This window comes from Aythya ferina (genome assembly GCF_964211825.1).
Source record: "Aythya ferina genome assembly, chromosome: 3".
NCBI classification, from domain to species: domain Eukaryota; kingdom Metazoa; phylum Chordata; class Aves; order Anseriformes; family Anatidae; genus Aythya; species Aythya ferina.
The window spans coordinates 95065564-95185484 of NC_140298.1; the positions used below are offsets into that span (position 1 = coordinate 95065564).

Here is a 119921-nt window from a genome sequence, read left to right on the forward strand (position 1 = left end):
TTATCCTGAAGGACTGCTGCCCGTGTGAGGAACCACACCAGAGCGAGCAGGGGAGAAGCATGAGGAGGAAGGAGTGGCAGAGGGGAGCTGTCAGGGGCTGACCACAGCCCTCATTCCCCATCCCTCCTGCACTGCTGGAGGAGGAAGGAGGTAGGAGAGTCAGAACAAAGTGGTGAAATTGAGCCTGGGAAGAAGAGGGGTGGGAAGGTGTTCTAGGTTTTGCCTTCGTTTCTCACCATCCAAATCTATTGTAATTGCTAATGAATAAAATAATTTTTCCCCATGTTAAGTCTGTTTCCTCCATGAGGGTAAGAGGTAAGTGATCTCCCTGGCTTTATCTCAACCCACAAGCTTTTCATCTTATTTTCTTCCCTGCCCTGTTGAGGAGGGGGAGTGAGAGAGTGGAGGCCTAAAGACCATCAAGCACCATGGTTCAGCTGGAGCTCCTGTAGTCTGGGAAACCGTGCTCTCTGGAATGAAGCAACTGGATTTATTTTACCTTGTTTCTTCCAAGTCTAATTCATGACAAGGCGACTTCTATTCCAGGAATCTGGCCTATAATTTTTGGAAAGTTTTTTAAGGCAGTGGTTGGACTTCCTGTTTGCTGAGGGAAGGTATCACAGGGCACCGTGTGTGGAGGAAGCCCATGGCCTGCAGAAACCTCCTAAATTCCCTCAAGATAGGAATTGCCTCACACTGAGAAGAGGCAGCTGGAGATCTGATTTTCAAACAGGGACTGGGCAGCAGTGGGAAAGGAGAATCAATCTCATTGCATTTTGTTTGGGAACAGGTAAAGCTTGATGAGAAATTAATCTGTTCACATAAAAGTGTGATCCTGTATGAGGTGTATCTATCTGTGCATTTGCTTCTTATGAATTGGTGTAAAGGGGAATGCACAGACATTATTGCACAATTTTATTATTTCTGCCTTATTCGCAACATTCTCTCTAGGATTAGCCAGCACAGAGTTAATGCTGTGATGACAAATTGCATGGTCAAAGCATTTCAAGTGAAAGCAAGTGAAATATCTTCCGTGCATACTGAAGCAAGGTTATCACAGCATTTATGTAGCTGGTTAGACAGACATATGGTGTCACATCCCATTGAGCAAGCAGGAAACTTGTCTTCGTGAGCAGCTCTATCCGCCACTAGAAGCCAAATGTTTACTAAATGCTATTAGTTCCGTTTTACCAGCTGCTTTGGGAAATGGGCATCTCAGATCACATAGCATAAGAAGGAACTTTTTGAAATAAATAAATTTTTTAAAGCTTTAGCCTGTATACTTATTTAAGTATCTTGCTTCCATTAAAACCAATGGGACCTGGGTCTCTTAGGGCCCTTCTAGGGCTAAGATCCCAACGTGTTTGTGTACCTCTGGAAAGGATTCCCTCTCTGAAAGATCATTTTATCAGTTTCCTTTGCTTCCCACAGCACTTGGCGTTGGGAGCAAGAGCGTGAGCTGCTCCTGGTGCACTGAGCTATTACAGGCTTCAGACATCTGATGCAAATGAACTCCTGCTCACCGGAATAGTGATGAGTTTGCAGAAAAGACCAGGGCATACTTGCTGTGCATACAGATGGCGTAACTGTTACCCGCTTTGTTTCCTTTTTATTTATTTTTTTAAGATTTTAGAAAGTCATCATGAAAAAGGCCCCTCTATCCTCAGTTTAAATAAAGAGCTAAGAAGTCTTTTTAACATCTCACTCTGGTTTCTACAGTAAGTACAGCTCAGCAAGAAATGTCGGGGAAAACTGCTGCCCGTTCCCCCTGTTACAAAGCCGTACAAGGAGATCTTGAAAGGAGTGGGAACTCTTGGAGCCAGACAAGGCAATTTGGTGATGAATGGTCTGCCTGGTTCGTCAACATTTTTTCAATATGCAATATTTCATTAAAGTTCCTTTGTAACACAGGAAAATCAGAATTGGCTAACACCCATTTAGTTGGGTCAGAAAGGAAGTGAGGTTACAAGTTTTCAGAAATCTCCGAAAGAAGTGTTGAGCCAACTGCCTGGCTCCAGCTGACAAGAGCACTTAGAAAAAGTGATAGTCAATGTCAGAATCTATTTTATGATTTTATTTTAAAGGGAAAGAAAGCAAACCAAAAAAAGCAAATACCTCTCGCAGCCAAAAACCCACCCTTTAACACCCTCCTTTAAGGTGTAACCTCCTTTAACACCCTGCTGCCTGCTCAGGAAGGAGAAGCAGAGCAGGTTCTTGCGAAACCCGGTAAATTGGGTGAGCATCACGGTAAGTGGGTATAAAAAAGTGGAGTTACCTCGGTGTTTCTGAGATTTACTATAAAATGATGCCCTCTCCTGGCAGCAGGTGTGAGGAGCCAGGTGGGGACAGGCTGGTGCCTGCCTGCACGGTAGGACCAGAGGGATTTAACAAAAATTGCGGCTGGCACAAGGGACAAATATACCAGCATATGATACAAGCGAGAATCACGTATAAATAGTACACTGTAACACAGACTTCACAGTCTTCCATCAGAGACTTTTTCATGGCAATTGCACTGTGCAATGTTCTTCCAAGGCCACGTCTGGGCCCTTTTTTAAAAGAGGACTGAACAAAAAGGGAAGTTTTAGGTAAACAGGTCTCCTATCCAATACTTGAAACACCCACACAGGAGTTCCTAGCCGTAGGAAAGATCAGAGCATGGTTTTGCATAATGGAGACAAGAATAAAATGACATTGCCCTTTACTTCACCGCAGCAAAGTCTTTGCAATCAAGAGCTATTGCTTTTCCTTGTGTGAAAACAGGGGTCATAAAGGAAGAGGAGGTTAAAAGCAAGCGTATCTTAATGGCTTTTGTACTGCATCTGACTTGATTACACAAGTAAGCTTGGGAGCAGTGATTTGGGGGAGAACACAGGCACTGTTTTGATTAAAATGGTTTGTTCTGGTACCCAGGACAATTTCAAAGCATTTTATATGTAGAGGTGAGGGAATATGTTCAGGCAGGGAAGAAAAAAATAACTCATTAAACTCAGCCTAAATATCAAAGCAAATACATCTAAAGGTTAATCTGCAAAGATGATATAATACACCATCATCAATAGTAATTACTTAATAGTATTCAATACAGTGCTGTGTACTAGATGAAGATGGGTGAGCAAATCCCAAAAAGTCTGGCCTTGGAAGAGCACGAGGAAAGATGGTGACAGAAGAGCAGCACCACTGTAGTGCAGAAGAAACTGTCTTTCCTGCTCTGACACCTCAGTGTGATCACAAACGAAAATGTGCACAGTTATAGGATCATAGAAAGTGTGAGCTTCCAAAACAGCTTCACGAGGCACGGAGGGATTGGGTTATGTTAATTAGAATTAGTGGCAATTAAGATCCTGCAGTTCTCTAGAGATTGCATCTGTGGGGAAAGACCACCGTTGGTTCTTTCTGGTGGGCAAAGGAGGAGACTTTAGGAAAAAAATGAGAGAACATGGTTCAGTGGAAAACATTCAGAGGAAGCAGAAAATGCATAAATTGCCAGAGAGAAAAAACAAGGCAGAGGGAGACTCTAGCGGGCAAGGAAGAAGATTGCTCCGGTGACTGTTTTGAGGTGAAGAGGGACAGAGAGAGAAACTGGAGAATATGAGCTGAATTGTTCTCATTTTCAGCAAGGCCAAGGAGATTCTGACACCAGATCACTGCTCTGATCGGCTGCCTCAGCAGCAGGAGCTTAGAGCACACCCAGTAGCAGCCCTGATACCTGCAGAGCAGGCTCCACGCAAGGATGGGTTTCCCTAGAGCAGCACCAAGATGTGTTCTCTGTCCTTTCTTCCTTTGGCCTACTTCACACAGCCATGCTCACCATCTGGACACGGTTTTGCTTCTCGAGGTGTCGTTCTGAGTCCAAGAGCTGCCAGCCAGACTGCCTCTCGTCCTCTCATCTCTATGGACTGTGGTGGAGGGCCTGGCCCTGTAGTGGGTTTATGTGGCAAGGTTTTGGTAGCAGGGGGCCATAGGGGTGGTTTCTGTGAAGCTGCCCCACGTTAGGTAAGGACCCCACAGCTGACCAGAGCCAAGCCAATAAGCAATGTTGTTTTGCGCCTCTGTGAGAGCATATTTAAGACAGGGAAAAAAAAAACGCTGCGCCACACAGCAGCTGGGAGAGTGAGAGGAGTGAGGAACAGCCCTGCAGGCGCCAAGGTCAGTGAAGAAGGAGGGGGAGAGGTGCTTCAGGCGCCGGAGCAGAAGTCCCCTGCGGCCTGTGGTGAGGACCATGGTGAAGCAGGATGTCCCCCTGCAGCCCATGGAGTACCATGGTGGAGCAGGGTTCCACGCTGCAGCCCGTGGAGGAGACCACGGTGGAGCAGGTGGCCCTGCACTGACGGAGGCTGCCGCCTGTGGAAGACCCCTGCCGGAGCAGATTCTGGGCCGGACCTGTAGCCCGTGGAGAGGAGCCCACGCAGGAGCAGGTGATGGGGCAGGAGCTGCTGCCCGTAGGGGAGCCAGGTTGGAGCAGTTTTCTCCTGAAGGATGGACCCCGTGGTACGGACTCATATCTGGAGCAGTTCTGGAAAAGCTGCTGCCTGTGGGAAGCCCACGCCGGATCAGTTCATCAAGGACTGCATCCTGTGGGAGGGACCCCACAGCACAGGGGACAAGAGTGACCAAGAAGGAGCGGCAGAGAAGAAGCGCTGTAGACTGACCATAATCCCCATTCCCCTGTTCCCCTGCGCCGCTTGGGGGGAGGAGGTGGAAAACGGTGGATGGGGGGGGAAGGTGCTTTTGTTTTTTTTCCTTTGTTTCTCACTTCTCTCACTTGTTAGTAATAAGCAATAAATGTTACTATCTCCCTATGCCGAGTCTGTTTTGCCCGTTACAATAATTACTGAGTGATCTTCTTGTCCTTATCTCAACCTTTGAACCCTTTTCATTGTATTTTCTCCCCATTCCTCTTTGAGGAGGGGGAGTGAGAGAGCGGTTGTGGTGCAGATCAGTTGCCCATTCGAGCGGAACCATGACAGGCCCACATACTCTGGTGTCGCTGTGTGCTGTAGGGCCTTGTGGCATAGGGTACTAATGGAGCTCACTGAAACCTCTTCTGCCATAGGTTTTGACGGTTCTTGCTGAGTAGGGTCATTTAAAATATCAATAGAGAGAGAAATAATCAGCATTCAGAGCAGCATGAACAATATCCCAGTACTGATCCTGAAATGGCAGATGAGGCTCATGACAGCCACATTAGTTCATAAAGTGTTTCAGGCCGAGCAGTTCAGATAGCTGGGGGCTGTGCAGGAACGCCTCTCTCCTGGCATCAGGCCTTTGCCCCAGGCCACACTGCTGTCTCTTTCCTAATACTCTTCATAGGTTTCACTTCAAAGTTTGCAGAGTTACTTCTCCATGCCTCTCATGCCTACTCTTGCTTTCAAGGAAAGAGCGGAGCAGTAGCTACCATTTTCCACAACTTGCATTTGGCTGGCTTTCCACACTTGGGTTCAGGCTACCTCTTTTCACTAGATTTAATTTCTGTTTAGCTTTTTGCCCATATTCAGCTACATTTGGGCTTTTATTTTTTTTAACCATCTGCTATTCAGAAGAAAAGATGGGGATTTCAACTAAGAAATCCTTGAAATTAGGAAGGATTTGTTTGGTTGTTTGTTTAAGTAACTTAAGTTTGTGTCGAAAATCTAACATCCCAGATCTTAGTTCCCACTCAGAGCTGTAGTTATATTACCTTAGCCTAGTTCAGTCTCCCCAGGCATTCACTTTCCCACCCCCATGATGTTCTTGCACCAAAATACTGCCCCTTCACAGCAATTACTGCAGTCGTCTGGCAAGTGCCTGGGAACCCTCCCTGGGAGAATACTATCTCCATTACCACTGAGATCCTAAGACAATATTTCCTTGCCATTTATTTTAGTTGCAATTTAACAGTTCTTTTGCTGAAATAAATGTTGTCATTTTTTTGTCCTTATGTTTCCATTTCTGTCAAAATGGTCTACAGAGAAACACAAAACAAAAATACCTTCCTATTAGCAGTTCTAAAAGATGAATGGAAAGAGGAACAGTCCCAGGTGTCTGGGAACCTGCCTGATGTTTGCTGTACTAGAGCAGCAACCTGTAAGGCAAGCCTTATCCTGCTGGCTGTTGAAAGATCAGATCACTTCAGTGCAGTGACTTCCTATCAAAATAATGATGAATGGATGAGAAGCGTGCTGGAGTTGCAGAACTGTAATAACTTTGCTGGCTGTTGAGATGCTGGTTCTTCCTGAGGGAAAGGTTATACGTTAATCATTCGTGGTACAATGGGAAGAAACCAGGTCACAAGGAGACTGAACACATTCTAAAAATAATGTAATCCAGTTCGGAAATTAAGAGGTCTGCAAGATGCAAACTTAGAGGACACTCCGTCTTGACTCTTTTGTCCTTTGAAACTGAAGATCTCAGATCCAATCCTACATTAGCAGTGTAAGAAATGAACAAGTGAAGGCAGCATCCCGTGTTAACCTCTAATTGAGTGAGGTTGGATAGACAGCCCACTAACAACAGGTGGTGGTAACCATTTTCACTGGCTCCTCTCCACCTTTAAGCCACATGAGATAATTTGACATGCTTTGTTTGTACTTAAGAGGGTTGAAGTCTTCCAGTTGTCCTCATTTCTTGACAAAGCATCCATGTTTCCAGGTCCTTAGCCCACCAAAGAGGAGCACCAAGATTTCCAGGGAAACACAGAGTAAAGGGGAAATACCTCTCTGCTGTCCTCAGCTGCCTGGTGGGTGGTACAGAAGAGGGAGAGCCAGGCTTTTCATGGAGGGGCAAGTGTTCCCCAGTTTCTGGGGTTTCTGTACAGGATCTTTCCCACTGGCTGCAGCATAGCTTTTACCTTTGCTCTGGAGCTCAGGGAAGATGCAGTCAAAGACATGTGATGGTCATCTCTCATGCTTTGCACCCTCTGTTTCAAGTCTTTGCAAATTTCTTCTAAGTTTTCTTTATGTCTTTTCTTTGTATCGGGTTCTACCACTCAAACTTCCATGTTTCTTGCACAATAGATGCTAAATTAACATGGTTTTCTTCTGTCTTTTTAAGCTGTAGCTAAATCAACAAATAAAACTTAACTTCTTGGACAAACAGCCGCACCTTCATTTTGATGTGTTCCGTGTTTGTTAATACTTACTGTCAGAAGAATTTACCCTCGCTTCCTAAATCCTTTTCTATTTGTCCTGTCCCTGTTTTGCTACCTTAACATTTTACCAAAAAGTCAGGTTGTACTTGGTCTGTTGGCTCCCTTGATGAGCTCTTGCCTTTATTCTGCATTCTGCTTCCTACAGGTAAACTTCCCCACCAAAAGCCACTTTACCTCCCAAGAACCTCATCAAAGCTTGTCTGTGCTATAATGCATGGAAGAAAAAGTGTTAATATCCTGGCTTGTGATCAGTGTTACCGAATTACCCTATTACTAACAGAGTGCTGTTCACTTGCATCTATGTTCTGCAGGGATTAAGTCAAATAGAAACTGAGCTTTAAAGAAAAACAAGTAATAGCAATGAACTAAAGAAAAAAATAAGTTGGAAGAGAAATGTCTTGTAGAGTTGGAAGTAAGGGGAGAAGATGTTAATGAGGGCTTGCAGGAAATCTTTTAGGCTAATGTTTCACAAGGGGAACTGCCTACTAACTCCTACCAGGGGAAATAAGAGCATTTGTCAAAGATATGTTGGACTGATTCCTCCATGCAGTTTGTTGGATTGCAGCTCAGAGATGTCGCTGCACCCTGTGGTGGAGTCACGCCTCGGGGGACCTGCTATTCCTTCTGCTACTGATCACACAGCGTGGCACACCACGCGTGTCACCTGGGCCTAAACCAGCGAGCCTTTCAACGTCCTGACTGTCAACACTTGCTGTCTCCAAGCCTTGTGGTGTGCAGAAGACAGCTTTGTTCCTGACCCGGGACAGCTTGTCCTTCTGCACTGCCAGGGACCTGTGGGAACACTGCTAACTGCTTAGTGCCTGCAAGTGGCAAAGCCAAAGCGGGGAATCTGAATCACGGTTGGAAGGTTTTGCTTTTTTTTTTTTCTCTATTCTTATTCTATCCACAGACTGTAAAATAAATAAATAAATAAATACACAGATCTGTATTGGTTTAATGCTCCTAGGAAAGTGAAAGAACACAAAGCAAGACAAAGGAAATAAAGTGCCGCGGGCAGGCTGGGTGGGGTGCATTCTCACCCCTGAAAGCAGGGATTAACGTGACTCACTGATGTAAGAACACCGAGGAGCCGAGAGCCTTTCCAACATTTCCAGCTAGCGAGATCATTTATTGTACAGAAATGACTCACTGACCTTAAGAAGCAGCCAGAGGCTCTCTCTGGAGACTTCTGTAAGGGCAGAATAGTCTAATGGATGTGAAACTGCACCGAATAAAGCTCCTCTTGGGCTTGTTACTGATCACAGAATGCACAACTCTTTTAAACTCTCTGAAAGTATTTGGCAACTTCTCCTTGAGATTTTCAAATAATTTTAAGGTTGGTACACGGTTGCCACCAAAAAATGTAAAATATACCTTAGCTGTGTAGTTTTGAACTTTCCATGTAATTTTTGAGATCTTTTGTAACATAGGTGTCATTTTCTCATTTATTAGGGTTGCCACAGAGCACTTTACCCTAGGAAGAATAAAAAATAAACAACTACAACAACAAACACCCTTAAGGGAAACTGGAAAAACATTGGGCTTTGGGGGCAAAAACTGCACTTGGTTTGGGACAGAAAGGAGCAATTATACGATGAAGTAGGTTTGTGTGACTTTCAAAGTCTGTTATTTCCAGCTTTTATGACTCTGAAACATTTTTTTTAATTTCATGTTGTAAATATGAAGGTACATCACATGAAAGGGGAGCCAGTAATACTTGGAGCGAGCAGATAATGTCTGCTCCCCAGGAAAATGTGACCACTTTATAAGCTCCCCTTTCAAATCTGCTTCCAGTTCCCATCTGATTCAAATGGGAGTGTGCCCTTTGCAAAGCTCAGTTGCAGTGATGATTCCTGAAGGTGAAGTTATGCCAGTGCCTCTGCAGCATGGAAGGTCTGTGCTGTGCAATCTCAGAGGAAACTGGTGATTTCTCAAGACCCTGTGAGTCTGGCTACATATTCTGCCTGTAGACTACACAAAGCTCCAGTTTGCATAGAAATGAGGAAACACTATCAAAGGAAAAAGGAAGCAAGAAAACTAAAAACAGCTGCTGTTTGCCCCACCGTTTTAACCAGGGCTACTTACTGGGCCTGCTCAGCAATGCAATCATCCAAAAGTGGTTGGAAGTCATTTTAGCTTGTGGAGTTAGTATCTGCACTGTCAAAAGCAGCAGCAGAAAATGGACCAGACCAATGTGTGAGCATATATCGTGTGTCCTGCACCTGCATGAAACTTTTTCTCTTGTACTGTGTTGCCCAGAATGGTAGGTGTGATCTTGACAGTAGATATTTATCCCAAATCCATCCATTCATTTGATTATTTTCCTTAGGAAGACGTATTTCTGAACCAGATGACTGATTTTTTTTTTTCCTCTGAAGACTTAACTGAATGTGACTGAAAGAAGAAACTTCCCATGAATGAGTAACCACTTAAGCTTTGGGTTCCAACTATTTTTGTACTTCTGCTTTTTGTTTTTTTTTTCGCTGTTAAGTGACTAATAAATGTGGTAGTGGTTTCTATAGCTATGTCTGAAAAATCCCTTTGCACAAATCATTTACACACAAATAACTGAATTGTATGATTCAGGAAAAAAAAATTAAAAAAAAATGTAATGAGCTCAGCTTTCGCTTGACATCAGCAGCCTCCACCTCTGTGACGATTGCTCATTAAAGGCCTGATATGCAACTGCAGTGTGCACTGCCCATGTGTGTCCAAGACAGGCTGCAGAACCAGTTCTTAATGCCAGTAGTCAATGTTGCCTCATTTCTTGATGTTGCTTTACTCTGTTTTGCTGTACAGAAACTTTCAGAGACTGTTTTCAGTGATTTTACTGCCTCAAGGGACAGTACATACCAGAAAACTTTCATGTCCCAAATATGCACAGTAGCAGTAGGATTAAAAGACATCACCTCTTGAATTCATAAGAACATCTCTTGCTTGTACCTATTTAAAATTTAGACTTTTAATGTATTTTGTATTTAACCCAAGAAGGAGGATTAGCAAAATGAAGGGGGCACACAGCAGCTAGAAATGGCAGACATCACTTCCAAAAGCAGATGAATAAAGCATAGTCCATCCATACAGAAAGGACATAGGGTTCACCTGGTGAGGAGGAGGGTAGAGGGAATTTGTGCCTTTTTCCAGGAGGTATGAAAACTGCTGCCAGTTTGATATACTAGGACAAGACTCTATTTTAACAGCACTTCTGAAGATGTAATTCCTCATATGGAGATCAATTTGCCTCTTCTGTCAAGGTGAGCTGGAGGCATGCACGTACTGTGCGAAGAAGAGATGAGAACATCCTGACTTTCTCATTTTGCAAGGACTTTCACTTAGCAGACTTCAAGTTGCATGGGGAAGGGGATGTTAAAAGCAATTTTCACACACGTATCAGCAACAATAAAAAGGCATTTTGCCACAAAATTAAAGCTATCCACAAAGAAACAACTAGCTGAATGCAATTATTATTATCATATATATATATATATATATATATATATATATATATATGTAAGAAAGCTAGGGAAAATAAAAGAAAAATGCAGCAGAAAATTAATGTTGGCCTCAGGTCTTTGGTGTGAGGTGAATAACACCACAGGTACATTCCTTCCTTAAGTTTCTGGTGTGTAAATACAAGCACAGAGCCAGCAGGATTTCCTGCCAGACAGGGGCTACAGGGCTTCACAGGAAGATTTTTCTGTGTCATTTAACAAGCTGACGGAAATGAAGCACAAGTCTTCAAGTAATCATAAACCCAGTGAAAGACTTCAGAGACTTAAGGATTCATCATAGAGTAACACTGCCAGTAACAAGGAAAACTGGAGAAGGTCCCATCTCATTAGTTAATAGAAAAGGGTTATAAAGTCTTAATGGGAGGGCTGTGATTTCTCTCACATGGATGTCTGAGACTGATTAAAACCACACCATCTAGAGTAAGACAGAAAACAGGATGAGCAGTTAAAAGACACTGTTGGACATAGACTTACATGTATAGAACAATCTGGAGAGAATCTCAGGAGGGCCCCTGCCCAGCTCACTGCTCAAAGCTGTACTAGCATCACAGTTAATTCAGGGTGCTCAGGGTCTTGTGCAGTTGAGTTTTGAGTATCTGTCTCCCAAGGACGAAGATCACACAGCCTCTCTGGGCAGTCTGCTCTAATGTTCAACCACCCTCATGGTGAGGAGTCTTCTAAATGTATGAACTGAATTATTCCTGCTGCAGTTTGTGACGACTTGTGATGGCTCAGCATAAGCCATGCTGTACCATTTGTTCTTGGTCTCTTCTTTTCAGTTTCAATGTCAACAGCAATTCCCCCAGATCCGTGTGGCAGGAGTGCATTGCACACTGCCCTCACTCACTGGTGTTACCAAGGCAGGTACAAATCTGGGGGCTTTAATTCAGTGACAGCCTGTCTGAAAAAGCTTCTGGCACTCCTCTTCACGAAGGACAAATGGACAAGTGTAATAAAGAGAAAGCGAAAGACAGGCTTGTCCTTCTGTACTGAGAAGAGCACAAGGTGTAAGAAAAGCCAGTGATCCTTGCTAAACTCCACTGCAGCTTGTGCTGCGGCACGGCAGTGGGTACGTAGGCAACCACCAGAGCGTGTCGTCAGATTACCAGAAAATTGCTGCACCGCGTTATTAGATACGCTGGAAACTGTACTGTATTTAGTTTCAAACACAGGACCCATCTCCTGAAAGGGTAATGGTTTGTTCAGAGCAGATTCAGAGCAACTTGCAATAATGTCCTGCTTTTTTGGATGGACTCATAGCAAGGCTGGTCAGACATCCCTCAGACTGAATGGAAAGACAGAAGGAAATTCAGCATGTCACGATACAGTACAAGATGGAAAAACAACAGCCAGCAGAGCTAACTAATCCTGTCAGAGAACCCTGTACAGCTTTCAGTACCTAACCAGCTACATTGGTTTACAGAGACATACCCAGATTTCAGTGAGCTTGAAGTCCAGGCTGCATGAAGGCTTCACAAGGTAGTCAGCGCTGCCTCCCCTTGTAGAAAAATCACCTGCTGGCACGTGAGGACTGGAGCTGTGGCTGACCTGGCTGGAATTTTTGAGATGAAGTCATAGTGCCATTGGATTATCTTGTCAGAACTACCAGTGTCCCAGTACGAATCCATGCTGCCAGTGAAGCAAGGTATGCAAAGTGGCTAGGACCAGGAAAGGCCTGGAGAAAATAGTGATTGTAGACAGGCCTTTTGTAAAGTAAAGTGAACTTGTGGGTGTTCTCCTGCTCATGGGGATACTGTTGGTGACAGGCACCAGCTCAGAAGACTGAGAAACTCATCTATGTGCCCTTCCTGTGTGAGACTCAGTATCAAGGCCAAGAGAAACTCATAAGAAGCAGATTTTTTTCACGTCAGTCTTGAGCAATAGATAAGCTTAGAAATATACTAATGTGATAAAATTTAGCAATGGGACATAAAATGAAAAAAGAGCATGTTGGCTATGATTTTGACAAGGCAAGAGGCAACAATTATGACCTCATCAGTACAAGCAGCGGTTGCCCATGCTGGTGGGATGTCAGTGTGAGTTTGTCTCATTCCCAGTTCAGATGTGAGGCAGAAGTGCAGCTGGCCTTTGCTGAGCTTTGCTGGGGGCGGCTGTGAAGAACGAAGGGAAGACATTTGAATAAAGGATATTGGAAGAGATTTTGTTGGTTTGGGTAAGACGAGGCCAATGAGGCACATGGAGGGAGCTGAGGGACTCCGAGGGATGACAGAGAAACCATCCTAGGAGGCCACACCATACTGCTGAGCCTGGACCTATAGCTGAGGTACCTCTCTTCCAAGAGCAACTGGGAGAGGAGCTGGGATCAAACAGCCAAGTGTAATTTGACATTTTTAAAGCTGAAAAAGGCCTAATATTGTGTCACTGTTATAATTTCCAACAATCACTTGGACACAGAGACCAGCCCAGCTGGAGGAGCAGCTATGCTTCCTCAGGGGCAAAGCAAGTTATGTCCCATTGCCAAGCAGGCGACCAGAAGGAAACTCTAGTTCTCCCACAGGGTGCTCCTTTCAGTTGTCCAGGCTGTGGAGAGGTTCCACTCATTCTTGACTGTACAGCACACCAAATCCATCCAAGCTTTAGAATATCTATCTGCATGGACATGTGAGTCCTTGAGAAGATGAGGTCGGTAGAAACTGGAACAACGTGTGCATACTGGATCACCACAGCTACTGATTATACCAGCAACAGTGCCTGTTCTGAAGTTCGGGTGTCAGTAACTGATAGGAATTCATTTTGGAATTACTTATGGGGGGGCTGGATACAGCAGAGATGTTACTACCCCTGGCCCTGGAGAAGAGAAGGAAGAGCTGTCAGAGATATCAGAAATGAGTCAGTTCTTACAAGGAACAAAGAAAACAATAATTATAGTGACATACCAAATTCCTGTTCTGAAGCAGGTGGACATGAAAGACTACACTTTTAGCAATTAGACATTCTTTAGATCACAAAGGGGAATAATATGAAATTGCAAGGAAGAAAAAAGCACCATGTTCAGTATGCAAGTGTCAATCTATAAGATGAATTTTGTATGCGTGGGATGTTCATGATATGAAAAACAACAAAATTAAGTGTATTTGCACCAGATACAAAGACAAGATGAGAAACTGAATGTCAAATCAAGAGATGTGTGCACTAGACTATGAAAACTGGTAAAATAAAAGCAGAATGGCCATAAACTAAAGCCATTTTTTGACTACATGAAAATGCCATCACTAAGACATTGTAATTCATAAGCATAAGACCCACAGAAAGCATTCTAACTAAAATTTTAGGTAATCCACAGAATCCACTGATTTCAATGAGAGCAGGTGAATTCATGACCTTAATGAAAATAAATAAATAAATAAATAAATAAATAAAAACAGGAAAAATACTTTATACAACCAGCCAAATGCAGAAGAAAAAACAAGTAAAAATAAATATCCAGAGTTGAATCCACTGGAATATCCCAATATTAATACCATTATGATATTACCATGATGTTTTTGCATCTGTGAAATAGCTGCCACCCGTTTTACCCCAGGAAGGAAATCAGATGTCTAGAACATCACTTGCTTTGCAGACTGTCTGATGCGTTAAGAGAAACAAATTAAGAAGATCAATAAAGCTAATGGAAAAGCTAGACTTCACTGCCAAAACATTAGAGCTCACGGCTTTAATAAAGAATTACCAAGAAATAAAGTGAAACATCTATTTGCATAGACTCAAGCATTCCAAAGAGATCACTAAAAACAGCTCAGTCCCCCAACTTTACAACTGAAGCTATGTTCTTTATATGGCAAAGAAAGACATATTCCTAGCATTTGATGCTAAAACACTGTCACGGGGGGAAAATGCTTTATGTATTTAAGTTTATGTAAAATTTAAAGCACTCAAGCTATTGCGTTAGAGCAGTTCAAGAAATTGCCATCCCAGCAGCAGGATTTTAACATCCAGTTAATAAGTTCTTACAATGGTCTGTTCTGTGCTATATGGACTGGCTCTCAGTATCTCCCATGGGAGTCTGTACCTGAGTTGTGACTTAATCCCCATAAAGGCAAAACACTACATTTTTGTAGTCTGTCAAAAAAGAGTCCAAGACATTCATCAGAATTTGAGCTCATAGTTGAATTCTGGGCTGATCTATCCATTTTATGTACCACGACGTAGATAAGTCTGTCTTATACGATGTTACCAAGAGAGATCACCACAGAATGTATACTTCAAATGGCACTTCTGTAAAGAGGAGGTCTGGGCAGAAATGAGAAATTAAACTTTGAAATTAAAAAGAAAAATGTGTTCAATGAATGTTAATGAAATAACAAAGCTATAAAAGCTACACTATCTACAACTGACTTCTCATCGAGAGCAGTCTGGAATTCAGAAATATGGATAACTTTTTAACTGGATAAAATATGAGATCATCCACCTGTACTGATATCAAGGGCATTAACAAAACTAGTTTCAAGAAAAAAAAAAAATAAGAAAAAAAATAAAGGAAACAAAGGACAAATAAAACTAAGCAAAGATTTCAAAACATGTCCATCTTTCTTTCAAAGTAACTAAATTACAGTGGAGAAGCTTTTACTTATCCCTTTTAAATACTGGACTGTGAAGACAGTGTAAGCATTTCAAATGATGTTGAGGATAGAGGCGGGCAAGCTGAGTACACAACAGGGCCATCTGGAAACAAAAGTCTGGGTCTCCAGAAAATAAGCATCTTCAGCAAACTTTTGCACAGGCCAGAACTGTCTTCTCTCTACAAAAGATGTCTATTTGTGGTGAGTTTAATGCTCCGTGTCTGGGAACTGAATCATATTACTTCATCCTGCTGCCACAGCTGATCAAATAGGAAGCTGAACTGGCAGATAAAATTGTTATTTTTAAATCTATTAAATGCAGTTGGGGAAAAAAAAAAAAATCAAAGAAAAATTTTCCAACCAATTTAAGGAAGTATTCCACAAGGAGCATCCGTAGCATCTTGGTATAGTGTTGTCATCCAAACATGTGTGTTCCTTGGTACCTGTGGTGCAGCAGCATGAAACTCAGCAGTAATAACAGGAGGACCAAAGCAGGATGAGAGACAAGCAAAGGCCAACACCTACAGTGGCTGAGAGGTAACAGTGCTCCTGTATGTGCGGGGAGGAGAGCCTTCAGTGTCAAGATCAGGGAAAACAATGCACTTGAAGGCAAGACACAAGTGTGACCATGGAAGAGAGTGAAACAGGCACTGATGGCAGGACAGGTAACTCAGCCCATGTAAAGGGTTACCAACTGCACCTGAGGTCAGTTAAACATTGTCATCACTGAAAGATGATGCCAAAGGGGGGAAAAGAGAATTTTTTTTTCCCAGAAAAGCTGTGGATGTGCTGTCCCTGGAGGTGTTTAGGACCAGGCTGGATGGGGCATTGGGCAACCTGGTCTGGTGGGAGGTGTCCCTGCCCATGGCAGGGGGCTGGAACTGGGTGGTCTTTAAGGTCCCTTCCAGCCCTAGCCATTCTGTGGTTCTATGAAAAGGAAAGCCGATGGTGACACTGATGGAGGCACTGACAGAAGCACCAGCTTTGTGTGGCAGCAAAGCAACACAAGCCTGATCTGGTGATTGCTCCATAATAGCCTCCCTGAAGGCGTCCCTGCCGCCAGCTATCGTCTTTCATCAGCGCCTGGCACCTGAACAAAGGGCAGATGGCTGCACCTGGGGCACTGCTCTGCAGGGTTGCAGGACTGCCTCTGGAACCTGAACCCAAATGCAAGAGGCTGCTTTGGGCTCCATTTTTTTTCCAGCCCAACTTCTCTTGTCATTGCTGATGACTGAAGAACCCCTGAGATCCATCTGTAGTTGTGGTTTGAGAGGCCATCCTTCCAAATAAGAGCTTGCAGGTTGCGTTGAATTTAAATTAATTGAAGCTGTTGGCTCACGTAAATTGGTAGTACACATAGTGTCTTTTAGAAACACATAAATCTGTTCCTAGCAGCGGTTGACACCAAGTACTTCTAAGGAAAATATAAGAAACCTTTCTAATCCTTGCTAGTAAAAAAAATGTCATTAGCTGTAAAATATGAGGCTTATTATCTCTTTCTAAACGTATGCTGATATATTTCAGATGTTACACACATATAAGTAACAAAAAGCAGATCTTCATTTATTATTTATTTTCTGTTTCTGTTGTGTTTTTTTTTTTTCAAGCTTATCTAGTGTCCAACCTTCATGAGGCAGTACAACAACACCAGCAGTAGTGTTAAAACACAAGGCACTAAAGAAATGTGGGAAAAAGCTTATAGGGAGTGGAAATAGCTTTCATCAGGTCAACTGATATTAATTATATAGCGAACGACAAATGCATCTCTTTGCCTCTCTTTTGAATTTGACAGGAGATTTTATTCAGTGCACCCAGGTTCTTGGGCAGTTCAGAGGAAGCACTCCCTGTTTCTCCTACACCCTTCTGTGTTGTAGCCATTTTACAGTGACTCTTGCTTAATTGTCTTTTCTAGAGTGAACAGTCCCAGATTTCATGGATTTTCTATGCCCAAGCCCTTTTTCTTTATGGGGAGGTCTGATCTTTCCACACAGTATCATAACTGAAAAAAATCATGGTGGTCTGTGATGGGCAACATCGTAATTTTGGTATGGTTCTTCACGTCAATCCTTCTGTAGCCTAGCAGCCTGGTGGCTTTTATGTCTGTTGGTTCTCTCAGTCACTTCAACGAGTTAATTTAGAGCTGGGTAAGAGAAATAAGTACCTTGTATATTACCCTTCTAAACATGAATTGCTTTATCAGGGTAAAATATAGTCGGGTTTTGCCAGAGGATTAATTCAGAGATGTTTTTGCAGTCTGTGCATTTTTTGTCTTCTTCTGCTTTCTTCCCTTCCAGATCATCAACAAACACATTGAGCATTGGACCAAAACCAGAATCTTGCTATGTTCTGGTGCTTGCTTTCTGTAACGATGAGTATTTACAAGGAAAAAGAAAACAAAAATAAACCAAAGGGCAGGAGAAGAACTAGATTACTTTCTCTATCTCAATTCAATCTCATAAAATCCTCTTTATATTAAAATAGCATCACTGGGGTAAATGGAAGCCTATCCCCAAACCACTGATTGTTAAGGGCCTACCTGGAGCTGCTCTCTGGTTGGCATAAGTATTTGGGGCAAAACAGGCAGACAACCAGTTCACACTCACTTCAGGAATCAGTGCTTCTCTCCGCATTAGCTGGGGGCAGGAATCCAACTGAAAATTAAATGACAGTGTTTTACAAGGACAATGAATTCCACCAATCCCAATGCCAGAGGTGCTGCTTACAGAATGCCATCATAACAAAAGAATTCCCATTTTTCTCACTTTTTTTTTTTTTTTTTTTTTTTTTCCCAGGTCAAAATAATTCAGCACTGGTGTTTTATCTAACCTTTTCTCTAAGAGGAACTGAAGAAAGACTTTTTCTTCTAGATCTAGCTTTCTCAAGCACTTCACAAACCCAGGAAAATATAGTATTTCTCTGTGGGAAGGGAAGGGAAGGGAAGGGAAGGGAAGGGAAGGGAAGGGAAGGGAAGGGAAGGGAAGGGAAGGGAAGGGAAGGGAAGGGAAGGGAAGGGAAGGGAAGGGAAGGGAAGGGAAGGGAAGGGAAGGGAAGGGAAGGGAAGGGAAGGGAAGGGAAGGGAAGGGAAGGGAAGGGAAGGGAAGAAAAAGATTATTTCAAAACTAACAAATTTTCAAGCTGCTACACCTTAGTAATAATTAAAGCTACACAAATAAGAATCAGAAATGTAATATGCTTCATCATCCCATAATTATTGCTCAAAGTTTTTGCTACTACTTCAGCCTTTGCCAGCAAGTAACTAGATATGTATGACTCACTGTAACTTTGGGTATTTTTTTGTTATTCTGAAATTATCTGTGTCTTTCATTAAACTTTAAGGTAATATTTAAGTATTGTTTTATCTTTATCATTGTAACATAAAAGAAATATTCTATTTTCTCTAATAAGATGGAAATTGAAAATCAATTTCTAAACCATCTCATTTTGTAAAGTAATTTAAAAAGCAGTGGGATTGTCATTTTGGATTATATAACAGAATATTTCATGTTTTGGAGCACATAATAGTACAGGAGTTATTTATTTAGTAGATTCATCCTAGTTTTTCAATGCAGCTCATATATTTTTTCTCCTGACCTTACTAACTCCATCTTTGTTGAAATGCAATATGAAAATACAGGAGGATCTGGTGTTTCCTGTATGAATACGTACAAGGACCTGAGTATTTCCAAGTAGTGATGTCCCCTTCCCCTATAGTCTAATGTCTCATTTGAACCTCTGCTGGCCTGTGGTGGTGTTTTGTTTTGTTTTCACTTCAGTCTGCTGCCGAGGAAGGAAAATACAGGTAAATACCTGTACAGGAAAATACCCAACCTCCTTTTCCACACTTCCCTCATGCAATTGATAAGCTCTCAGAGATGCCAACAGTTTTTGAAGTGGCTGAGAGCCATCTCATTTGGCATGATGCAGCAGTCCCCTCTTGTTGCTCACCTCCATCACATGCAGTACATGAAATGTCTACTGAATAAGCAGCAACTCAAAGCACCCTTAGCAGCCATCGAGCTCTTCAATCAGTTTCTCTCTGGAAATATTCATCCAGAGTTAGACCACATGTTAAAGAGTCTGTCAGAGGAGTTACAAGACTGTAAATCTGGTGGGACCCAACAAAATAAAGGAGACAACAGCACGATTTGCTTGCTATTAACCGTGCCTCTGTAACATCACAGTCTATCTCTAAGCTATATTTTCCACTGCTTTGCAGGCTTGCAAAACTTTTAATGGAACAAGTTTTTCTGGCAGAAGAACACTGATTTTTATCTTTAATGAGCAGCCTCTCTATCATTTAGCTTCAGGAAACAGCTTCCTGGTTGTAAACTGCTTGAGAGAGCTGACAGCCAGTCAACTTCAAAAGCAGCCAGTAGAGACTTTCTTGCAAAGTTTGGGAAGGAATTAAAAAATGCTGAGGGCTGCAGACAATGTTGTTATGGAGCAGGAGGGCTCTGCTTCCCAAAATGGAGAAATGACAAGTTGGGATATCAATGACATCAAACTTCCACAGGTACGTGTTTGTGTCTTAGAAATTTATCGAGTTTTGATGAGTCTTCTCCACTTCAAAAATAACCTCAAACTCTCTCTCTTTCCTCTGCACCTTGTTGCCTTTATGCTTTTCATGACCATAAGTTATGGGACACTGTTTGGCTGAAGGGCTAGAAAACAGCCAGAAAAATACCAAAGTTTCCATGCATTTTCCCTTTAATATATTATTGAAAAAGCTGTTGATGCAGTAAATGTAGCGATGTTGCAGATACATCGTTCTTCTAGTCCATTGCTGGATCAGATGCAGAGAAGGTGGGAAAAAAAAATCTCTTGCTTTGCATGCTCAACTGGAGACACCTGGGACTTGAATTTTGTTGTGGGAAGTGTTTTAGGAGAAGAGCACAGCACCCACAACTGCCTTGCAGCTCTGGGTGCTCAGCCTTGCTGCAGACCAGGCTGCAGGGAAGCGGGCTGGCGTTTGGCATGGGGCAATGCTCTTTTTGGGCACCTAGGAAGATCTTGCCTCCTGAGGGCTGGAAGTCTGTTTTGCAGAGATGTGCTGAGAGGCAGCATGGTGGTCTTTCCTTCCCTTTCCTTCCCTCAGTCCTTTTCTTGTTCACCTACCCCAAAATCTCACTCATGCTCTCACTGAAAACCCACAGCACCCTGCAACCCCAGTGTCATCTCCCTGTCTCTCACCTTAGTACATTTGTGCCAGATTCCTCCTGCTGGGCTCCTTCACCATCCAGCTTCACCTTTCAACCCTGTCTTCTTACCTGATAACCAGTTTCCTCCCTACTCTCTCACTGTTTTTTGCCCAAAGCCTCCACGTTCCAGGCTACCTCCTTCGCTGTCCCCCACCCCAAGGTCACCTTCACCTGTGTTTCAGCCTGCAGGCTTCCTCCACACCCTTCCCAGTGCTCTCCAGTAGCTCCTGGAAGAACACAGGTAGTTTTTTTTTTCTTCTCAGTTCATATTCTTACTGCTGTAATGGCTCTCAGTGGCTGGGATCAGCATTTTTAAAGAAAGTCCTATTAAGTTTTTGTACCCCTGCTAGGATCAGCCTTTTCCCTCCGAAAACATTAGAGGGTATGTTTCGTGCTTTACAGCTTACTGCATTTGTTTTGTTTTTTGCTTAGTCCACAGTAGGGAAAATAAAACCTGACCAAGTTGTTCCTTGTGCTGGAATTCAAAAAAAATTGCTGGGAAGTTTTTCATGGCACTTAGGCCAAATGGAACCAAAATCCAGACCAAAAGACCTACAGATGTGGGAATAGCCTTGGTCTGATCCTGTATTTGCCCTTTTTCCAGCAAGTCGAGCCAAATCAAGCCAAGTGACTCAGTGTAACGCTGCTGTTAATGGCCTGGATGGCAAAATAGGAAAGTATGTGCTACTTTACTTCAGGTGCCCCACCTTCCTTCCCCTCCTTGGGCAGTCCTGCGCTGAGCTGGACCCACAGGTGGGTGAGAGCAGCCTGCTGGCCAGGCTTTCCTGATGCTTTTGGGCTTGCAAGGAGCCCTGGGGAGCTCAATTTTTGTCTTTCTTTCCTCTGCCACTTTCTCCTGGGAGCTGAGCTGCCAGCCAAAACTGCTGCTGTGGTGCCAGAGTCACCCAGACTAGAGGAGACAGGCAGAAGATCAAGTCTGCTGGCTCCTTCATCAGCTCTTCTTTTCCCTGGCCTAACACCAGCACTGGTGTCTTTGCAGGACGTGAGACAGACAGACTGGTTTCAGGAATGGCCGGATTCCTACGTGAAACACATCTATAGCTCTGAGGACAAAAACGCTCAGAGGCATCACAGTAGCTGGGCAATGAGAAACACCAACAACCACAACTCGCGCATCCTGAAGAAGTCCTGCCTTGGGGTGGTGGTCTGCAGCAACGACTGCTCGACCCTGGATGGGAGGAAAATCTACCTCAGGCCAGCCATATGTGATAAAGCTAGGCAGAAGCAACAGAGTGAGTATGAGGATGGTTGCTCTTAAATGGCAGTCAATGAGTGAACGCAAGATAAACCAAAGCAAAGCAGAGGAAACCCTTTGGATTGTCCAACCTCCCCTGTGCCACCCCTTACATTCAAATGCAACTCTTGATTTTGGAAGCATGCATTTTACATTTCATACTGCTGAGGACAGGGATGTTGTTTGCTTGTGTCTTTTAGTTTTTTTTTTTTTTTTTTTCTTTATTTCTTAATCTGTATTTCTGATGGAAACTGGTTAGAGGCTGATTTCTCAGGCCCATGAGAGAGGCTCCTGAGAAGGCTGTGCAGCGTAGGCACCTTCCTGCTGTGCTGTTCCTGGTGACCTGAGTGGTGGCTTCATTATTTCATGGGCCCAATAGTGACTCAGGAGAGTCTTGCAGAAAAGAAGATGCTCATAAACTATGATGACTGGAAAATAGGCCTTGTACCCACGTCACCAGAGACAAGACAGTGCAGACAGTGCAAACACAGAAAATGAGCTGGACACACTTTCTTAATGAAACTATTCCAAACACTTCTTGATTGCTCACTGGAGCTAGCACATACTGATTTCATAAACTGATGAATATTTCAGCTAAACAAAGGTTTTACTCAGGCACTCACTGAGGTCAGAGTGATGTCCTCTAAAATAATCAGACAAGAACATAGTTGACATTCCACTTCCAAGTTAAAAGAACTGAAAGAAAAAAGAAAAAAAACATGAAACTCTGAAGGTAAAAGCCCTTTCTTTAGACATAATTGACCACACTAAATTAGAAAAAATTATAACAGAAATAATCTTTGCCTGTTGTATTTAACAATGAAACAGAATGAAGGTAATTTGTTTGCTTATGTTGTTTTATTTGTTTGAAATTTTTTTACGTAGTTTTTTCCTAGTGTAATTTCTAAGCTCCAGACTAGAAGTGGCAATCTACTACCAATGAAGCCTTGTATTGGATGGGATTCATCTGTCTGGTGTTTCATAGGAACTATTTCCCACTGTTTTTGCTCCAGGGAAATGCTGTCCAAACTGCAATGGACCCCTGCGGCTCCTTTCCTGCCGAGGCCACGGTGGTTACCCCGTTACCAACTTCTGGAGGCATGAAGGCCAGTTCATATTTTTTCAGGTTGGTATAAGATTACATTATATTAAGCAGGTTAATTTTAAATACTAATTTTTATATTAAGGACATAGTTTGTTCCAACAAATAAGGGCCATTGAATATGACAAGGTCAAATGGTTGTAAGGACAAAAATTTTCACAATGAGTATGAAAGGTCCAGAGCAACCTCACGTAGCTCTGAAAGTACCCCTGCTGGAGGTTGAGTTAGATCTCCAAAGGTGTCCAACCTAAATTACTCTATACTTCTATGATTTTACAGCACATTATATTTTTCATTTGGGTTCACACCAAAACCTGTTGATTTTGAAGCACTTTGCCTTAGGTACATAGGAACAAACAAATGCTCAAGGAATCAGGACTGCCATGTTATATCAATCTCTCTGAGATACCATGAATAGCCTCAGTATGAGGCTATCTCACAGGATTGTCCATGGAAAATGCCATCTATGCATTATATGAAACATATACCTGGAAAACAATGCTTGCAAATTTTTATTTAATGGGCACTTTTTTGGGGAAGTCATACTCCCAGTTTAGTTCCACAAACACTGAGTTGTCTCCTGTTTTCCAGTCTTCTGAGTCTTTTTAGTTGTCTTTTGCTTACATGCAGGTTAAAAAAAATGATTAATTCTCAGTTGAAACTAATGGAAATTAATGCCCTTATAAACATGTCTGACGTCTAAGACTGAAAATGCCTGTAGGGGCATTGTAGCCAGGCTTCAGCTGACATTGTACCTTCAATTGGGTCTCCAGTGTGGGGTGTCTCTTCTGCATATAAATGTGGTGTACTGGTTTATTGGGATTTTTTTTCCTTTAAGGGGATTTCTGCCTCATCACACTTCCTTTGAGATCTGTTTGTTACCTGACCTCACATTAAATAAGTCTTATTAAATACAAAGCATTAAATGAGGCCATGTGTATGTTTTTGGCCAGTGCAGAAAAAATATCCTGCTCCCTTAAGTTCAATAACAAGGCTGTTGCTCACTTTAACATATCACAATTACTTTCTAAAGTCCAAAGGGGCTCATGACCACCCACGTCCAGAAACAAAACTAGAAGCCGAAGCACGGAGGTCAGTCCAAAAAGCACAGACAACTTTTTCTCCACCATCTCCAAGGTTAAAAAGACTCCAGGAGATCAAGGTAACTTTTATTATCAATAAGTGAAATTGCAGGGTGAGGGAACCAACGTCCAACACACTTTACTGAGGAGGTTAGCTAGGCTTTGGTTTTGGTGGGAGTAGGCTTTATGTCTCTGCATACATTCAGGTGAAGAAGGAGCAGGAGTGTCCTGAGCATCCTGCTCAGCTCAGCACTGCTGTCGATTGCCAGCATCCCCCAGCCAGAGCCCCTTCTAATCTGGTGGCATCAGGAGATTAAATCTATACTGATAAACAAAGCACAGGTGGAGGACTATCAATTCACTATTCACATGGCCCTTGGCATGTTTTTGGCCGGTGTGAACTCATGGTTTTAGACAGTCTTTAGCCTCATCTTATTTAGTGGTGTGGACATAGTTTTAGATCTCTAGCTCTTTCCTGTTTTAAAATGCAAGAGTTGTCTTTAGAAAATTTTCCTACGAGTGCTGTGTTAGCACTGCCCTGGAAATTAAATTATTTATAAATAAATCTGGGAAGAAAGTAATTGGATATTTGGTCTAACCAGTACTGACACTTAAGGAGAATATTAGTAGGTTTTAATTGGAGTTAACTATACTATTGATTACAGCACCTCATGAGAAAATTGTAACAAATGAACACTCAAAAACTGGGCAATGGCAATAACTGGGCTCAGGAGGAAGATTTGTGTGTGTGTGTGTACACATACATAAACACACTGCATACTATTTTACAACTGAATACAATATACAATATCACCTATGTTGTATGTCTATTTTATACTGAGTATGGGTGTGGAAGCACTTGTGGAAGAGAGCATCTACACAAATCCCACAGACCATTGTGTGCCTGATGGAGGGAACCACGTAGAGCAGTGAGGGTGAGGCTGCCTCTAGTGACATTCCTTGCAAAGGTTGTGTTACACTCACCTGCACACCACCAGTCTTCCCATGCCGTTTGTTTTTTGATGTGCTGGAGATGGTGTATCCTCCCCAGCCTGGAGTAAAGGATAGTATTTACAGCCCCTTTGTCCACAGAGGAAAGGGACAATAGGACCAGGTGAGGAAAGCCTTCTTAAATGACGTGGGGAAGCTGGGGAATCCAGGAGCCCAACAAATAGATAAAGAGTGAGCAGAGGAAGTCAAATCCATTTGAATGGAATATGAATTTAAAAGCTGAGCCTATTTCTGCTGGAAATATTAAAAAAGGACACTAAAAAACAGAGATAAGGAGTGACGCTGATGAAGACACTCTGACTTGGGATCAGACAGTTGGACAATATGTGATGGACAGAGAGTAACATCTTGACACAAGTGCATGGGAACACAAAGAGATGAAATTCCATGTTATTATGTTACGTGTACTGAAACAATGATTTTCATACTGTTGGTTTAATCATGTTCTTATGATCACACTGAATTAATTAATTAATTCTCACTTACTGAGCCACATGGCATTTTTTACTTTTATTCCTAAGTGTACATGTCTAGATGTCCAGAGCTCTTTGTCTTTCTCTTTCTACAACATCTTCCTTTTTTATTTTTATTTATTTATTTTTTTAACTTCATATTGTGTAGGAGTAGGAACTACTCCTACATATCACCTAATAAATATCTATCTCATAAATATCTAACAGGTCACTCTTCAGCTGCTCTGACTCCATGCAGTCAGGGTGATTCCATTTACCCTCAGCTGGCTTTTCAGTTCATTCCTCTCAGGCAGGTTCGTCTTGGAAATGACCTGTTGTATTCCTGTTTTTGCCATGACCAGATGTGATACAACATACTCAGCAGTCTGATTTCACTTGCAGAGTTTGTGTTGCTGAATTTTCTCCTTAGAAAACTCAATTTTGATGTACTCACAAGATATGAGACAGAACAACTGTAGAAAATACATGAGTCCAAAATAGAAAAAGTGATATGTAGGATGTTTGCTTTATGGCATCACCTGTTTTTTAACTGAAGATGGGCTGGCCTTACATCAGGTCATTGGAATTTCTTCTCCTGGTAAGGAGTGAGCAGCTTAAAGGAGATTTGCTACTCTGGCAGTCAACAAGTCAGAAAATCACTATAATTAAATGTATGCAAAAGCAGGATTACAAAGAAATGAGACCTGTAAGTACTAATCAGAAATGATAGCCCAGAGTGAGTGTTGTGAAAGGAATTAAAGTGTGTAAAATTGTAATCCAATAATTAGGGCACTTAAAGAAGTTGAAAATTATCCAGGAAAAAAAATGACTCAGAAGAATAATTCCAGTGTACTGTTCCCTCCTTGAAGGAAATATCTGTTTGTGGCACCAAAAAAAAAAAAAGAAAAAAAATCATTTGAAAATAGAAGTAAAGATTCTTAAAAAAAATGGAGCATAATATTGGATCGGAAAGGTCACTTCAAAACAATCAGTGACAAAAATCTTTTCCAGTTTTTCCAAACTCTATAGAAATAATTCAAATTCTGTGGAAGCAAATTAGAATTAATATTAGAATAATTTTATTTTCACGTGCTTCTTCAGTATCCTGGCAGCTGTGAATGTAAGATCTACTGGTTATTTAATATTAAAAAGAGATTTGGGCAAAAACTGATGAACCAAGCCCACAGATGTGATCTCAGAGCCCCTGTTTGGTTTGTCCCAAAGCCCCTGGGCACTACTCTGAAAGGAGGCCCTGCTGTTGTGCCTGCTTCATTACCCACGTTAATTGAAAGCCTTTTTGAACGCATCGACCTGCTGTTGTTTTATGTTGCTAAACTGGACTGCATTTCACTAAACCACATCTTCCTTTCCAAGTCTCTGACAGGTGAGATGCCCACCCAGGAGGCTTTGCCTTTGCTGCTTTCCAAGCCAGATGGTTACATGCTACCTGCCAGTTTTGGGGGACATTTAAGCAAACGCTCTCCAGAGCAGACACTGAGCAGCTGCTTTGGGCAGCCGCCGTACCTGAGGGCACCTGGGGAGGATGAGGAGGGCCGGGCGCAGCCTGCCAATGGCAGCTCACGCACACAGGCCTGGAGCAGCACCCAGCATGTCCCCTGCGTGCCACCGGTGTCAAAGGGTGGCCATAACCCCCTCAGACCCAGTGCTGGTCCTTCAGGGGAGGAAACCTGCAAGAGAAAAGGCCCTCTGGCCTACAGCAGCAGCTGCCATATCTTCCCTCCTCCACCATACCCGCCGCCTCAGCAAGGGCCCTGCCTGGTGGGGTCACACCACCACCACCACCACCACCATCACCACCACCACCTCCCAGCACTCCTCAAGGGAAGCCAACGAGATGAGGAAGAAGCAAAGCACTGGACAAACCCCAGCTACTGCAACAACGACATGTTTTTTAACCTGTACCCGTTACGGTGACTCGGTTAATATTTCCTCTCTGTCATCCACTTCTGGCAACGGGGCTAATTCTCCCTCTCTGGCCACCATGCTGATTCCCTCTTTATCTTCTCTTTTACACCTGAGGAAGGGCTTTTGTGCCTGCAGACCCATCTCTGCTCTTCTTTTCCTAAAAATAATTATAAAAGTAAATAAATAAATAAATCTCCCACTATTTCATTGATCTAATAAAAAGCATCATCACTTCCTACAAACTACCTTGCTACCATAGCATTTTGGTAGTATTTCATACCACCAGTCCTACAACTGTACAGCCTGACCCAGTTTCAGGTATATATAGTTTGAATGCGCCTCACTGCTTTTACCATCCACTTTTCAGGTCTTTCATTGCAATCTGTAACAAATCTTTCAGCATCCTTTCCTACACATCACTCTATTTTCTAACCACTTCTGTAAGCTGTATTTCGTCAGGAGCTATCCATTCCCTAACATCTGTTTAAAAAATATAGAGTGCAAAAATTATTACTTTTTGCCTGAATTTAGTGATCTATCTTTGAGATATTTGGCAGAAGTTTCTTTACCTTTTTCCCATAATTCATATCTGACTTTCCCAACCTCTTTTGCTCTCTGTACCACGTCTCAGATGGCCACCAGCCCACACCATGCAGAGGGAGGCACCAACACATCCCCACTGCCAACTCTGCAAGGAAGAGATGAAGAATATCAAGTCTGGAGCCACATTTCACGGTTTGTTCCTTCAACATCCATGGATACATGCACTGCCCAGCCTTTGGAGTCCAATACAGCATTGGCAGTCCCGACCAGCCCCTGCCCTACCTGTGGAGCAAGCCATGCCTGAGCAAAATAACTTTTTTATTGGGATGAGTTTGGGAGGACAGTATTACAAAACAAGTGGCAATAAAAACTTCACAGGACCTCAGACTGCAGCATATCTGGTGTCCATCAAAACAGGTTCGGTGTTCTCATATGTCTTTTTTTTTCTTCTTGTTTTCAACCTTTTAGTCTTTTTTTTTTTTTTTTTAAGTACTTGGGAATACATTAGCTATTAGGGAAATGGCTCTAATTATGAAGGGTGGTGGATTTAAAGACATTTATGAGACATGCACAAATTATATTTATAGAGTGTTTCAAAATGTTTATTGAAATTTGTGAAACAGAGGATGCGTAGTGATTTATTTTTTTTAATGTGGAAAAAAAATATGTAAATGTAGATCACAAAATAACAGCCTGCTGTTGTAGTTGAGGGACAGTTCACCAATCTTTCATTCACTCCCATGCTACTATCAAACTCTGTTTATACCAAACTCTATTTGGTTTTATTATGGTTTGTGTTTTATTGTGGCTCAGTATCTTAGGAAGAAATATCAAGGGCAATAACAACCTGCACCTCTAAGACAGCAAAAGGAAATTCAGTAAGAGCTGTAAGCACTGTTGCTCTGAGAGGTGAGATGCAGGAGGGACAGACAGATCCCAGCAGGGTGCATGTCCCATAGCTGAGATTCCTCTGTGGCTGCCCAACCGGCCACACCAGCATTGACCCTGCCCACAGACACCTTGTTCTGCTTTGCCTCGCCTTTCCTCCAAATTCCTCACATCCTGCTTATAATCTCCTGCTTATAATCCTGTGCACCCAGGCCCCAGAACTGACCCCCATTTTGGGGGGACCCACAGCCCCCATTCACACAGCGCTCATTGCACCAAGCATGCTTCCAAGTTAAACACCTTTGAGGCTCAGGGATATAGGACTATTCCCTTCTGAAAAGGAAAAAACTAGCACACAGGGTGACAACAGGATTTTTCTCAGGTAAAGCACAAAGAAGGTTTCCAGATCTGCACACTGCCAGGGTCAGTCTGACCTTATTGCACTGACTTCTGTGTTGGCAGTAACCCTCCCCATTTTTTGGTACAATCTGTACATTGGATAATTTCGGTGCCAGATTTATAACCATTTGGCTCAGAATATTAAGACACTAATCCCAGCTGCGAACTTTGCAAGACTGACTTTTTGCAACACGTTTGGGATATTGAAAAAAGAAATGTATGTACCTCTCTGCTTTAAGCCTCTCCTAACCACTTCTAAGGTATTGTGCTTGTTTGTGGGCAGTGATGGGAATCAGAGGTGAAAGATGGCATCAGATGCATTTTACCCTGCAATTTGAAGAAAATATCCTGAATACTGAGGTAGTTTGGGTTAGCTTTATGAAGACACACTGATCTATACGCAAGGATATACCCACAGGTAATTCTGCAACCATATTCTCTGCTGCAGAATATTTTTTTTTTCTGCAACATGCAGCTGTAGCAAAATATTAGGAAGGCATCAGAGAAGCTACGAGATCAGGATGTGAATGATTACATAGATGAAGGGCTTTGTTCCAGCTTACAGGAGTTTCAGCCAGCTGTAACTACTGCCAAAGCTTATGTAAACATCCCTGCATGGCATGGATAGTCTACACTCACTGCTTTCCCAAGCTCTTAGCTTCAAAAACCCTGGCCTCAATGTCTAAAGGGTAATTCTTTGGGAGTAGTCCCAGTGCTTGCTTCAAAGCAAGTATTTTGATGTATAAGGGCTCTTCTAGGCCATCAGAGACACCACAGCAGTTACTCAGAATGACACGCAGAGCCAGATTGTATTTCACAGGAACATACATGTAGTATTTCTGAATTTTGTTCAGTTGTTTCTTTGTCTGACTCACAGAATCACAGAATGGTTTGGGTGGGAAGGGACCTCAAAGACCACCTAGTTCCAACCCCCCTGCCATGGGCAGGGACACCTCCCAGCAGACCAGGCTGCCCAAAGCCCCATCCAGCCTGGCCTTGAACACCTCCAGGGATGGGGTACCCACAGCTTCTCTGGGCAGCCTGTGCCAGGGCCTCACCACCCTCTGAGGGAAGAATTTCCTCCCAACCTCTAATCTAAACCTACCCTCTTTTAGTTTAAAGACATTCCTCCTTGTCCTATCACTACACCCCCTGACAAGGAGTCCCTTCCCAGCTTTCCTGTAGGCTCCCTTTAGGTACTGGAAGGCTGCTGTAAGGCCTCTCCAGAGCCTTCTCTTCTCTAGGCTAGACATCCCCAGCTTCTCAACCTGTCTTCAGAGGAGATCCTCTTGATCATCCTTGTGGACTTTCTCTGGACTCATTCTAATACATCCATGTCCTCCTTGTGCTGGGGGCCCCAGAGCTGAAGGCAGCACTCCTGGTGGAGTCTCACAAGAGCAGAGCAGAGGGGGACAATCTCCTCCACCCTGCTGGCCACACATCTTTTGATGCAGCCCAGGACACTGTTGGCTTTCTGGGTTGCAAGCGCACATTGCTGGCTCATGTGGAGCTGTTTGTCAACCAAAATCCCTGGGTCCTTCTCCTCAGGGCTGCTCCCAATCCATTTTCCCCCCAGCCTGTATTTGTGCTTGGGATTGCCCCGGCCCAGATGCAGGACCTTGCACTTGGCCTTGTTGAACCTCATGAGGTTTACATGGGCCCACCTCTCCAGCCTGTCCAGGTCCCTCTGGATGGCATCCCTTCCTTCCAGCGTGTTGACCACACCACACAGCTTGGAGTCACCGGCAAACTTGCAGAGGGGGCACTCAATTTCACTGCCCATGTTACTGGCAAAGATGTTAAATAGTGCTGGTCCCTCTAAATGCAACATTTAAAGATGAACTCTAGACATGTAATCAGAGGGAACTACTTTATCGTTATTGTTTTATTGCAATAAAATGCAGTTGGATGCTTCCATTTTTTCATTTTTTGTTATCCTCAGAATATCACTGTAAGAAAGGGAAAGGCTTCTGTATCAGTCATGCTGACAGGGTGATGGAAATGCAGAACATGGATTTGACCCACATGTCCCAGGCCTTGGGCACAGACCTTGCCCAGTTTCTTCTGGCTTTCCTCTAAATTTCTGTGTGAAAAGAATTGCAAATCAGACTGAATACAATCAGATGTTTTCATTTTCAACCACTGACACAAAATCCCCTGCCTTTGGCAGAATGAGGCTATAAACTGTTTCTATGTGCAAGATTATGGGCTGCTTTCTAAAATGTGCTCCTAAATGCATTCTTGTTATTTCTAAACAAAAGAAGTACGTCAAAATGCTGGTGATAGAAAGCACTCCAGCGGAGTAAGGTTTAGGAGATACACTCCAAGTAATTTTATCAAAGATTTTCTTTCCTCTTCGCCTTTGTGAGGTTTACTAGCCAGTGTGTCTGGTACTCATGGAATTTTTTTTCTGTTTCACCTCAGTATAGTCACTTAGGGCTTTTTAAGTTCTTATGGCCAAGGAGTTATAACAGGACTATCTAATCTTTTACTTTATTGCACACAAAATGTAGTCCCTACGGTGTCTCGGCCAGGGGTCAGCCTGTCCATGCCAAGGTAGCAGCTGCAGGGTGAGGGTCCAGGAGAGGCAGGGGAGGATGGGGAGGTGATGTATATTTCAGAGAAAAAAATGAAGAAAGCCTGCTGGTGTGAGATTAAAAATGGATGCAATCAGTAATCAAGGCAGAACATAAGTAGGATGTTGTCGTGGTTTAACCCGACCGGCAGCTAAACACCACGCAGCCGTTCGCTCACCCTCCCCCCTCCCTCTCTGGGACGGGGGAGAGAAATGGAAAGTGAAGCCCGTGAGTTGAGATAAAGACAGTTTAATAAGACAGGAAAAAAAAATAACAAAATAATAATAACAATAATAATAATGATGATACAATGGTGATAATACGAAAGTAATAATAGTATGTACAAACAAGTGATGCACAATGCAATTGCTCACCACCCGCTGACCGATGCCCAGCCTAACCCCGAGCAGTCCGGCCCCCTTCCCCCGGCTAGCCACCCCTATATATTGTTTAGCATGACGTCAGATGGTATGGAATACCCCTTTGGCTAGTTTGGGTCACCTGTCCTGGGTCTGTCCCCTCCCAGCTCTTACTGCACCCCCCAGCCTGCCCGTTGGCAGGACAGAGCAAAGGCTGAGATGTCCTTGGCTTAGTATAAGCACTGCTCTGCAACAATTAAAGCATCGGGGTGTTATCAGCACTCTTCTCATTCTAAGCCAAAACACAGCATTCCACCAGCTACTAGGAAGAAAATTAATTCTGTGCTAACTGAAACCAGGACAGATGTTAATGCTGCACATCTTAAAACCCTAACAATTTGAACCTGACTCTTGTGCAAGCAATGTCCTGAAGACTGGAAAAAAGCAAATGTCATTCCTACCTTTAAGAAGGACAAGAAGTCTGAGGAACTGCGCAGAGGGGGGGCTGGGAGCCAAATGACTGGAAAATTGCCGAGAAAGACTGAGGTCCTGGTGAATACAAAGCTGACCATGGGCCAGAAATGCATCTGTGTGGCAAGAAAGGCTAAGAGCCTTCTCAGGCAGTGTTACCAAGTGGTGCCCATGCCCCTCTGTGTGTCCATGCTTGAGCAGGGGTTGGGCCTGATGGGCTCCAGAGGTCCCTTCCCACCTCAGCCACTCTGTGAGTCAGGGAACAGTTACTCTATCAGACGGAGCTCTTCTCAAGCCAGTTGCAGTCTCCAGATGCTTCTGCCTGAATTAGCCATGTACCATGTGGCACATCTGAAAAGCCATCCAGCAGCCTGACTTACTAGGGTCACCCCCAGGCAGCAGGACACGGCCTTTGTGGCCCTGCAGTCAACAGCAGAAGCAGTCTGAATGCCATAATCATCCTTTGCTCTTCTTCTTGGATTCCTTGATTTCTATGAGCAACACAAGATGATCTTCTGGATGAAGATCAGTCCCTTCGGAGGACAGAGCAAGCCAGGAATGTCTCTGACCAGCTTTTCACACTCAGTTTATTCCTTCTGTTACAAGCTAGTAAATGAAGACGCAAAACTGCCTTGGAGGGCTAGCCTCAGACGCGAGTGTTCCTCATTTCTCAGAACCAGTTATGCCAAGATTCACACTGCAATTCCTCGCGTTGTCTGGCAGCTGTATCATCAGTGACGTGACTCAAGTCTTCTGTTACCAAGCATTGCCCAATCTGTTTGCTCTTCTAAAGACAGTCATAAATAATACAAACCACAGCACGAGCAGTGTCCCCTTTTGCTTGTTGCTTTCTGTGCTTGACAGAAACTGTCAGGCAAAGGCCAGAGCCACAGGGCAACTGCGCATCCAGCTCCTTTTTGCTTCTAGAGGAGATAGCAAATGCCTGAAGCAGGATCAGGTCCCTCACCCCCTGTCCCTAAGAATGTGTCCCTACCAGGACATGGTGGGGACCAGCTGGTGGGGCCTTCACCTGCCCCAAACACCAGGTGAGGAGTGGAGGGGCAACCATGTGCTGCTCTCAGCACATCTGCAGCCCCAACCCTGGCTCCTGTGGGACCAGGGGTGGCAGGGTGAGGTGCTGGCATCCCAACCTTACCTGGACGGTGCTTAGGCAGCACGCAGGCCCTGACTGCAGTGAGTAAAGGCTACCACGTACACAGCTGTGACCAAACTGTGGATACTGTAAACACTAGGCGTTGTGGAAGGCTGTTTGCTAAACTTGCAGTTAAACTTTACACACAGCTGTACTGACAAATGTAAGAAAGCAAGGCTTATCTTCAGCCATAAGAAGTAAATCTCCATATCCATGATTTGCAGGAGAAGCCCTCTCAAAAACATGTCTGCAGGCCCTCCTCTGCTTGGTGAGGCTGCAGCCTCTCAGCAGGGCTGAGATGAGGCATCCTGCTGCAGGCAGCCAGCGCTCAGCCCTCCTCAAGCTTGTCCCTCTGCTTTCCCTGCTCTTGCCCAACTCCTTGATAAAGCACGCAATTTGCTCTTTCCTGTAAAACTTGAACATTCCTGTAAAACCAACGCTTTCTCGAAAAGGTCCCTCCTGGGTGCCAAGGGAGCGCTTTGGTATTTTTAAATGGTTGGTCTCTCAGAAGCCCTGTTCCCGTAAGAGATGAAAACCTCATTATGCAGCACTGAGCTTCAAGTTTTTCTAAATAGATACTTTAAAACACTCCCAGTGAGTACCTGCATCAAACCTGTCTGAACCCAGTGTAATTGAAACCTTGGTCACATTTATTCATTACCTGGTCAGCAGGTTCAAAAGTTATTGATGGAAACAGTCATACTGACAGCATGACTGGGTAATACTTATTTTTATTTATTTATTTATTTACTTTTGAGGAGGAGGGGAAGAGCTAGCTAAAAAATTGATCTGCTCTCACAGGGCTTGGAATCCAAGCACACGTCAATACCAGTTCACTGAAGAGTGAGTGCAGCAGATATTGCTGCTGCTGCAAGAAGTTGTGATTGTGCAGACAAGCTACATAATGTGGTCTTTTTTTCCATCAAAATACCCACCTCATCTCCATGATGACCATAATGTTACCAGCTGTTATCCCTTCTTAGTACTGTTGCTAGCTAAGTGCAGAAAAGGGAGCAAAAAACTCTCTCACTAAGATCCTTGCTCAGGATATCCTTTTTCTTTCCAAAAAATGCTAGTCACGGCCCTGCAAATGGCAAAGTGGCATTAGGAATGACAGGTAGTTGAGACAGACTCCCTCTGGAAAACTATTAGGGAAGCAAATGTAATTTCTAATTGCCAGTGACCCAGAAAGTCCTGATTTACCTTATCCTAGCCACGCAGGCTGTTTGCTCTTATTTAGTAGGAGCAGAGCTGGGGGAGTTTGAAACCACCTCCAAGGAGCTCACAGTCCCTGCATGCAATTGATGGTAGCTGTATAACCACAGCTTAATGCTCCTTCAGTTTTGTAAATAAGTTATTCTCTGTGTCTGGCTCTTGGTCATTCAAGCATTCAAGCCTGCTTGAGGCCTGGATTTCGGGAAAGCTCTTGATCAGAACGAGAGCAAGCTTCGTTCACACACATCTCAGTGCAGGCCAAGATCACTTCTAGATCACTTCTACCTGCAAAGTGGGTAGTTTGGGCATAGCTGCAGCTGGGATTGTCAGCCAGGTTCTCCATCATTAACCCCAAAACGCCTCATGACAAAGGCATACAGCCAGTGCCAGGGTGACCAGTCAGCCAGAGTGCCCCAGAGAACAGCCCAGCGCCTTGCACAGCAAGAGACAGAGCGGGACCCATCCCCATGGGCTGTCCCCACAGCTCCAGGGCTGCTCCGTCCCCAGGCCATGGGAGCATGCAGAGATGTGGGTTTTGCATCATTGTGCTTCAACCTACCCTCCACGTCACTATATGGACAATGCCCAAATCAGCAGGCATACTCTGAATACGTCTGCAGCACAAGGGCTCCTGAAAAACTGAAGACTCCTACTTTTGCTCACTTTTTTCAGTCTTTTATCACTTTAAAACCTCTGCAAATAGGTGTGATTTTAGCATAAGACAATCAGAAATGCTGCTGTGTGGAAGCTCAGAGATCACCAGCTGATCATCAGGAAGCCCCATTGTGATTTCTTTGTCCCAGTGAGGGACAGTAATCACATACTATCTGCTGTATGATTTGGGTTTCATAAAAATGTTTCTAAATTAGAGTCCCTTGAAAGGAAAGAAGAAAAACTTGATTCACAGCTTTGCACATACCCAGACAAATATTCATCTTATCGTCAGCTTAGTTTTTGCTGTAGTTTTTCAGGTTCTACAAACTTTTTTTTTTCTTTTTCTGACCTTCCTTCCTTCCTTCCTTCCTTCCTTCCTTCCTTCCTTCCTTCCTTCCTTCCTTCCTTCCTTCCTTCCTTCCTTCCTTCCTTCCTTCCTTCCTTCCTTCCTTCCTTCCTTCCTTCCTTCCTTCCTTCCTTCCTTCCTTCCTCCCTCCCTTCCTTCCTCCCTTCCTTCCTTCATTCCTTCAAGTTTTAAAAAATCACACTCCTTAAAAAGGGAGCAGGTTCCAAAGGAGACTGCTGGCAACAGTTTTGTCGGCTGCTACAAAAGTTAATGCTCCTCCCCCACCCCCCAGCCTCTTTCCTCTTTATTACTACTGGGAAATGTTGCTGACTTTAATATCTGTAAGTTTATTTTTCCCAGACTTTACTTTCCAGATCACCATCTGTCTAGACACTGTCAATTACTAATATATGTACTCAAGGTGAGTTTAAGGGTATTCAATATTTTCTTCTCCATGTGATTAAATTTCCAGGCAGTACAGAACCAACCCACTACATTTGTGTTTGTCATTTCAGGCAGATGTCACATAATCTAAAACAAATTAAGGACCTTTTCATTGATTTTTGCTGAAACCAGCATAGAGAGGTTGTGGGAAGTACACTGAACTTCAGAGGTCTTCTGGAAGGTTTCAGCTATCTTTGCCTTGGTATCCCCTTCCTAACAATGCTGAGGTGGAAGAACTACAGTAAAGATGCCTCCTCCCCTAGTTGTCTTGATAGCAAAGTCACCTGTTTGTGGGACCACAGTTCCAGTCAGGAGACAAGGATGCCAGGTTTTAGGGAAAAGAGAAGAAAATGATCCAATATTTTGTCTCCCTCTTTCAAATATGCAACTGCTGGCTGATGAAGGTTAACTTCTCTGTAACCAATTGTCCAACCCAGGTTAATAAACACTGAAGCGTGAAGTACTGGAGCCAAACCTTAAGTTCTGTGCTCGCCAAGTGGCAGTGTTGAAATTGCACTTCTGTACAGTGTACCATCCTTCATCGTTTAAGGATGCTGCCATTTAGCACATCTTCTGCTTTGCTTCCCATTTAGAAGCTGTTCTGGAGTTTGGGAAGCAAATTCAGGACTGAAAACTCCACTCAGATTCAGATACTGAAAATCCCTTAGAGGAGCTGGCTTACCTCTTTATCCCCATTAAGCTCCCTTATCACGGACATCTTACAGTGCAGAAAGGCAAGGAGCTGAACGCCCGGCAGCCTAAACCTACAGCTTGTTACATTTTCTCTTTTTCTGGAATGTTCTCAAGTTGCAAGGAAAAAATAAATATTAAGTACCCAAGAACACTTCCAACTGCAGCGTGCCACCTAATGGCCAAACTGTGTGCTGAGAGCAGTAAGGACACACCACACATCCCAAAGCTCTTCTTCCTCATAAACCACCTGCACGGAGGGGTACCACTGCTGGGGTGGAGGTGGGGAATCAAACAAGCACATTCCTTTGCAAAAACAAATAAAGTTAAATTAAATCAGGCAGAATTTCTGTTTTAGCAACTTTTGCTAACAGAAAAGCTGTATATAAATATATATATGGTTGGTTGTTAAATAGACCTATGCGTTATGCTGTTTCATTCTTTATTTGTGGATTATACTAGTTAATATAATTTATTTACCATCATTTCCAAAGTGTACTTGTGGCCTGTCTTATCACCTTTCTCCACTGGCTCAATGTTTATGGAAAAGCAGTTCCATGTAGCTCTCTACAATTTTGTTGTTTAATACATCATAAAATTATGCAAATGCTGTCAACAGTCTTATTAAAAGCAAATGTTCCGTATTTTCATTCTGATTTACTCTTTGCATTATATATTACCAGACGTCCCACCAGCTTGTAGACAAGGTATCTTTTATAAAAGAAAGTTGTGACAAGCAATTTTTACATTATTTACTACTGTAGAATCCATCTAGCTATTTTTCTGTTACTGTAATGGAAGTAGAATTAATGAAAATAAATTTATTTGGGGTGTAAATTTAGCCTGGGAACACGCAGAGTTAAGCATTTCTACTTACCTTCTCAGGGGATGATCCATTAATTCAGAAACAAAAATGTGTGAAAAGGTGCCTACTCATCTTGGCTCTCCACACTGAAGAATAATTTGCCAGGATTTACTCGTCTCACTTTTCTTAGCTCTGCATCTTACCCAGCTATTCCTCACAGAGCACTCTGAGGCTAAATTATTAAGCGTGCCCCAGAACTATTCAAAAGATGCCGGAATACCTGCAGCTGCTGAGGTAGGAAGGTTGCCAGTCCTGAAATATGTAGGAATATTACCCTCAGAAGCACTTTTTTTTTTCTTCTTTTTTCTATTCAGAATGTGTGTTCTATTAAAAAAACACACAAGACTATAGTGTAATTTTACCATCTCTTACTGCCTTGAATGAAGAGCACACGGCAGCATGGGCACACCTGGATCCCTTCAAATGGGCTACATTTGCCGTTTCAATGTTGACAAAAGTTTCCAAATATACTGGCATACATTCCAGTGGAAATTTCTTGGGTTTAAAAAAAATAATAAAATTTAAAAAAATATATTCCATTGTATTCTTTCTTTAAAAACCTTGTATAAATGTGTGTTTTTGAAGTTCTGACTGGGTTGGCTCCAGCTTTCTGAGAGGGGAGCTGAGCTCAGCGACTGGAAAGTGTCTGCAGATGATCACATAATCACAGAATTTCTAGGTTGGAAGAGACCTCAAGATCATCAAGTCCAACCTCTGCCCTAACACTAACAGTCCCCACTAAACCATATCCCTAAGCTCTACATCTAAACGTCTTTTGAAGACTTCCAGGGATGGTGACTCCACCACTTCCCTGGGCAGCCTGTTCCAATGCCTCACAACCCTTTTGGTAAAGAAGTTCTTCCTAAGATCCAACCTAAAACTCCCCTGGCGCAACTTAAGCCCATTCCCCCTCGTCCTGTCACCAGGCACGTGGGAGAACAGGCCAACCCCCACCTCGCTACAGCCTCCCTTGAGGTACCTATAGAGAGCGATAAGGTCGCCCCTGAGCCTCCTCTTCTCCAGGCTGAACAAGCCCAGCTCCCTCAGCCGCTCCTCGTAGGACTTGTTCTCCAGGCCCCTCACCAGCTCCGTCGCCCTTCTCTGAACCCGCTCAAGCATCTCCATGTCCTTCTTGTAGCGAGGGGCCCAAAACTGAACACAGTACTCAAGGTGCGGCCTCACCAGAGCCGAGTACAGGGGGACAATCACCTCCCTAGCCCTGCTGGTCACACTGTTCCTGATACAAGCCAGGATGCCGTTGGCCTTCTTGGCCACCTGAGCACACTGCTGGCTCATATTCAGCCGACTATCCACCATCACTCCCAGGTCCTTCTCTGCCTGGCAGCTCTCCAACCACTCATCTCCCAGCCTGTAGCTCTGCTTGGGGTTATTGCGCCCCAGGTGCAGGACCCAGCACTTGGCCTTGTTGAACTTCATGCAGTTGACCTCAGCCCATCGGTCCAGCCTATCCAGATCCTCCTGCAGAGCTTTCCTACCCTCAAGCAGATCGACACACGCACATAGCTTGGTGTCATCTGCAAACTTACTGAGGGTGCACTCAATGCCCTCATCCAGATCATCAATGAAGATATTAAAGAGGACCGGCCCCAGCATCAAGCCCTGGGGAACGCCACTAGTGACCAGCCTCCAACTGGATTTGACTCCATTCACCACGACTCTTTGGGCCCGGCTACCCAGCCAGTTTCTAACCCAACGAAGCGTGCGCCAGTCCAAGTCAAGAGCAGCCAGTTTCTTGAGGAGATCGCTTGCTTAGAGCACTGAATCACTCTCCCTCCTTCTCCCCACCTCTACAGACCAGCATCACACACAAAGGTTTAATTGGCTTTGATTAGACCAAGCCAAATTAGCATGGCATTTGGTCATCCAAGCACCTTCTCCCCACAAAATTTGCTTAGCACTTAGACTGTTTAACTGTACAGTGGGGGTGTGGTCAGAGTGCTCTGGCAGTGCCATAATCTGTTTTACTCCCTGATCTCTGTTAAAGAAAGCAAAAACAGGTTGTGTTTTTACGTGTAGGCTCATTCCAGTGTAATGCAGAAATTGCACAGACTAAAACAGCTGGCTAAGACTCCACTTTTGCTAGCATGAAGCGAAGGCTCCAGAACATTATTCTACAGAGTTCCTTTATCGGGACCAAGAAGTATTTCCATCAGTAAAATGTTGGGCTGCAAAGACCTCTTCAACAGCACAAAAGGCTGCTTGCTGTCTTCAAGCCAATGCAAAAAAATAAAATAAAATAAAAAATAAAATAAAAAAATAAATCAACAGCTCTGAAAATCATGATTCTGTTCCCTTTCGTAGCCCTCCTTCCGTTTATAAGAGGACTTGTCTCACCCCAAAAAAAAGTCTAGGGAAAAAGGACTGCACAAGTGTGTATCCCTGATTCTTTCATTAGAGGTACTAATGTAATTAGCCAAGGACAATTTGCCAGCAGTAAACTAGTTACACCAACTAGTGTCTTTATATGGTAATTAAAAGGACAATAAAACTAAATCGTAAGAACAGAGCCTCTGGCTATTAAAGCCTTGGACTATTAAAAATTCCTACATAGAACAGAGGAAGAACAAACACTCACCCTTCTTTGTTGAAAGAAGTACTGTCTTAGTAGTCGCACGTGACCAGACAGCAATAGTGTTTGCCGATGGTAAACCATTTTGAAAGACAAACTAGCTCAACTCTTATTGCTAAACGTTAGTCATAGCTCCATCTCACAGGAGGCTCATGTAACTTTCCTGGTGAATGAGCAATTCATATATACCTTAAATAATTGCCAAGACTTTTGCTGAACCAAGACCTCAGTTTATAGCAGGACCCTAGCTAGTTTCTCCTCTGTGCCCAGAGTATATTTCAAACATACAACAAAGGCAGGAAAAGAAAAAGCTCAGAAACAGCAGAAATCTTGATCTGAAAAGGGCTTTGAATTGAAAGGGAGTTCTACTCCATGGAATTTAGTTACTGGACAAAACTAGCAATCAGAACCACCTTCTGATTCTTGTCACAAAAGCTTTCTAAGTTTCTCAGAAGACAGAATCAGATCCATACCACCATCAACAGAAGTGCAGGTAGCTAACATCTTTTCTCAATTACAAATTTGGCAATATTTCATTACTCATCTTCAAAGCATGAAGCCAATGTTCTAAGCAATTGTGTTTCCCTTCAACGATTACAAGAGTACAATACACTTGTTCTGTTGTATGAAGTAAGAGTGCAAGTGCAGCCCTGGAGCCTAAGGGCATCGGCCAAAGGGTTGTAGGCAAAGTCTCATCAGTCAGCTACAAAAGACTAGCTCCTTACCCAGAACCCATGTACCTGAAAGCTCCTCTGCTTTTCTGAGAACCTGAAAGTGGCATAGTAAGAAGTCATTAAGAGATTAATTCTGTCAGTCTTGCCTAACACGCAGTTCATCCATGGTAACTCCTAAGTAATCATCTTTTATTGTATGAAAATAATGTTTTCTTGGCAAAATAAGAAATTGCAAGGGATTGTGTGTTCAAAATCATGATTTATTGATGTATTTTTAATCGTGTAGCTTCTTGCAAAGATACACTTTATAAATTATGGAACAAGAATAGTTCTTTCCACAGCTCTTTCAGACTTCAGTCCTCAAGTCCAGGTCCGTATTTCGAAATGAGATGTTCAAAGGCAAATTATGCAAAATGGCTTTAAAAAACTACACTAAAAAGCTTCAGCTCTTTCAGAACCCGAGATACATATGGTAAGCTGTATTACAGTGTCTGCACTACACCCCCAAGCAATATATGCAGGAGAAGCAGCATACGGTACCTGCACCAATCTCAAGGTACACTTCATGATTAGCAGTACACAGCACCTGAACATCTACAGCAGCCTCACAATTTATCTTAGTACAACAAATGCTCAAAGGATTTACAGCATCTGTAGCGAGGTTAGATGAAGGGTTATAGCACATTACAAACACGTTTAAGTGAGGCCTGCTTACCCGTGCAGTCAGACCTTGCCGACGCAGAAGCAGTACACACACAAGTGTTTCACCACCGCACCGTGACACTTCCCAAGCAGAGCCGCGCACCCTGCCAGCTCGGCCTACAGTACAAGAGGACAGCTCGCTGCCCGCGTTCTCCTCCCTTTTACATCCATCCTGTTGAGAAGGCAGGCTCCACTGAACTTGTGTAAAGCTCAAGTTATATTTTAGACCAGCTGGAATCACTGCATTGGTGGGGATGTACCTCTGCATTTAAACATTATATTTGTGACTGCTTGCCCTGGATTGTTTTTTCCTTAAGGTTGATGTCGACATAATGCCAGATCTTGAAGGCAAACAAAATAAATTTAATTTAAAGAAAACATTTATTTGAAGTTCTTTTAAGTCACACAGCTTAACAAATATAAAACAGCTTCCTCCCCTTCACATGTCAAGCCTTCACCAGAGACCACAAGCACTGTCCTGTGGACAATGAGATTTTTCTATAACAATTCCTTTTGGACAAACCAGTGTCCGGGCAGATGAAGACTCACATTTTAAGCAGACTGATTTATAAAATCTGTTTAAAAAAAATAAAAACTTTGTTATCAAATTCTTGTCACAACATAAAGGTGTTTAAGCTTGATCTCAAAACGAATCCCCAGCCATAATCAAATGGAACATACTGCCTTCAGAAAAAAGAAACAGAAAAAACTACCAACCCCAGAATTTTAAAATGCTCCAAATATATACACATTTATAACTTAAGTGCTCATTAGCTACAACCTTTTATTCATGCAAGAGTTGTGAGAGGAAAAGGTGTTTCTTAGAGTGGCTTTTCTGAGAATGCAGTAAAACTCTTCACTCGTGCAAAGAACAGCGGGGTGTACATCTTGTCAATGTCAAAAGTAGTAACTGCTGTCTCACCAGTCGATCTGCAAAGAGCATTAGAGAAGTTAAATCAGACCCAAGTTGCCATTTAACTCCCTCAATTATGCAGTCAAGTTCCACAGTACAGCACGTGCAAACTACAGCTGGAATGCACGTATCTTTCACACCGCCTTGTTCTGAAAGCACGTGAATGTTGGCTAGGCCACACCATGCAGAACACTTTGCACGGCTGGATTCTGTGGTCTGCAAGCACCAGTGCCCACACAGTGGGTGCAGGGACCCTCACATAGTGGTGTTTATAGCTTGCACGGTCACAGAGGAACAGAGATAGGCCTTAATGAATATAGGCTTTCCACACACTTTTATTGGCATCACAATGAAGTCATTTGAACACTGTGTATGGATCCTTTAAATGGTTACAGTGCTGCAACTCAGCTACTCAGTGCACTTACCATACCACTAAAAAAAGTTATTCAGATCTTGGGATTTCTTAAAGTTCACTACAATACATCAAATCAGGACCAGCTACTGTTTCCAGGACATTTTGTTAGAGCCTCATCAGTCTCAGAGCCTACACATTTTCTGAACCTAAGTTCTGGACAAATTCACGTCACGTGTGTTTCTACAATTAAGTATCCTTCTTTGATCTCACTCTGCATTTACTTACTTGTAAGTTATGTGACAAGAATGATGTATCCAAACCAGTTTGTTGAACCTCTGGCGCCCACTGGAGCACAACTGCAGCCCTACATGAAAACTGTGATCTGTTTCTTGTACAGGAACACGACGGAAGTACCTGTATTTGTGGTAGTCAATTGGTTTCTGTGCAAAGAAAAAAGGTTTTCAATTTAGATGGTGATTATAGAAGTTTTCACAGGAAAATAAGAATGGAAGACACCACCCAAACTACATCAACTCGCTGTAGAGTAAGGTAACACTACTAACTCATTTCTTTTCATTTAATGCTGTGCAACATCTACATGCATGGTCAAAAACTGATCTCAGAAATGACCTCTTTCCACCCTTCGCTCCTGTTTGTTACAAACTACCTAACAGCACCTCACATGGCAATTCAGCCTAAAGGGGAGAACCACTGCTCAACTGTGAACCAAATATTTATCTGTCTTAATCAGGATTACTACAGATTCCAGGAAAAAAAGATAGTTCATCACATTTATGTATTTATGTTAAACATTTTAAAACATTCATTTTTCAGTCCTCTGGTGTAATACAAATCTTCGGGAGCCTTAAAATATTCAGTCTGAGACTTATTAAAAAGCCCTCTCCTTAAATTACTTTTTTCTATTCCGTGTTCTACGAACCTCTTCCTTTTTCTTCATTATTACAGCAAATACTTTGGTTTGATTGTCCGTTTCCTGGGAAAGACGATAATGGCCAAGTAAGATTGCATCCGTTCTGGAAGGTTAAGAGAAGTATAGCGTCAAGGGCAAAGAAGTTCGTTGTCCCAAAAGAGTTTTCTACAAATGTCAGTAACAAAAATACAACTATGTATCGTAATCCAGGAGACCTATTTTTATTTGCATTTGGTAAATACCAGGCTCATTTATAGTATGAAATCAAGAAATCATTTTTGGAAGGCTGCATTAATTTTCCCAGATAGAACTGATTAACTTATTGTTACTGTCCTGTCCAGCCTACTGCTAAGTATTTTCAGGTTTCTGGTGAACAGCTCAAGCCTGTTGTGAAGTCCCAAATGATTTTCTGTATTTTTAGTAAGTTCATACAAATATCTAAAAGAAATCAGGCAATAATTTACACAAGTCCCACCAAAAACTTCACTATCCTTCACAAACACAGTTGAGGAAAGGGGAGAAAGCAGTTGTTCTCAGTAGTTTTTGTATGACAACATTACATTTTTACCCTCATTTTGCTAAGCCCAGATATGGAATTGGACAAAAAAAAATAAGTAGAAATTGCCGTGGAGAAGCAATAGAGAAGTTGTACAGCTAAATATTTTCTTTCACTAACCTTGTATTTTTAGTCCGTAAGCGAGGAACGATGGATTGAGGATCTTCAGGAGTTGTTAGCATCATAACTTGACCATCTGGAAAGAATCTCAAATACCTGCAAAAATATAAATTACACAATATAAATATAGATTTATTTATTTATTTATTAAATCACTGGATGTTTCACAGAAGGAGATAGCAGAAAAAAAGATCAAAACCCAAAAGGCAGTTTTGAAGATTAAAAGACCAAGTTATGAGGAGTTATGAAGAAGGACAGCAATTTGGGAACCTCGCCAGCTCTCATTAAAGCAAGGAGGCTATCCTGGAGTCAAAACTGACCTCAAGAAAGTTTTCTCCATTCCCAGCACCCATTGAGAGAAATGCAATAAAATCTTAAGTACAGTGTTAGTATGGAATGGACAATGTCATATGGTCTTTTTCAGGATCTGGGATCTGATTAATTTTTACACTACCCAGATACCATCTTGATGTTTGAGAGACTCTATTAATAGAAGTTGTTGAATCTCATGGCTATTAAGTTTCCAGCCTCGGAAGAGACAGTGGAGTGGAACAAACTTAGTGAACAGCAGAATGAAGGACAAAAGTAAAATAGCCCGAAGAAACCAATAGCAAGGTATTTACAGTCAGTTGAGAAAGCTCAGCCTCTGGATTACTTAAAACTGGTTACAAATGAGTTAAAAAAAACAGCTCTTGTATAATCACTTGTTTTCCCTTTGCTAAAAGCAATTATTATATCAGAAATGTAAAACAGAAGTGATTTGGGGAATTAAGTTTGTGTATTAGTGTTATTACTGTTGAACTTCTATCCACAAGAAACAGCATAACCAAACATGAAATGTGTTTCTAAGCCCGCCTCTAATTATTGTAACAGGCACTATTTCTTAACACCTGTTCTCAAAAAAATATATATATAGCCTTGCACACAGTAAGAGCTCCACTGGGTTTTACAGGGTGATTAATGTTTGAGATATCAAGGGCTGGATCTAAAGAACTTAAGAGAGAGAAACATTTCACTCACTCATTGTACTACAGTTCTACCTGTAATATTCCACTTGGTGCCACGCTCTATAGAAACCATCAAGAGATTGTTCTCCTTGGCGTATGTACGTTGTCTTGCTGATGTACACACCTACAGGAATGAAGGAAATAAGAATATGAACGAAAATGAAATGCATAAAATACTTAAGATTAAAAATGGTAACCCCAAACTTTTGAGTTTTTGTTACTTAAATACATGGAAGTTTTTTGTTTGTCCCATACACCCTCCCCTTATTTTCACAGATATTCTACTGATTTCGTACGATTTCTGTGGGATTTCGTACATATTCGTACAGATCCTTGGCCCACAGAATCACAGAATGGTTGAGGTTGGAAGGAAGCTCTGGAGGGCACCTGCTCCAAACCCTCTGCTCAAGCAAAACCACCCAGAGCTGGTTGCCCAGGACCACGTCCAGGTGGTCCCAACAAATTCAGATCAGGTCTAAGAATGTCAAACACAAACCCCATCCGATTGTTCCTGTCATGGTTACATGCAGTAACAAAAATCTGTTTCCCAAAGTACACCTCACCATCAAATCGAACACGAGGCCTTTCCAAAAACATTTCCCTCCAAGAGGAATACGGAACAAGCTTATTGCAACTCCTGCCCCACACTTTCAAACAGACTTGGTGCCAGATTTCAGGATCTCTAGTAAAAATAAGAAAAAAGTAAAACTTTTAACTCAAAACTTTCCTGCAAACTTTATCTTTTATGTATCATAGCAACAAATGCCTTTAATTTGGTTTGAATGCAACTGAAATAAACTTTCTTGAGTTACTGTGGCTCATAGAGTACCATAATTTAACATCGTTTAACATTCCCTTAATTCTGGAGCATTTGAAAACCATTTCCTTTTCCTCGAGAAACCCAAGAACACAATGTAATTTTCAGCCAAGTACAGAAGAGCACTTCAGCAGTCTGGCACTCCTCTGTGTGGCCACGAGGATAATGACAAAACATACATTCTGGAGACCCTGCAACTCTGACTTTCAAACAAGGCAGAAGAAATAATGCTTTCAGCAACTCTTATCACAATTAAGTCATCTAACATACTAATCAGTGGCATTCTCAAGTGCTGATTAGCATTGTGAGGAGCATAACACAGGACTTGCCATGGGAAGAAAATGCAGGACATGGTCCTACACGTAAGATTTAGTGGGCTGCATGAAAAACAAACCAATGAAAGAAAACAAAAAACCTGATCCCTTCAATATTGACAATTTTGTTCTATGAATTTGTCATCCACCTCTACATACTGTTTATATATGCTTGTGCATAAAACAACTTTTTTCTTCCTTACAGAAGAGAGAAGCTTTACTCTAGATAAATTATCTACAATACCTGGCACAAATGTAAAATCCTCGGCAAACAAGAGATAATTGCTCTAATGATCTTAGGTCCAAGTCACTCGAAACCACCCATCGGAAGATGTACATTAGTACTTCCAAAGGCAACGCTGCGAGTAGAAAACAATTTCTTGTTAGATGGTAATGTGTAAATCAATAGTTTGTCTGTATTTCAGTTACTGATATTCTGACTTTCCACAAAAAAAAAAAAAAAAAATCTGTTTTTCCACACTGCAGCCAGATACCAGGGAGGCTACCAAGAACAGTCTCCTTTAATAAGGAAGTTACAATATATTAGAAAAAAGTAACAAAATGGAAAAAAAAAATAAAAAGTTAAGACTCAATTGCATTATGTTAAAACAACAGGATGTAGTGTTAGACTACAACTATGAGTACCTGTAAGGTACCAAATTCCACATTCAGTGTCTATAAAGCTGCTTTTTTATTCCAACTGATCTAAAGTGTAACATTACTTCAAAGCATACTGCTTTGGCAAGACAAGATCAGATCACCTTCCATATTGGATAAAAAAATTCTAAGAACAATGTATCCACCACAAAATTAGTGTCATATCACTCTGTATTTTGTGGTACAAGTCCAGTGATGTTAGGAAAATGTTAGTGTTATCACATGTTATAAAACATTTTCACAGAGCATTGTTTAAAAATGTCTTCTAATGTACTATTAGATAATGACAGAATCCTCATCAAAGCTCCACAAGATCATATGAGAGTTTTCCTAGTATTAGAAATTTGTGAGAATGTCCTGAGAATTTTGGTTTCATTTCCTTCTTATAACATTCTGCCTCCCTGTGTTTTCTGTTTCAGTTGTAAATAATCTTGTTTACTGATCTTCTATTGTTAGGGATCGCATTTCATTTATTTTCAACAAGTGCTGCTTTCTGGGGCCTACAGCTTGACCTGCAGCACCACATCCACAAAAGACTCAAGGACTTTCCTCAGTGTAACAGCTAACAGCTTTGAGCGAAATTCAAGAGAAAATAGCTGAGGCATAAAGGCACATTAAACAGTAACTACCTGTAAATACCATGGCAAAGATTGCAGTTTACTAGATTTTTGGCTTTTAGTGTAAAATCAAGCTTCTTAAAAAAAAATGTTGCTGCACTCCCACAAGTGATAACTGATAGAGAATCAGGATAGAGAATCAGATAAAAAACAGGAAATACAGAAATACACATCCCTTCACAGAACAACACCTCTCTTACTTAAGAATTGTAATAGATATGTGTAAACAAAAAGGACAACACAAACCATAAAAAATACATTAAAAAACATACATACATTAGAAATACAAAAATACATTAAAAAGGTTGTAGGTTTAAGGCAAACCCATCCATGAAAAAGTTAGATATAACTAATAAAGTAAATAAAGAGATATTGCATACATTTCTGTAAAGTTAGCTTTAGAATGGAAAAGGTTTTAATAAAGTCGGAGTGAAGCATTAATAAAAATTCTTCCCCTGAACTCCTGAAGTCCACCTTAACTCATACCTGAGATATGGGTCTGATTAACATCAAGCTCAGGCTGACAAAGTTTGACGGAAGAGTCCTGAAGAGTTAACTGTTGCTGGAAATCTGACAGGAGATCTGCCATTTTGCCATCCTCTTCGTTATCCTCAACACTAGAAAGAGAGAACGCCAAAACTTTGATATCGGACATAACAACAGGTGTCCTTATCTTTGCACCAATTTGCTGGATCATATTTAAGTTGTATGTCGCAATACGATCCTTTAACAGGCTCATGCTTGCTTGCACAAAGTAACCACAAACTACAGAACTCTCCTCCATCTCATCACAAAATACTTTCCTTCTCCTTTATTGGGATACAAAGTTGCTAAACAATCTTCCAGTCACTTTTTAGTATCATTTAATTCTACTCCAGACAAGATTAATGGAATGAGCTGAGAATAAAGAGCCCAGTCAGCAACTAGCAGACCTATCAAAGGGTTTTAAAACATATAGAGAGGGGAATTATGTTTGGGCCTGTCGTGACTAAAACCGTAGCAAGGTGTTATACTGAACAAACCTTCCTTTATTTTGATGACTACAATGGAAAGCCCTAGTACCTACAGGACACACTGTAAATTGTTTTACTCAGGTTTCAATACTCCTATGCACTTCATTAGTAAGTTTTCACACTTACCACCTCTTTCCAACTCCGTCACCATCTGGGGACCGTGTATAGGTGATCCTAAACTCTATGTCAGGTACAAGCTGCATGGCTAGACGATAAAACTTGATGGCTGAAAACAAAAGGTGTAATGTTTAAATGTGTCTGATGCCTATATTAGCTTACCAAAGCAAACATTTCTTTTCAGAGAGATGACTTTGACTAAAAGTATTAAAAAACACGGAAAGTGTCTTTGCATAGTAAATCCTGCTTAATCTAAACTGATTAGGTATAAATTCATTACAGAAGAAAGACAAATCAAACTCTGTCAAAACTAAAAAACTTCATATACTCTTCCATAATAACAATTTCTCACATTTCAGCCTTTACCGATTTGCCTTAACCACTAAAAAAAAAAATCAGTTATGGAGGACAAAATTTTACAGTACTTGCTCTAAGTCCTCATTTTGTTTGTTGCATAGGACTTAAAGTTTTTCCAACAAGCCATAAAGCTTTTAAGCATTGATGTCATAAATAACCGCAAAAAAAAAAACCAACAAATTTTAACATAAATTTTATCATAAAACCTAAAAAATAAATTTTAACATAAAAACTAAATTTTAACATAAAACCTAATTTGAAAGAAGATGTAGGTATACCTTAAATTCCCAATATAGTACAGGCAACTATTCAGACATACATGACATTATATAGGTGAAATCTCACAAAATATTGTTGTATGTTTAAAAAACGTCAACAAGAGACCCAAAAGAAATACATTTTACCATGGAAGCTACAGAAGGCACAGGAGCAAGCCACTCAAAACTCTGAGGATGAGGAACCTGACTGGTTTGAAAGCAGCCTTTTCAAAAAGCAAACAAAAGACTATGGGATGTGAGAGAACTGACAGCTGGGGCTTCATCCAGCACTCAGGAGAAAGTACTTCTATCTTTAACACTCCAAAGATGCTACAAGCACTGAGTAGAGAAAGAGGCAAAGGAAAAACACCCTCTGTGAAAGAACTGTTACTTAAGCTGCAGCATGGCTTTCTTCTGAGTTAACTCTGTGGATCCTTCTGAAGGCAAGTTCATTGTACATGCATACGTGGTCTTAACACCAGTATTAAAAAAGACTGTGTTTATATGCCTCTTTACATCCCCACATGATTACTCCCACATGATGATACTAAGGCCAGATGGCCATTCTCCATCAGTTTGGACCTTTAAAAAAGAACCAAACCAAACCATTGGTGAGTTTGGAGCTCAGAACTTGTTACACTAATGAGTCTGAGAAGCCTGAGTTTGGGGCAAGTGTTCGTGTTCCCTTGAGTACTTGTCAGTGCTGCTGACTGACAGCTAGTATCCTGTGGCTGGGGAGGATAAGGAATAGCAGCAGCCTCAGCTGAACAGATCATTCTTAGCTTTAGCATTTAGACTCCAAGCTAGGCTTGTACTGTACTTGAGCACGAAGAAGCTGCCTCACATAACTGCCTCACAAACGTCAGGTATCAGCAGACATCAGAAGCAGGCTTAAAATGTCACTTGGATTCTGGAGAACTGGGCCAGGTCAGCAGATAAAAAGTGTGGTCTGAAAACAACTGTCTCAACACATTCTCAGTAATTTATCTGTCTGGTGTAGGACCTTGTTTCTGAGGTCTCATATGGATGTACGTGTAGAAACAGTCCTCCCAAACAACTGCTACACGTATCGAGGCCCTGCTTCTCATGATATGGCTGAGCATCACTTGCTGGTGGGAAGTGGAGAATAATTGTTTTCTCCTTTTGATTCTGCGTGCCTTTTTTTTCTTCCCTTTAAGCTAATGCTAATACTTTTATATTTCAAAATATGCTCATGTTTTGTCCACAATCTAGAAATCATTTCCTTGATTCTTTCAAGCTTAGATCCGTGATATAACGGTTCTTTTTACAGCAAGGTTGTTTGCTTATCCAAATAATTCTCAAATTACTGTTAGCCTTCAGTTTAAGTTCACTGTACTGTCATCATGCACTCTTTCTCATAAATTAGTAGGTTAAATTATTCTGTAGCAAGGGCACTCACTACAGACTTCCTACTACCTTCATAAAGGGCCCCGTTTTGTTCTTCTTCTACCGCCTTCAGGAAAAGTTCTTTTGCCTGCAGAATAAATTACACAGAACACTTAAGTTGGTTGTAAATACAAGAGCAATGCAATTTGATTTAAAATTATTTTTCATCTTAGCTACTATACTCTACAAAGGAGTAGAAAATAACTCTATGCTTAAAATGATAGAGCATATTCATAAGCGACATGCCAGAACTGAAATTCCCAAACAACAATCTCTCCAAGTTCTTTAAGAAAAGATTTAAACAAGGTTTTTTTTTTTTAAAAAAAAAAAAAAAAAGGAAAAAAAGTCCCACCAGCCTAGACCTGGATCACAGCATGGTGCTGGAAGTGTAAGAAGTGAAGAAAGTTAACAAAACTATTCTGACTGGATCACAATCCTCCCACCGTGACCCACTTTTTGCAGGGTTATATAAATTCTTTTCAGTACTTGGACTCCTTTAGAACAGCAGCTGGACTTGCAGCTATGACAATGCTTTGCAAAGCTTTGTAGCTTTACAAAACCAGATAGCTATCCATTCCAAAAGGAGCTGGCGAGATGGAAAAGAACCAAAAAATAGCCTAAGCCCCATCCTAGGAAATAAAAGACACTGATTATTGAAGTAGTATTGAAATACTTAGGAGAAAATTCAATGCTATACTTGGGACAGAAAATAACAACAGAATCACACATTTATTTTTGTACCTTTTCCTCTTTTGCTATCTCCTGTTTCCCTCTGGTATCTGCAGACTTTACTCCAGGTCCTCTTGGCGATGCTCTGCATGGCGGAGTTTCCAACCCGCTAGAACTCACACCTGGGGCAAGCTCAAACATCCACTGAGCTCTGAACATCTGGAGCTCTGCCTAAAACATCCAATTAATTCCGACTTAGTATCACATATTCAGACAGTACGTCTTCTAAGCAGAGATTATACAGTACTAACACACAAAAGAATTCCAAATTATGCATTACGCTTCCAAGTCTTAAAAGGTTTCAGTGAGTTCAGCCATGGAGTTAGCAATTGTTTTATAGTAAAATTGTTAAAAAGTGCACGTGCATTTGTTCAACGTCATTCAATAACACAATTGCCTTTATCTGGACTGTCTGCCTCAGAAGAAAAACTGGGATGTTCCAAGAAGTGCTGTTAGTAGCATGGTTATGACCTAAAACTCCACAGGAAATATGCTTTTGAGAGATATCATGCATTCTTATTCACACAGAACCATCTTAAGCATGAACTAATTCTTGAAATGAAAATGTAGAAAAGCTCATTTTTGTACATAAGCATACTAAGCTTTATGACAATCAAGGCTGTCATTTAGATAAAACACATCTGAGGCCTTACATTCCTTTCTGTTTTAAGAACGAAAGCATTATGCTTTGTGAAACAAGACAAGTTACTCTTGCCATGCATTTTTTTCAACATCTTTGAAGTTACACTTTAAGTGTTTCTAGCAGTTGTCAAGACTGCTAGGGAGCACCAACACAAAAAAACAGCAAATGCAAGAAAACATGGTTTTCTATCAGACTGCTTTTATCAACTTTTGCTCCAGCAGAAAGCGTCACATTACGCCTGAGCTTAACCCATACAGAAATTGCTGTCTGATTTCTACAGATTTTCAAAGAAATTCCAGATCTGCCACAAACTTCCATCTGTACAGCTACCTAATGGCTGACTAACATCTGGAACACAATGCAAAATTTCACTTTTGGAGGGGCAGGGACATTAAGCACATGTCATATCAACAAATATGTGATACCTAGATGAGCATAAACAGGGCAGCTGAAACCACAGCAGTGATTAAACAAAATGTTAGCATATACAACATACCTGAAGATTTGCTTCACCAGATCTTTCGTTGTCATCAGTTCTTACCAAGTCAGAGTGACAATCTTCTTCAGCTTCTGCCTAGTAGAGAGTAGTCAGATGTGATTACAGAGTGCAGGTCCCCACAGAACTTTCATAGCACACAACTATCATGGATACACATTTAAAAAAAAAAAAAGACACTCTTCCCACATCTTACCTGTCCATTCCCACTGATCAATCTTAATTGACAAGAAAAATTAATCTTAAATTAACCAGCATTGTTTGCACTTTAACCCATAGAAGATGTTTCTTGCCCTTCAGTGCTATCGATCCATCACAGGCTAGGTATGCATCACTTGAAGGCTCACATACACCAGCACACTGCCACAATACCCAAATAAAAACACTCAGTGTCCACATCAAAACACAGACCCAAAACTTCATTAAACTGAGGTGTAATTCATAGTGATTATTTTCTGATTTCCCCTATCTTTTCATTGTAAAGATAACCAATAGTTTGGATTTGTTTAATACTTAGGAAAGCATGAAAAGACAAGTTCTTAGAGTAACAATAACTACTTTATGAAACTATGGGACAAGAAGGGCAATCTCAAAAACTTACATATTAAAATATGAAGTACCCGCCCTACTGAAAAAGGAGTTAAGAAGCTAGCATGAGAGCTTGATGGCTGGTTTTATTTACAATACTGCTGAGAGATAAGTTAAACAAATAAGACAAAGCTTTTACTGAACTTAACAAGGCCCAACATACCAGTTAGACAGCTAGCTTAAGACCAGAGCTTAAAAACACCCCTCCTTAAAAAAAAAAAGGGGGGGGGGGCTTCCCCCATCCTGCTTCAAAAAGGGAAATTTCTCATTGCTAAAATACATTACGACTGTATGGAATCTATGCTAAAATAAAACAAATTCCAAATCACTGACAAGCCACCACAATAACAGCAGCAAGATGCCAGTAAAGAAAAAATCTATAAAGACTGAGACATCTGTTTAAAGTTCTTGCTGCTTCTGAGACATCCCAGTTTTTCTATGATTCTGTGCTGAAATTCACATCTAGCTCTGCAAGTATGTCACACTAAGTGAGATTACGAAGGCAAACCTGGCATTAAGATTACCAGCACCACTTATAGAAGCTTTGCATCCCCCTCCTTCCTCCTGCAGATAGCCCTCACAAACTTAAAATGACATCCTGTAAACTTACTAGTGAGAGTCTTTGGAGTTCTCATAATTAAATCCCTATCTCCTGCACAGTATCAGTGCAGATGTCAAAGCGTTTCTGCATTCAGAAAGTTTATAGAATTTATATAGCATCTGGAAGCTCACTATCAAGCAGAACGCTGGCAAACCTGACAGGCAAAAGTTTAATCTCGTAATGTCTTGGTGACAAGCACATCCCTGGAGTCCAGCTCACAGCACTTGTCCCTGGTTCCTTGAACTACCACAGACTTACCGGGCTGGCTTGTCATCTGTAGACATGCTTTCACTAATACACTGGTTGATTTATCTTTTACAATTCATGATGCAAACAGCATTGCTTGGTTAAAATAGACACTGTGTCTGCTTCTAGACTGATTCTGAAGGTTGTGTATTTTAAATTTCTCAGAGGAGGAAGCAGGTAAGCCAGAACGTGCCAAAGCCTTAAATCTGAGCAAAGAGTAAATAACTCAGAAACATCATTTTTTTCACTCCAGAATTTGGTTGCAGGCTGTTAACGTTGTGCAAGTTGCAGCAGACCTATCAGCAGAGTACTTCAGCACACAGGGACTACACCTACGCCGGGCAGAGCCAGGCAGGAACAAGCGAGCCCTGCCACAGATGTCTTGTATCTGCGTTCTTACGGCACGATGTTGGCACAAACAAGGCCCACCTCTGCCTGCACAGAGCGCAGAGCCACAAGGCTTCTGGTCTGCAGCTGAGCTTTGTCCAGGCAGCTCTCAGGCTGGGCAGAAGAAGCCTGGTTTTATCTGCAAAATGCAGACTAGGAAAGTTATTTCTAACTAAATCAACACATTATCTCCCTGCGCATAAAGGCACACCCATTAAAAGCTTTAAACTACTAAGTCTGCAAATAAGGTATTTTAAGCCAATAAGAGTCAGAATTATTTAGGTTTTAAAGTTGGCTCAAGTCTAGCTTGTTGCTCCCGTCCAACTCAGGGTACTTTATGATTCTGCCTACTGCTCAAAAACTTGGTTTCAGTAACTTCTCGTGAGTCTTCATTTTCTTCCCCTTGCCTTTGTTTCAACTGCCCTACCTGCTCTTCATTTCCAAGTCAAAAGTCAGCCATGGTTCTGGACCAAGTGCTTCCAAAATACTGTTCAATGCTTCTTAAAACTTCAATGTGCTCTCAATTTCAAATTAAAAAATAAAAATATACCATACTACGGAGACCTACTCCAAAGCCCAGCAGCTGTACAAAAAAAAAAAAAAAAAAAAAGCATTACAGAAGTCTTTATAACCAAAGTTTGGCTCGCATCTTTACTTTTTCTGTGCTGAGTTCACGTCTGTTCTGTAGTCTCTCATCTGACAGGTTTGTCTTCTGGCAGCAGTGGCAGCATAAGCTACCCTCCAAATTTATCTGTAATGCAATTCTTTCACATTGCTGCTGCACAGCTAACTGGACTGGAAAACTGTTCTCTATTAGCAGCCTTTCTGCTCTTTATTTGATCGGTGAAATCCCCATGGTTTTGCTGGTACAAACACATAAACACACCAGTAGAGTAGGCATCACCACTGGCAGACAGTTCCTGAGATCGTACCCGGGGCAGGTTTTGACTTGTAAAAACTGGCTCCTTCCCTGCATTCTGGTAATACTTCAGCTGCAATTACAGCTTCTCAGGTTCACAGGATCCTGCACTGTTACTGCTTAGGAGTTTAAAGCAATCAGGGCTGTTTGTCTCTATGCTATTGGCCTTCCTGGTGCTACAAGTCAGCCGTCCTGTCCTACCTAACAGCGACTCTATCCTGCTTACAAAGTGAGCCATCCTCAGTGCAGGCTGAGCAGCTCGAGCAATTTTTCCGTGAGAAAAGTGGCAGCAAATCACCCAAAAGGTCAACAGGGAGACAGCAAGCACCAGAGCCAGCTTGTGACCTGCGGAAAGAAGCCTGCTGAGTCGATTTGATTCCGATCTGTTCGCAAAGCTTCGGAAAACATTTGCCAAATGCAAAAACCAGCTTATGTGTGTGTGGTTCAGCTTTTACTATTTTGCAATCAACAATTGCGTGCTGCTCTCCCCCGAGCACAACAGCCACCTCCTAGGGGGCTCGGCACCGCAGGTTAGCAAAAGAAAGGTAGGAAAAAGAGTTCGAGGCCGGAGAGGGCTGGGAATTGGCGAATAAGCGGGGATGACACTGCAAAACCGCGACCGATGGCCAAGGCTCTGATTGAACTGTAGGGAAACGAGGAGTAGCTCACGGTTACGCCTATGTGCTTGGAGTGACATTATGCCATAAAATCGGTGTTTTAGCCAGGGCGGTGAGTTCTGAGGGATATAAAGGGCTCGGGTGTGCACTGACCCGGCGGTGCTGCCGGCAGACCGCCCTGACCCAGCCTCCTCGGACCCCAAACCCCCCGGGAGCGGGGTGCCGGCCCCCAAACCACCTCAGGGGCGCCGCCTGACGGGGCGCAGCCCCCGCTCCGCTCCCCCCCGCCGCCGCCCGCCGCCCCCTCTCACCATGCTGCCGGCCCTCGGGCGGCTCCGTCCCGTGCCGGGGCTCCGTGCCCCCTTCCCCTCGTCCCGCCTGGTCCCCGCGGGGGGCACTTAGCAGAGTTCTCGGTCGGAGAAGCGCACCACGCAGCGGGAGTCGCGGCGGGCCCTGCGGACGGCAGCCATCTTGCCCGGCGGTGAGGGGCCGGCGAAGCGGCGGCGGCGGCGGGGAGACGCCGCCACACCACACCGACCCGACCCGCCCGCCACAGCGCCACAGCGCCGCCCGCCGCGCGGGCCGCTCTGAGGAGATCGCGCCGCCGCCGCGCTGGGGACTACGAGTCCCAGCGCGCACCGCGGCTCCGCCGCCCTGCTCCCGCACGGAGGGCCGCGCCGCGGAGCTTGCTGGGAAGTGAAGTCCACGCGGGGGCTCGGGCTCCGGCTCCGGCCAGCGCGGAGGCTGCTGGGAACTGTAGTCCGGCGGCAGCGCCGCGTCCCCGCTGGGCGGCGCCATTTTCTCGGCCAGCGGCCCGGGACCGGGGCCCGGCCCGGCTCCCGCCCGAGGCCGCCGCGGCCCAGCGCCTGCTGCTGCTGCCGGCCGGCAGCGGGGGCCCTGCCCTGCCCTGCGGCCCTTCCCGGGCGGTGGGTGAGTGGGCCGGGCTCGGTAGCGGCTGGCTGACGGCGGGGAGGGGCCTGAAGGCGGTGGTGCCCTCGCCCGCCCGCCTCAGCGAGGAGGTTTTGTCGGGGGGGTGTACGTGGCGTGCTCGGTGAGGTACTGCAAAAATGGGTGGAAATCGGGTTTTAAATGTGCGTAACAGCCTTTGTTTTCTTCAGGAAAACACCGCCGGTGTGCGTTTACACGTGAGCCGTTAGCCTCACCCATGAGGAGCCGTGAGGGATGCGCGTGTGGAGCGGGCAGGCAGGTGAGAGCCCAGGCCGGGCGCTGCCGGCAGGTAACGGGGAGGCGCCGTAAGGGAGGGGGCGCAGCGCTCAGACCCGCTGAACCCGTGGGGAAGAGAGCAAGAAGTACCCCGGCTGCCTGCAGAAGTGGAGTTGGTGCCCGTGGAGTTGGTGCCCTGGAGCAGCAGGGGCAGTGCTCGCTTTTGGAGTGGACTGGCTGAGGTTTTGGGATCCTCGGTACCACTACAGTGGGTTGGCTGTAACGGAGCTTGTAGCTTGGGGCTGCAGGCAGAGCTGTCAGGCTTTTCTCCTGGCTGGGTGTGTCTCTGTGCATCGGGGAGTGAGGGAAGCCTGCCTCTAACAGAAAAGCAGGGTGCTCCGTCACGGGGTTGGACACAAATACACATTTATGCTTATGCGATGTAACAGGGATGACTTAAAGCAGAAATCTCTTTTGAGTAAGTACACCCAGCTCCAGCTGGCTTCACTGAGAGTCGTGCATGCCTATAGAAGGAGATTGTATTCTTTCTATCTTTTCTATTCTTTTTAGATATTATTTTAATTTAAGCAATGTAACTGCTCTGAAGATCAGCCTCTATGTAGCTGCGTGGTCTGGGCATCCAGACCTTTCAGGCTTTTTAAACAAACCTCCTCTTAAATGAGTGCACTTCACTGCAGGATTCCCTGGCACAACAGACTGCCCAGGGGAGGAGCTGCGTGTGCCACGCTCCTGAGCTCCAAGCCCAGCTCGCTTTGTTTTGTAAACCCCAAGCCCCGGGGAAATAACTTTGTGATGTACTTTTAAAACCCAAATGAAGGAGGGTGAAAAGCAGGTAGGACAGAGTTGTTGTTACAGTTGGGGCTGGCAGTCAGGTTGCTTGAGGCCAGATTTTCTTTTTGTTCTTTGTTTCCCGTGTGTGCCTCCTCCTCCTGTCCCCGTGACCCCACTAGAGCCAGCAGGAGCCTGTGGTGCTCAGGAAGGGCAGGATCAGGCCTTCTGCACAGCAGCAGGAAGACTGCAGCCGGGGGACAGCGCTGTGGATGCCTGAGCGGTAACGGGAAAGCAGCTCTCTTCCTGCTGTTTGTTAGCAGTCCCGTGGTTCTGCGTGGCCGCACTGTTTTGCGATTTAAACTCATCTTGGAGATGGCAGCAAGGCCAGTCCCCTGGGGATTATCTTCGTGTAATTATACTAAAATCCAGCTGGGCGCTAATCCCTGCTCAGGCTGCCGGCGGGGCTCGCAGACTGCCTTCTCCCCCCTCGGAGCCCTCCCTTTTTCGGGCGCAGCCAGGAACCTTCCTGATGCCTGAGGGGCTTTGGCTGCCCGCAGCCCTGCTGCCTGCCTGCTTTCCCTCACTCCCTTCCTCCTGCCCATGAGGGGAGCCTGTGACTCGTGTCATGATGGCTTTGTAAAGCCTCCAGGGCCCCCTTGTTGCTGATGGAGCCTTCCCCATCACATAGTTTTTCCTTTAATGGGGAACCTCATCACCTTTGCAAACAAAGCAGTAGTCAGAGGGGCTGCATGGATTTAAGCCTGGGTCTTTAAACCACACCTTTCTGTACACGTGCTGCCAATAGTGCCTTGAGATCGTTGCTAGCATGCAGACCAAATCTGGAAAGCCACTTGCTGCTTGTTTGCTCTTGTGTCTGCCAGCTGGGGCAGGAAAAGGGAGCCAGTTTCACTTTCAGTTCGCAGCGCTTCAAACCAGTTAGCTAGAGAGTGGGGAGCTGCAGAGGTAACCCCGCTGTATCCAGATGGGAAAGGCTTCTTGAAATTGAATTAGTGAAACTCTTCCACTCCAAGATGATTTTGCTGTTTGTATTTACATCCTCAAACAATGTGCATCTGTCTGGATTGCAGACCTAGACTAGGATACCGAGCTTGTGCATCGACATAGTTTGTACGTGTCAGAGCTCCACAAACTGTTTGTCAGAGACCTGTGTGCTTTTTTTCAGCGGGACTCCATTTCTGTGAAGTTTTAAGGCTAAGGTTTAGTTCATTCCAGTAGTTTAAGGTGAGAGCAGAAGGTGATAAGGACAGAATGTAAATCTTGCAAAGGAAAATAGTTTTTTTTTTTTTTTTAAACCAGTTTCACTAATAAGCTCAAGAATAAACAATACTGATACAATTAATAAAAAAAAAATGCATCATTAAGCTTTTGCCTAGCGGATTTTCATACGGGTGGATTTGGGTTTCCATAGGAGTCATGCTAACTTCAGTGCATCCTAGTATGTATTTTAACATGCACACCTCATTTAAACCTTGACTTTTGGACAGTTTTTTCTCTACAGGTTTGTTACCTCCCTTATATGCTCCAGCAGTATTTCCATTAATTTGTCTGCTTTTGATCACATTCAACAGCAGAGCTGGAATTTGAAAGATAGTTTCTTTCAAGTTCTGTGAAGATCAGTGGCTTGAATTTGTATCCCCAGTGAGGAAAAGGCAGTGATGTTCAACACTTTGCCTATTTAAGAGGCAGCAAACAAACGGTAGACATTGATGGCAGCCATTGCAGGTTATTGCTCACAATGTCCCGTGAGTTTTGGTTAGCTGTGATTGTCAAACATAAGGCAAAGATGCTCTGTAGTCATAGTTCCCAGAAAAGGGACTTGTGGATGGTGAATCAGGGGAGCTTTACAGTCTACAAAATTGCAAGGCATCACATCTGTTATGATTACAGTTTCAGAACCCTTTCGTGAGGGGAATATGTGCTGAAAAACCCACAAGTCTCATCTGTTTTAGTTCAAAGTTACTGTATAAAATGATCTGTTTGGATATCAACCAGCACTACGTTTTCAGAGGGGGAGACCATCGGAAGCTTTGTTGCTGTTTGACATTGCACTAAGGATCTGAATAAATGCCTGGGAGCTGAGTTACCATCCAGTCACTGTCCAGCTGAAATAACCAAAGCTTTCTAACCTGGATGCTGAGCATTGCCTAAACATAGCCTTATTCTGTACTGGAAAAGCACAAATAGAAACTGGTACCCCAAAGTGCCATTCAGTCAGGCTCTGTGTTCCTCGGCAAGCAGTATAAAAGTGGGATTAGGTCTCCAACGTAAACTGCTCAGCCGTGGTTCCTTGAGGTAGAGTGTGGGGAGATGCTGGTACTGCCAGAGGGCAGTTCCTCTTGCCAGCTTTACACACTTCCTGGTGTCTAAGGAAGGCAGAGGCAGGCTGTTTCTTTTTCATATGTGATGTGTAAGATTGTCAAGAAGTGTATTGCCATTGTATTTCTTAATTTTTGTTTGTTTGTACCAGTATTAATGGGATTGATAGGTGTAGAAGATGAAAACAAACCATCTTCACAACATCTTGCATATACAGAGTTGTGACTTTGCACTGATGTCAGGACATTTATACAATATAGTCCCATTGCTTTTAAAATCATAGTTTGGCTTGTGAAATGAGGCAAGATGGAGGAGAGAGTTAAGGAAGCCACAAAAAATGTGCAAGTCTCGCTGAAATGCAGGTTACAGAAGGCAAAAGTCACAAGCCAGGAATGTTGCTCTCCTCTGAGAGCTGGACAAAAAAGAAAGCAGGGACCAGACCCTAATTGCAGGGGAACTTTATTTTATACCAAATGTGTGATTAACTTAGATAGAATAGATCCCATTTATTCTAAAGTAACATAAATTTTAGAAAATATCAGCAGCAATTAGATTAAATGAGGGAGTAAGAACTTCCTTGCTTTATTGTCTAACGTTCTGGATTTCATATGAGCACTGTCAGGACAAACGGTCTGAAAGATAATCTGATGTATCCACTACCAGAGACTGATGCTGAGGGCTACTGTGCAGAAGTGTGTTTGGCCTTACCTGACATGAGTATAATATTTTCAAATATAAGCTATGAGACTTCATCTTCTGCTTTCAATAATAGCATGTGCCACTAGGGCTGGCTACAACCTCGCTGTGAAGTGCCTCTAGCTGTACGTGAGAGAGTACATGGGGAGCACACTCCACGTAAAGGCTGACTGCTTCTGGAGGGAAACCAAGACAAGTGTTTGTTTGTAGCTTACAGGGACTGTTTCTCTGGGGAGAATGGAGTCTGCAAACGAGCGCTCTCGGAAGGGTGCAGAAATTAAGTGGATTATGTTCTGTGCTTTCAGACCAAAGGCTAAGTCTTGAAAACATGATTCCTGCAACTGTTGACACTGTCCTGAGTGCTCTGTATTTATGCTGCCACAGAAAGAACTGGTTACAGTCGGAGGAGCAACACAAGAACTAAGGACACTAAGGACTGAAATGCGCTTGCAGTTAAAGTATCCTCATCATGAATAGGTACACAACTATCAGACAGCTTGGTGATGGGACCTACGGCTCTGTCCTCCTAGGGAGAAGCATTGAATCTGGGGAGCTAATAGCCATTAAAAAGTAAGTATGTCTGTGTGTTACTTAATGGTGCATGGTCTGGATTTCTCCATTCTGCGATCTGCATCACCTGCTTGTGCTGGTTTAAACACTTCAGGTTCCACACAGCACGCGTGCTTGTTTGAGCCCTGTGTGCTGCTTCAGTACAAGTCCTTGGTATCCTCCGAAGCCCCAGCAGAAACGAGAGAGGAGGAGACATGTAGGCGTACTATAATAGTGCTCAGCTACTCCATGCTGTCAAGCATGTGCTGTGTATTTTAGTTAGAGTATTCTGCAATGCTGTTTGGGAATCTGCAGCCCCTTCCCTGCTGCTTACATGGAGCATATATTTCATGGTCTAATTTCCAGTCTCATGTTAACACTGCAGTGTAATTGGCTTTGTCTTTATATTCTGTTACATACTGGTCATTTCAGCTCAAGTTTTTCTTAAAATTCCTTGAGAAACCCACTTGATTTTTGTCTTCCTTGTCTGCCACTTCAGCAGTGACCTCAGTTTGTAAATGACTTATTTGTCCTGGTTGTGGTGAGAGAGATTGCATGGCAATGAAATCCTTTTCTGAAATACCAGCCGTGACCCAGAGACGTACTTGTCAAAGGAGCTTTCACTACAATGTTGCTTTGTATGAATAGTCAGTAGCTGGCTTTAGCAACTTCACAAGTTCTCTGTGCTGAGGATGTTTTTCCTGCACCAAACCTCATCAGAAACACTACTGATTTTCATTTTGCAACATGATGGAAACTCAAGAGGTTCAGAACAAACCAAAAGATGGAACTGTTTGCTTACGTGCTAATGCCAACCCACTATTAAGAACAGAAGTGGACTGGTGGCTGAAAGAACAAGACAGTAACTGCAGAAACACTGCTTAAGCAAACAAAAAATGTAAAAGCTTTCAAGAAATTAACACCATGTCAGTATACTTAACATTTTTTAAGCACTGATTTCAAACTGGAAAATTACTACTATAATAGGTAGTGATTTATTAATAAAATCTGCTTTGTACAGTTATATTCTGGATTAGGATACAAAGGATCTGCCACAGTTTCTTCCTGTTAAAGCTTGAAAGGCAAGGCAAGTTTGAAAAGCAATTGGCTTGATAGATGAAACTAGCAAGGGAGTAGTGGACGCTGTAAAATGAAGAAATAAAATTTGTTTAAAGATTACAGAGAAATCAAAATATAGAGGAGAGGAGCAGGTAGAATATGATGAAATTAGAGACCCAGGGATGTGATTTAACTTGGTTTTCAGTAGATTTGTTCCAAAACTTAGTCTGACTTGGTCGTAACTGTTGTTGCCCTTGTTCTTCTTACAGTTGGACTCTGCTTCATCACACTGTATACATGAAAGAAAAATAGCATGCCCTGATGTGTTGAAAGGTCTAACATCTTTGCAGAAAGATGCATATGCAAAATAAGGCAATGCTGTGTGAGAGTAATGTTTTAAAATTCCACTAGAGCGTACTTTGTCTAGAGATGTAAAGTTCTTTGACAAAGGAAATAACACCTTATATTTAGATGAAGAAACTGAGTTGCTAAGCTGTAATGAGACTTCTGGATCTAAGATTGTAGCTGATGTTGACCACATATTAATTATTTTTCCCTGTACCATTGTAGAATGAAGAGAAAATTTTATTCCTGGGAGGAATGCATGAACCTTCGAGAGGTTAAGGTACGTGCTTCATTCAATGGCTGACTTAAACATTAAAGAACCTGGTTACGTTTTTGGGTAACACCAAATTCTTTCTACCCCTTTCATCAAAAAGTCTCCCCCAAATTTGCTGTGGAATGTGTCCTTACAGTCCTCTTCCCTGGCTTTGCATTTGAACAGGGTGTCTGTAGTCTTTTCAAAATTCTGTAGTCTTACAAAAAATAAAAATAAAAAATTTGGTTGGATGGAGCTGCTGCTTCCTTTCAGTGGGTGGTGAGTGAGTGAGTGGGACAGCTTTCATGTCACAAAACCTGGAGCTGATCAGTGTGTTTTGCAGAGCTTGAGAACACATGCCCTTCACTCAGCAGCAACCTTTGTACATGCAGTTGTTTTTTTCTGGATAATTGGTTTGGAGACATAGCATGAAATTCAGACATTAACAAAGCTTTAAGGATATCTTTTAAAGCTCTCCCTTAATTTCTAGGCTTTGCTGTTACTGTTGCAAATGAAAACCTAGGTCACTTTTCTTGCAGTACAATTGTGTTGCTACAAGAATGAATGTAGAGGAGAAAATGTAAAAAGAAGGAAGGATGAAGAACAACAAGAATTTCCAGGGTTTACGTAGCAGCCAATATTTGCAAATCTGGTCTTTATTCTCACAGCTATCTGATTGTTTAAAATGTTAAAGTTTTGAAGCCAAGTCTTTCTGCATCAGTGAACCAGTCTTTCTGTTAGAGTAAGACCCTTTTAAAATCCTGTTTGTATTTTCTCCTTCTAGTCTTTGAAGAAACTAAACCATGCCAATGTAGTAAAGCTGAAAGAAGTTATCAGGGAAAATGATCATCTATACTTTGTGTTTGAATACATGAAGGAAAATCTTTATCAGTTAATGAAAGAAAGGTACGTAACAGCATCACCCACTCCCAGTTGTGTAATGTGCTCATTCTGCTTACTTTTAACATCCCTGTTACTTTTCAAGGGACTTTGGATCATTTGCTTAGGCTTTGGTCACTGTGGCTTAAACTGCTGTTACAGCAGGAGCTGTGGCTTTCACCTTTGAGCATATTCCAAACAGTTTAATGAGAGTTCCCAGTGTCCCTTCTCAGATTAGCCTGACAGATAAGTAGGGCACTCTTCTGAGAGTTAGGAACAGTGAATTTTTAACATCCCTCAGGCTGAGGAGGCATTAAATATAGAAATTTTTATTTCTAGGGAAGTATTCCAGCTGGCAACACTTTTTCTATTAGAGGCAGGTATTACCACCCCTTCTGATAGGGCTTCCTCAAATAAATAAACAAAAAGTGTAGTAATTGGGAATTGCTTCTAGGAATTTTTTGCCTGTTTGTTTTTCTTGAAATTTGTTCTGGCATGTCCAGAGAATACCAATTTTATCTGTCAGTCTTCTTAGCAAAATCTACCTCTTTGATATTTGCTGGAGCATTAATAAAGTCCTAATTTCAGCCTTTGGACCACCATAGGATCCTCCAGAGGATAAGCTGGGGTAAAATAGGTCCCTACTTTGAAATTCTGAACAAGTCATTTTCTTTCTATGGGCTGTAGAAAGCCTGTGGGAGGACAGTGATCTTACTTCATTTAGCCAAATAAGATTGTTGTTGTATCTCTGTGAATGCTTTGTAAATGCTTGATTAAAAAATACCTTTTTAAGAGTAGAAATACTTAATATGCATGCACAGGCATAAAACAACTGTCACTAAATTGTGCACGTGTATGTAGATGCTGATTTTTTTAATGAAATGGAATAATGAACCTTGAGAAAATAACTCTTGTGTCTAACAAACCAATTATCTCTAGGAATTATGATAAAATTCTTAGAAATGCTTAATATATTCTACTTCCTTATGAAAACAAAAAGGGCAAATGTCTATAAAGGTATGCAACACATTCTCTCCAGTTTAGCTAGGCCTCAGACTGGTTAGGCATTGCATAAATCAGGCCTTTAAAAATGTGGTTTATTTCCTTAAGTCTTAGTTAAAATAGCCAGCCTTGCTTGAAGAATCTGTAGAGGAAATTTGGTTCTTTTTCTGCTGTAATATAAAAAATAAACAAGAAGTTACGAACAGCTGACTGTAATAGGTGATTTCACTTCCAAAATATGTGGTGATCAGTTTTTTCGAGGAAGCAAGCTCAGGAATTGAATAAGGCCCAGGTCACCTTCTCCATTCCCTATTAGGGCCTTTCTGTTTAAATATTATTATTTTTTTTGGTCCTCCCCTTCCCCCAAACCATCTCAACCATGTTTTGGCATATACAGTGGCAGCTGGTCCAGGGTTGTTTAATCTTCTCTTGATAACAGGGACCATCATTAAAAAGCCTCCTATGGCTGATCTTGTCTAAATATTATGAGCAGTGCCTCTTGTTTTCACCGGTAGGAGATTAGACTTCTTTTTTCAGATAGCAGAGGAGAAAGAAGTAGCACATCAGCTGTTAGATAATAGCAAGGGAAATTAAAAATATAATTTCTATATGCTTTAGAGGAGAGGCTGGAAGAATTACTGAATTAATGTGAACTCTTGTTGTCTTGAGGAATGTGCCTGATAACCTGTTCATGTTAAGGTTTGTTTGGCCAATTTTACATTTTATTTTTTTTTAAATTCACTGTCTCATATAGTCTTAACATAAAATAATATGGCTGTTATACAAATACTGAGCAAGTTTTCTTGGAGCAATAAACTACCCAAATGTGCTTAAAAATAGCTAGTAATTTTATTGTCATTTTTACCTTTTGGTTCATAAAGACAGCATAAGCTAATGTGTGAACTTAATCATTAATGTCTATTTCCTCTGTGTTTTTTTTTTTTTTTTATCCTACAGAAACAAACTGTTTCCTGAGTCTACAGTTAGGAATATTATGTATCAGATCCTGCAAGGACTTGCATTTATCCATAAACATGGTAAGCTGTGTTTTAGCTCTAAACATTTTGAATTAGAGCAATACAGTGTCTGTGTAAGGTTTCTGTTTGTTTTAGTGAATAATAATAACTTTATTAGAGGAATTGGTCAAAAGAATGGCACTAAACTAGAAATTCAGGTTACTGAAAATAGAAGGCAGGTATCTGTGTTTTATAGCTGCCTGATGTTTCAGCTTGGAGGTTTGCTTCATTTCTTTTCTGTAGATTTCTACATTCTCAAACTGGCAGCTGGCCACCTGTAAAACTCATCTGTTGCTCATGGCCATATTCTTGATAGACTTAGAGGTCTTCTGAGGTTGAGAATAAAATAAATGTTATTCTCTTCTTTATTCCCAGGTTACACACAGGTGTCTGTATAAATGCACATTCTCTGTAAGATACACTTAATAAAGTCTGAGTAACAAAAAGCTTTCATTGTGTGGCTTTGCACTTAATTTTTAGAATGACAATAAAAGCTAAAGCTGATGTATTAGGCAGTAGTAACAAGACCTGCTTAACTGATAATAATAACAAATCTTACTCTCACTCAAACAAAAATCATTAAGACACCTTCATCACTGTGTTTTACTGCCCTATGCAATTTGACCTGCTAAATACACTGTCATGTACAGTGTTGTTGGTCACAAACAAAAAACAAAAATCTAAACCACCATTATTTTTACAGATTGTCAAATGCATCACAACCTACCAGAATACCAAAAAAAAATTAAAAAAAAAATGTACTCAGAACTGCTGTATGATACAGCGACAAGTAGTTCAGTGCTTGCTGAGTTAAGTTCTCAGATTACCAAAAAAACCAAAAAAAAACAAAACAAACAAACAAACAAAAACTTCAAAGTACAGAAAAACCACCTTATATTTTAATTTCTATTGTTTAAAATATCTTTTTGGTAAATGTTTTTGTTAGTTTCATTGCACAATTTCTAGTCTAATTAGAATAAAACTAATATTAAATGGTGTTAGTTTGTTGTTTGGTTGGTTTTCATTTTAAGGAAGTGACACTTGAAAGATAGCTACCTAACTAAATAGTCTGAATTATTATAAAATAGTTGATTCGTTTATCCTGTTCTTCAGAGTCTGAGTGAGCAAGCATTATACAGACTAGCTCTGCCAACCATATCAGACTCTGAACTGCATGTTCAGCTATTCAGGCTTCAGCAATAAGACTTAAATCAAAAGAATCCAGGTGGGAAATAAAAGGAACAGCTGGGTGTGACATTGCAATGCACATCAGTATTTCATTTGAATTTTAGGGTTCTTTCACAGAGACTTGAAACCTGAAAACCTCCTGTGCATGGGACCAGAACTTGTGAAAATAGCAGACTTTGGCTTAGCTCGAGAAATCAGATCTAGACCTCCTTACACCGATTACGTATCCACGAGATGGTAAGTGCAAGTACTTGTTTATATCGCATGAATCTGCAGGTCGTATAATCAAGCCTTTAGATAAGTAGTGTAAAATCAGTGCAGAATACAATGCCACTTTTGACTCCTCCTCTTTGTGAAACTTCTGTTTAAGTTTGGTGTAATTCAAAAAGCTTCAGTTAGTGCAAGACAGTTTGCAGATGACACCAGAACAAGAACTGAGAGGGACCTGTTAACGCAGGTGGTACATGCTAGAAATGCTACATGTCAGGAAGGCAAAAGAGAACTTAGAAGAGCTTATGTAGGTTTTAAATCTTTGTTCTAGGAAAAAAAAATTCTTATAGGAGCTTTTAAGGGATGTTCTCTATTAACAGAAATGAATAGCAGAATGGTTTTGTGTATGACTGTGTTTGACTTTTTTTTTTATTGTTGGGATTTGTTTCTCTACTTTTTTTCCCCTCGCTCTTACAGGTACAGGGCTCCTGAGGTCCTACTGAGATCCACCAGCTATAGTTCTCCAATAGATATTTGGGCTGTTGGTTGTATAATGGCAGAAGTTTACACGCTGAGGCCTCTCTTCCCAGGTGCCAGTGAAATTGATACTATATTCAAAATTTGCCAGGTGTTGGGGACACCAAAGAAGGTGGGTACAGTGACATTCCACACTGCAATAATAGTAGAGGTATTCTACAATTAATAATAATCAATTTACCTTTACTTTATGCTTTATACATAAGTATATTTATATAAGTATTATACTAGAAAAAATGAAGTATAGAGGAGGAGAAATAGTGTGCTGAACAGCAAAGTCATCAAACTGATTTATTTTGACATTGAAATTTCTTTATTTTTTGCCTTTTGCATATAAAACTATGCCTTAAGAGGATAAAAATTGGAATCATGGCAAATGGTCACCTTTATGCCTCAGTCATGATCAGATATAAAGCAAGACTTACCTCCCACTGTAGTTCTGAGGTGAAAATTTCTAGTGAAATCCTTAAAACTTTCTAGAATAGCTGGATGTAGTCTGTTACTGACTGGAGAATATATGCTAGTGTATATAGGCACTATGGTATTTTACACTTGAACTTACTTTGTGTTTGGAAATCTCATTCTTTCAGAATGACTGGCCCGAAGGCTACCAACTTTCATCCTCCATGAATTTTCGCTGGCCTCAATGTGTACCTAACAACCTGAAAACCCTCATACCTAACGCTAGCAGCGAAGCAGTGCAGCTTATGAGAGACATGCTGCAGTGGGACCCCAAAAAGCGGCCAACAGCTAGCCAGGTTTGGTTCTGTTTTCTTTTTCTCATCTCCACATATGACTCTTCTTTCCATCACAAGTCACTTTTTTAGGCAGTCATTTAACAGTTGCTCAGGGATTCTTTTCTCAGAAGGGAAAAGAGCACAAGCCTAGAATGATTTCCAAGACAAAGGGGAGTAATTAAAAGGGAGTAATCAATCCGTTGTGTGCAGCATCAACTGCATGGGCCGTGTCCTCAGTTTACTGTGTGACTGCAATGTATGTGCACCTGAATTAAGTATAACCTAGTTGCTGTGAATTACAGCGGGTTGAAGGTAGGATGTCTGGATGTGGGAGCGTATAGTATGGTGCTGTGCTTTCTTTCATTGCTGTTGAGATGTGTCACAGAGTTACAGAGTGGTTGAGGTTAGCAGGGACCTCTGGAGGGTCTCTGGTCCAATCCCCCTGCGCAAGCAGGGTCACCTACAGCAGGGTGCCCAGCACCATGTCCAGACAGCTTTCGTGCATCTCCAAGGAGGGAGTCTCATCCAGCCTCTCTGTGCCAGTGCTTGGTCACCCTCACAGCACAGATGTTTCTCCCAGTGTTCAGATGGGAGCTCCTGTGCTCTAGTTTGCGTCCATTGCCTATTGTCCTGTCACTGGGCACTACTAAAGAGTGCCTGGCTCCATCCTCATTTCACCCTCCTTTCAGGTATTTGTAGGCATTGATAAGGTTCCCCCTGAGCCTTTTCTTCAGGCTGAACAGTCCCAGGTGTCTCAGCCTTTCTGAGTATATGTGATGCTCCAGTCCCTTAATCATCTTTGTGGCCCTTTGTTGGTCTTTCTCTTGTACTGGGGAGCTCAGAACCAGACCCAGCACTCCAGGTGTGGCCTCACCTGGGCTGAGTAGAGGGGAAGGATCATTCCCTTGACCTGCTGATAACACTCCTAGTGCAGCCCAAGACACTGTTGGCCCCCTTTGCAGTGGGAGCCCATTGCTGGCTCACATTCAGCTTGGTGTCTACCAGGACCCCCGGCTCCTTTCCAGCTGGGTGACCCCCAACACGTACTGGTGCCTGGGCTCATTTCCTCCCCAGATGCAGCTCTTGGCAGTTCCTCTTGCTGAAATTCATGAGGCTGCTGTCAGAACACTTCTCTAGCACATCAGGGTCCCTCTTGTAGGACAACTGTGGTGTATCAGCCACTCCTCCCAGATCAGTGACCCCTGGGGTGCACTGACAGCTACTGCTCTCCAACCAGACTTTGTTCCACTGATCACCACCCTCTGGGCCTAGCCATTCAGCCAGCTTTCAGCTCACCTCACTGTTACCCAATCCATCCAGACCACTGTTGCTTAGAAAAAGCTACCTTATCAAAGCTATTTGAAGGACATTGTGGGCTTGATCGCACTGTAAATATGTCCCAGTGTGCCGTACATAAACATAGTCCAAATAGTGCATGTACAGCAGTCCTGGTGGTGGTGGTAGCCAGTGGTTTTTAGGTAACAGTGCTGTAGTGATAGTGCCCAAGTAATGAAATACGCAGGGCACCTTCTGAAAAACAGATGTTATTCTGGGTTCAAATCTGATTTGACTTCAATAGAATTGTAGGTGAACCTCTACAATATCAGACCTTCAGTACGAATTCTAATAAAAAGCTTTAAAGTTAATTAAAACATCTTAAAAGTAAAATAGATCAAGAAATCACAGAGGTAATGAAAAGCAAAAATACTGAGTATAACTTGGTATTAAGAGTCATGGACCAATAGTTCTTAGCACCTGTTTTGGAGTAAGTATAAATATGGTGAGAAACCTGAGCTTTTAGCAGTTTTTTTTTTACAGTGAGAGGTCTCTGGGGAGAGAAAATGAGTATACCTGAAACAGCAGGGTGGGCAGAGATGAATTGCCTTTACTGACAGCTCCTTGATTACTTGTAAGGCAGGATAAAGCAATTTTACCAACATATCTTCCAAGAAAGAGAAATGCTAATTTTCATAAGGGATATGTTTATTTCACTGGAGAATGGAAGAGATAGAAAGTCTCTGGGGTCATTCAAGTCTTGATGGATGAATCTGTGATGACAGTTGCTCATGCCTTTCCACATAGGAATGTTCACATGCACAAAGACAGAGAACAGTGGAACATGCCTCTAGATCACACATTCCTGGTGAAGTATTTACCATTCTGCAGAACGTTTTCCTTTTGTGGAGACTCACAGATAATCTGATTACTTGATATCTGTTGAGATTTTTTTACTGTTGCAGCATATTCTGAGGTGGATTGTGTTCACTAGGGTCTGGTGTTGAAAGATGCACCTTCTACTGGTTTCTACCCCAGAAAAGGGGAAATAAAATTTGTACTGTCCCATAGGGCTAGGTAAGTTAGAAACTGGTTTCCTAAGATGGATCCTAACCTCTTCATTATGTTTTAGGCACTCCGATATCCATACTTCCAGGTTGGGCATGCCTTGGGTGTTCAGGACCTGGCAAAACAGAAGGAACTCCATGATAAATCATCTCTGCATATTAAGCCTGTCCCTCCACCACAACCTCCTTCAAAATCCCACGCCCGTATTTCTTCACGAGCATTTCAGCAAAGCCAGGCTTCTCATCATTTGGTCTATCCATATAAGACAGACAACTCTGGGACTGATCACAGTAACTATTTACAGGAAGACAAGTCTAACCAGGTTCTTCTTCCTGCAATTCACAATAAGGTTCCTCAGCAGGTAAAGGTCCATCTAGCATATGGATTTTCCTGAACTGTTTTATTTTTTCTTGCTCTCTTGCGTGGGGTTCTTGTACTGTACTAAAAGTACAGGTAATGTGAATAAAGAACAGCTATGACTCTCTGGTGTAGTTAGTCTGTTGAAATCTAAATCCAATTGCTATAAAACAAGCAAGTTGATTTCTTATTTTAAAGCATTTTATGCTTCCCTTTATTATAAAGGGTGATTTTGCATGAGTAAAATGATGTACAGGGGTGTGCATATTAATGTGATTGATGCCAGGGATAAAACTATCAAGCTAAATGGTATTGAATTACGCTGGGGGTCTGTTAGCTTAGTCCATTTAAGTCATCCAGTTTACATAACTAAGACAACCCTTTGGGTTTCTGTACAGGCCATGGAAGACAACGGATTCTTTCAGAGTAAGAACCTGCCAGTTATGCTGATTATACAAGGAGAATGGATGCATAAGATAGATGGCTAAACCACTGTGAACACTTCTGATAAACAATTGGTCTTAAGCAGGATCTGTACTGGCAGTGTACTGATTCACTCAAGATTGAAATGTACCAATAACACTTAAATGACTAAGGAGAGGCAAATTTGTATCTGCGCTGTCCCACAAGGAGAATATTTTCTATAAATTTGCAGGTACAGGCTAGTGGAAACATAAATGTACATATGGTTTTGTGTTCCCAAGATGGGTTAAGGAATACAAATCGTGTATGCGCTAGTTGTTCAGAAGTTGTACAGTGAAAGACAGGTAGAATTGGAAATGAGACCCAAGAAATTTATTCTTCTGTCAATGTAAGATATTTTAATATGGGATGATATGGAGAAGACGAATAATAAGGTCTACAGGCTGCAGATTGTGTTCTTAGCATCTTTAAAGAAAGACTAGCTTTCTGTTACAGCTCTGCTACCACTCTTGCCCTTTCAGATAGGAAGAAAAGCTGCTTTGGTCCTATCACCTGGTTTGTAGTGTAACTGTCTGGGTTTGTTTCTTTTCAATTATTGTAATAGAAAACATCTGCTGGAACTGAGAACATAAACGGTGAACTTAAACCAAAAGCGAGGCGAAGATGGGGGCATCTTGCTAGAACAGTGAAGAGTTCTGAAGACTGGGATGATTTGGAAGACCTTGATTTTGGCTCTTCTGTCACAAGAGTTGACCTGAAAAACAAAAAGAGGCAGAATGATGAAACTCTTTGTAGGTAAGTTGTTTTTTATTATGTTTGTCTGCTATTTGGTCTTATTTTTGCATAATATTGTTTTTATGCTTTCTGTGGATCTAGAAACATACATCGTGCAGTTTTTTTTCTCTCCTACTTTGTCCTGGCTTCTTGTTGAATGCTGACCTTTCAATTGAAACATCTTCTTTCGTGGACAGTCCATCTTTCTGTAGAGTTCCTTGCTCATTTTTCTCCACTGAAAATAATGGTTAAGTCTTTCCAAGTTCATCTTTAAATGTATATTTTCTTTTTTCCATATGAAACATTTCAACATATTTCACACATACAAACTGTATCACATGACTCTAAGCCGCATTTTCCATGGGTCAGACACAGTAGAGAAAAACTTACTAGGTGATATAAATTGCTTTATTGGTTTTTATATAAGAGAGCTAGAAGTGTACATGTAGATCAGAATTTTAGGGGCACCTGTATGGTTTCAGGCTGAAAATATTCCCTGTTGTCTGTGTGTTTATGCTGTAGCAAACACAATATGAGGAAGTGATTCCTGGAGATGGGATGGAGGAGAGAAGGCCAACTGTGGATAAGCATATGCTATAGGTATTGGACTAAGCGTAGCAATTTTTGGGTTATAGATTTGAAAGCATTTTGGACCTGAAGCCTTCGGATGCTGTTGGCTCTGGCAGCAGTGCACCTTCCCACGTTACCTTCCCACGGCAGGACACTCCCACGTTGCGAGTTTCTGCAGCAAAGCAGCACTACCTGAGACATTCTAGGTATCTACCTGGTTAGTATCAAATATTACTTACTTTTCATCCTGTAATTCCAACAATGGTACGAAATACATTAGGCTTTATCCTTTGAATTTGTGGAAAGGGGGGCTATTACTTAGAGAAAAAGAGGAGTGGAAGAGCTTTCTTGCTAATATAGTTGGCCAATAACGCCAACTACAGTTTAGCAGTCTAGCAACTGAGATAGATCTTGCTTACATGAAGGGGGATAGGATTGCTGACATTTCTTCCTTCTATCACATGCTCTTTTATGCTTTTAAGTATGGTAGAAAATGTCTGCTAATGTGCCAGGCTGTTCCCTGGTTCCCTAAGAAGGATATGACTGATATTCTAGACTGGAAGAGAAAATGTCCTTAACTTGTCTCATGAATATTCATGGCACCGAACAATTGCTGTAAGATTGTGTATCAGATGGAATGCATGCAGGCCTGCGTAATCAGAGATTTTCAGTGTGGTAATTGTTGTGTTTTTGCCATAGGAGTAAACACGAGGAATAGCTTAGTCTCCACTTCGAGCAAAGAGTCCGTTCCGTCTAATCCCTGGCCCAGTTCTGGTTTGCCTGGCAAGGCTTCAGGTTTGGGAGGAAGTATTAACAGGATAAATTCAGGTAAGATGTCTCTGCAATTCCAAATAGCTGTGTGTTGGGGTCAACCATTTCCAGTACGTTGTCATCTCCAAGGATATTTGCTGCCGGGCCTGTTCTTATGTCCAGTAATGAGACTACATAGAGATTACATGAAACTAAACCACAGTCATTTCTTCTAATGAATCCCTGAAAGGCTGTTTTGAAGTATCACATGCATAGAAGTATGGACAGCTCAGGTGTGTTCAACCTGAAATACTTCACCTAGCCTTTAATTTCCTTTTGCCAGTTTTTGTAAGTCATATTTTCAGGTTTCAGAGTTATTTTAACCAAACTGTTGCTTAAGTGACTGTCACAAAGAAGAAAAATGGTACAAATTGAAATAGCCATACAGACCACTCTTGTTATGTGAATAAAAATCTATTCTTGTGTCTTTTAATTGATGCTGTTTAAAATAGTGGAATAATTGTAGCTTTAAAAAAAATCAGACAAAAAGCCACTTCAATTTTTTTGTCTTCAAGTATCTTTTGACATCTGGTATTTCAGGTATTTAATCCCTATTATTGGATTTGAAGTAATTATTTTATAGATTTTAACATGAGATTTTACCAGCTATACTTAAACATGTTGACTTTCTAAATTGTACATATTTATTCCCTCTCTAATCTCTCCTGCCTTCATGTTTTCACATGACGTTACAGCTCTGCAGTGTGGTACTTGTTTTGCATATGTTCTTATGAAAACGTTAGATTGAGAAATTTTCTGTTGATTCTTGGTCAAAAAAAAATGTTTGGGGCCTTTAGAAGCTCTTAAATAAAAATAAAAACGCCCTTAAAAATTTGGGTGTAATTTAATCAGAAGATGATTTTTTCTTAATTTAAGATGGAAGATGTAAATAGATAAACTATGTGAGAACCAGTATATATGTAGCACATCGCTCCTTTCTGGCTCTTCTACAAGCTTTTGATTCTTTTGTAGCTACATAGGATATCATTAGGTTTTTCCCTTTTTTCCTTATTACCATAATTTCCCACAATATGCTGTGCCATGGCTGTACTGCTCTATTACACTATAGGAATATGTGCCATGGATCTGTACATGTTAACGTGTTTAGTGTTCAGCTGTGGTATAAGTCTAGATGGTTTTATTTATAACTATTGTTCCAGTTCTTAAAGGTTATCTAAAGGGGTCAGTCAAATCTGTTCTTGCTCATATTAAGGACAATTTTGGTGTCTGACTTGCCAGATTTGGAACACAAATCTGTCACAGGTTATTAAATGGCACTCTTACTGGCTTTAGTAGAAGCTTTGGGTAGTATCAGGGCCCCAGACTCCCTGCATCCAGCTTAGAAATCAAGTGACTACACTCATAAAACAAAGTTACTGAAAGCCACAGTAATTCCAACTGAACTGTTGGATCTTGAAAGTTTTGAGAAACCTTGAAAAAATGTGCTAGTTTATTTCTAAAGCTGGGGTGTCAGGGAGAAGCAGAAGTAGCCTTTCCAGGAGTGCAATTTGTACCTGTTTTTGTCTTTAATGCAGTCTGATGCTGACACTCTTCTGAACACAGACATACAAAGAATGCGTGGATTTCTGTCTTCAGCAAAGTTGCTGTTTCCATCAGTCCACGATCAGCCTTGATCTCAAATATGGCTCATCTGTTCACACATCTATCCTCTGCTGGTGGTACAGGAGATCTATTGTATTGACCTCCAATGTTTCTTGCCATTTCTTTCAGGTCCCATAGGATCAAGTGGTCTAAGTAGTGGTTATATCCCTTCGTTTCTGAAGAAGGAAGTAGGCTCTGCTGGGCAGAGGGTTCAGTTAGCACCAATTGCAGATCCATCTTCTAGTAAGTATAGTGCCAACATTGTCTCAGTCCCTTGCTCGTTACTCTGTGCTGCATACGTGCAGTACTAAGTTACATATCTTTGCTTTGCTTTGTAAATATTTGAGTGACTGGAACAAATAGTTCATAATCTTCCTGAACTTCATATGGAGAAGGTTTATTTTTTGGTGTATGAATTACATGTTTTTATCCACAGCTGTTAACCAGTAAGCATATTGCAATGGATCCTAGAGTCTGGTGTGAAAGCTGGCACAGAATTCACGCTTGTCAAATCCAAGACATAGATACCCCTTGTACGATAAGGGTTTAGGGATTGGATCTGCTGGTGTTTCACATCATTTTTTGAATAGAATTTGCTGATGCTTGTTTCCTCAAGAAATGATAGACCCGCATCCAGTTGTTTTCCGATGTGGACAGGTACTCACCAAACCTTTATCTCCTGGTGTTTTCTTTTGCCCCTTAGATTATGCTTCTCCGAAGTCGGTAAGACCCCATCCTGGACGGCCCTCATTCAATTCCCCTTCAAAAAGCACACCAAGGTTAATGCCTCTCCCGCCACCAGCTCAGCCGATCCACGGCCGCGTTGACTGGTCTGCAAAGTACGGTGCTAACCGGTGACACGTGGAAAAACTTCCTGAACCAGTGTATATTTCCCATGAAATGGTGACTAACACGAGACAATTTTATATTGTTTTGTATACCTGTAAATTTAAAAGATCTTCTATGGTTGAGACCTTTTTGAAGGCGTTTTTTTTAACTTTTATTTGTATTAATTTGGATGCAATCTTGTACTTTTTTTTGTATGAAATTGTTTTGTTATATAATTGGGTCCAGTTATTTTCATAACAAAATCATTTTGTATATATGGTTGAGGGGTCTTGGCATTTTTATATGATAAATTTTTATATAAAACTTTTTTAAAATTTAACTTTTCCTTTATTGGATTCAACTTTTTTATAAAAGTGGGTTTTAAAAAAAAAGAAGCGAAGTGGTGCAATATTGCAGTGGAAGAGAAGTAGCGAGGAAGGGGCATTCATTAGATATTGTTGGAAATTGATGTGCTAAATGAGGCTTTATAATTTCAGCAGTGCCACATCCTGATGCCATGCTGTTGTGGTTGTACACTCATTTGCTTTGTATTGACATCAATGAGTAGGAATGAGTAACAGTCTAAACTCTCCTTTGCATTCACTGAGAGACTGCTGGAAGTCAGTGGGAAGCTTTGTTGTTGTTGTAGTATTTATTTTTACCTTTACAAGGTTTCTGTTGGGCTGCTGTCCAGCTTTCCAGTCCCATTCTTTTGCTTTTACCAAATCTTGGTAGTCTTCTTTACTAAAGGGTATTTGGTAGATTTGTTTTCTGATGCTTGTTTGTCCTGTTTCAAAGTTACCTCTTGGTGTTGTTCACTATGAAATAGAATGTGGACCTACCTCTGTTAAATTCATGTAAATGTTTCCTAATGACTTCTAAGGAGAGAAAGTAGATTCTGCTTTTTTGTCGTTGTTGGGAATATAAGATGCAAAGACAGATTTAAGACAGTATTGACAATTACAAAGCTAGTTTCACAGTAACAAAGTATTAGTGAGATACCAGCAGCAGCAGAGTTTAAGGAAACAGTATCTATTCCGTTGACTTAATTTTTATAACTGTTTTAAATCACTTTTGGGAAAAACATAAATCTGGAGCAAATGAATCAATTTAAGCTTCAGTTCTGCTTTTCAGTAGGACTTCACTGCAAAGTGAAGAGTATGTCCTCTGTTCTGTAAGTTAGGCCCCCAGGCTCTCCTGGGAAAAACTGGGACCTTACCTCATCCTACTAAAAAACATTCTAAAATTGTGATTGATTTCACTGAAAGCATTTAACTCAGTTTATAGGAGAGAATGAATGAGCGGGTTATAGACAAAGGAGAATAGCCTCATAGCCTGGGTTATTTCTGCACTGGAAAGGAGTGCCAGAGTTCAGCCAGCAGCAAAAGGTTCGTTCTGGTCACCGTCAGCATTTGGGTGTTCCTGCAGCTCCTTCCACAGAAGATTAGCCATGTGGATAAAACAATGCTGTGGGAGAACATATTTTATAGCTGTGCTTTGGAAAAGCACCGTCAAAGCTGAAGCGTGCTGTGAAAACACATCTTCCTGCAGAAGTGTGCAGAAATGCTTAGCTCTGGGAAACCTCACCTGAACTCATTTTATGAACAGGTCGGGCAGATCTTAAATTTGGGAGACTAAGATCCTCAGAGCAGGTACGGTTCTGGGCATCTGGCCATCTGAAGGAGGCGAAGTGCTAGTGTGTGAGTGCAGTCCTTCCTGTGGGGTCTGCCTGCACCCACAAGGGGCACCCGCTGCGGACTGGAGGCTGGTGGCATCCCCTGGCACCTTCAGTTCTTTCCGTGGAGAATATACAGGACTCAGGAAACAGGACCCTAGAGTAGGCTGCTGGCTCAGTGCTACGGGGGGGGACTGTGAGGGACACTGGTCACTGTTTGCTTTAACAAACTCAGCCCACAGTGAGACAGTACAAGGCAAAAAGGAGTAGAAGGCATTATAGAGGTATACATATAAGACTTATATGTGCCACGGACACATCCAGCTACCCTAATTACTTGGTACGAACAAGTACTAACAGTGATGCCAATGCGTAGCAGTGCCCTAAAGCAGCCATTCCAACTCTGGAGCACACGCTGATGTTGTCTTGGCTGAGTGGAAAGGGAAATATGTATATTTGTGTTAGAACTGGAAAGATAGTTGTTTCTCTTGTTGGAAAGAAATACCTGTATTTATGTCTAGATATCATTTAATTTATTTTATCGCTGAATAATCAGTTCAAGAGAAAATACCCTAAATCTGTCCTAAATATCCTTAGACCTAAGTAGGCGATTTCAATAGTCTGTTTCATGCATATAATTCCTATTAATGGATGCAGGAGACAAGTCACAAGAACGGGCTGTTGAGGCTTGGATTCATCCTACCTAACCACTGGTGCCTAAGCGTGAGCTGATTCTCTAAACCAGAGGTAAGTGAGAATCACTCACAAGAAACTCAGCTCGCCTGAGAACTTAATAGCCCCCTGGATACGCCCGGGTCTCTTGCCGCTGACGATGGGGACTACTTAGCATGCTTAACATGGTACACGGCGAATCTGGACCTGGCCGGTAATCTCTGAATTTTTATCAGCCTAGCCCTGCAGCGGTGAACCTGAATATGGCATTCAGGTTTTGGTCAGCCCAGCAAAAATATTAGAAAAATAGTATTACATTTTTCTTGGCACAACTCCCCCTTTCCTGAAAGAAAAAAGCCATTGTTTTTGAGGGGAAAAAAAGCTAATAATCTTTGACATTTCTGAATGACTTCTAGTTTTAACTTAGTTGGATGGGAAAATTGTGAAGTATTAGTATATTGGCAGCACTCTTGTAGCCTTCACTCAAGCAAATTCCTACAGATGCTGGAGAATGTTCTTTCTGAGTAAGGACTGACTTGGCTGAGCAGTATATCACGCTGTGCTCTCACCATGCAGCACAGGTGGAAAAGATGTTAGTCTGTTTGTTACACTGAAATCTGGGCAAGCAGCACATCTGAGAATTTATCGTATGTAGCCTACTACTTTGTGTCTTAACGTTTAGCAGCATCTTTGTGCAAAATGTTGCTCGAATTCTGCTGTCTACTTTTTCTCTGCCTTATGCATAGCGTGTAATGGCCGTTGGAAATAAAGGAGCCTGACAGTAGATCGTTCACCTCTGTAATCCAGGTTTTGATAAATCTTGTGTGAGTGCCATGATGTTAGCCAAAAAAAACTTCACCAATTCCATGGTATTTCCATGTCTAATAAGGCTGTTGTTGTGAGTAGGTTCTTCCAGAAGGAGAGAAGAACGTTTCTGAGCTTCTGTGGAAGAGGAATTGTGGAATTGTTGATGTGAATACGATCTTAAAGAAGTAATGGTTCTTGTTCCTTCAGTGTTTTTGTTCAAAACTGTTGCAAACGTTTTCTTTCCCTCTGTGTCAAGTCTCCTGCCCAGAATAAAGTTACTATTGAAGAAATATGGACTGACTAGTGTCTTTTATCTTCTACTGAGTTTGTAATAACAGCACTTTATTTTTTTAAATAAGCCTTCCATTTGGTGCCTTCTCAGATGGGTACTGCCTCTTTGTAGCTGTGTCCTGGTTTTGGTTAAGACAGAGTTAATTTTCCTCCTAGTATCTGGTAGGGTGCCGTGTTTCAGATTAGGATGATAATAATGTTGATAACACACTGATGACTTAATTGTTGCAGAGCAGTGCTACACTAAGCCAAGGACTTGTCAGCTCCTCACTCTGTCCTGCCAAGGGGCAGGCTGGAGGTGCAGCAGGAGCTGGGAGGGGACAGACCCAGGACAGCTGATCCAAACTGGCCAAAGGGGTATTCCATACCATCTGGCGTCATGCTGAACAATATATAGGGGTGGCTAGTCGGGGTGGAGGGGCCAGACTGCTTGGGGTTAGGCTGGGCATCGATCAGTGGGTGGTGAGCAATCACATTGTGCATCACTTGTTTGTACACATAATAGTACTGCTAATAATAATTAGTAGTATTTTCCTTTATTTTCTGTCCCAATAAACTGTCTTTATCTCAAGCCACAAGCTTTCACTTCTTTTCCAATTCTCTCCCCCATCCTGCTGAGGGGGAGAGGGGGAGTGAAAGGCTGTGTGGTGCTGAGCTGCCAGCTGGGTTAAACCACAACAAGCTGCAATACGCCACAAGCGTTGAATGAATCTAATCTCTTGGTCCAACTTGGTGTGGTAGTTCTGCTTGAGTGGGCAGCCAAGCTCCACCACAGCCGCTCTCTCACTCCCCCTCCTCAGAGAGGAACGGGGAGAAAATATGATGAAAAGGACTCAAAGGTTGAGATAAGGACAAGGAGATCACGCAGTAATTATTGTAACGGGCAAAACAGACTCAGCATAGGGAGACAGTATGATTTATTGCTTATTACTAACAAGCTAGAGAAGTGAGAAACAAAGGAAAGAAACCAAAAGCACCTTCCCCCCCCCATCCACCCTCTGCCACCTCCTCCCCCCGAGCAGCACAGGGGAATGGGGGTTATGGTCAGTCTACAGCGCTTCTTCTCTGCTGCTCCTTCTCAGTCACTCTCGTCCCCTGTGCTGTGGGATCCCTCCCACGGGATGCAGTCCTTGATGAACTGATCCGGCGTGGGCTTCCCACAGGCAGCAGCTCTTCCAGAACTGCTCCAGATATGGGTCCGTACCACGGGGTCCATCCCTCAGGAGAAAACTGCTCTAACCTGGCTCCCCCACGGGCAGCAGCTCCTGCCAGGTCACCTGCTCCTGCTTGGTCTCCTCTCCACGGGCTACAGGTCTGGCCCGGAATCTGCTCCGGCAGGGGTCTTCCACAGGCGGCAGCCTCCGTTGGTGCAAGGCCACCTGCTCCACCGTGGTCTCCTCCACGGGCTGCAGCATGGAGCCCTGCTCCACCGTGGTACTCCATGGGCTGCAGGGGGACATCCTGCTTCACCATGGTCCTCACCACAGGCCGCAGGGGACTTCTGCTCCGGCGCCTGAAGCACCTCTCCCTCTCCTTCTTCACTGACCTTGGCGCCTGCAAGGCTGTTCCTCACTCCTCTCACTCTCCCAGCTGCTGTGTGGCACAGTGTTTTTTCCCTGTCTTAAATATGCTCTCACAGAGTCACAAAAAAACATTGCTTATTGGCTCGGCTATGGTCAGCAGTGGGGCCCTTACCAAACATGGGGCAGTTCCTTCTCACAGAAACCATCACTATGGCCCCCTGCTACCAAAACCTTGCTACGTAAACCCACTACACTTGGATGCTAAATCTGAAATTAAGTGCAACACTGAATTAAAATAGATGTGTTAATCTCTTAGAAGGATGTACTTGTTCTTATTGTAAGCGTCATCTCTCCTCTCCTGCTGCCTTTCAGGGTGGTAGAAGTACCTTGGTCAGTAAGTTATATATCCAACTATTCTGCTGACTTGGAGCGGACTTGAACTGTATGGGGGCAGAATTAGATGTGATGGTGAGAACTGACTGGAAAATAGGGGTGCAAGTGCCAATACTTGATTTTGTGTGTAAAGGGGGGGGTGTAAGGATTCATAGGTGACAGGTGGGAGCAGGTATGAAGTAAGCAGGGCCTGTAGGGGTGTAAACTTAATATTTAGGGTTCTCCATTCTGTGAAAAATATTATATATTAGGGAACTTCCTTGCCCTGTGAGGGGATTGCTGGCAGGTCCCGTCGCAAAACAATGGCAGACTGCCCCATGCAGTGCCTCACTTGGATGTGTCTGCAGTCTTGGAAGCTTGACTACCCTACGTTCTCCTACAAATGGACCTTGAGCTTGTTTGGAGGTTCTAGCAGGGGAGCGCAGCTACCGTATACCCTTGACCGATGAACGGTACGCCTCTATCGGGGAAGGTCGTCCTCTTCGACCGAGCGCGCAGCTTCGGGAGGGACGCACATGGAGCGGTGAGGGAGGAAGGGGACACCCGCCTAGCCAGCCAGATCAGCCGAATCAACCCTGGCGATCAATGGGGTGACAGATGTCGCAGCCAGATCGCCCTCACATCCAGAACTACAGGAGGGCCCACAGCCTATATAAGGCTCCATATAGCCATTCTTTTCAGGTTACGGTGAGGAAATTTGAGGGTGAAAATTCGATGATACAGACAGCAGAAACATTCTCTCGTCATTACTCCTGCCTAAACACGTCTTTTCCAGGATGTCTATAAGCGCTTTAACGTTTTCCCTCAATCCTCGTTCCTCCCACAGGCCTTTTCGGTTTATGCAAATCACCGCCGCCCTATTGGCTGCTGTCCCTCTCGGCACCGCCTGGCGGGCGGGCTGGGCTCGGCTCAGTTCAGCTCAGTTCAGCTCCCCTCAGGCAGGTGGCGGCCGCCATTTTGTGTCCTCGCGTTGCGGTGAGCAGGGGGCGAGGGGCAGGAGCGCGTTGCTGCCGCGCTGCGGTTCCCCCAGTCCTGGTTTTTGGGAGCTCCTCTGTGGAGACAGGCGCTGGGCTCGGTGTGGGGAGCTGGGGGTCTCCTCTCCTCACAGGTAACCAGCGATAGGACCAGAGGGAATGGCCTCAGGTTGCGCCAGGGGAGGTTCAGGTTGGAAATGAGGAGACATTTCTGCTCAGAAAGAGCAGTCAGACACTGGGACGGGTTGCCCAGGGAGGTGGTGGAGGCACCGTCCCTGGGGGTGTTCAAGGCAAGGCTGGATGTGGTGCTTGGGGACATGGTTCAGTGGGTGATGGTGGTGGTAGGGGAATGGTTGGACCAGATGATCTTGGAGGTCTTCTCCAACCTTAATGATTCTTTGCTTCAGTGAGGTTGGCCTGCTTCAAGCATGGCTCAGAAGGGCACTCTGAACAAAATGCTCTAATACTTCTCTTTTTTTAAAAAAAAATACCTCAGCATATAATAATCACCTTGGCTGCCTTCTTTTAGTGCATCTAACTGTCTTGGAAGCCATTTCCATTTGTGGAAAACCATCCTTTTTGCCTTCTTTGCCCATTTCGGTGCAGTCTGCCTGCACCTCATGTTGCTTGTTTTCATCAGCCTCTTCTCCTGATGCTCAGATAGGTGCTGGGCTCATCCCGCTGCTGCTCCGTGTGACATGGTGACACAGGCTCTGCTGCACAGCTCCATGCCAAGCGGAGGCCCCTCAGCAGGCATGAAGGGCCAAGCAACCTTGCTCGTTTGAATTCCTGTCAGCAGCAGCCTTTATTTTGTGATTTTGTATCCTTTTTTTTTTTTTTCCCTCACCTTCTTGCTTGGTGCTGCATCTGTGCTCAAGATCTGTTAGAGGTTGCTTTTTTTTTTCCACCCCTCTGCTTCTGAAGGAGTGCTTGCAACGTTGAGAACCGGTGGTCAGTGTTCGCATGCCAAAAGGCTGCTTTCCAGGACTGATTCAACTGCTGCTTAAGGTGACAAGGCATCTCCCTGCAGAGGAAAAACCCCTCAGCTGCAGCAAGGAGTTACTATTTCAGATCTGTGTATATGCGGTGCCAGTATGATGAAATTCAATGCTTCCTTGGCTTATGGCTGTGCAGTGGAATCCAGTTCCTTCTGCAACCAAAATGCATCTATCCTAGAAGTAACAAGTAATTGCGTCCTTTATGGAGACATGGAAGTACTAAAGTTCTGCTTGCAAAGCATGGTGTATCTGATAAACTGAAAACTGTAAAGTTACACTTATCAATAAGGTTTATTAATAGAAAGAAATGAGACCAGTAGAAAAATAAATAGTACAGCAGTCTGAATCTAAGTATTTCAGTCTGGGTTATTACAGAAGAATCTGGTCTTTATAAATCTGTTTAATTTTGTTACTACTTGTATAGAATCGCATACCCTGGATCACCACAGCTAGAAAGACAAGTGAGAGGTTTTGAAACTGTGTTTTCATGCTTCATGTGTAGAATGAATGTTTAGATACTTACAGTGTCCTTCAATATAAGGACTTAAAAACCCTGTCTGCTCACTTTTGTCCCCTCTGGTTGAAACATGGCTTTTAGTGGCAATGGATTGAGTAGCTCTAGTGCTAAAACTTTCACTTTTTAAGAGTTTTAGTGATTTCTTCAGTGGTGACTTTATTTTTCTCTCTGGTTATCTCCTGATTAACAACTTGATGCTTACTTTTTCTGAGTTTGGGGGGGGGGAGGTGAAGACAGCTATGAAATAACTGTGACTTGACTGTGCTGCAATGAAACCAAATCAGTTTAATAATTTCAATAAAGTTTCCAGTCTGAAGTTAACTTAAATTGTTGTCCTGTGAGTGACCTGTGAACCATTATTCAATAGCCATCAGTATTTTGAATCATTATTGATGTATTTCTTATAAATATTTTAGGTAACAGGAAACCTGAAGTCATGGCTGGAAAACCCAAACTTTACTACTTTGATGGAAGAGGCAAAATGGAGTCCATTCGCTGGTTGTTAGCTGCAGCCGGGGTTGAGGTTTGTTTCACCATTTTAACCTTAAGCTGTGTATTTTAAGCTCGTCAGAACACCGGTCGTTAACCAAATGAGAAAAACTATCCCAAGAAGCAATAGTAAATAAGTATTGGTTATTCAGCATGATTAAATGCTATTACTTGAGGTGCACAAATGTATGGCTTCAAGTTACGTGTCTTCTGAGACACTGCAAGCCAGGCTCCTGCTTAATGCAAGAACGCTTAATTAAGCCTTCTGTTGCTCACCCAGTGCTACTGAGCTGAACAATAGATGTGTTCCTGGCATAACGAGTATAATCCGTGCCAAGTAAAACAGCAACAAATTTGCAGCAAATTTGCAACAGATTTGCATTCCAGTCTGTCTGTTTTCAGCTGGATGCTCGTACAGGGATTTTTATTTTTTCATTCAGCTGGCTGCATCCTTCAAAATGAGCTGCAGCATGAAACGTATTTTGTCCTGCTTGCTTCATGTGGATAGATTTAACAGCTTATCTTAGCCTATGTGATCCCACTTACTCTAGTTGAACATTCGTGCTGTATTTGTGTGCCTAACTTTCTGGGTTTTCCCTGCTGTAGCAAATCTTAATTATTAACACACATCACGCGTGTTCATAGAGAGGCTGACTGAGGAAGAACCCTTGGGAGTTCATGTCGAGGCTTCTCGTGCTTGGTAAGCTCAATCACTTTCCAGTCTTTATGGATTACATTGACTATAATGGCACCTTAGACATGTATGGCACACGTACATGTAAATGTCCAGCTTTGGTGCCTTAATCTTGAACTGAAATCCTCTGTAATTACGAGCCATCCTCAACCATACCGAATATAATTACATCACTCTGATCACAGGCAATGCTGTGTCTTTTGGTTTCTTATCTAGTGAATAATTCATCTTTAGGTGTCCTAAATATGCTTCTGCACTGATCTTCCTGCTTGGCATAATACTTTAACATTATTTTGTAAAAGCTTTGTTGTAACTTTCTAATAATTTGTTCCCTTGTAGCTCCTAAATCAAAATAACACACAGCTGAGCTTTTTTTCCACATGTCAGGAAGCATTTTAAGGACAGCCTAGTCCATGTTGTTGACTGTCTCAAGTTAAATTGCCTGTTCAATACCAAATAAACCATCCTCACTCCAGGTCTTAATGCCAATTTTTCTACTAGGGCTGCCTTTGGCAGCATTTGTCAGGTATGATAGACCAAGAGGTTTTGCCAGTGCTTCTGCCCCTTGCATTTTCTCCCTTAGAGTTATGTCTGGAATGTAGGGACCAAGATTTGTATTCTCTTCCTTGATAAGCACTATCCAGATCTGAAGTTTGTCTGTCCTAGAAATGTGAGAAGATGTTTGTTTCCTGTTCTTCCTTATTCACTTGTTTGTTTTTTTTTCAGTTTGAAGAGGAGTTTTTGGAAACACGAGAACAGTATGAGAAGCTCCTGCAAAGTGAGTGCATGTAAAACCTCAAAAGAAGTGTGAGCAGGCTTTACATAGTCTCAGAGAAGATGTTTAAAGACTCTGGGACTGACTTGCCACACGGCAGAGATTTTTTTCAGACTGATTTTTTTTTTAAATTACTTTTCTTCCCCATATGTGGATATCTGTCCACACTGAGAACTGAATGTCTTTCCAACTTGTGGAATTTCACAGTGATTTGCAAAAGCTTATACTAAAACTTCATTAAGTATCCTGATATAGCTTAAGATAGTGGTAATGAGGGTGAAATTTTGGGATTTAAAATTTGCTTCAACTGTGTTTTTAAGTAATGTATTGCTTTCCCTTTCTTCAGGTGGATCCCTGCTGTTCCAGCAAGTTCCCCTGGTGGAGATCGATGGGATGAAGATGGTGCAGACCAGAGCCATCCTCAACTACATAGCAGCAAAGTACAACCTCTACGGAAAGGACCTGAAGGAGAGAGCCCTGTACTGTGACTGTTTTTCTTGGATGTGTTACAGTAACTTAGATATGTGTAGAATTAATGGGGTAGTTGCGCACACAGTCGCCGATGCGCTTCAGTGATTTACAACTTGCAGTGAGACTGACAAGCTGCAGTTCAGTGCAACCCAACTGATTTGTTTTGAGTAGATTATCTTTACATAAAAAAAAAAAGCTTGGTGTGTGGGTAAGTTGTGCTCTAGTAAAACATTAGTACAGCTTGCCACAGGAATTCATGAACTGGCTGGGGTGTAAATATTGAACTACTTATGTAAACTGAAAACGTTTTGGAAAGCAGTGGTTATTTTTTTTAGCTTTTCTGTTTGCAAAATAAGACCTGGAAGTGATGTTATCTGTAGTTGGATGGTGTTCCTCAGCATTGTAAGAAGTTTACTTTTTAGGTCTTCAGGAATTGGAGAAAGTGCAGCTAAAAGCTACCAAAAGATTTCTGGTTTCATGTGAAACTAAATTTAGGTCTTAAATTAAATTAAATTTAAATTAAATAAGGTCTTAAATTAAATTAAATTTAGGTCTCACCGCTGTGTCGGTGAAGGAAAAAGATGTGTTTGGGATATCTCAGTGGCCTTTAAATGCCCATTTCCTACTGTTTCCCAGATAAAGGAAAATTAAAGGTTAACTAGTAAGGAATCCAACTTCAATGGGTAAAATACCACAGAACTGTGAGTAGTTAAGTGAATTGGCTGGAGCTGGTTCAGGAAAGTAACAAGAAAAATAACCTGGAGCATGAGTCGTAGTTTACCAGCTTCTTTCTGGTGTTAATGAGCCATCACCTACAGCTTCAGTTCCTTGAATACCTCTTCCTGCAGACAGAATCCTCTTCCATCAAGTTATATATTTAGTCTGGGACCTATTCTTTCTGTTCATCAGAAGATAGAATTCAGATGTATTTGTTGATTTGTTCTTGAGGGCAGTGCTTTGAGCAGGGTTTACTGCGATTAGCCCAGGCTGAAGTACTTCAGGTAACTGGTCTCCTGTAGTGTAGAAATGCAGTTTTGGAAAACCAGAGGGGTGAAGCTGGTACATGTTAAACCTTGCAGGAATATCTGATAGTGTCTCATTGTATTTAATAGTGCAAATAACATAACTTACTGGCTTGGCTCTGGCCAGTGGAGGGCCTCTTTGGAGCTGGCTCTGATCTGACATGTGGCAGCTGCTGGGCTGTGCTCACAGAGGCCACCCCTGCAGCCCCCTGCTACCAAAACCTTGCCATGTAAACCCAACGTGCATCTACTTTTTAACCAGAAAAATAGTTTATATGATGGGGGAGGAGGGGGGGGTTCAACTTTTACAATTACAGTGCAGATCAGTCGTTATGGAGGTGCCTTTTTATTTACATGTGTGCTTTTTTGTTTGTTTGTTTTAAGGATTGATATGTATGTTGGGGGAACTGAGGACCTTATGGGCTTTATTTTGATGTTCCCATTCTTATCGGCTGAGGATAAAGAGAAACAACGTGGCTTTATAGTTCAGAAGGCCACCAGCAGGTACTTCCCAGTATATGAAAAGGTATGTCGTAGGATCCCTTCCTTCTGCTGTTCTGGAAGGGCACCAGCAGGAACACTGGGTGTTTTACAAGAAGCAGGGGAAATAGGAAGGTTTTAGCCCAGTACTGTAAACTGGACATCGTCCTGTCACCAGGCTGGACAGATGAGAGGGAGGTCAGAGCAGTGTAAGAGAACTGGGGGTGGGCTAAATGTAGAAATTTCTGGATGAGATCTTGTGGTTTGAGCAACATCACCACTGATGCTGAAAGATCCAAGTACCCCTTTGATCCAGTGAATGTGTAAATGGTGGTTATATACAGTTGAAATTGCAGCTTCCTGCTTTTAGGAGAACAAACTATGTAACCTACATTGCAAAGGAGATGCAATTTTAAAATAGCTAATTGTCAACTTCGTTTAACATCTCAACTATATATTTATGTTGTTTATTTATTTAACCACAGTAGTAAGAAGTTATTACCACAGTTTGTAAACCAGTTTTGGAGATGCGTCAGTGTTTTAAGTTTCCCCAGGCGGATGTAGGAGGCACAGAAGTCTTCTAATCTGAACGTCCTGCTACGTAAGCCATACTGGGATCTTGTTTTTTTTCTGGCTGATCTCAGTTTTCCCACTGAAGCTGTAACCAAATGCAGAAAAAAATCAAGATTTATTAGGCTGGAAAGGGGAGAAAACCAAGGAGGGATCTAACCCTGTAGTCCAGTACATGGGGTTACCCAGGGCTATAGGATGGAAAAAAAGGATGGGTAAGAGAAACAGTGGGATTCTAGATTACTGCCGAGAGGACTGCTTGTGGATAAATGGTTGGTGATTGTAGGCCCTGAGCTCACATCTCCTGCACTAACAGTATCCCTAGGGGCTGGGGAGAAAAAGGTGAAAAGGAGGCTGTAAGTACTGCCAGAGGAGGCTGTAAGTACAGCCAGAGGAGGTGTGCCTGAGTATTTTGTAAACATCAACCACAGCTGCTTATCCACATCTGAACACTTTCATTCATGGTGCTTCCAGGTTCTGAAAGACCATGGGCAGGACTTCCTTGTTGGCAACAGTTTTAGCTGGGCGGATGTTCATCTTCTTGAAGCCATTTTAATGGTAGAAGAGAAGAAGTCGGACGTTCTCTCGAGCTTTCCTCAGTTGCAGGTAACTTACATTAACAGTACTCTCATATGGATGGAAATATAATAAAAGATATTTCTGTTATGTGTGGACAATTACATAAGACAGGAATGTTTGTCACTCCTCTTATATTGTAGTCTTGCTCTGCTTGCTTTAGGAAGAAACTCCTAATAGGATTCATCCACAGAATGTATAATTTTCTAGAGTAATTCTTATACAGACATGAAGAAAACCACCTTCTGTTTCTGTTGTTTTGTTTTTTTTTTGGTATCCTCTCAACAGCTCTGTGATGCCTGAAATGGAAAGTATTTTCTAGACCAGAAACTGTGATTTGAATAAAGCTTACATCTGAAATCACAGATAACTGTTTCCACTTCAACCTATATCAGTACAAGATGGAGGGCTGTCTTACTATTTAAAATAATGAGTTTGGAGCGAGGGAGGGTAAACTATCTGTGGCTAAAACCATATTTCTTGTCTTGCCTTCTCATGCTGCTTTTTAAAGGATGTTAATGACTTCCATTAGGAAGACTGAGATGAATACAGGCACATCTCTCACCAGTATTTCCTTTGCTGATGAAACAGTTCTGGACATTTATCATTTGTAGTTTCTCCAGCAGTGGCAGACAGTATTTGCTTAATGCTTTCTGTAAATATTGCCCTCTTCAGTTAAATCCTCTGCTTCCACAAATGAGTTTAACAGTTTTTATTTTCTTGTGTTAACTTTTTTTTTTTTTTTTTAACTACCATGTACTTACTGTTTACCTTTTAGGCATTTAAAAGAAGGATAAGCAGCGTCCCCACAATCAAGAAGTTTCTAGAGCCTGGAAGCCAGAGAAAACCTGTTCCTGATGATAAATATGTGGAGACTGTGAGGAAAGTTCTCCGCATGTATTATGATATAAAAGCGAATTAGTGTGCCTGTCTAAAGCAACATCTATGCTTGGTGGAAGAAAACTGTGAGAGCATACAATTAAACTGCACAGGGAAGGTGAAGATACATTTAAAAAGAGTTTCAGTGAACAATATCGTGTGTTCTCTCATACAAAGTACAGTATGCAATTTTTTTAAAATTGCACTTCACTAATAACCTGTGTTCTTTCCTTCATTCTTCTTGAGATTTTTCTGGTAATTTTAAGCAATTGAAATGGCAGCAGGCTTGCTGTCTTCCTGGAAGCTCACTGGAAGAGGGGAAAGCAAAAGAGAAGGAAATGTGAGTTGCTGACTGACAGCTCCAGCATGTTATACTGGCTCCAAGGATTTTGCTGAAATCCAGATCAGATTTTTATATGATTGGTCCAGATTCAGGTCTTTGCTGTTTTTACCTTCACTTTAGTAAAATGAAAGAAGTGGTTTTGAAAGAAAGTAGGAGGGAGGTGTTTCTCTTGCCAGTTCTATTGAACATTAGTGATTTGTCTGTAATACCAGCATTGTGCCTTCATAGCTAAGTTGCATTTCTATTACTGAATTAAGAAATAAAATGACTACCAGCTGTCATGTGTATAACTGGTATATCTAGAGGGCCTGTTCTAATCAAATAAACTTGTTATTCATATGCATTCCTGTTGTGTTGTCTTATGAGTGAAAGTTGAGGTTGGTAGACTTTATCATATATGCAGAATGTATCCTCAAGAACTTCTTTACTGAAAGGGTTGTTAGGCATTGGAACAGGCTGCCCAGGGAAGTGGTGGAGTCACCATCCCTGGAAGTCTTCAAAAGATGTTTAGATGTAGAGCTTAGGGATATGGTTTAGTGGGGACTGCTAGCGTTAGGTCAGAGGTTGGACTCGATGATCTTGAGGTCTCTTCCAACCTAGAAATTCTGTGATTCTGTGATTCAAAGACTTGATTTGAAGGGGGTCCTTGTTAACCTGTGTAGCCCATGAAAAAACATTTCATTTGCATTTTTAAACCAAAGAAGGAAGATGAAAAGGGATGGTAGTAAACCATCACACAGAGCTGGTGTAATTCCTGTCCAAGCTTTAATGACTCCCATACTCAAAATGTTATTTCTTTTCCTCTCTCTATTAGTTTCTTCAGTGTGTTGTTTCAGCAGATGAGCTTACAAAGGAATGGCAAATGTCTTTAATCAAATAAATAAATGGCACGTGCGCTTTGAAAAGCTGCTCATAGCAGCTTGGGGCTTCTCCATCCCTAACGTCATTGTTTAAGTCCTGGCTATATACTGAGAAACAGGATCTTTCTTGACCTTGTAATGCAGTGAATGCTCTTAAGTAATGTCTGATGAATGAATTGCCCAGTTGAGAGCATGTCAATCTCCCAGTTTCAAAGCGACTGAAGTTCTCAGCACTGTGAATGGTTTCCTCTCATTACAAGAATACAGGATTTATCTGTCACCTGCTTTCCTAATGTCAATTGCAATTACAGTTTAATCTCAGATTGGTTTAATAAGGAAATTTGGAAAACCCTATAGTTGTCAATCTCCATCCCTTTGCTGAACTTTTTCTCCACAACCTGCGGCAAGGTGTGGCATGATGTTGAATGAATGTTCCACACGTGGGGATGCAGAAGAAATGTGTGTCTGTCTGTTTGTGTTTGTCAGCTCAAAACCTGGTAGGCTGTAGCCGTGTCTGTCAGCAAAGAGTATGGCACAGTAACAGTGAGGTTGAACAGAAGGAAATTCAGTACTGCAAACTTGGCATCCGTGCTGTGTGGGTTTGGGGGTGGGGTTGCTTCAGCCTAGCTTGAGTGGTTGTGGTGACTGAGTGCTGTTTAGACTGCACTCTGAAAGCACAATTGTCAGTTAAATTTCACCCAGCAGAGATCCATTTTGTGCAGTCCAAGATCACAATGCAGTGAGAGCCAAAGTACAGTCAAGAAATGCACTTTAAAAGCGTTCTCCTGTTCTAGGTCTCTAATGTGGATACACCCTGATCTGGCCCAGCTTGTGGGTTATTTCCTGGTATTTTAGTAAGTTTCAGTTTATTCTGTGAGAGAGGGTTGATGAAAATTTGTATTCTTTTTGTGTTTATATACGAACTAGTGTGTATCCCTTCATGTAACACAACCTCCACTTACACTGTCATTAAAGGGCTGCATGGTGTGACACAGGCACTACTGGGGACTTGTGTCCTTCTGGAACAGCTGACACAGGACATCCGAGGTATCACTAGGTGCTTGTGCAGAAAATCAAATCAAACCAGACTGATAAACACTTCGAAGCAGCAGAAGAAAAGCAGCCCCCTGGCCAGTGATTGTATGCTTTAGAATGAGCTGAATCATATCTTACTTGCTATTTTTTTGTCAAGAAAATTAGTAGTGCTGGGCAAGGGTCTGCTTTTGCTCCTCATCACTGGAAGGAATAGGTAATAATTCTAAGGATGGTGTGTTTCTTATCTGGGTATTTCCACACAGGTTTGTCAGTTTAGTCTTTAGCCTCCACAGAGTGACAGGTCTATAGATTATTATTGTGATCTTCCAAATTTAGGGCAAACTAGGGAGATCAGTTAGATCTAAGTCTTTCGTAAACCTAGTGAGAAGTAGAGAGGTCTTAAAGGCTATCCATCTGCAGGAGTTTCCTAATAGCCAAAGAAGTATAAAATCCCTCTGTACTGAGTATCCTTGAGTCCTTGTACAGGGCTCTAGCAGTGATACTTTGGTCTTTAGCAGACTTTGATAATGCTTTCAAGACACATCAGAGTACTTCAGTTCTGTTACCAGCCTTCAGGACAGTACTAGCAAGCAAAGGAAACATACAGATGCTTGTTATCATCTCCCCTGTTTCCCAGTGCTGCTGGCCCAATACCTCTTGCACAATGCACGGTGATCCTAAGAATAATTTCACTCTGAACTGTCCCAAAGCACTTAAGTGCTTGACAGTTCTGATGCATTTTGCAAGGACTTAGGTTTGCTTTCAACCCTTGCTCTGGCAAGACTTATATATACAAAGCAGCTTGCAGCATCATTCTGATAGCCAGGCAGAAGCTGTGCTTAGTGGAAGTAAGCACGGTGGTCCTACACAACCTGTTTGGGTTAAAAACATTGGCCATCAGTGGAATTACAAGTCCATTCCCAATGAAAGCAGTAGGAAAATTCTCACTGAAGGAAGGAGCAAAGGAAGAGGAGGAAAGGCCATGTGGGTTACTGGGACCTGCTGGTTGCCTCGGCGTGAACACTTGTGTGCATTGGCCACTGCTTTGAGGTTCAGGAGGGGGTAGGTTCATATTTTGGGGGTCCTAGGTAGGATATGAGCATCAGCTGCATGTTCCTGCTTGGGCATGGGCACAGAGGAGCCCTCAGAGGACCGCTGGGGCTCACGCTCACCTTGGCAATGAGTTGTAGGAAAGCTGAGACAGGAACATGCTGTTTGGCTTTATTTCTCTCATTTTCTGATGCACAGCCCCAGCAGGGGCATCTGGCACGAATTAAGTCAATCCCCTGTAGAAATACAATTCAAAAAGCTTGTCTTTGTGGAAGATGCCAAAGACAGCTGGCAGGCTACTGCTGCTGCAAGGTGGGAAGCCGGAGAGTAGTGTTTAGTGGGTGCCACCAGGCATCTTTTAAATAAGGAGTTGAGCAACCTGTTTGTTTATTATTAAAATGGTAACTCAAGAATTGTAAAGTCCAAGGTGTCTGCATATTCATGGAAACACAGAAAACATTTTTGTGTGATTAGTAGCAGTTGAAACAGAATCTCTTAACCTTTGCAAAGCATTCATAAACACATCCTGAGTGTGACGTGGGTTTTTTGAGGATATCACTTCCCTAAAGAGGGAAGAGGACAACAGCATAGGATACTGCTCAGCCACAATATCTCTCCCATGCTAATCAGTGTTTTATTGTTTACACCGTGCTTAAGATCCTGCTCCTAGCGAAGGGTCTTCTATATCTTGTTTGCTCTGGGGGAAAATTTCTGCCCTAGGCAACTACTGGTTGTCGTACTAGCTGAATTTCAACAACACAAAAGGCATTGAATTAGCCTGATGTTACTTTTCCTCTGTCCCTAGATGGAGCCCTGCTCTTTCAGCAAGTGTCCATGGTGGAGATGTAGGATGAAGATGGTGCGGCCCTGAACCATTCCCAGCAGCACAGCAGGAAAAGTACAACCTCTGTGGGAAAGACCTAAATGAGACAAAGCCTGGGACAGTAACTCTAGAAACAAAAGCACCAGGTGCTTGATTTTGAACGATGACTACTTTTGTAGTCAGTAGAAAGAAATAGTTATCTCCAGATGACAAGTTATCTGAACTGTAAGGCATGGTTAACCTCTTCCAGGATATGACTGGAAGCATCTGCAAGCCCCCTAGGAGTACAGAGCAGAAATCAGACATATATGTACACACCTCCAGCAGCCCCTCCAGGTTTTGACCAAGTCATTGCAAAACTTTCTTCTTCTTTGTCTGTTTAAAATTTCTCATGCTGCAACTTCTGTTGCAGTCCTCTCCCATCCTTTCAGCATGCTTCTCTGAGAAGAGTCTGTTCCTGCCCTCTCTGTAACTAAACGTTAGATAGTTCAACACAGTTATACCCTTGGAACTTTGCAATTTGACATTTTATGTAAAATTTTATTTATGTCGTTTTATGGAACTGAAAGAAAAATTAACAAAGTTTGCAGAAGATAAAGAAGAAAAGTGACAAGAGGGAAGAAATGTGAGATTTGGTGACCTGAATCAGTAGTACATACACTGAGAATAAATAAAAAATGCTGTAGCTTCCAATTCTTTCTGTTGCTTGCCCTACTTTCCATTTCAGAACAATTTCTACACTGCAGCAGAACCCTTCAAACTCACATGTGGAAAGGTCACCCGAGAGTAGATGGAATGGAAATATTACCTTCCTGCTGGCAAGAGGCTGAAGGAGCTTAACCTTATCCTTCAGCCTGATACTCCCAAGCTTAGCCCATGATCCCAGCTGTGCCAGCCCTACTCAGATACACATTAGTTCATCTATTTATGAATATAGATGAACTCTGTATATACTCATACATAGATGAACTAATGTTTATCCACCCCCTTTGTCAAGGAAGTAACTGCCTTATTGAACTCTGCTATTAGTCAGCAGATTTGCTGCAGGAAGTCTTTACTCTCGGGATGACCTTTTGGTCAATCATTTCTGATAAAGTTTGTCTAAGAAGGGCTTGCATGGCAACAGCATTGCAATGAAAGGCGTATCTCTCACACGTTGCAGAGTATCCCATTGTTTAAGTTCTCACATGCCCACACAACATAAAAAGAAAAAGGTGAACATTAGTGTGTGTATCTTAACCTTAATTAAACAAGCACATTGTTTATTTTTCTAGTGCCATGGTACCTTCTTGCTCATTGTAACAGATGTAAGTATGAAGTCGTACAGGCTTGAGGCTGGAGAAAGTACTTCTGTTGGATCTAGAAATTCTTTTTGTACTAGGAAAGGGACAGACGTCACAGGTTGCACGGTGTCCTGGTCCTTGAAGCAAGAGGCACACCTTTTCAAACCAGACTATTGAAGACAAATGTATATGTTTGAGCCTCAAAGACTGATCTGTCTTTTCTGGCCATTCCTATGAGAAAAACTAGGAATCTTTGCATTCAGCTACAACACTAAGGCAGCTAGTGCTGATTTTATTGCTGAGGGTGTCCACAGGAAACACCTTGTAGACATGAAACACGTGGATGGAAATGTCTGGACAGTAGTTTTTAAATCATTTATGGATTTAATGGCCTATGGAAAGGTTTAATCTACAGAAGGATTCATACATCTTTTTATGTAATGTTACACAATTATACTGGTTAGTTATGTACTTGGCTATCATAACCAAACTCTGTTTGGAGGTAAGTCAATAAAAAACACTCTCCTAATACACATTCCTAGTAATAAAAAACTTTATCCTAATATAGATTCCTATGTTTGCCATGGAACAGAATAGTTCGGTCGGAAGGGACCTTGAAAGATCACCTAGTCCAACTTCGTACCAGCCTTGGGAGACACATTGAAACATAACCTCACTTCTATAACATGAGTGTATTTACACTGTTTTACTTGCTACAGATTTATCACCTTGTATATAAAGGTTATACACAGCATCACCCTGGTTCTCAAGTACTCCAAAGCCTTTTTTCAATATTCCTGACCAGGGATGCAGAAATAATCCTGAAATGTGGGTTTAGGTCATGAATATTTCCATCAACTCTGTATTTAATGATTCAGTTTTGCTCAGTTTTTAAATTCTTAGAAATTATTTTCCTCTTGAATCAAGCTAGTCACAATTTTTATGTCTATCACTACTGAAAAGTGGGTCACTTTCTTGAATTATATTACTACCTGCATCAAGAGGTGAGCTCTTTAATGGTCAGGCAGAAGGTGACAGACCACCTCCCCATAGACACAAAATGGACAGACAGAAGAGATGGATGTCCATTTTCCTGTTTTGAAACACAAGAGTAAGCCTTCCAGATGATAATCCAAGCTAAAAGTCTTACCGGATGGAGCGCTTCCAACAATGACCTGTATTTCAACTGTAAATACCTCCTTTTGGTATGTTTGCATGTCCGATAGAAAACAGCAGGGCAGCAGGGTTTTTACTGTGTTGTCAGAATTTAAGAGACTGGGGACTGAATCAAACCTACCAAGACCCAAAATCTCTTTGCAGTCAATGGAGAAGAGCAGAAGTGGATCCTGAATCACATTCATTAATTCGTTAATGAGACCCATCATTAGCTGTACAAGAAGGTAGGAATTTCCCAGCCCCAGGCAGTAAATAGCCTGAGTGCAAGGTATCTTCCACTCCAAAGGTGAGTGCAATGTGCTCATTCATACTTCCTTGTGCTCACTCCTTACTTTTAGAATCTTAATTCTGCTTTGGGTACATTCCCTAGGTACACTGTCGGAAGTCAAAGAGAAGGATTTTGCCCATGTTGTCCTTTGCCAAAATAATCAGGTTTTTCCTGTTTATATACAACACCTACTTTACAAGGTGGGTAAAGGTAAAATACTTTAATAATCTTTTAGCTGAGACTGGAATATGCTGATATATATGAAAATTTCTCCCACTTTCTGTAGATTCCTTGGAATTCTTTGAAGTTCCTTTTTGGAAACCAGCTCACCTGGGCAGAAATCCAACTGATGAAACAATCCTGACAGCAGAAGTGAAAACATCCACATTATCTCCAAATTTTCTTTGCTACAGGTAATTAAATCAAATAGTAAGACAGTCATATTCATTCCAAGCTTTGTGGAAGAGAAGTTAAAATGCTTTGGCAGCTCCTTGCTGGAATGCAGAACTAATAGAGAGAGCATCGGGAAACACAGTCTATAAAGTATGCACAGAGAATATAAAATAATAGTAATAATAAGTAAAAGCAGAGCTGAGAAATATATGTGAGAAGTGAATTATGGTCCCATGTGTTTAAAAATAAAGAAACAAACAAAACTATTATATAAATTATTTTTTATCTTTGTGGTTCCAGTGAGAGAGGGAGAGTGGTTTTCATATTCCCTGTCTTATAAGTGGAATAAGACACTCAAATTAAAAGCAGCAAAATACAAGCAGAAAAAAAGGCAGCAGTTTCACACTAGGACTGTGGAAATCATTGTTAGAGGATATCATTGAGGTCAGGAACTTGAAAGGATAAAAGTGATATCAAGTATATAGTAATTAGTGCTGTGGAATCTTGGAAGAAATCATGAACTTTCAGGTGTTAAGCAGCTCTCTAGCTCTGAAAGATTAAATTCTGAAAGGCAGACTATCCCAGTACTGATAACTCCTTTACACCTTCCATTGCTGGAGCACCTCTCCTATGAAGAAAGGCTGAGAGAGCTGGGGATGTTCAGCCTGGACAAAAGAAGGCTCTGGGGAGACCTCATTGCTGCCCTTCAGTACTTAAAGGAGTCTTATAAAAAAGATAGAGGAGGACCCTTTACTTGGGTAGATAATGATAGGACAAGGGGGGATGGTCTTAAACTAAAAATTAAGAGATTTAGAATAGACATTAGGAGGAAATTCTTCATTGTCAGGGTAGTGAGGCACTGGAACAGATTGCCCAGAGAGGTTGTGGATGCCCCATCCCTGGAAGTGTTCAAGGCCAGGCTGGATGGGGCTTTGGGCAACCTGATCTAGTGGGTGGCATCCCTGCCCACGGCAGGGGGCTTGGAACTAGCCTTCAGGTCTCTTCCAACCCGAGCCATTCTATGAATCTGTGATTCTATGACTTGTATCACCTGACTTGTACCTACTTTTCTCTGAGGTTGTATCATTTGCTTTTAGGAAACTGCTCCCTCCCAGTTTTGAACCACCACTTGATGAGGCTTATTTCACAAGTCTTGGCTTGTCATTAGAACTTTTCCCATCCTTCTTCTTAGAAGTTGAATTGTTTCCAATTTTAGGCTTTTAAAGCAAGTGAAAGCAACATTGCCACAATTAAAAATTTCCTCCAACCTGACAAGAAGGTCACCACAAGATGAAGAAGCTGCAGCATTAACACACAGAATTTTCAATAGGAAATGAAGCCAAGTTCCATCTGCGGTCATTTTTCAGCCCTTTTCCTAGTTGAACTTTTTTTTTTTTTAATTGTTATTTATATTTTTTTCCTAGATTTGTATGATATTGAACATGCAACAGGGGCAAAACAATATCATATTGAGCTTACATTTCTCAAACTGTTAAATGTATCTGCAAGACAGGTAAATGCAGAGGTAGAAGTTTACTCATAAATATCATTAAAACACACATATCTTACAATTTTGAAGATGACACAAAACACCAAATAAAGATTACCTTAAAAGTCAGACAGTTGTAGATTGTATAAATAATGTGTCATTGAATCTTTCTGTGCTGATGGATCTGTGTAGAAGAGTCTAAGGAAATGAGATAATATTTGGCTTTGAAGAGAAACTAAGGTTAAAATATGTATAAAGAATGCTGGGTCTTATGAAAATTCTGATGATCTCCAGGGAAACACTAACTTCAATAAAAACAAAGCTGTTTTATAAGAGAAGAAATTGTCTTTGTTGTCGATGAAATCTGTTTCTCCTTATATGAGTTGTATAAATAAATCTGGTTTTATAAAGACAATGACCAAAGCAAATAAAAAAATATGTCTCATGGGATAAGGGCTGCTTTTAAATATTTTCAAATAATCATTTTTATCTTTTATTGCAAACATATTCTTGTCCAGCTTGATCAACATCAGATAAAAACAGGACTGAAAGTTCTGTCTTACGTCCCAGCATCCCCTTCTGAAGACAGATTCTTTAAACCTAAACTAGATTATTACCTGTTCCTAAATAGATAATTGTAACAATGCACATAAACTGAGAGTCTTCCCAGTACATGCCAGAAACCATACAGAGGACACATACACTTACACAAGTTACAAGTTGAAATAAGTCGTTATAATACCTGACTTATTTAAGATAAATATTTCACAATATGGATTAGAGTTACTTTTCAGTTGGCTTTAAAGCCTTGATATTGCATATCTCATGCTTACGTAATAAGCCTTTTGCCCACGCTGAGGTACTTAGATCAATAGTCAATAAGTGCTAAAGGGTCCAAATAGTAACATTCTATAAACTGACATGCCTTAAACTTATTTTAAAGTATTACAAATTGATAGCTAGATATCTCTGTAGATTATGCTCCTTTGGGGCATGTGCGTAACTGGTATTTAGGTTGGCCCCTGGCGTTGCACAGAGTTGTAAGCCACGTAAGGCATCTTTCCCTGCCCGCTAGCTTGTAGCCTACCCTCATGTTGTCCTCACTGTCCTCGTTCCTGGGTGCATCACTAAATGTCGCTCTAGGTTCTGTCCAGACCCCCTCAAACAATCAGTCTGTGTTATTTGTCAATGACTGTGCTGGTCACATTGCTCCAGGAGAGTTCTCAGACCTTGCAGCCCTTGGCATGGTGGAGCTCAAGTCCCTACAACCAATCTCAGTCAGGTGGCTGCACCTGAACTGGTTATTGGAAATGACCTATGAAGCCTACGCTTCCCCACCCATGGTGCTTGAATGCCATGTGGGATAGCACTAGTTGGCACAGGTCAACACTGTTTTAGGAAATTTTTGCTATATGGAGAGGCACGTGCCAGTGCTGGCTGGAGTCTGTGTGCTGGCCTCGCTTTGTCTGCTAGCATAAATCTTGTCTCTGGCTCTGCATTTAAGCTCTCCTTGCCAGCAGCGCCATGGGCGTAACTCGGGATTAGGATTTCTGTTCTCAGACTTTTCTGTGCCGGTGGCCTGGACAGGTGCCAAACAGCTTGCAGAGATATGCAGGAAGGCAAACGTGGGCTTGGCTGACCTTGTACTTGGGAGCTCGGTAAAGCTTCCAGGACAGACCCAGAGCAGTCACTGGAGGGTTACTTTATGAAAAGTTGGCAAGTCTGGGTTTGTGTGACACAGGGATTGTTCTAGGTACTCATATGGACTATAATTTTTTATCAAGGCATTGTGCTTCACTCTAAGAGCTTGATCAGAAGCAAAGGGAGAATCTGCGAGCCCTCTTGCTTAAATCTCCCATGGCATTTAGCTGTATATGCTGTCTTCACCTCTGGCAGGATGCTGCTGGAAGCAGCTATGGTCCCCCTGGCCAGCTGCAGGGTGGCTTGTGAGGATCGCAGGTAAGTTCCTTTAGAGAAGTCTTTGGACTTCTCCAAGCTACATCACAATGAAATGTGTCCACAGAGCACAGTGGGAACTTGACATGTTGGGGTATGGTATGTGTATTATTTAAAATCTGCCTATGCCCAACCCAAGATCATTTAAGTGGTACCTGGGCTCCATGCCAGCTGCTTCAATACTCACAGGTGTGGCTTACCAAATGTTTTATAAAAGAAACTCGTTTTCTTTTCTACTCTAGAGGTTCATAGAACAGCTATTCAAGTTACATATGAAAGCAACCTCATAGGCAACGGATATAGATATCAAAGGAGCTTTAGAAATTACCCTATGAAAGGCTGTGCTGAAAGCAAAATAAAAAGAGAACAATGGACCCCCTCTTCTTGGCCATCAGGCCCTCTTGCTGCCCTTGTTAGCACTGGAGACTGCAGAAAGGACAAGGAAGACTTGCATGCTTTGGTCACTGTTCCTGAACCAACCCTTGCACTCAGGTACTTGCTGGTACCAGAAACCTCAAAAGCAGGAATAGATTAATCTTGATGTAGTGCTGCCAATGCAGACAGGTATGAACATGTACTTATGGCCTATACTCAGGAATTTTCTGGAGGGAGCTAACTGGGTTTGACATGGAAGCAATGCAGAAGCAGACATTTAAGGCTGTGCTTTATTCACTAGATGATGAACCTCAAAGAGAGAATTAGGCATGAGGAAGAGCCATACAGTTTTATTTTGCATACACCATCAGTCTCTGAATGCATAAATTTTAAATTTCCAAGAAGCCTGTAGTGAAACTGCATCCTGTGGAAGAGACTGACAGCAACTTCCAGGTAAGGAAACCATCACAAACCATCACAAAACCATAAATGTGAGGAAAAAATAAAATAGCAGCTTTTGGGGGATTTCCTCCAGATAGTTAGCTAGAGATTTTTGTCCTGAGATTCTCCATCTTGAGGTGCTGTGTTGGTACAGTTGTGGCTTTAGACTGATAAACATAGTTTTGATAACAGTGTGGGTTTTATGAACAGATCTTCAGATTATCTGTGCTAATATCTAATGCAGGTGTAAAGTAATGCCCAACATCCAATGCTAGCCTACACTAGAGGACCTGATAGTTGGTGTCAAAATCCTGTTTCCCATCTGCCAGACCACCTTTTATCTGTTCACATCCACTTTTAGTCATTTCATATGACATCTAGATAGCAAAGCTGAGGCAGTCATATCTCACTGAAACAGCACAGGAAAATCATAGTTTATTTCATCTCTAACTGGGCATTTGCCACATACACTCAATTTGCAAAATAATGCTATCACCTTAAGACATGTTTCAGTTCTGACACAAGCTGCTTATCTATTTTTTTATACCAAGTTATCACTAAGCACTGGCAAACTGTATTTTGAAGTATTTGGGCATTGTTATCCCATACTTTGTGTATATTTTCTGGGCTAGACAGCACAGAAAATAAAATACTAGGTTACTGTTAAGTAGTGAGATAGGCCTAGAAACTTTACTGGTTACTTTTAAGTAGTTACTGTTACCCTAAATGAGATCCAGAAAAATCTTTGTTTTCAATGTTTTGAAGTGTTTAGCTCCTGTGTGTAAGGCATTGGGGTAAAACACCCCAAAGCCTCCAAGAGAGGAGCCTGACTAAATGGCCACAAGAAACTCTGCAACTACCCCATGGTATAGGCAAATCAGCAAACTGCAAAAGAAATAGATTCTCTGCCTTGGACGGCAGTTTTCAGACACGTACCCCTTTAAGCTCTGTGGAGCCAGTTTTACGGCAATGGGAGAGTTTTGTCTGCAATTGGGTATGGCTGGAAACTCCCCAGGGGTAGGAGGAGCTCCAGAGATAAACCAGGGAGGGAAGGCGCCTGTGTTCAGTAGAGGCTAAGCTCAGAAGGTAAGTCCTAACATCAAAACTATTTCCTTTAAGTGCTTAAGGTACTATTTCTAGTGAAGCTCCTTCCAGGTATTTTAGAGCAACTGTTGAGGTACTATAGGTTAAGCTGGGAGCTGCAGGGCTGAGAAAGCAGCCCTGTGGTGTAGTTCAGAGCTGAGTAAAGCAGGATATAAACCACAGAGGGAGGGAGTAGGACGTAAACATGGCATTTAGACAAAAGCAGCAAACGTGTACATAGATATATCCATTTGCTTTTGGACTTGAAGTGATTTGTGGGTTTCCACTGAGGTGATGCCAAGAGCTTGACTGAACCTACAGTTTCTTGCCAAGCATCATGCTGACTTTTCAGGAAACCAGGGAGCTCCAGCAAGTCTGGAGTGCTATCCACACATCTCAAGCATCACTAGATACGTAGGAATAGCCAGCTGAACTGAGCACTCAGGTCAAGACTCATCTCCAGATCCAGGCACTGAAATGTAGGTGCCTGTATGAGCTAGATATGTCAGCTACATGTCAGTTACACCTCCTTTTCTAGTCAGTGGAGACACACTCAGTGGATCTAAAGATTCAGAAGACTAACTGAAAAACAAGTATTTTTTTCTATGTCAAAAGTTTAAGACAGTTAATATCCACTTACGGATGATAGTTGTTATTTATTCTTAAAATATTTTAAGTTGATGACAGGTTTTTATTGTCCATTTGTAGTTTTTCTTTTCGCATAATCTATTTGTTACATAGAATTTCTTGTTCATGTAAAATGATAGAAACGTTACCTAGGGCTTTGCACTCCCTCTGCTTTCGTTACGAAAACAATAGCTGATTTTCCAAGCTGATTATGTTTCGTATACTTGGTATTGCAGAAACTTTGACTTTTATAGTTAAAGGAAAAGTCCTATTTGCTGTAAATTTCTGCACATCACAGGTTGGGGCAATGTGTGCAGAAATGATATGGGTGTGATGTTTTTGATAAGCATGGTAATGAAGAGGCACTAGGTCAGCAGCCTTGAACTACAGAGCTAAGTTGCACTGTCATGTAGTAAATGCAATTCACACAACATGTGCAGAAAATGATGGAGCTGCTGTTTTACAGGTAAAGCACTGCAAGCAGCAGCTGTTTGCATCCTGAAACTGGAGGTGATCATGTCTCTTCTGTGTCTGTTTGGGTCATGTCAAAGTCACCCAAACTATCCTTGTTTTTTGTAGAGATAGAACTTAATTCTTAACAGGAATGCTCAAGGGAGATCTCTCAGTCTGATTGCTCTTTGAAATCAAGTTTTGGCAAAGTATGTTCTAAACACACTTTATTTTAAGAACACTTTAAAAAGAGGTGTAAAAGAGAACTTTGCTAGAGCATACTGAGCCTGACTGGAGACATGGGGACATATTACTTGGGGGCAGTGGGACACGTTATGTGGACGCAATCATGACGGTGCCACAGACCTGGTATTGCAGCTTCAGATGGTAGCTCTGGGAGGACTGGGATCATTGGTAAGAGCTTCTGTTTGCTGGTTTGTTTGCCTTCTTTTTTAATTTTTTTTTTTTTAAATCAGGCACTCTACTCTTTGGTTTCTGAGACATTTGGACATGCTTAAGTTACCCATTTTTAGGCTTTTTTTCTCCCAGTCATTAGTGTATGATACTAACATGTTTGTGAAGGGGAATGCTAGTCCCATTTTTGAGAAATTAGGGCAAGAAAATGTGAGCTTCTGCGAGTGTCTCTCAGAGAGTGGCCCAAGTCCCTGGGGCACACAATGCTCTGGTGCCCTGGGGGATACCTGGGAGGCACCTGAAGCCTGCAGCCAGGCTCCAGGTCTGGTTTTGAGGGAGACCGTGAGCAATAAAGGAATAGGCTGTGATCGTTCAAGGGGAGCACCAAGGAAGTTCAGCCTGTTTCATGGAATAAAGAGAAGATTAATGATTCATTTAATCACTATGATCATAATGATCCTGTATCAAGAAAGAAGTGGATGGCAGGTGAAGCTTTGTAAGGCTCTCTGACATCTGGCAAACAAAGCTAGACAAATTCCAGCCTAGCAATAAAACATCTTGTGCTTCTTTTCAGTGGAGCTATGGCAGTGAGGGTAACTGAATAACTTACCCTGGGGATGTGGCAGGATTTTCAGTGACGTTGCATAACTGTCTTGTAATGAAGCAAGCTTTCACCAGTAGCTCAGGATCCATAGCACTTGTTTAAGCATGTCTGTGTTTGCATCATAAAAAAAAATCCTTCCTAGCAGCACTGGGAAAGGCTTTACCAGTCTGTACATCTTTGCTTTCTTAGCATAGACTATGTCACATCCCTGGTGCATCTTTCATTTGTTTATTTTATGGGCAATTTCAGCAGGCATAGTGAAAATAAAAGGCTTTTTTTTTTTTTTTTTTTTTTTTTTTCCCTAAAATAATGGTGCTTACACCAGCTTTATGAGATATTTGTTTTCAGCTTCATATTTTCCAGGGATCCAGAAGCTCAGCAGCATGTCAGGGAAGCCCAGGCTCACCTACATTAATGGAAGGGGACGAATGGAGCCGATCCGATGGCTGCTGGCAGCAGCCGGCGTGGAGGTTAGTTGGCACTTGGCACCTTGTTCCAGGCTGATGTTTCCAACTGGACACTGCATGGAACAATTTAACATGCACACAGAGTGTAAGTGACCACAGGAGGGTGGCAAAATTTAGTTGGCCAGTGGCACTGCATGTTTTGGACCTACTGTGATCAGTAGCTGGTATTTGGGATGCAAACTCCGTGGAGCTTACAGCTTTATAGAGTCCGAAAAAGTAATCATAATGGATAAAATTGGGGAATGTTTTAAAGACCCTTAATTAATCTGAGTTTTCCAGTTGTATATTAAAAACAAAAAAAGGTGTTGTTGACTTGCATGCTCTGGGGGTGGTGTTGGCTGGTTTTACCCTGTGCTTCCCTTGGCACTGGCTGCAACCTGTATTCCTCCTGTAGATGCCTGTGCTCTGTTTCTACATGTGCTTTGATTATTTCTGCACCAGTGCACTGAGGCAGAAGTGGCCAGGCCCTTCCACTTCTCCTTGCTGAGGGAATGGGTGGGGAATCCTCAGGGCATGTGCAGCTGAAGACCCAGCTCATCGTGCCCGGCTTGGTTGGGTTGTGCTGCTCATGGTTACATGCACTCACAGAAGAAACTTTGAAGTACAGCCATGTAAAGTTCTTTTCTCTTCTTTTCCAGTTTGAAGAAAACTTTGTGGAAACAAAAGAACAGTTAGAAAAGTTAATCAAAGGTAAGAATATGATACCTGAGGTCAAAAAAAGTTGCTCCAATTTAGCTAAATCTGTGGTTTAAAATTGCATTATGTAAGCCAATGCAAAACTCTAGGTGCACACCTAGTGCACTGAAATGCTAGTTTTGTGTAATCTGCTCTTTGCAGTGCTAAATAACTCCTATAAGCTAGAAGTTCCAGCTTCTATGACTATGTTTTTAGTAGTACACTGAGCACAGACAGCAAATGTTCCTATGTACAACTTGGTTATCTGTTCTGTTGGAATGTAGCATGGGTCCTGGGCACACAGCATGTACTGAGGCAGCTCCTGGGACCTGGCCAGGCCCATCTCCAAGATGTCCTTTAGCTGTGATCAGCATATTGTGTAGGCAGAGAGCTGAATTGAGTGAGTATGACCGCTCTGCACCAGCTGGCCTGAGGTATTGTAGAGTTGACTGGTAAAAATGGTGTGTATGATCCCATCCTATGTAGGATCTGAATCCTGGGGAGGTGGAAAGAGAGTGAAAGGCTTGCATGGCACCAAAATTCCTAGGAAATAGTTTTCTTTTGTACTAGATTCTGTGTGAACACACCAGTGAGAGTCCTTACATTGCACACCCTCATGCAAACAACAGGGAGGAAACACGGATGTCTAAGATAGGGCTTGACATGGCAATAAGGTATCAGGCCAGCTGAGCAGGATGTGCCTGAGCCATGAAGCTTCCCCCAGATAAAAAGATACAGGGAGACAGAAGAAAGACCTGCAGGAAATCTGACGTGGTCAAAGCAGCAAGTGAGAAAGGAGACCAGTTCCCAAACACCAGTGCATAGCCCCTGCCGCTGCCCTTCAGACTTGGTCAGATGAAACCCAACAGCAAAACCCCCTGCAGCCACCCTGGAAGGAGAAGACCTTGCTGCCTGCGTGGGGAAGGAGTGGGTACTGTGAGGGGCACTACAGAGTGATCCTGTCCTATGGTTTTCCTGCTGCCCAAAACATTTTACAGAAACCTCCCAGCACACCAGAGAGGCATCAGGCTGAACTTGCCCAGACGTACTAAGACACCTGGAAAATGACTTGGCTGTGCTCTGGCTGTCTGCTCAGAAAGGGGAAGCTGTGTTTAAAGAAGAGCTGAGAGCAAAGCTAAAATGAACAAAGCAACCCAACAAAAGTGGTGTCAGTAAGATCAGAATTACAGCTGCAGGTCCATCTGGCTGGGAATCTGGTGATGTGGGAAAGCCATGCATTGTGCAGACAAGAGAGCTGTAAATACGGTATCTCAGGTACTGAAAGCCCAAATCTGAATTTCCTTCTTGGGCATACCTAATCCAGATGGGGTGGTATAATCCTGCGTATAGTATGCAAGCCTATCCATAGCCATAGAGGAGAATTAAGTGGCAATGAAAAGGACAGGGAAATACTATAAAGAAGATCAAGAGCCTCTGCATGTATGTATATTGAGCTTAAGAACCTGAGAACACAAAGGAAAAGGCGGGCTTTGGTATGATGAGCTGGAGAAAGACAAATATTAGTCAACCTGATAAAGGATTGCTGGCATGTTGCCAGCTGTGCAAGGCAGGGCTGAATGTGAATAACCCTCCACTGCCTCTCCCTCTCTCTTTTTTTTTTTTTTTTTGCCTCTTTCTGCCAATACACCTTTGCCTGGGGTGTGCTGTGCTCAGGCACCACCGCGCTGTTACAATGGTCCAGGAGCAACTTTGGCCCATGGCAGCTGATGGTCTGAGCAGTTCCACAGCACTGTGAAGGTTTCAGCCTGGGCCAGAGGCTGTTTCCAGCATGCAGTCTGCAGCCAGCCAGCTGCCTTGGAGGCTGAAAGGTCAGGAGCATCCTCCTGGCCAGACCCATACCCGCTGCCCTGACAGCAACTAGCTTGGCTCAACCTGCTTGGCCACAGGTTGCCCAAGTTGCTACCCCAATATCAAGAAACACTGCTGTTCTGTGACAGATTGGTCTAGATGATTTTTTTTTTTTCCTTCTGGTTGCTCACAGGCAGCACAATACCATCAGCAAAATGACTGGCAAACTGCTTTAAGTCCTGCAAAAATATTCTGTGCAGTGCTTATGTGAAGTGGTCATCATTGCTAGGTTAGGAGAAGCAGTCTGCTGCTGGTCATAAGAGAGAAATCTTCCTTTCTGTAGATAAAAAAACAAACAAACTGGGCGTTCACTTTTCTCACACTTGCTACATCACACCTTTTGTCAAAGGACAAAGTCAGATTTTATTATCCACTTGGTGCATCTTCCTGCTGAAAAGTACTCTTGCCTAGCTGCTGTTTTTCCTATTCCATAGTGCTTGCACTAGATGGGGGCCTTTTTTCCTCAGTCTGTAGAAGTGTGTTCTGGATACAATAACATATGATCCATTTGTGAATGTTTCTGAGAAATAAACACAGGCTATTCCTTGCCATAGAGGGAACCTCTAAACTGCAAATAGTATAGAATGAGTGAAGAAAGTTTATCTATTTGAGGTTAGCAAAGCATTTTAGTAGCTCTATGGAGAAAAAAGTAGGCAAAAGTGCCTACGAAAGTAAATTCTTTTACTATAAAGAAATGTGCAATGAATAGATTAAGATCAAGCAATTAAAATCAATGATTAACTTCCAGCAGTACAAAGTGACAGCTGCCGACTCGAATTTGGAGTTTTGATCTGATTTTAACAAGGCAGGGTTGTTCTTTGGATGCCCTGACCGTGTAAATGGAGCAGGGAGTATCTCCAAAGACAGGGAATTAGTCCAGCAGAAAACTGGTCAGGAAAGACTGGCTTTGCTCTGCTGAACCTTTGTGGCAGCTGAGCTCTCGATGCTGTCTCGCTGGAGGACCAGCCAAACTCCTTCCAGCACCAGGAGAAAAGGGGACTACGAGGGTAGGGGCAGGAGGGATGGTGGTCTTTATGTCCTGCCAGGAAACTTATCTGTATTCAAAATAATTGAACTCTTTAATTTTTTTTTGAAGTTCAGATTTGACACAGCTCTTTATTCTCCTCCGATCCCTTGGGCTGCAACTGCTGGCTGAGTCTTTTCCTGCCAGCAGGGCCAGGGTCCAGCAGTGCAGAGGAGCAGGCGCTGCCAGTTCCCATCAGCCAGCGAGGCTCTGGCAGAGCTGCAAAGCAAGGGGCCCAGCTGCACTGCGATGACCCAGCTACACAACTCTGATGCCTATTAGCAGCACTTGATCTTTCCCACAATGTTTAATTACTGCGTGGTTTTTTAGAGTAAGGGCAAGGCATTAATGATTTACACTGCAGAGGAAATGCATTCTTCTGTAAAGCTGGAAGTCCAGGAGGAACTAACAAGGTTTCCTTCACCTTTCTGCCCTAGGTGGAGACCTGCTGTTCCAGCAAGTGCCCATGGTGGAGATTGATGGGATGAAGATGGTGCAGACCAGAGCCATCCTCTGCTACATAGCAGGGAAATACAACCTCTATGGGAAGGACCTGAAGGAGAGAGCCCTGTACTGTAACAATTCCTTTCACTTAATGAACAATCTGTTATTTGATAGCTGCATTACATACAACAGATGTAATCCTGTAAATCCAGTAGAAAAGCGTGAGAAAGGCTAACACAATAAAGAACAGGGTCTCTAGCCTTTGTTAAGTTTCAACCAAAGCTTCTGAAATCCTGTTGAACAAAAATATGGTTTTAGTCCTTTCAGTTCGTATTTGTATTGGCTCTGAAAACTGGCACTGTAGTGGTGATACACAATTCTTGTAAGTTGCCTTAGTTAATTGGAAAGCAGATGAAATAACTCCTATGCTCTTGTCTATTGTCTTCCTCCAATAGGATCGACATGTATGTGGAAGGAATAACAGATCTGATGCAAATGGTTATGATGTTTCCTTTCTCTCCAGCTGAGGCAAAGGCAAAAAATCTTGCCTCAATTGAAGAGAAGGCAACAAAGAGATACTTCCCAGTCTTTGAAAAGGTAAGTGACGGTGAGGATGTGTGTATAAATCTTGTACTTGCAATTATCAAAAAGTTCCCCAAAAATAAGAACACACTTGTAATGCAGGTTAGATCTGATCCCTTGGCTTTACTGGCTCTCACAAAGAAGGGAAAATGCTACAGCAAATTTTCTGTTTATCTTGTGTCGTCAGGGCTGTAATATTTGAACAGTTACAAAGCAAAGAAAGCAAAATGTTTGCAGCTTACACAGCAAATATTTTCACTGAAGTAAAAGCAAGCATGTATGATTTTTTTTTCCTTGAGATAAAAGTTCTGTTCTTCTATTTTTTCATAGCACATCTCTCTGTTGTTCTTAATATTATTTGGAGCACTTTCATTAGAAGAATGGAGAAATCCCTTGGAAATAAATCAGAGAGACAAAAACACCATGATATTAGGACTCCTTTAGTAAAAAAAAAAAAAAAACAGTCCTAGATTTCTGCACATCCCACTTTCAGAGACAACAAACCAAACCCATATGACTCAGGCATCTGGCAACATTTTTCACTTTTGTAACATTCATCTAGCTTTGATGGAAAACAATAATAAAGGCTGAACATCTTAGAAGGTCTTATGACTATAATAACTTGCTCCCAAAGGCAAAGATTCTCTTCGGTTAGCTATTGTAATTTTGCATTTTTAAGTTTGCTTCCTGGACATTGGACATAACCTGAAATGAAATATCTAAATGGCCATTTTATAAGTTCTCTGAGTTACTCTTTAATTCCTCTATTATTTCTAATCCCATGACTCTTAATAGCCTACTCGAGTCTGTGGTTTTGTCCATTTTTCCCACACCTTTTATCATTTGTCATTACCAAGTGACCCAAGTTTGTAATTTGTATACTACAAGATTTTTCTCCAACAATGGTGCAGACTTAGGCTCACAGGTTTCCACCTAAAAACTGAAATTTCAGTTACAGTTGCTGTTCAGCTCTACAGCTGTGCCATGAGACTTAGCTGCCAGGCATCGTATCTCCAGTTCTCATCTGCAACCCATCTTCTCTTGTATTCTACAGATTTTGAAACAACACGGCCAAGACTTTCTTGTGGGGAACCGACTCAGCTGGGCAGATGTTCAGCTATTGGAAGCCATTTTAGCAGTGGAGGAGAAAGTACCTGCTGTGCTTTCTGGGTTTCCTCAGCTGCAGGTAATCTTGTCACTGAACATGCCTGAATTCAGGAACCGTGCAGTACAAAGACCTCAAAACTATAATTTTGGGACAATCCTGAAGTGATCATCTCTCCATTCTATGTAAATCAATTCTGTGGGCTCTCCAACAGGCTATCCCTGGCTATGTTTGTTTAATATGGAACACAGCAGATTTAGCTGACTCATTGCAAGACACTGTGCCCCTGCCTAACTGTGTTAAGGGTTACCTCTTGGAGGGATATTCCCTTTGGTGTATGCCTTCTCAATAGAATTAATGTCGATCTGAGGGGATCACTGATATAAGCTGCCCTGTCTTCATTTTCCTGCTTCCTGCCTGTAGATACTATCCAATACTAGCTAACAGATTAAGGCTGCGATATAGATTGACATGTTAGAGTACAGTGCAGTGTGTCATTTTTCTGTACTAGCTGGAATTGCAAACTTGGGATCCTATTAACCTCGCCACTTCTGACTTCTACAGTATGAATAGGAGCTCAAGCCCTGGCATTACCCAGCATTTTCTTTCAAAAATCAACTCAATATCATCAAGAATGAATTCTCTGCTTTGTGCCATATACAAAGTATGAAACCAAGCAGAAGTAAGACACTTTTGCTGTGAGATTTGACAAGAAATGAGAAGCTTCCAGATATGCAGCATGCTGTAGAACTCAGTGAATGGGTAAACCTGCGGGAATCATAAAGAGTTGAGATTGGAAAAATCAAATACTGTTCAGTAGTTCACCCTTGTGCCTGTAATCTTGGTAAATTAAGCAGTGCAGGCAATCAGGCAATGCAAATATGGGTTGACGATTCTGATGTTGAGGTCATTCTTCTTTGTGCTTGGAAACTGTTAACCTGAAGGATGCACTCAAAGACTTTGGCTTTAATCCCCTTAACAAAAGAAAGAGTGCAGCATCAGACTACAGCAGCTAGGTTTTCTGCTTGGAACTGATAAGGAAAAGGTGTCAGGACAGGGAGGAGGGGAATGGAAAGAAGGTGAATGTTTTTAATTTTTTTTCCCCAAATCTCAACCCTAATAGTTTAAGTCTGAATTTTGTGTGACAGAATGAAGTGCTTCAGCCACAAAGTGGGCAGCAACATGTGCCATACTACAACCTGTATGTCGTTTTTTGGGCCTCAGGAATTGTGGCCTCTATCTCCCATCTTTTGGGATGGCCACCAGGCATGGTCACAGTCCTGCTGAAGCCTTAGTTGTAAGGGATTCCTTCACTGCCAGTAGAGAAAAGTTGCTAAAATTGATGTTCACTTACTTTGTAAGTTTTACTTTCTTGATTCTTGCATTCCCCTTTATCTTTCCTGTGCTTGCAAGGAAGAGGAAATTATGTTCATACATCTACCAACAAGAAATGGCTATTACTCTGAAGCTCCTCTCCCTTAGCTCCACTGTTAGAGTTGGTTCTTGTGTATGTAAGATTTCTCAGCTAACGATGGGATCTCCAGCTACCCAAAATCTCCTTCAGAGAGTCTTCTCAGACAGTCTGTACAGTAAGAGGTCTCAGGAAGCTTGACTTAACACAGGCCTCTCTTGTCACCTCAGATGTCCGAGTCTGCCTTAATCACTGTTGTAGCCTCCAGACACTACCCCATCAGGGATCAGGTCTCCCCAAAGGCCTGTGTTGCAGCTCCATGTTGCGAGGACACTTGTTGTCGATGGAAGGAAGACACAGACGCTCAATATGAGTGATCAGTGAACTTCGATTTATTGGATAGCTCAGTCGTCTTTTATCTAATTCAATATAATTAGCTCATACATATTGCAAAAGCTAAGCTCATGATTGGTTAGTGCATTTCTCTATTTTATCAGCTAGTTTCTCACTCCCATCAACCGAAATAACACAGTTAGTACTTTCCCAAACCACCAACAGATATCGTGTCCTTGTGCCTGATTAGCTCCCAGACGTTACGTACTTTCTCAGACTCATATGAGCTGCGTTCGATACTTTTTTTGCTCACGACCTCCTAGTTGCTCAACATTCACATGACTTACTTCACTTAACCATTCCTCCACAGCTCCATGTATAGTTTTGTCTACATTAAGGTGCAACACGTAGTATAAGAAGCCTCTAGTGGACAAATGAGATGAGCCAAAGATGCCTCCAGCTATTTCACCTTCACCCATCCAATCCCAGAAGGGCTGGAACAGTGTGACAACAGTGGCCATGCTAGATGTAAACAGAGCTCAGATACCTGTGTAATGTGGTAAATGTGGAAATCACATTGTTACCATATCTAGCAATGAAAAGAAAAAGGACATGAACTTGGTTAGTACATGGGCCTTTAAAACTAATCCCTGATGCCCCAGGTTTTTGCCTTTGGTTTCTTTCAGGCAGCAGAGTTTTAGATATTGTCTGCTCCAACACTGCTTTTGCTGGTAAGAGCAGGCTTTTTGCAGGTCCTTCTCCTGTTAGGCAAAAGGAGACTGCTTAGATCTGCACTCTAAATGACTGCTAGGATCTCTTCTATCAGCAGGGGGAAGTAGTTGTCCTGCGTCCTGTGCAAGGAGCACTCTTTGCTGCTGGATTAGTTGGGATTTATCTCTCTTGCTTTTATTTTTTAGGCCTTTAAAACAAAAATGAGCAACGTGCCTACAATTAAGAAGTTCCTGCAGCCTGGCAGCGCAAGGAAGCCCCCACCAGATGAGAAATATGTGGCACTTGTGATGTCGATTTTTAATCTAAGCTGAATGCCTTGTTGCTTTTCCCGGTATTTCGGGCCTCGCTGAAGGTAACAACAACAAAACCGACACCCTTAAAGGAAATAGGAAGCTCAGTAAAATAGTATTGTACTTACTACCAATGGTAAAAATAAATAAAACCTGACATTCTTATTACTCTGACAATGTGACAGCAGATTTCTTTATTGGTATCTAATGCTTGGTAAAACATGAAAACAAAGGAGTATAGAAGCAAAGAACCATTTGCCAGGGTAGGGAAGCTTATTCCGTTGGAAAAAAAGACTGATATGGTGTTAGTATGACAGGCTGTAACTTGTTAAATAAAATATTTTTCAGTACAAAAATAGGCTTCAGAATAAGAACTATTAAAAAGAAGAAAGAGCTGAAGATTTGCTGAATCACTTATCCTTTAAAAAATAGACTAGCTTAAACAGCAATTTGGGTGACTCCTTATGTTGAACTATTTTTACAGCATTGTGTAAATGAGACTTATAAATTAATACTAGTTTCATCTACTATTACCAAAGCCAAATCTCTGTGGTGTGCTCCTCAGGTACTTCCTGTGCCCTGTCACCATCCCACTTACTGTCACAAACAAAGTCAAAATTTCTTCTCCTCTTCCAGAAGCTGTACTGCATTTGCATGTTCTGGTGCAGTTCAGATTGACCCTCCCTTGCTTGGAGTGTCCCCTCTTGGCTCTCAGAAATTGCAAACTGCTCTTTTCATGTCATGCTTGAACAATTTTAGCCCCTAACTCTAAAATCTATCCCTGCATTCAACTGCCACCAAGTCTTGTAAGCACCTCAGAGATAAGTGCAGGTATATATGAGCAAGTATTCAAGGCTTGGAAGAAGTGAGGGAAGTGGGGTCAGGGTCAGGGAGCAGGCAGGTTTCAGGGCTAGGACAACTCAGGTGCATTAAAAATGCAATAACATTGCCTAAATTTTGCTTATTATTAATCTCCCCTCTCACAGGTAATTTCACTAATCATTTAGTGAGTTGTGCTCATTATCTCTATCCTCAAAAACTGCTTAAGGTTTCTTGGAATGTGACTTTGGTCCAATGTGATCAATGAAGAATGTCCCACCCAAAAGATTCCCTGGTCTGGTATTAGGGTCAGAGGCTTAGGCTGAAGAGATGCATGGCTTTTACCCTGGATGGCTTCTCCAAATCCTGAGCTATAGGGCCTGACAGTGGTAACTGTCGTGGGATAGGGCTGGCATTGACACCTGGCTCCAAAAATACTGGTTGTCCTACCTGGTGGTGACTACCTAACCCTATGGGAATCGCAGGAGGCCTTGGAGGAGCCTTCTGGCTGCTCAGAGGGCTGGATTTTACAGGGAAGGTACCTGAAATTGTTAGTAGTTAGTAATGTCAGGGGTGCACCTGTGTGGCTGAGGTGCTGTGGTGCACGTTGCCACTTCACGCCACCAGGCATACAATGATAGAGTCATCTAGGTTGGAAAAGACCTTCAAGATCATGAAGTCCAACATCAACGTGACCTACCAAGTTCCATCACTAACCAATGACTTTTATTGTCCCTACAATAAAGCTACTGCACTTGGGCCTGTGCCCAGAGACCTCCTCCCCAGTGAACTCCAACCTAAAACAAAAGCACTTGGGCTTACAAACATTCACAGCTGAAAAAAAAATAATGCTGTGAGGTGGGGCCTGATGTGGCAGGGCAGCACCTCCACAGAGGGAATCTCCAGCGGATGTGCCCAGCCTGCAGCCCTGTGGCAGCTTGTGCCGGTCTCCAATGCAGTGGCCTTGGCCAACTTTTAGCCCCAGCAAACTCATCAGCCCCACAGAACTAATATAACATCTCTCAGAAATGAGTCTTAAAATGGAAAATTAAAAATTGAAAATGAAAATTATAAAATAAAATATTCAGTAGCAAAACCTGATGTTTAATATCACCACAACAAAAGTGTAAAAAAGAAAGAAAATTACAAAATATTTGGAAAATGATATGATAGAAAACAAGAATGGACTTTGTTTGCAGATGGCTTGTGTTCCCTCCATGCTCCCCCAGCTAGCAGAAACTACACGCTCTCTTCAGAGTGGTGCCACTGTGTGTAGCTGTGGTCTCTTCCTCAGCAGAGACAGGCAACTCAAAATTTTTGTCTCCTGCAAGTATTGCAGTAATCAACAGTAACAGAATCACAGCTAAAATCAGTTGTTGAATTAAGCATGCACTTCTCTGTGCTGCTGGAGTAATAAAAATCTGTTTCCACTCACCTGCTGCTCCCCATCAGCTCCTCTTTGTGTTAGCAGTAGAACAGAAGGACAATTGCTTCTGTGAGGGTACAGCAAGACGAAGTGGGGTTTTTAACAGAATATGCTCTGCATTTTGTCAGAGGCAACTTATCTTTTACTGATATGTCTAGTACAATTCTATAGCCTGGGGCTATGACCTGCAAACACCAAAACTCTTGTTGTTTTTTTTTTCAGTACTTCTTCATCTGAGGCCAAGGCTGTGCCTAATTACAGTTATATCTCAGTCAGTGCTAGCAAATTGTGCACTCAAGTGCACCTGTAGGCATAAAGAGAAGTCAAGTAGAATATGTCCTTATGTGAGTTATTCATGTGTGTGTGTAAGGTGGGGCCATCCTGTAAAATTTTATTACTATTGTAAGAAGGATTTAAAATCATAATTATAATAAAGCATGTCCCTTAGTGCTGTCAAGCCTATAGGTAAGTTAAGCAAGAGAGTGAATTTTCTGAAAATAATTGTGCAGGAAAAACTCTTAACACACCTTATTTGCAGCTTAATTCTGTAAGAGATGTGCACCTGTAAATAAAATCGCATATTCCACAGAGGTGAGCTGGCTGGTACAGGACGTGAGTTGGTTTAAAGCAGAGTGGGGCAGAGGGCACAAGCAGTTCAAGGAGCCATAAGGACATTACGGGCTCCATGGAGCAGGGGGCTGGGGACACTGTCAGGAGCAGGCAGACAAATGCAGAGTTGCTGTACCTGGTGCAGAAGTCTTTTTCTCCGTGCCCATTTTGGGTTTCAAAACAGAACTGGTATTTCCCATCAGTTCTCTACTGTTATACTCCTGACTCCCGAGGGAAGAGCTAGCAGCTAGGTGGGTGACGTCTCTCCCTCTGGGATAGTGGGGACTTGTAGGGCACATGGTGACATGGTTCACCTTCAGCCATGAGAGTTCTGGGAGCAGAGCTCTGATGTTTTGTATTGTGTTACTGCTTGGAGGAATAGTTGTAAAGGAAATTAATCTCCTCACCCCTGATTTCAGCATCATTACCAGCACTGTTCTGAGAAAGCCTTGAGTTTCTATAAATATTAGGATCCCTTCTGTGATGTCTGGAGGAAAGCTGAGAAGATATGAGGAAAGATGATGCTAAGGAGAGGGTTTTCAGGTACTAAATATTCTGGAAATCCAAAAATTGCCTGGTTATTAATGACATGCTACTTTCTCTTTTTAAATTCTCTTTTCATGGGGGGAGAACCACATCCCCTGAGGAGAAAGGTGCAGAGGTTGGAAGTGTGAAGAGGAAAATAAGAAAAAATTCTAGATGATGATGACAGCTTGGAAATTACCAAGAAGACACAATCTAAAGGCTGCAAACCAAGCAGGAGAGAGAAAGGGAGCAAGCTAGAGGGAACTTGAAGAAAATCTCAAAGCAGCGGATGTGCTTCCCAGGAGCTTAGTGTGCTGTTAACGTGCAGAGATCTATAAAAGCAACGGTGAGTAGGTAATACCCTGGGGATATCTTGCAGATAATGGCAATGCTATCTTTTGTAAACAACATGTCCCTGGGTTTATAAGATAGGCTGGTTGTGTACCTGTCCAGCCTGGTTCAGTGTGTGTAACTCAGCGTGGAGAAATGTTTTATGGGACACGATGAAGTGCGCCAAACACATGCAGCACTGGTTTGGAAAAACAACAATCGAGTGTTTTAAATCATATGAAACTCCAGAGCTGCCCTTTATATTCGCAGCAAGGCAGGGCTGGGCATATCTCTGCAGGTCTTATTAGTCCCGGCTGAGGCTCCCTTCTCTACAAGCCCTCTTTCCCCTGTTAATTCAGTAAGACACAACAGTCTGTGTGTGCATCTATCTCCCTTACATTTTACATATTGGCTCATCATTTTAAACATAGCTCCAACTCAAACTAATGTAAGTCTGACATGTTTTATGTAGAGAGGAAAATCCACAAAGCTTGATAACAAAATATTTCTATGCTTTGTCAGGAAATTTTTAGGTTGGATATTAGGAAAAACTTCTTTACTGAAAGGGTTGTTAGGCGTTGGAATGGGCTGCCCAGGGAAGTGGCTGAGTCACTATCCCTGGAGGTCGTTAAAAGACGTTTAGATATAGAGCTCAGTGACATGGTTTAGTGGAGGACTTGTTAGTGTTAGGTCAGAGGTTGGACTAGGTGATCTTAGAGGTCTCTTCCAACATAGACTATTCTGTGATTCTGTGATTCTGTGAAATCAGTATCATGTCTGGAAAAAAAAAAAAAAAAGAAAAAAAAAAAAGAAAAAGATTATTATATATATTTATTTATGCCTCATAGTTTTGAAAGAAGACACCAAATGGGAGCTGCTGATGGCCAGCAGCAGCAGCAGCTGTGGTGAATGTTCACTCCTAAATCATCGGGGTATATCTGAGGTGTCCCCTAGCCTTAACTCCTGGGTCATCAATCTGAACCCAGAAGATCAGATGCCATCAGGCATGCAAGATAGAAATCCATCTACCTTTTGAGTGTATACTGCTGGCTTTGGCTTGGATACCAGCTGTGGCTCAAGTGCTTGGTGAGGGACACCTCCTACCTGGATGCAGACAAATTTAAAGGAGGCTAGACAGATGGACTAGATGTAAGTGTCTACAAGGCTAGGTGAGATGAGTTTTACCCCAGTTGTCTACACTGTGATTAACTTTGATGCTCAAATTCATGTTTTCTTACCTTGCATTCTTTTAATACAGTGGGGTTAAAGCCATGTAGGAGTAGTCACTAGACCTGCTGGGATATTTCCTACAGTTCTGGGCTTTGTCAAAGCCAGGTTTGCAAAAGTATGGGCAGCACTCTACCTAAGACTGAGTTGGCATGTGTGCACACTTCACCAGCCACACCTCAGTGCACAGGTCTGCATAGAGAAACCTTCAATCTCCTGCATTATCCCAGGTTCTGGGTGATAAGTCATATTTGTCCAACAATGCTGGAGACACATCACTTAGCGTGTAAAAAAAAAAAAGCTAAAAGCAAATGTCAGCACTTCCAGAAGCCTAGAAGGGAAAGTGGTAATTTCTCAAGCAAAATATTCTTATGCAGAGTTCTGTTTCATTACAAAACAGGAACAAATTACGAGCAAAATGTGGATGACTTGTGGTAGGCTTCCACTGCTGTCATCTGGGGCTCTCTGAGGCATGGTCAGAGCTGCAGAACACCCTGCAGGGCCGGCACCTGGCCTCACCGGAGCAGCAGCAGGAGGCTGGTGGATGCCCTGGGACACACGCTGCAATGTGCACACCTCGACTAAGCACTTCCTAAAAGACAAAACTGGGATGTGGTGACCATTTT

The 119921-nt window shown here is 42.2% G+C and overlaps 4 protein-coding genes and 1 long non-coding RNA gene across 10 annotated transcripts; 3 read left to right on the top strand and 2 right to left on the bottom strand.

The window, feature by feature from the left end:
- The first annotated feature begins 18771 nt into the window (after positions 1-18771).
- On the top strand, positions 18772-28124 carry GCM1 (glial cells missing transcription factor 1). The gene is made up of 5 exons (XM_084516273.1): positions 18772-19734; positions 21420-21672; positions 22688-22800; positions 23810-23938; positions 27879-28124. Exons 1-5 carry the CDS (start codon positions 19633-19635, stop codon positions 28092-28094), a joined length of 813 nt encoding a protein of 270 aa, XP_084372399.1. The 5' UTR covers positions 18772-19632; the 3' UTR covers positions 28095-28124.
- Positions 28125-36178: 8054 nt separating this feature from the next.
- Positions 36179-38298, bottom strand: LOC311435365. The gene is made up of 2 exons (XR_014692084.1): positions 37863-38298; positions 36179-37291 (listed from the first exon to the last, which is right to left on the bottom strand). It is a non-coding gene; the product is annotated as an uncharacterized lncRNA (long non-coding RNA).
- A 3055-nt stretch (positions 38299-41353) lies between these two features.
- Positions 41354-57064, bottom strand: FBXO9 (F-box protein 9). 2 transcript variants are annotated; one of them, XM_084516269.1, is made up of 14 exons: positions 56792-57064; positions 53123-53200; positions 51996-52154; positions 51285-51342; positions 49243-49342; positions 48590-48720; positions 47074-47188; positions 46262-46380; positions 45732-45822; positions 44692-44787; positions 44025-44118; positions 43370-43524; positions 42598-42746; positions 41354-42391 (listed from the first exon to the last, which is right to left on the bottom strand). In XM_084516269.1, the coding sequence occupies exons 1-13, from the start codon at positions 56792-56794 to the stop codon at positions 42638-42640; spliced, it is 1308 nt and encodes a 435-aa protein (XP_084372395.1). In that variant the 5' UTR covers positions 56795-57064; the 3' UTR covers positions 41354-42391; positions 42598-42637. The 2 variants fall into 2 exon arrangements, with proteins under 2 accessions (XP_084372395.1, XP_084372394.1); XM_084516268.1 differs by having other exon boundaries at positions 41354-42746.
- A 231-nt stretch (positions 57065-57295) lies between these two features.
- CILK1 (ciliogenesis associated kinase 1) lies at positions 57296-80395 on the top strand. 5 transcript variants are annotated; one of them, XM_084516274.1, is made up of 15 exons: positions 57296-57410; positions 57599-57687; positions 61775-62039; positions 63648-63702; positions 64460-64581; positions 66514-66593; positions 67865-67997; positions 68448-68619; positions 69098-69265; positions 71652-71948; positions 72972-73162; positions 73777-73928; positions 74411-74539; positions 76253-76366; positions 76827-80395. In XM_084516274.1, the coding sequence occupies exons 3-15, from the start codon at positions 61939-61941 to the stop codon at positions 76979-76981; spliced, it is 1869 nt and encodes a 622-aa protein (XP_084372400.1). In that variant the 5' UTR covers positions 57296-57410; positions 57599-57687; positions 61775-61938; the 3' UTR covers positions 76982-80395. The 5 variants fall into 5 exon arrangements, with proteins under 5 accessions (XP_084372400.1, XP_084372402.1, XP_084372401.1 ...); XM_084516276.1 differs by having other exon boundaries at positions 61854-62039; XM_084516275.1 differs by having other exon boundaries at positions 57327-57406.
- A 2798-nt stretch (positions 80396-83193) lies between these two features.
- LOC311433254 (uncharacterized protein) lies at positions 83194-114533 on the top strand. Its single transcript, XM_084512177.1, has 15 exons — positions 83194-83287; positions 85218-85324; positions 86711-86762; positions 87106-87238; positions 88637-88778; positions 89777-89908; positions 90657-90799; positions 100982-101135; positions 101829-101925; positions 105791-105897; positions 106533-106584; positions 109900-110032; positions 110362-110503; positions 111543-111674; positions 114255-114533. The coding sequence occupies exons 2-15, from the start codon at positions 85238-85240 to the stop codon at positions 114378-114380; spliced, it is 1632 nt and encodes a 543-aa protein (XP_084368303.1). The 5' UTR covers positions 83194-83287; positions 85218-85237; the 3' UTR covers positions 114381-114533.
- Positions 114534-119921: the final 5388 nt, after the last annotated feature.

Coding starts and splice junctions, on each gene's coding strand:
- CILK1 (XM_084516274.1), top strand. CDS start 61,939: ATGAATAGGTACACAACTATCAGACAGCTTGGTGATGGGACCTACGGC. Junction 64,582..66,513: donor TATCAGTTAATGAAAGAAAG/GTACGTAACAGC, acceptor TTTATCCTACAG/AAACAAACTGTTTCCTGAGT. Junction 66,594..67,864: donor TGCATTTATCCATAAACATG/GTAAGCTGTGTT, acceptor TTTGAATTTTAG/GGTTCTTTCACAGAGACTTG.
- GCM1 (XM_084516273.1), top strand. CDS start 19,633: ATGCTGAGGGCTGCAGACAATGTTGTTATGGAGCAGGAGGGCTCTGCT. Junction 22,801..23,809: donor GCCAGTTCATATTTTTTCAG/GTTGGTATAAGA, acceptor TACTTTCTAAAG/TCCAAAGGGGCTCATGACCA. Junction 23,939..27,878: donor AAAGACTCCAGGAGATCAAG/GTAACTTTTATT, acceptor ACCACGTCTCAG/ATGGCCACCAGCCCACACCA.
- FBXO9 (XM_084516269.1), bottom strand. Junction 51,343..51,995: donor AGATAGCAAAAGAGGAAAAG/GTACAAAAATAA, acceptor TTTATTCTGCAG/GCAAAAGAACTTTTCCTGAA. Junction 44,119..44,691: donor TTACGGACTAAAAATACAAG/GTTAGTGAAAGA, acceptor TTAACCTTCCAG/AACGGATGCAATCTTACTTG.
- LOC311433254 (XM_084512177.1), top strand. CDS start 85,238: ATGGCTGGAAAACCCAAACTTTACTACTTTGATGGAAGAGGCAAAATG. Junction 110,033..110,361: donor GACCTGAAGGAGAGAGCCCT/GTACTGTAACAA, acceptor TTCCTCCAATAG/GATCGACATGTATGTGGAAG. Junction 111,675..114,254: donor CTGGGTTTCCTCAGCTGCAG/GTAATCTTGTCA, acceptor TTTATTTTTTAG/GCCTTTAAAACAAAAATGAG.